A 121,896-nucleotide genomic window follows, 5' to 3' on the forward strand; every position below is an offset into this window, starting at 1 on the left:
GCTCCTTACCAATATTATGTCAAGAATAATTTAATTACTACAAATGATTCATCTGGGTATGCATAAACATAGTTGTTGATTTAAATGTTTTCCCCCACCTCTCCCTTGATATAACAAACCATATTTATGTGTTGAACCTGCCTGAAGGCCTTCCTCATTATCAGTCAAACTTATTTCAAAATGAAGTTGACACAAGAAAACTTCAGAGGTGCTACTTTGGGTGCCATTCTGAGTTGGGCGTAACAGAAATACTTTCTCTTGTTATTCCTGTCTAACGCAGAAAAGCATAGAGCCTGATTCTGATGTCACTTATCCTGGCATAAATCAAGAGCAGCTCCAATGAAATTAGTGATGTAATGGAAGTTAGATCAGAGTATTTCTCTGTAGCAATGGGGGTGGGGGGTGAAGTTCATGAACAGAACAATAACAGGAAGTGAAAAAAGTTGACACTTATTTTTAGACTTGTTCTCCTGAACACTTATGCACATGTGTAACTTTATTCACATGAGTAGTCCGACTGAGTTTAATAGAGCTACTCCTGTAAGAAGAGTTACTCCTACATAAGTATTTGTAAGATCAGGCCCTAGTTTGCATAATATTTTATTTCTCTTTTTTCAGGTCTCTTGTATTTCTTTGTCTGCTACTATTTTTTCTTAATTCCATTTGCATTTCTCCTTTCTAGCAAAGTGCTCAGTTTCCTATGTTTGGCTTTATGTGCCGGAAAAAAAGTCTTCTTGGGGGGAAGGACATAATTCAAAACCTGTTAAAGGAAATGTTATTAGCAAGAAGATTTAGTCTGTATTTTAGGATAACGGTTTTGAATTAATGGGGGAAACTGAAACTAAAAGGAAACGGAATAATCTATTTTCTTTTTCCAAGCCAAAATGCAATAAAGATAACATATTTAGTAAAAACTAAATTTCATATGTAAAATGTCTCCAGTATAATGATCTAAGGCAGTGTTTCCCAAACTTGTTCTGCCGCTTGTTCAGGGAAAGCCCCTGGCACGCCGGGCCGGTTTATTTACCTGCTGCATCCACAGGTTCGGCCGATCGCGGCTCCCACTGGCTGGGCTTCGCCGCTCCAGGCCAATGGGGGCTCCGGGAAGCGGCGGCTGGTACGTCTCTCAGCCCGCACCGCTTCCCGCATAAACACCCCAGGATGGTTTGCAGTGAGAAGTGGAGAAAAAGGAGAAGGGAATCCAGACAGAATGGGCACGGAGTAATCATATAATCTGGATCAGACTCTGAATGAGTGTAGATCATCAGCATAGTTCCACTGACTTCAGTGAGATTATGCATGTGCTCAAGGTTATGCTCATTCTTAACTAACTTGTTGAACTGGGGCCTCAGTGACTCTATAACCTTCTACCGCCTCATAGTTAAAAGAGTTTTCTTTTAGCTCACATAGCAGAGGCCTGTCCTTGCGGTGCTGAAAGTCCTGGATTTGATCCTCCCTCACATGCATGATGATCGTATGTGTGGTTTGCTACAGGTGCATGGTCAGGGAGCTGCATGGAACCTTGTAAGCTGTGCTGCCAGGACTGCAAAGGGGACTGCCAACACAATGCGTGCATCTGTGGGTCCTGATGCTGAATCTCACATAGGTCTTTGGACTCGGTCTTTGTTCCAATTTGAACTTTGAAATGAGGAATTTGCCTTCCTACCTTAGGTGACCATGTCTGAAAAATAAGTCTTCAGTCATATTAAAACAAATTTAATTAATACATATGAGTAAAATCCTACGCAGATAACTACAGATATTATGATTTGAAAACAAACAAGTTCTGTGTCTCCCCTGTAACTGCTTTTAGGGCCTGATCTGAACACTCTGAAGTCAATGTCAGTCTTTTTGTTGGCTTTGGATCAGGTCCTTGATCACACTAACTTGGCCACTTTGATCCTCCCAACCTTCCTGGGCACATACTGAGTCCATACCCATATCCTCCCCAGAGCACCCAGACAAACTGAATTAGGCCCTAATCCTGCAAACTCATATACATGGGTAGATGGATCTCTGTACCTACATGAAGCCTCACTGACTTCCGCATCTCTTCATTCTTGAAATGTGCCTTATTACTAGCTCCAAAACAACATCACAACACAAACCTTCCTACTCAAGCTGTTTAAGGTATAGGAAAATACTCAGTTCCCCCCCACACACTCAATTTTATTAATAGATGCACTGATTTGCTTATAATTTTGTACCAAAAAAAAAAAAAAAAAGTTTGAGATGAAGCCTCAACTAACTTATTCTTCATGAGAAAAGGCCTTTTAATATGGAGATGCTTTAATTCTGTAGCCTTTTTGTATTTTCTGTGTGTATTAAATATATTTACTGTCTTCTGTATGTTAGGAACCATTCACCTAATTAGAGCAGGATGTTTATTTGAAAAGCCAAAAAAAAAAAATCTAATTAGCATATATTAACATAACACTGCATTTATGACATCTTAATGGCATCAGTAGGATTTATGAATAAAATATAACCCGGGCATTTACATTCTTCAGTGTTCTGTTGCTGGCTGTAGAGTTGTGTATTGGGGTGTGTGTGGGCTGGTAAACACCCACATGGTAAATTATCAATAGTCCAGCTCAGAGGCCCTTTGTACAGATTCTTGTCTTTGACTGATCCACAAGTATCCTATTATGCTTTGTTCCTTGTGAAATATTACATAATTTTTTGCATGAATGGGTCAAAAGAAGGGATATACACAAGGGCTAAAGGGCATTTACGCACATAACTGCTTTCAGCTATGAAGTCAAGAGAGGCTTTCTAATATTCAAATTTCTGTTCTCACTAGTTCCAGCAGTATATGAATATTACCATATGCCCAGTACTGGCCCATGTATTGTACACAATACAGGATGATGCCACCCATTGTGTAGGGTTTTTAAATTAAGGAAGGCAATTGTGCATAACATTTTGAAGACTCTCCAAGTGCTATCTGGGTCTGATATCCACGGCCTTCCTCCATTTAACTTTGTGCAGAATTAGTGCAAGATGCTGCCAAAAGGATTCCACTTGTGCAAAGTGAGTGACAAATTCAAGGCAGTGGAGAATCAGGTCCAGGGAACTCCACATGTTGATCGGACATACTACCTTTTCACAAAGGAACTGGGCTGTATTCTGTGCAACTAACTTTGCCATGTGCCATGTAGTTTTTAGTGGATTTAGGCAAGTAGGTCTGACACACATGTAGACTAAGTGCCAGTGTTCAGTGTTGGATACACAAACAGTCCACTTGCTACCACTTTATAGCACCGTTAGTGTGAACAAAATAGCAACAGACAGATGCATGTCCCCATGAATAACTGGCTTCACCAGTAAAAGATTAGAATTGATCTGTCATGTTTCATCAACAACAGTCACCAATCAGATATCCCATGCATCACTGAGACCAACAAATTAGTTTCAGTCAATCCGGGCTTTGGCATGGTCTTGTGCAGTCTCTACCTGCACCGTCCAAACTAATGCAGGTTAGATTCTGCAAACAGCTTCACTGACATCAGAAGGACTACTCACGAAATAAGGTGCTATTCAGCATGAGGAAAATTGCACAGTTTGGCCCTGGAGGATTGGAACGGTGAAAAGAAAAGCTGTGAAGCACACATAATAGCATATGACAGCTTGATTCCGCACCCTACACTAAGTAGGGCTTACTAACACAAGCTGTAAGTGCTACTCATTGTGAATAAAGGGCAGCTACATTAAGTTCCGAATGAAGTAACTAAGGGTGTCTTAGAAGTGACGAGCATCTTGTTTATTTTTTCTGTACATCTTATATTCCCTTAAATGGTTCAGTAGAAAAGTTTTACACATTTCAATGTCACTTGATCTCTGTTTCTGCCCATTTTTAAAAAAAGAAACTGACTGTTTAAATGGTATCTTGCAAGGGCTGTCCATCAATTTTTAAAAAATAATTCATTCCTCTCATGTGCTCATGGTCTTTTTAAATATACAGCAGCAGACTTTCCTGGTGATAGTTCTTTTGGTTTATGCTACAACATACTTTCATTTTTTTTCTTTTTCTCGCAGCTGTCAGAGCAGGTGTGGTATTCTGCAAAAAAGATGATCAAGTGAAAGCAGGAAGGGGAACCTTGTCCCCTGCTCTGCGCGTGTGTGGGACGCCAAAAAAGCAGTAGAACTGGTAAGGTTCGGCTGCACAGGAGACTACAACATGGGGAACCCAAAGAGGGGGTTTGCAGACCCTGCCTGGCAGCCAGATATATGGCTCCGTCCATGCAGTCATCTGCCAGAACTGGGTGTGGATACCTCAGATAAATGCATCCCTTCAAACACTCTCTCTCATCAGCCCTCCACTTGATTGATGAGTAAGAACTGGCCCTCAATCTCATTTAAACAAACAAACAGGAAGGGCACGTGAGACACACTACTTTTCGTAATAGTAACAGATAACACTTCAATGGTGCTTTTTGGTCATTCGACTCAACGCACACAATGATCGGGTACCATTAAACATCTTTATCTCCATTCTACAGATGGGGAAACTGGGGCAAAGTGATTTGTAGTGTTTTGGCCAAGTCACACACCGAGTCAGTGGTGACAGAGCCAGAACTGGAACCCAGCTTTCCTACCTCCCACACCTGTGTCCTATTTACTGGAGCACACTCCCAATGCAGATGAATACACCTATAGTTTAAGCTTGTGCGTGCCCATGAGCAGACTTGGAATGCAGATGCACTGGAGTACAACAGCTTTTGCTATACACTACAGAGGGCTTTGCAAGATTAAGTTCATAATGGAAGGCACGATCCTCGGCTTTATAGTGCAGTAATGATCATTGCTATTAGTTGTGATGATTAGTTTTCTTTTTTTTAAAAGGAACAGTTTTTTCCAGATGTTGACATACAGTACTTTCCATAGTACAGTTTAGACCAAGTATTTTATGTAAATAAAATAAAAAGTAACACAATTCACTAAGGACCAGATTCAAAACCCAATGAAATCAGTGGAAAGTCTCCTATTAACTGGAATGGGCTTGGGATCACATATAAATGACAAACTACACTGTCAACATTTGCTATGTGATCTTGTATCACACACCATTGCTCCGTCACATTTATTAGTGTTCTTTTTGCTTTTGATGACCCATTTCCTGTACTTCTAAATTTCACCAATAATGCAGAAGTGTTCCTCTCAGGATGTTGGTTAGACCAGTGGTTCTCAACCTTCCCAGACTACAGTACCCCTTTCAGGAGTGTTATTTGTTTCACCTCATTTTAAAACTACTTGCTTACAAAATCAGACACAAAAATACAAAAAAGTGTCACAGCACACTATTACTGAAAAATTGCTTACGTTCTCATTTTTTACCATATCATTATGAAATAAATCAATTGGAATATAAATATTGTACTTACATTTCAGTGTATCGTCTATAGAGCAGTATAAACAAGTCATTGTGTCTATGAAATTTTAGTTTGTACTGACTTTGCTAATGCTTTTTATGTAGCCTGTTGTAAAACTAGGCCAATACCTACATGAGTTGATGTACCCCCGGAAGATGTGTGAGTAACCCGAGGGGACACGTACCCCTGATTGAGAACCACTGGGCTACACCACTCTAGAATGTGTGAGATTAGTCTTTTCTTGCCAGATAATACTTTTGTAATGAGATTTAGATCAGTGTCTTGTTATACTATGATGTTGCGTCCAACAAAATCTTCCCTTGCTCTAGCTGGTGTTTCCATAATTATTCCCAGTGCTGTTGCTTTGTAAGAGCAACATATTGGTGCAGCTATTATGAAAAACAAATGCAATGTTTCACAGTAATTCCTAATTATATCTCATTTACTGATTTTTATAGTAAATCCAGAAAGCATGATTCAGAATTCTGAAGTCAAACTCCGTTTGTAAGACAAATTATAATATGTACATGTGTATGTACACACACAATCTTAATACAATATATTCATTAGTAACCAAATTATCCAGAGGTGACTACTAATTCTGGAGCCCCATCTTGAGGTATGCTGGGCCTAATTTGCAGAAGTGCTTAGCAGCAGTTGTAGTCAATGATAGCTATTGATGCTCAGCACCTCTAAAAATCAGGCCTTATTTATTTCAAATTGGACATCCATAATTAAAAAAAACCCACCTGGCTTAGGTTTATATACATTAAACTGAGGCAAAGATATGTTAAAGCCCTGATTTTAAAATTAAACAGGATTAGGATCAGAAGTTAATGAGTAACATTCTTCTGGTTGGACCATAACCCCTGCCATCCCCTACAGGGGGCACTTGCTTAACATAGAGGTCCATATTCACCTCATGGTATGTATACTTTTCCATTACCATTAAAAGCCCCAGTCTTGCCAAAGCTTCAGCACCTATGTAACTTTGTTCACATGATTTCAACAAGATTACTCACACGTGTAAAGTAACAAGTACTTAGGTGGTTTGCAGAATCAGGACCAAAGTAAGTAAAAATACAAGGTACAAACAAATGCAGTGGAGAGTTTGCAAGTCTGTTAGAATAATGAATAAATCATAATAAAATGTGGAACACAAATTAAGACCTTTGAATGAAAGATACAATAGAAGTATTTTTATTAATTAGACATACATTGTGCACCAGTAAGGATATTTCAGGACCACAGTTTACTTTACGAACCACGCAAAGCAGACAAACACTGCTTGCTGTAGCAGACAAAAACCGCTACTCACTACGCTTTCAAATCCAAGGAACAGGTTTATTTTCAACACAGGTACAGAATACCACACCGGCGTGATCAACTGAAGTGTAACAGACCAATGATTTGGCTACAGGTAGCACAAACAAAGGATGTGTACAAACTAGGGCAAAGCACCTCTCTGTCAGAGAATAGCTTGAAACAGAACTATTCCTAATACTTATATCTTTTTTAAAATCTAAAAGACCTTTTTGCCGTTTCTGTACACAACGAGCAAGACACAGGTATCATGCTTAGGGTACTGGACTTATGCCACAAGTAATTTACAGTGGCAAACTGCAGCATCTAATCCATCCTGGGTCCTGGAGAAGATGCTGAAAGGAATGCAGCCCCCAGTATGCTACTGATGGCTCAAGAAAGTACAAAAGATAATCTGTATGAATATCATATGGTGCTTCCCTGAGCTTATCTGGCGACCTGTGTGCTTCTGAGAAAGTGGTAACAGCTGCGTTGGGTAGCACTGATAGGAATGAGTGGAGCTGATTCAAATCTCCTCAGTAGCACAGTACCTGAAGGAGCTAGGCTCTGCCAGTGGAAACAGCCTGACATCTTCACACACAACTTTCAAATACACTATCAACTTTGAAAGACAATAAATAAGTACATTACAGGAGTTCCAGATTATGTTGGGACAATTTTTGCTGTTTCTAATCAGCAGCAAGCCAATTTATAATTCATTTACAGATCAGTGGCAAGAGTAAGAAAAATGAGCTCTTGTTCTTTCTCTCCAGCCTCTCCACCCATTCCAGCATTTGTGACTTCCAATCTGTGAAGTTTGCAACATATTTAGTAAATACACTGATGCAAATTCATCCTTGCTGTAACTTCATTGACCCACTGTTCTGGGACATATGTGACCCATCCAATCTAACTGTGGCCCAGTTCTAAAAACATTTATGTAGGTGCACTGACTTCAATGGCACTACTTGTGTACATTAAATTACACAAGTGTTTGCAGGGGTAGAGCCTGAATTTCCATACAGAGAGGTCTATTTTAGGCATCTGCAAAGCACTTGTGATTACAGTATGTAGGTGCTTGCCTGGGAACAACCACCAAAATATCACATCTTGTTTGCCGTTTGCTCTTGATCAGAGAATTACACTAGGGAGGTTAGGTCCAAACTGGATTTTCCCCCTTTAATAATATTTCTTTCATGCAATCTGCAAAAAGTGTTGGCATCATGGAAGGGCAAAGGGTGTTTTAACAAGATCACGCTGCACCATTTTTGTGGGTTTTGTTTGTTCATTTTTAACTCCTTGCAGGTAATCCAGGAGTGATCTATGTGTGCTAAACTCAAACTGGTGCACACGCTGTTTGCCCTGTTGGTGGCTTCTATGCCTTAGATTCCTGCATTTCTCCTGAGGATGGTGTTTGCCTGCTTCCCTATTTAGCATCCCAGTGCAAGATACTTAGGGGTGAAGCTCTGTATTCTGAACCACATTCATGGCTCCCACTGACTTCAGTGAGAGAGTGAGCAGGCATCAAAAGACACAATTTGGACCTCCTCCCCGCCCAAAATGCAAACAACACCTGATCTTAAATCTTCTCTCTTTTGATGTACAATAATGAGGTTTGCTCATTAGTGGATCATGACACTAAGAAAAATTCCACCAAATGTTGGTGGAATGTTTGCAACACCGGACAATACATACAAATTTTCGCTGTCAAAGTTCGTAAAATGTAATTGACATACCTAGTTTTACCAAAAATTCTTCACGTCTTCTACCAGTGTGTCAAACAAGATGCTAAAGGTATTTACAGCCTATTCTTATCAGAATTCGGCTAATATAACTATTTTGAAGCTTTCAAGAAAGTACATACCACAAAGTCTTCCTGGTTCTGTGATGGGATTACACATGAAGTAATTTTAGCTTCTTCTGTACTATTATAAAAACAGCACAATGATTTGGCTGTTGCCTTTTTAGCATAGGGACAGAAGTTTGAATAATAAGAGAAAGGGCTTGTCTCCACAGGGAATTTGACCGGCAGTATAATTATACCACTATAGTTCTGCCGGTCAATTTCCCTATGTAGATAAGCTCCCAGTGTCAGCTGGGGAGGAGTAAGCAGGGCTGTCAACTTGCTCACACTTGAGGGTGACACCTGCAAATTCACTCTGTCAGTCATTCTTCCTCTGACACTGAATTGCTACCCTGCCTGTCTAATTAAAATATATTTTAAAAAACTCTCTCTCACCATTTAGTAAATTTTTATGCATTTCCCATAACAATACTTGGGTTAGAGTCTAAGGACAATGAGTTATAGAAAATTAAAGCTGCCTCTCAGATTTGAGCAGTATTTTCAAATTTACTCATGCATATATGGAATGTGTCCTTATTTTGTGTCTGCCTCTTTTGGCTCATACACGTTGCATTTCCTTATACTATTTGGGAGAATCATTTTGAATTATTGGACTTTATTCACTACAGAAACCACCACCTTAAAAATAAATCAAGCAAGGATGCGATGTACAAAAATATACTTGGCTTATTTATTTTGGAGAGTGACCTTTATTTTAACTTTGGATAGGACTGCTGAGTATGCTAGTAAATATTCAGTAGCAGAAGTATTAAAACCTTTGTAATATAAGATTTCACAACAGTGTCTGTTACTAAACCCAGGTCTGCACTTCAGACATATATCAGTCTACCTAAATCGCTCAGGGGTGTTAAAAATCCACATCCCCTGAGCGACATAGTTATACCGACCTAACGCCTTGTGTAGACAGCACTGTGTGAGCAGGAGAGCTGCTTCTACAGACACAGCTACGGCCTCCCGGGGAAGTGGATCCACTCTGTTGAGAAGTGAGAGAAGACAACCCTTGTTTTGGAGGGAGCCAGGGGTCGCTGGGGGTTTTAGAAACCAGGTTCTCTATTAGCCATACCTGGCTCCGCTTCCGAGCTGGGTCACGAAACCCAGGTCCAAGAGATCAGATTATCTCTGCCACTGCAGGGACCTCCCCCGCCCCCTGGTCTCCCTTTGGTTCGAGTCAGTTTCACTTGCTGGTTTTCACACCCCAGCAGGTTACTGCCCCTCAAGCAGGGAGCCATTTAAAACCAACCCTCCCCCCTTTAAAAAAAAACAACCCCACAAACGTATTTCTAGCGGTTGGGCTGGACCAACGGTTCTTTTTTGGCAGTTTATTTTGTTGGGGGGGGGAGTCAGAGGGGGTTTAAGGCTCCCCTGGCCTAGATCCTTGATTCCACAGGTTGGGGCGGGGCGGATAAAGCCCGATGCTGCCCTAAGGCGACGCACTCACGCCGGCCACCCTCAGGCAAGGAGGGCCACGCTGCGGGCGGCCTGCCAAGCAGCCAGCGGCGGGGCCGACAGGCCAGCGTGAGGGGAGCTTGGGGCAACACGGAGCCCTGCGTCTGCGGCCTGCCCGCGCCTTCGTGCCCCCACCCCCGCGCAGCCTAGCAAGCCGCGGCTACCACCAGCCCTCGGTCATCTCAGGCTTCCGGAAGTTCCTTCCCCCTTAGGCCCTTCCCTCCACGCCGCCCCAGCTCCGAAACCGACCCCACTTGCTCCTCTTCTCTTGCCAGTAGCGTCCTTACCTCACCCCGCCCGCCCGCTCCTCTCGGATTGGCTGCTTCTCCTGCTCATCGCGTCCATCCCTGCCTCTGACTGGTCGTCTGGCCTTCGCGGAAGATGGTACAAGCCGCTTCCTGGTCCGTCACAGGGAACCTCCCCGTTACGATTTGAAGAACGACGGCTCCATCAGCATCCGTCACTCGCGAGAAGGGCTGTCAATCACCATGAGTTCCCGCCTTCAAGCTCTATTGGCCCGGTGACCTTTTTGGGGGTGGGTTTTAGCTGTGGGGAAAGCCGGTTGGTCAGTTGGGAGAAACAGAGCTATGTGATTGGCCAGTAAGGTGAAAAAGGTGCGGCCATTCGAGGTGAGGGTTGTGTGAGGTGAGGGAATCTCGCGGGGTCTCGCCGGCTCTGGGCGGGAAGGCGCGTGGTGATTGGATAGCAGGGCCAGGCAGGCGGGACTGAGTCTCGGAGACTCCGCAGCCGCCGAAGCCTACGGGCTGGCTGAGCTCCGCTCTGCACGGTGATTGGCTAGGGGCGGCTCTCGCGGAGCCTGGTGGGCCGGGTCCGATTGGCTGCGGGCGGGTGTCGGGCACGCGCCCCGCATGGGTGGTGGGGAGGGGAGGCCGGGTGCGCGTGCCCGCCGCTCGCTCGCTGTGCGCTCCGCTCAGGGGCTCCGTGAGGAGGTGAGTCTCGGCGGCAGGAGCGGCGGCGGCGGCGGGTCGGGCGGCTGAGGAGGAGGCGGAGGCAGCTGCCGGGGGGCGGAGCGGCGCCTTGCGGCGGGGGCCTGAGGACCCCCCCCTCCTCTCCTTCCCGCACACACTCTGCGGGAGACCCTCTCCCCTCCCCCCATCCCGGCTCCTGCTCCTTCCCCTCCCTGCCTGAGGGGGGGGCTGCAGCCTCCGGGCTCCCCCCCACCCACTGCCCCCCCCCCGCACTGGGTCAGGCTGTCAAGGCCCCGGGGAGGCAGCCACAGAGGGGGCTGGGGCTCCTGCCGCCTCTCTCCCTCCTCCCCCCCTCGTTTTCTCTTCCCCCCTTTATTCTCCTCTCATTCCCTTCCCCACTCCTTCATTTGTCACTTTCCCTCTCCCTTCTCCCATCCCTCCTCCTGTCTCACATCTTGATCCCCCCCCCATTTATTTTATCTCCGTTTTTTCCTCCCCCTTCTGTTTCTCATCCCTTCTCTGGCTGCTCTGTGCGTGTGCACAGCGCGCTTCTCTGTCTTTCCAGGGAAAGTTGCGAGCCTCCCAAGTTTTTAGTCTATTTCAGGGGGTGGGGGTATAAAAGAGGGGAGTGATGTAGACGGCCTGGGGGAATCTCTTGGAAGGTTTTGACGTAGACGATGTGGGAATGGAAGGGGTAGGCTTGTCAATACTCTCAAACTATTCCAGGGGGGTGACTTCAAATCCTTTTTCTGGGGGGGAGGGGGAGTGATCATTTTATTTCGAAAGACTGGCGCAAAAAGCCCCAACAACCCAAGGATGGAGTTTTAGTAGCCAACCACGGCAGAACTCTTGGGGGGGGAAAGGGGGGTTTGGGGCGCACAGGCTCACGTGTACGTGAAAAGATTCGTCAGATTGTTTGGCTTGATGGAGATGTGAAGCTAGTTGAGCTCAATGCTTTTAAAGGTGGGCCGTGTATGATGAAACCTGACTTCTTTTAAAGTGTAGCAAATTTCATTTTTTATGGCCAAATGACAGCTTGACCCAGTTGTTATCCAGTCAAAGGGCATTTTTTTGAATGTCTCTTTGTGGCACAACAGCCAACGCAAAAATGATGGCGGCTTACAATGGCGGTACGTCTGCAGCTGCAGCAGGTCACCACCACCACCATCATCACCACCTTCCTCACCTCCCCCCTCCTCACCTCCATCACCACCACCACCCTCAACATCACTTACATCCAGGCTCTGCGGCTGCAGTACATCCCGTACAGCAGCATGCCTCTTCAGCAGCTGCGGCTGCGGCAGCTGCGGCCGCAGCTGCGGCAATGTTAAACCCAGGGCAGCAACAGCCATATTTCCCATCACCGGCACCGGGTCAGGCCCCTGGACCAGCTGCAGCGGCCCCTGCTCAGGTACAGGCTGCAGCAGCTGCTGCAGTTAAAGCGCACCACCATCAGCACTCACATCATCCACAACAGCAACTGGATATTGAGCCGGACAGACCTATTGGATATGGAGCCTTTGGTGTTGTCTGGTGAGTACAGAAAATAAACTCAGCTAATTTTTCCTTTTCATTATTTGCCAAATCATAACTCATTTTTGTCATTTGGGCCTGAATACAAGAAAGCTACTTACTTACAAATTGCTTTTAGTGATTCATATCTATTGTAGAAAGTTGGTTTCACTTGTTTTTGTGGGGCAACAATCTCATACCATTAGGCCATGCTGTAAGCCAAGTCAGTTTTTGGATGACACCATTATTTTGAGACAAATGCAACATATTTATACATATCTTAAGAATGAAATGGCATTTGTTTTCCTTAGAGGTGAACTGCACAGCTTTAAAATAAAATATTAATTTTAGATAACAATTGAGTAATAGAATATACTTTTAGACTTAAGAGTTTCAAATGGGAAATGTGAAAATTAATACTTTTTTTAGACACCTGCCAAGATTTTAGTTGAGCAGGCTACATTTGCTCTACGGTAACACGTTACAGACCACCTAAGACAGTGATCCCTGTACTTTGCACTTTCATCATAAATGGATATTTCTAGCTTACCTCTGAATGTCCTGTCTTCTCCCCAGCCACTTATTTCAGTAGATCTTATTTTTGGAACGTAATCTCTTAAAATAGAATTAGTGACCACTCAAACTTTAGCCTATTTAATTCCCTTTAGCTCTTCTTTCCAGGGTCACGGAAAGAAAACCAGCATTTATTTTTCATTTTTATATGATGTTGATTTTAAATCAACAAATTTACCACTGACTGGAAGATGTTAGAAACACGAAGTATGTCTGGGTTTTGGTTTTTGACAGAGCAGGCATATTGCAGCACACTTCCTGTATCACAGATATGAAGTCACAAGCATATTATAATTGTGGCATGACCCCATGAAACTTCTTACTGAATTTGTTTAACATAACTTCTTGGTGTCATTTAAGGGACATCTGCCTTAGCAGCTTTCCTATAATTTCATTTTACTTAAATAAAAGTACTGTATTCTTTAAAGCTGTGATTGTCTTTGTATGCTGGTACGTACTGCAGCTCCAGAGTGTTTTACAGTAGAAGTCTTTGAAAGACAAGACTTTATTCTTTTTAAAAGATAGGTGATTGAACTATCCAGACAAATGTATTCATTACAAAATCATCTTTTTAAGAAGACAAAACATGTGGCTTAAACTAGATAAGCCTTTAGGGGCTGAGTTAATATAATAACCTGCATTTTTGCTGTTTAAGAGGAAACTTTGAATTTCTAGATCTCTAAACTGTAAATGAATGAAATACTAATTTTTCAAAGTCAAAAGATGACGCATGTTTATAAAGAGCCTGAATTGCTGTATCCCTAGGAAAGGTGCTTTTGCCACTATTCAGTGTAACATGATTTAAGTTTAAGATGATAAAAACTAGAAAGAAGCCCACTGTAAAGATATATCCAAATATTATTTCCACCTGTCCCTGATTTTTATTACTTGCGATATATCTATCTCTGTATTTTGGAATATAGTTTACTGTAGGCTGTGTTAATTTTGGCTACTATGTAAGATCATTTGGTGCAAACATTTTGCTACTGTATGCATTTCCTTAGGTGTCTGTTTTGTCTGTTTTGTTTGCAAACTGCAAAAAGAGACTCGCTTTTGTTGTTAGTACTTTGTAAATATTTCTTTTTTTTTAAATAAAAAGGTGCACAATAAATAATAAAGTATGTCAACATTAACGGTGACAGCAAGAAAAAGGAAAATGTTGTTGAAATAGCAGTTGACTGTGACTACAGTAGAATGATGGCCAAATGTTTCACTGGTATTAATTTAGCCCTGATCCTCCAGTTGGATCCATGCAGATGGAAGGGTCTCCCAGTGTGGCTTCAGTTGCAGAATTGTGATCTCCGTATTTACTTCAAGATAAACTGTGGAATTTTTAATTAAAAATGGTTAAGATCACCATAGTGTGGTGCACAGGATTATCCAGCATAGAATTTAGTATATTCCTATGCACTGAGCAATTAGTTATGTTTAAATTATGTATTTGCAAATTAGTTTCTGTTTTGCACATACTAAATCTGATGAAGAGAGCTGTAGCTCACGAAAGCTTATGCTCAAATAAATGTGTTAGTCTCTAAGGTGCCACGAGTACTCCTTTTCTTTTTGAGATAATTCAGTGATCCTTGCTCTGCTTTTGGCATTTGATGTTATTGTCTCTTCCAGGTGAAATGCATCCAGAATTTAAGATTTAGCATGTAAGCAAATTGTTTTAAAATATAAGAATGCATTTATAATTTAAGTTTGTTTATATGAAATCACCTAAGTTTATTTAGATATGAAAAATGTAAGTTTGGTACCTGTGTGACCTGAGAGCTGTAATGAAACCTAAACTAATTTTATATAATGAATCTCTCTCTTCCTAAACACATCATGGCACTAATTAATTGATGAAAAAAGTAATGCATATGATTTTGAAGGAAATTGGTATTACTTATGCATGTAGATGAGATTTGTAGAAGTAATCCTGCGATTTACCATTCAGATTTATCACTGAATAGTTAGTCAACTGGGACTTGATTTATCTTGGTGCTGAATGTAGCCAGTGAAATAAGTTATCAGCAATGGACAGTTTTGTAAAGGTATTGAATTTCCTGTTAGCTGGCTGGTAAAGATTTTGTTTTGACAATTGAATTAATGTTTGTAATTAACAGTGCCTGTTAGGTTTTGTTTACATCCAAAGGTTTTAGTTTATTTGGCTGGTATGCTGATGTTTTGGTGCAGTCAGTGTGCTGTTGTACTTCACCACTCATGAGTTGTCAAAGCATCATGCTTCAGTGTTTTCCATACTATCTCATTCAGACTTGTTCTGCTACTGTTGTTCGTATACACAGATTATATCCTTGTTTATGTGGGCACCACTGCAGCATAATTTGAGTGTCCTTAACAAATGTCATCTCCCTCAACTACAGGTAGATTCTGAAATAAGCTTAACTTAGCTGGTTTAGCTGTAAGGAATCTCCAACAGACTGAATAGCCATAAGTAAATCACTTTACAGTTCAGGGTCCAGTACATTTTAGCAAAGAATAAACGGGTACCTGCAGTAACTTGACCAAAGACTGGTACTTACGAAAGGTTGGTGAAAGTGAAAAAAAGTTGTTAAAGCAGTGAACCGTTTAAAAGTGCCTTAGCCAGGGACATCTAAAATTTATTTAACTGAGGTCTGTGTTGTCAACTTGCCAACAGTCCAAGGACTACAACTTAACTTGCTTAAAACAGAGCAGTTTGTAGATGTCCTTGTCTTTAAAGGATCAGTGTCAGCTCAAACTTAAATATGTTAAAAATTCTGTCTTATAAATCTTTATCCTTAGTGAAAGTTGTGTGTATTCCTTATTTCAATCCTAAATATGTTTTTGCAAGACTCCTGTACATCTTTAGAATGTGCACATGCACAAGGAGCTGTCCTCCACAGGAGTGCTTCTGTGTTGCTAGGGAGACCTGCTGCCAGCTGGTGGGATTCCCCTACAAAGAAAGGGGCTGTGGCTCAGGGGCTTGGTATCAGAGAAGAAGAGAAAACGCTAGTGCCTGTAAAGCTTCCCCAGGATGGATGTAGAGAAGCTGAAGCAGCCACTGCAGAGCACCCCACGACACCCTGGGCCAATGATGAGGGGTAGATGCTGCCAGGGAGCCCCTTAGGAGAGCAAATGAGTAATTACTTGTGCTGTTCGTGGGAGTTGGATCTGGTTTTGCTGCCAGCGTGCTCCCACAACAGGAGGTGGAGACACAAAGGGATTGGGAACACTTGATGGTGGTCAGAAGACACTATATATGCTTATAGCTCCAGTAGTATCTGGAACACCCCTCCCAAAAGGGTGAGGAACCAACCAGTGCTGGAGAAGATCTGTTATGAAACCTTAAGTGATTTTGACAGTTTGCTTGCATATGTAGGGAACAGGGGTTTGTGTGTGGGAGGGAGAATAGTGTTTTAGAAGGTGCTTACTACAGCCACTAATGTTAATACCTAGATCTTAAATAGTGCTTTTCATCTGTAGATCCCAAAGCACTTTTCAAAGGAAGGAGGTCAGTGTCGTCATCCCCATTTTACAGATGGGGAAACTGAGGCATGGGGCTTTGAAGAGATTGGCCTAAAGTGACTGAGCAGGCCAGTAGTGGAGTTGGGAACTAAACTGAGGTCTCCTTAAATCTCCAGTCCAATGTCCTATCCATAAGAATACAGCATCCTTACTTGGGGTCCATTTCCTAAGGTGTGTGGGAGAAATCCATTTAGTTTCTTAAAAGGTGATGGTAAGGGACTGCTGTTGGAGGGAAGTCCAAACTTAAAGTGGTGTAAATGTAATGCACAGAAAACGTGCAAACTCTAAAAAGCTTAAGAACTTGGTAGGTTAATTTACTAGCATTCACATTTTAAGTACATAGCTTTGAATAGTGGCAACTATGACTTTGTATTCTTGTGTAGTTCATGGAAGAGGATGTATATGGCTTCCAGCTCATTGCATAACATAATGTCCTCTCACTGGTGCATCTGAACTGCCGGCGCTAGGATGTCAACATATATTTCTATACAAATTATGTGTATACAAATAAGCTATAAAACTGAAGACCAGTCCAATTTTGAAGCCTCGAAGTGAAATGAGTTTTAAAGTGTTCGTTTGCTTCAAGTTGAAAAACAAAATCGTAAAGCTTAACCCTCTCCCTTATGGCTTACCAAGTGGTCTGGTTGCTCATATAAAGATGAGACTGTAGCTTGAAACTGTATTAAAGATAAGGACAGTCAGGAGATGCAGTTGGTCGCTGGCCTGTACTTAGATCTGAAATGGTTAAAGCAAATACTAAGTAACTACTGAAAACATGATTATACGTAATTGATATTGTTTTAAGTGGATAAAATGTGGGCCTGAAATTTGTGTTTCAAAGTGAGGTACATCATTGATATTAAATGCTCCAGCCATGAAGATGTTTCTAAAATCAACTGATAAAATCAACTTTTAATATTTTTGTGAAAGCGTTTTGTGTGCTGAGCAAGAGTGCAGTACATATGATTTGTTTAGGAAAAAATATGTTGGATAGTATAGTAGAACAAACAATTGAGGCTGTAAGTTCAGAATCCTATAAACAAGTATAGGATAAACTCTCCTTTTGTGTCCAGATGCTGATGGGAACCAGGATGCTGTTTTGCATTGGGTGTTAATGCAAATCCAAGCTATAAAAGCCTAGAGCTAGTTTAGTAAAGTGTGGTAACTCAGCAGATAGTCGAGTGATTCAAAAGCTTTCATTAAACAGCTTTCAAGAGGAGTTTTGCTATGTTTGCAGACATTACCTTTTGTGGAGCCATTTTGTGTGAAGGTAATTTTCCAATGACACAAAGCTCACCTGTGAGAACCAGGAGAGACATTTGTGGTGATGGTGTTTTTTTTCCTGCTAGCAAACACTGTTATCCATGCAGCAAATGAATCAGGAAGTGATTCTAACAATCAGAAAAATATTCTTGTGTTGACTGACATCTGGGAAGGCAGTTACTCACTTTGTTTTCAATTTACTTCATCTGCAGCTTTGCAATCATCTAGAATGATTTTTCCAATATTGGCATAAACCACCCCCCCACCCCCACCCCCATCCCCATCTTAATGTTTTTCCTTGGAGTTTTAAATGCTAATGAGGCTGAGTAATACTTGAACTGCAAACAGGAAATGCTAGCTCACCTAGATATGGCCAGGTATCAGTAGGAGGCTGTGGAAGTACTGATAACATATTATCCATAGAGAAGGCCACTGCCGAAATTGTTGTAACAAAACAAAACATGCTAATTGAGCAAACCTGAGACAATTCCAACGAGACTATTGGAAAAAAAGTACTAATATGACTAATGGTCTGGAGTCGGTCTTTGCCAAGTAAAGTATATAACTTAATTTTCTTCTTTTTTCTGAAGAAAGATCCCCTATTCAAAATGTGCCGTAAAATATCCGTTTTGCCCAGTAAACCTCTCTTTCCTCATGATGGACTCTAGAACTCTGGTTAGGAGTGCATAAATAAAATGGAAAAAAGTGCGTGAGTGTGTGTGTAGAATTAAAAAATGTTCCTGACCAAGTGCTTGTTTACACCTGGAAAACTCAACTGCAGAAAAATGGGTATTACATTCAGCATTGCTGATAATTCTCTCTTCTAGATATCTATAAATGCCAGTTCATTCAACAAATTTATCTGGTTTGTCTAGAGCAATGCCATAATCTGAAAACTGGATCTACACGTTTCTGATAGAAAAGCATATTATCACAGTTACTGCTTCCATAGTTTGTCTTGTTGTGTGAAGATCTGTTCAGAACACCCAGAAATATGAGATACTGAGGTTGGCGTTGATGTTGTAGTACAATTTCCTGACTTATACTTTAATCTAATGTGTAGGTTTGAAATGTGACCGCTAATTGTTCATTTAGGCAAAAACTCTTTAGTAGTAGCAGGCTATCTTGAATGGATTGAAGACATTGGGTGGGACCATTTCAAACTTGAAAATTACATTAGAGATTTATCTATGAAGTATTCCCGTACTTGTATCATGCTGTAATAAATTCTTTTGTTGCCTGGGACATCTAATGGAGCTAATCATCATTTCTTAACTAAGATATTATGTCAGTTTCATATCACTGGTGCTTAGAGGAAACCATGACGGAGCCTGAGGCAAAAAGATGCAGTGCTGACAATGAGAACGTGACAGAGCAGTGCATATATCGTACCTAACTCTGACTACCACGCTTTAAGAATAAATGGGTATACATCCTTATATGGGTATGCTGGTATTGCTGAAAGGAGTGCTATATTTAAATAATTCAGGGTTGTGATTTTCAGAGTTGCTTGTTGGCTGTAAAGATATACATCATGGTAGCATGATCTTATTCTTGAAATTTTATGTTGGGTATATTGAGATGCTCCTTATGTGTCAAAATTTCACTTCCCAATATTTGTGAAAAGAGAGAACCTATTTTAACATTTCCCAGGCGTTGCTGAATTAAATCAAATGTATGTAAATGACATCTCTAAATATTTTTGTTTGTCATGAGGCGTTGTACAGGAAAAATGTTCTTTCAGCATTGGCATAGTTTCTTATTATATCCAGTTACTAGCTATGAAGAAATTATCTGGAAGCTGGGTGACATACTAAGTAATAAAGTCTGAATTGTTGCCTTGCAAGATGGCATAAAAAACAAGGAATATGGATAATATATTATTTTTCTCTCAAAGGTGGGTGAGACTCTTTTCAGGCAAATCAGTTTGCAGTAAGTTATGCACAGGTCATTGTTTCATGACTAACTTTATAGGCCATTTTGTTCTATTAGACCATTTGCAAGTCTTGATATTGTTTGTATCCATATGTAAATGCATGTTGGCAATACAGCACATGATAGAATCCAATATTTGTTCTTTCAGCTCAGCTCTGCAAATGTTGTAGCTGAACAGCTTGTAACTGGATTGGGAATCAAAATTAGGTTTTCACAAGATATTTATATTTCAGATGTGACTCCCTTCCCCATCCCCCGACTAATGCATTTTTTTAAGCTCATAATTTGTTTTTACTTAGGAGTTTTAGGAGAGAATACACAAAAAGCAGAATTTGAGTCACTTAAATTGTCCACTTTTAGAAGAAACAAAACGCATGCAGCATTTAGCAACAGACCAAGGCAGGGTGGTAAGAGTGAAGCAGAGTAACAAGCATTTGTGTGGTGCCACCAGGCTATGTTGTGGGGTATGCTAGTTGCCTAATTTCTTGGGAGAACCATGGAACTGGGGGAGAGAAGAGAGTAAGAATTAATGTGCTCTGGAACCAGGGACTGGGATGCGGGATGGGAGGAAGTTGTTGACATGTCTGATTCTGGGCTGGCTTGTGATTGTTGTATCTGGGACTCATTTAGCCTTAATCCACTTGGGTAGGATTTTTAAAAACTTAAACCTATTTACCTATGAGTCTAGGACATGAAATATGAGGTAATGTTTTGAGTTGTTTTCCATGAAAGGCAACATACATAGTATAGAATTGTTTCTTAGGCTGAATTTTTGTTGTTAAAATGAGTATCTTAAATAAAAAGAATTTTAAAATTGGAATATTTAGAAACCATTTCCGAAGGTGCTGAGAGTCAAAATTAGCTTTAAATATATGTTAACTTTTTTTCCGGGGAAATCTTGAATGTTTGCGAGGCTACGCAGAATGGTGTGTGTGTTTGTGTGTTTTTGCAGGCTCCTGTATGGAAATATAGTTTCATCTGTTTTGAATTTCCAGGACTGCTTTTAAAGTTCTGCTTATCTGGCCTAGTGTAAGATATTGAAAAGTAGCTTGCCTGTTAACTTTTTGGTTTGGATTGGACAAGACATTGCTCCCAATTTTTATGGTTGTGGTTTTGTTATCCAGGTGATGTATGTATTTGATCTTTCACTACTCAAAAGATTACAATAGAGAAGTGTCAGCTGGCAAGCCCCTTTTGTAAAGAGAGTGACAAAGGTTGTTTTTTTCCTGATTATTTCTACTTGTCGTGGGGAGGGGAATGAACCCCTTTTCTGGGTTGGTATGGAGTATGTGGGACATTGTACAAACACTTTGCATGATCCAGATTCTTCAGTTTGTTTTTATGTAGGAAGATTAAAATACTTTTATTAGTTTACCTGTGGAGTAGATCTATCCTCAGACAAGCCAAATTTCAGATTACATGGTTGCCATTAGAACCCATTCCAATATTGTCAATCATCTGATAATCATTGTGTTCCCTGTACAGTACTTAGTATAGGGAGTACTGAAGTAACTTTAATTATTCGCAAATTAGAGTTGTAAAGATTATGGTGGAGACCCACTGCATGAGCTTAGTTGAAATAAACTGTGCTTGTTTCAGTGTGTGACTCTGTATATGTATGAGAACATTCAGTGCACATTGTGCATTCAAATGTTGTGAAATTTAGTTTTCTAAATAAAAGTAGCTATTGCACATGCACCAAAGTAATAAGGTTGAGAAATTAAATGCAGTGATGTCAGAAAATCCAAAACTATATTATTCTTAGTTGTGGTAACATCAGTATTGCGTATACTAGACACAAGTTAACAACATATGCATTAGTAGCATTCTAGGTGATGTCGTTAAAGTAGTTGTGGGAACCTAATTATGCTGGATTTCGTGACACGTGTACATTTAAATTATGAACTATAATGTTGAATAAACATGGGAATTTTAGTTACTGAATTTATAATAATCTAATTTGGGGTTTTGCAGTAATTAGGCCACTATAATAGTGTTACATGGATGTTCTTTATAGCTGCCATTTAAACAAAATGGATGACACTTTAACTTTTTTAAAGTGGTCTTTCTTGGTTTTGATATAAATGTAGTCTACCAAAACAACAAACCTACCAAACCAAAACCTAGAGTGTCACAAATGTTAAAACGTGAAATCATGCTTTAAAGTACAGCTGGGCTATAGGAATTACTGGTAGCAACTATGGAGCAAATAGATACTGCAAAGTTTGTTATAAAAAATACCAACAAAAACAATGTAATGCTTGAGGTGAGATGGGAAGGAAAATACTGGCAGGGAAAGATTTTACTAATCAAGACAGAAATTCCATGGACTTTTTTTTTTTTCTGTACTCTTTGCAACCATTAATATGTAAAATAAAAGGAGTACTTGTGGCACCTTAGAGACTAACAAATTTATTTGAGCATAAGCTTTCGTGAGCTACACCCGTGAGGGGTGTGGCAAAGCTAAAGCCCGAGCCTCACTGTCCCTAGCGGGGGTCGGGGGCAAAGCCTAAAGGCTTCAACCCCAGACGGGGGGCCTGTAATTTGAGCCCCGCTGCCCAGGGCTTAGTCTTTGGTCCCAGGCGGTGGGGCTCAGGCTTTGGTTTTAGCCCCAGGCCCCAGCAAGTCTAAGCCAGCCCTGGTGAACCCATTAAAACGGCTTTGTGACCAGTTCGGGGTCCCAACCCACAGTTTGAGAACCCCTGGTCTCCTGGATCTTAAATTTTAATAAATTCCACCCAAAACAAGACTATTTGCATATTCAAAAGTAGAAGGGGAAAATAACTAAAAATGTCTTAGCTTAACTTTTTAAAACTATGATAGCTTCACATTTTTCTGAAGCTGCAGACCAGTAGGAAACTAGATGCAGTCAGTTTTTTCAACTTTATTTTTTATGATTTCCTCACTACCTTTCTCTAATGTTGAAGACATGAGAGGAAGTATTTGCTTAAGGATTAGCAACAGAAAAGAGAGGACTAAGGGGGGATATGATAGAGGTCTATAAAATCATGACTGGTGTGGAGAAAGTAAATAAGGAAGTGTTATTTACTCCTTCTGGTAACACAAGAACTAGGGAAATTAATGAAAGAACAAATGAAATTAATAGGTAGCAGGTTTAAAACAAACAAAAGGAAATATTTCTTCACACAACGCACAGTCAACCTATGGAACTCTTTGCTAGAGGATGTTGTGAAGGCCAAGACTATAACAGGGTTAAAAAAAGAACTAGATCAGTTCATGGAGGATAGGTCCATCAATGGCTGTTAGCCAGGATGGACAGGGATGGTGTCTCTAGCCCCTGTTTGCCAGAAGCTGGGAATGGGCGAAAGGGGATGGATCACTTGATGATTACTTGTCCTGTTCATTCCCTCTCGGGTACCTGGTTTTTGGCCACTTCTGGAAGATAGGATACTGGGCTAGCTGGACTTTTGGTCTGACCCAGTATGGCTGTTCTTATGAAAGCTATCTGGTGAACTTTGGATTTTGTTTGTGAGCTTTTTAGAATATAGTACGGCATATACAGCGCACATTATGATTTAGTGTAACATCCCTTTCAGATTTTGTGTTTAAAAAAAGAGAGAAAAAAAAAGAAAAAAGTCATTGTGAGCTGATGCGACAGTATTGTCAGGTTCACTCTTCTGTGTTCCTCAGTACCAATAATTCAATTGTTTAAACTCCTTTTCCGTAAATCAGCCATTGTTTCCCAAAGGTAACTACTATTTGTACACGTACATGTTTGTGCGAGTGTAATAAAACCTTTACACACGTATGTATTGGAATACAATATTAAGTTTTGAATCAGCCCAAAATCTTTATAAGGACAGGGAACACTTAGTAAAAGTGTCCTTAATTAAAATGTCATCCATTATTCAAAAAGTGTACACTTGACTGCAGAATTGATTTACAAGCACTAATTTAAGCCTTGTCTACCTCTAGAGGATTTCATGCTATTTCTACCCTATCCCATGACGTGTCTACTTAAAAAAGTGGTTCAGTTGATTGTCATGGTAACAACAATCATTGCAGTTTACCCCAGTATTGTGTTGGGGTAAAGTCTCGATTGATTGCGGTTCAATCAGTTAGAATGCCATTGTGGATGCGACACACTAGCACAGTTGGTGCACTGCCAACACTGAGAGCTGTCATCTTTGTCATCTCCCTTAGCTGTCAAATTTCCTTAGTGAGAGAAATTTTAGTGGCTTGGCTGAGAACCTGCCGAGCTGAAGCTGAGGGAATTACTGGAGTCGGGAAGCATGGTGAGGAAGCGGGGAGGTAAGATGGGAGAGGCTGAGAAACTATGGAATTGGAGAAAGGCATTTCTGGTAATGGTAATGGAGGTGGGGAGAAACATGGCTTGGGGGAATGTTTCTGGGGAGGGGGAAAGTGGGGGATGTGGCATGGGGACAGAGAAGGGAGGCTTGTTGGCTGAGGCAGCTGTCAGATCTTACAGTTGTCAAAGATGACAGCTACCTCTCCGGAATCAGGGTAAGGCAACTCTACTTTGGATACAAGGACAAGCTTTACAGCACTTTGAGATGGCTAGTGTGGATGTGCTCAATTGCTTGTGCTTTAGTTAATTGTTCTGCAGACAACTGAGTGCCAAAGGTGTAGGTAAGACCTCATCTATATAGTTCTAAAGTACATCGTTTAGTAGAGGCTGTAAGTCTTTTGCTTTACTGTGAGTCAAACTAGCTATTATACCCAATTTTGTAAAGTAGACCCCTGAGTGAGGCAATTGAAGTTTAAATGCAAGTGGCTTGTGACAAGCAGTGTAAATATGTATGTAAAGGATAGAAGTTTATGTGGTTAATGTTTTATTTATAGATAATAGTATTTTAACAATCACAGGCAGCCAGAAAGAAATCAGTGAAAGCAGTAGTGAAAAAGAATGGGTAATAGTTACAGGTGATGCATACCGAAGTAATTATGTGCAGCTCTAAACACAAGAGGATGGAAAAATTAATTTTTAGCAGAAAAATGTATGTTTGGTTCATTTAAAGTAACACTCTCAACAAATCTTAGCTTTTAAAAATGTTTTTTCACTTAGTTGTTCTAAATTAAAACTATTCTTTAACATCACCCAGTATCTTATCATGTGCTCTATATGTGAAGCGAAGCTTGCCAACAGCATGCTTGAATAAGGACATACACCTGTGTTGAAAAAGGGAGGAAAAAATAGCTGTCATTGCTTCTAAACATGTAGACAATCAAAGCTCCATCCATGGCCAGACTGTTGTGAGGGCAATGGGGAAGTGGGTGCACTCTTCTGCCTGCATAATAGCCACAGCTGCACTTCCAGTTGTCTGTTTCCTTTCTAGGAGATAAATCTTGTCCGAAACATGGTTTAAAACTGGTTTGTTTGTTTGTTTGATGTCAATTTGAGGCCCCCTCACTTATGCTTCATCACTTATGCTGTTAAATGTCTAGTCTCACTGTTCTTTGTGGGGAATTTTATTTGTAAATCTTTTCCCCTAAGGCAAGTCATGGTCCCTGCAAAAAGAAGCAGATCTCAGTAAGACTTCCCATATCTGTTCATGCTTGCCTACCTTTCTAAGCATCAGTGAAGGATTTTTCCCATGTAGTGTATAATTTGCAAATATCTCTAATATTCACCAGAAGAATTTATACTTCAGTCCTACAGTAGGATCCTCTGGTGTGGACTTTTACACCAGCAAGGAATCCTAATGAAGACATTAAGGCCTTTAAACTCGGGTTTGGAAGAGGTTAGCTAACATGCTAGCTACCACATGTTAACAGTCTAGTATAGATAAAACAGTGTGCTTTTAACACGTGTTGAACTGATCAAGTTAAAACCTTTAACTTGACCAGTTTAACATGTTTACAGCACACTGCCTTGTTAACAACCTAATGTAGACATGTTAGCTAACACCTTTCAAATCTAACATGGGCTGGGAATTAATACCAGGGTAGAAGTCTCTGCTGGTAGATCATGTGCTGGGTTGGGACCTTAGTAGTTTGAAGGGGAAAAACAAACAAACTGACTAAAGGCAGATCTGTATCTATAAAACTTCATTCTAGTCAATTGATTTTTTTGTTTTTGTTGTGAGCCAAATATTTCTGAATTTGCTACTGTTGAGTTAGACAACACATAACATTAAACAGATAAACATTCACAAAACTGAACATTTTCCACTGAAACTTCTAACTTGTGTATGATCAAAAGTGCATTACTTTGGAAGTTGTTTCATGCTGGGGGAGGTCAAGTTAGTAATATCAGGATTTTTAAGGGGCTGGTACTTTTAATGAATGGTGTAAATATTGTAGCTGTACATTGACATCCATTGCAGTTTAGGTTGTCATCATATATCATTCTTCTCACTTGTGGGAGAATATACTTTTGCCATAATCTCTGGCTGGGAGTTACTGTTTTTATAAGAAAATGTTTTTAAAATTCACTGTTAAATTTAATAACTACTTAATATGCATTTTTGTACTACTGTGTACATCCTAAATATGAAGTGAAACAGTAGACTGGAACAACTCTATTAGGGTAAAGAAGCTATTTTACAAAAGATCGGAACAGCTGTGTTGGAGACATTCCAAACTGTTGGACAAACATAAACTTTATTTCAGGTGGCTCAAGCTTCCATGAAAGAATTACATTTTTGTACGTGATTTGCTAGGTTTGATTTTACAGGCTGTTAGAACAGCTTCAGCATTAAAGGACAGCTAATGCTATGTCTTTAGCTATTGCAATGTGTGTGTATAATGTCTGAATTAAGGATAGACTTATGTCAGCCTTAACATTAAATGTCCTCCTTTGGTCATCTTGTGAACCCTCCAAGTTACCATATTAAGTTTTTTTAAAGTGCTTAATAAGAGGTCTGAAAGGTAATGATAAAGGCAGTAAGCAGGATCACCAACATAAGAATGTCCATACTGGGTGAGACCAAAGGTCCATCTAGCCCAGCATCCTGTCTTCCAGCAGTGGCCAATGCCAGGTTCCCCAGAGGGAATGAACAGAACAGGTATTCATCAAGTGATCCATCCCCTGTTGTCCATTCCCAGCTTCTGGCAAACAGAGACTAGGATACCATCCCTGCCCATCCTGACTAATAGCCATTGATGGACCTATCCTCCATGAATTTATCGAGTTCTTTTTTGAACCCTATTATAGTCTTGGCCTTCACAACATCCTCTGGCAAGGAGTTCCACAGATTGACTGTGTGTTATGTGAAAAAATACTTCCTTTTGTTTATTTTAAACCTGCTACCTATTAATTTCATTTGGTGACCCCTAGTTCTTGTGTTATCAGAAGGAGTAAATAACACTTCCTTATTTACTTTCTTCACACCAGTTATGGTTTTATAGACCTCGATCATATCGCCCCTTAGTCGTCTCTTTTCCAAGCTGAAAAGTCCTAAGTCCTAGTAGTAGCTTTCTTTAAGGAATAGACACCTAGAAGAAATGTACAGATTTGAAACATTGCATCTGAGACTTAAACCTCTAATACTCTTTAAGCTGCTGTGGCTAACACTACACTGATTATAGCTTACGGAGTTTACAGAAATTAGGTGCTGATAAATAATTTTTTTAGCATCTTACCATGTGATCTATTCTGATGGCATTAACAGTGTAATTGCAAAGTATGTAATAAAAGTGTTCTTTTCTTATTAATTGTTAAAAATCCGCGTGGGCATTACAATGTGTCATATAGGTTCAAGGGGCCTCTGGAATCTAGGGACATTAGAACATGATTCCTTTCCTTTCTGAGTCAAATACATGTAAAATCGAGCAAAGGATAAAAAAGGTTGGTCAAGGACTGTGGTGTGTTCAGCCGCCTTGTCGTTTTGGACTTGGATTATTTCTAGTTTTAATCCCTAACCTCTTCCATGCCACATCACCCCATACCACTGGGTGATGAACTTAGTTTCCTTTCCCCTCCAAACAATGTAGCCTGAGAATGGACTACATCTTTGTTGATTTGGCAGCAGTAGTGCTGAGATTGCTTGTGCAGTTGGCGAACTAACAGTCAAGCAAGAGTTCTGGTTCTGATCTTAATTCTTTGGTAACATACTTCTTGAAAGCAGATAACATCCCCCAACTTAGTTTGTGTAGTTTTTGATATTCCTTATAAATATTTTTATTATTCCATATAAATATTGGCAACTATCTTTTTTAAAAAGGCATCATTGGCTAATCCTAATCTCTAGGAAGTAAAATGGCTATCATTTTATGGTTTCAAATGGCTTCTCAACGACTGAGTAAAATTGTTAGGTGGCTCAGTCTTTTCTATTTGCTGTTGATAACTTCAGCATTTGTTTAGCGGACCCTGTGTAATCCTTATTTTATTTTTAAAAGGAGATTATCTTCTGGAGATTCTCCTAAAAGTAGCAGCTGAGACACACGTGTGAAACAAGATCCAAAAATCAGACACCAGGAAGAGAGTGATGTGGAAGGATTTCTTTAACATAAAGTAAAACTTTCTATAACCTTGGTTTCGTGATCTAAATAATCTGTATAATAGAGATCAGCAGGTTTCAGTGGGATGCAGATAAATTTGGTTCTAATAAAACAAATTTTTATTTACTATATTTAAATTGGTGTCTTGGAGTAGTGTATTCCTCATCTGGACTTCAGTGTAAAAGGTAGCTCTTATACTAAGGTAAATTTATTTGGGGCATTGTCTTCAGATAAGAAAGGTCCTTAGCACTGGATCTTTATCGTGCTTGCATCATTGGAGGCAGAGATGGATCTATGAGAACTTCTCTGTCACCCCCTCAAGCTGCTGCTCCTGAATAATCTGTTAGTTTTCTCTCCCTCTGTGGCTGAAGGCAGGAAGAACTTAGACTGCTATAGAGCTTAGGTTCTTCTCTCCCAAAAAACCAAAATCTTAATTTCGGATTAAAGCTGTAATAATGATTTAATATTCCCTTTCTTTGTTTGCAGCAACTCTCCCTTTGGTACCACCAGAGCTAGCATTCCCCCCTGTTTCTCCCCAACACAAGTCCACCTTAGGTAGGGCTCAATACACTTCCAAAATGATAAATATCTACATGGCTTAAATGGCATGTATTAGAACCATACAAAGCAAGGAATAGAGTTTTTCTATTAGTAAACATTGCTTGTTCCTTAAGGGCAATGGCCACATCTAGGGATGAGAGATCCTACTCGTATGAAGAGATTTCTAAGATCACATTTCCCAGTTTTTCCCAATGAGACTTAAAAACCTACTCAGATTTTCAGTAGGTTCGTAATTAATAGAGTGAAGGATGGTTGCAGTTACAAGGTGAGCTGTCCCCTAGACCTCTTTTAGTCCCTCCTAAGTGCATCCCTGAGGTAATAGGACTGGCTTCCTGCACCTCTCTCAAAGGTTGAACCCCACTTTTCAACTACTGTGGGACTGGATTAATGGGAGGCAGCATCCCCCATTTCCCAACCAAGTTACACCATGGGCCCGTTTGGCATGTGTAAGCCCTCTTCTTCTGGGAGCCCATGACTGCAGCTGATTAAAGTGACTTTAAAACAGCTTCTTCAGAACAAATCATTATTTATTCACCCAAAGATACATAGCATGCAGGGTTAAAACAAAAAAGGCCTATACTCAAGGGATTTTTCTACACTGTAGTGTTTAATTGCAAGCTTTTGTAAATTCCCTTTCATGCAGTTACCTCCATCTCTGTGTTGGGAGAGACAGGCTTCACTGGTGACCTACCCAACCCCACTTCTTCCGTAGGCCAACATCTTTAAGATTTTATTATCCCCTTTGAGCCTAAACTCAGGTCTGGGAAAAATAAACCTTGCCAACCTAGCTGGAGCTAGGCTGGAGGTATTCCCCAAGAGCATCTTCTACATTGTTTCCTCAGAAACTCTTTGTCTTTTCTGGACATTACCTTAACTTCGCCATTGTTTCCTGTTTGTTTTCCACCAACAGTCTCCTTTGATTTTAACTCATTCCAGTCATGCAGGATAATATTGAACAGGTAACCTGTGGCACCTTGGATAGTCATAAAAATAATACAGATCTCCTTCGTTCTCCACTAGGATATAAAGGTTAAAATGACTAGAATCCTTATCTGTGGAAGTTATTGCAACTGCCCTGCGGTATTGTGAGTGACCAATAGGTCTGTTTCTGCCAACGCTGCAAACAAATACTGTTTATTAATAGCTTCAGATCCGCGGACTTCTTAAAAATACTGACCATTTAGTTGCTTATGAGAAACTTAGTAGCCTGAACCAGACCCTCCATTCCATGCCCTATTCCCTTTTAGGGCAAGTCCGCTTGGGTGATTTTGAAGATTCTGTAGAGGTCAAAAAGTCAGTTGCACAAAAGCCACTTTCCAAAATGCATTTTATGTGAAGGGCTGCTATTTTCATGCTGCTGCAGAATAATATGCATTATAAGTTACTTGACGCTGGTTCTAGAAATGAATGGAGAAGTGGGTATTTGGAGAAATATTCTTTGTATTCTTAAGATGCTTCAGTGAAAGTAAAATACAGTGAGTGCAAAAGGAAAAGCGATTTTTCTGGTTATGAACATAGGGTTTCAGATACCTATTTGTGTGATGTGCAAAAGCAATGCAAGAATATATAGTAATAAGTATCTTGGGTGGCAAGTAGATAACAAACAGTTGTCTTGCATTTCCATTTTAGTGAGTGATTTTTATGATTCAGCCTTTGAGAGAAGTAGACCAGGCAGACAGTGATTGTGAAGCCAAAGAGGATTTGTCTATCTGAAAAGAAATAATTCCTGACAGCTTTTGTTAAGCAAATTCCAAAAGATGATAGAGACAAATTTACTTTTGATACAAGGCTTGTAATATCTGAAAGATAAAAGTAGGCTCACTTTTTTGCCTCGTTTTGTTTGTTTTGTGTTGTTCTGTGTTGTGGGAGCGGTAAGCATGGCAATACAAAAGGAAAAAACCCTGAGGTGGAAGTGGAACTGGAAGCTTTAGCAAATAAATTTTTGGAGGAACAAACTGAATTGTTTGTTGAAAAGTCTGAGCAAAGATGAGATTAAATTTTAAATTGAAACTATCCCATGTGTGATAAATCTGAAGTAAAAAACCACTCAGGTTCATGGTATTGGTAAAGCTTGTAATCAAAACTTAGTGGTCTTGCAGTCACTTAGCTTGTTTTATCAAGTCATGACTACTGTTTTAGTAGTGTGAATATATCCAGAACAGACAAGAATATAAGTAAAAAGAGGTATCTTGGAAAATGATAGAACCTGCCGATGTTATTTTAACACCAAATTTCCTTCAGGTGATCATTCCAGGAACTTTAGTGTTAAGAGCATTTAAGGGAAAACAAAAGTTAATTGTTTAAATTTTCTGTTGATTGGCTCCTGTTTCTATGAATTCAGAGAACATATGAACTTCTTAAGACGTTCACGAACAAACATTAGCACAAGTAACTATAATGACCAAGTGTATTACATGTTTTTCTGTATTTAAATGTAAATACTGTATAAGCAGGCAGAAGAAGTTCTTCCAGAATAGATGTATGTATATTAGTCATACTATCACATCTTTGTGACTAGGTTCTAATTGCTTTAGAGAGATTCCAATGTAACATTCCCTGTAAATTTTGTAAACCTTATGAACAGACGGAATTTATTTTTTCCCCCACCTCTTAGTCACTATGACAAGTTAATCCAGGCTCTTCTGAGCCGCTGATGTGTTATCTTTTCTTGATTGTTGTTAGGACTGACACAATGAAACATATGTTGAAAGTTTCAGTTTTAATTCTAGAAACTAAGCATAATAAGTCACTTAACCTGTAAGATGCCAGTAATCAGTTGGGGGTGAGGGAAGTATCCAAGTAGTGAGTTCGAATTATAGAACAAAATCAAAGGGGGAAGGGAAATGAATACCTACTGTCATATCCTCCCTGAGGTTGTCTTACATACAGTAGTTTGTAGGTACAATTATTTAAATAGGTGAGTTTTGTGAATTTATGACCATGCAAGGCAAGGAAGCATATTACTTTGTCCAAACGGATCCAGTCTACGTCTTGAAGTGGGGTGGGTTTATAGAATATTTTATGCCACCAATCTTTCAGGCAGTATGAATAGCTCAGATTCCACATACTAGTAATGATTATGCATAACTAGTCTGATAGTGTATATATAGTAAAGCAAATATTGTCTCTGCCATAGTTGGTGTTGCTCAAAACAAGAAGTCAGTATATTATTGTTACGTACCTCAGTTTGTATTGATTCAAGCATCTATGCTGGAGTTCTATCTTACCATTAAACTGCTTTGTCTTTTAGAGATGTAGTGGACAGCAAAAATATTGTTGTGTTTTGCCTTTAATTACTTCTTGATGTATAAAGATGGGCTTAAATGTACCCAAATATCTTTCTAATTGTTTTTTACATTTGAAAAGTCAAGAATAAGCAGGTCCTTGCATCCAACTCTTTGCTGGACCTTGACAACTGTAGAGCAGTGCTACGCAAAGTGGTGGTCCTCAGACCAGTGCCGGTCCGCGAGCCAGCGGCTGCCGGTCTGCGCACACATTGGAAAAAAAAATTGCTAGTCTCCCACATCAGATAGCTTGAGAAGCACTGCTCTAGGGGATCTGAATATTGAGTCACCCAAAGCTGTAACCTGAATTGCAGCTCTCCTTCTGCCCTTGCTGAAGGAGGAAAGGATTCTTATTCTCAGAATTGGAAACCTAGTCTGTGAATTTCTCAACTTCTTGAGGCAGCATGATCTAATGGAAAGAATACTAGACAGGGAGGCATGAATTAGAGCTGTCCCGAAAACAATTTCCCCCAAAATGTTGAGGTTTTAAGATCTGTTTTTATTTGTCTGTGAAATGAAACTGGAACATTTAAAAAAAAAAAAAAAAATTGAGCAAGACAAAGAACACAACCACCTCAGAATAGCCAATAGGAAATTGTAACCTGTTGATTAGGGCACAAGCCTGGGATGTGGGAGACCAAGGTTCAAGTTCTGGTGTGTGTGTCTGTCCATCCATCCCAATCCTGGACCCAAGAAACCGTCTGGATGGAATTTGTGTTGAAACATGTATATTTTCACAAAACATTTAGTTTTTGACCAAATGGACCCGAGTCTGCAGACAGATTGTTCCAGTGCTTCTGCTGCTTTTCTCAGCTTTGCTAGGCAGTGGCAGCATAAAATTAACAAGGCTCTGGTCAGTTTCTCTACTGCTACAAATCTTTGACACCTACTAACCAGAGCCTGACACAAAGAATGAAAACTTCTAAACTGGTGTCTGGACACACTATCCTGGTAGTGGTCCCAGCAGCTGGAGAGGAGTTGGGGACTAGGCTTTTCAATAAAGCATTACTCCTGATCCCCACTGGTAGGCTTCCTTCCTCTTCTTTTTTGTAGTTAAGCCAGTGAGTTTAGTTCTCTGGCTAATACATGCGTGAATTTTTCAAGCCGTGGTCAAATATATTAAGCTAGAAATTGATACCTTTTTAACAAGAAATCAAAGCAGAATGGTCCATATCGGGGTAGTTGAAACTAAAGAAATAAGGACATTCTGAATGACATTGACATTATCCTTTTCTGTGCATGTAAGTACTGGAAATACCTCTGGGCGGCACGCTGTTTATTAGCGGAGAATAAACTGTACATCAACTTTTCAGTATTGCCTTCAGTATCTGCCCTTTTTATGCGTGAAGTAACTCTGTGCTATATATTTTAATTTCATGAGTTTTTTGTATGGCTGGTGAGATCACAGTCTGATTCATCTGTTTCAGAGGTTGGTCATTTTAATTAATTTTTTGAGTTACTGAGTTCTACCTCAATCTAAAAACTGTTTTTTTAGGATAAATAACACAGCTTCTAAGAGTCTATAATTGAAACTTTCAACTTAGAATTTGCTTCCATTTCATATTGCTGTTGACTGAGTTGTGTACACACGTTTAGTTTCACTGATGCATTTTTATGAGTATTAAAGTGTTTTGAATTACAGTGAAATAAATTACACTTAGAATTTTATGTTCTGCAGTTAAATAGGCAATGGTGTAAGAAATCCCTTTAAGTAAGAATGCTTATGTTTTAAAATACTGTACTAGCTTCAATAATGAAGCAGTGATACCATCTTATTATAAAAGAAATGTAAACATTTGTGCCTACAGACAGGAGACGTATATATATTTAATTATATCTTGTAACTCCACAGTTAGGTATAAATCATAGGAAAATTAAGGTTTTTAAAAACCACTACGGAACTTGAAGTTTGAAGGAGAGAACAGTCGTTAACTGCTACTCTGCCTTGTGCCATGCAGTTCTTAAAAAATCATTCCATTAATCTAGTAAGAAGCACAAAAGTAAACAGCAATTTGACTCAACTCCCATCAACAACAGTATTCTGTCATCACGTCACTTCCCTCTTGTTTTGTCTTCTCCCTCAAATTAACAGAATTGTTGATTTTTCTCCTCAAGGATGAAATACAGGAATTACATATAAATGTCTTGTTTCAGAGTAACAGCCGTGTTAGTCTGTATTCGCAAAAAGAAAAGGAGTACTTGTGGCACCTTAGAGACTAACCAATTTATCTGAGCATAAGCTTTCGTGAGCTACAGCTCAAGTGAGCTGTAGCTCACGAAAGCTTATGCTCAAATAAATTGGTTAGTCTCTAAGGTGCCACAAGTACTCCTTTTCTTTTTGTATAAATGTCTTACTAACCTGAATGCTATTTTCTTCCACTTCCCCTTTTCTTCCTCAGTTTCCCTTTCTCCTTGTTTATTTTGTGTTCAGTGTTCATCCTCTTCCTGTATCTATCTTATATATGTAACTTTTATTTTTACAAGAAAATAACTCTTCATTTTTGTTTTGTTCCCCCTCCCCGTTGTGTTGTCTATCTTTACTTTCTCATAGTCTTTTCCTGCTACCTAGCATCCTGAATTAGGAGCTTCAATAGGCAGGATTTCTTCCTCTCTTTCCTTTCCACAAAGATAAAAGATATTTTAGCTACTGAGAGGCAAGCTCCTGATCAAGCAGTCTAAAAAAAGTTAAACTGGAGGAGGAGAAGGAAGTAGGCATTCAAATCAACTTGATGTATAGTGTTATTAGATTAAATTTCCATCAGTGGAATGTAACTGCTGTTAGGTTTAACTATTGCACATTGTCCCAGAGATAGTCTTTTTAAAATCCAGACATTTAAAATGCTAAAATGTTTTGGAATTTCAGCTACTGATTACAGCAGCATTGTAGAGAATACTAGAATTGATTATGATAGATAAGCAATGCATTCTACCTGAAGATTGTACAGGAGACTTTTCAAAGCCCACAATGTTTCACTTACTGACTTCTGAATCAGTTAATCTGTTGTGTGTTATATCATTAGACGTGATGAAGAACTATATGCGTTACTTACCAGGCTGTCTGTCAGAGATAGAAGTAGAAAGAATTGGAAAAATATTTCATCCAAATTCTCTCTCAGCAAATGTCAGTCTATCCAAGGACTTTATACATTACAACATCCTGCCTGTCTCTCTTAGGGTTTTCTGTAGTAACTGTCACCATAGTATCTATGCACTTCCTAAGTTCTCTTCTGAATATAAAGAAGAATGCTCTTTTTGGGAGCTTTTTTGAAGCCTTTACAAAGAGATGAATAAGGAGCTAAATACTACTGAATGAAGACAAATACATCTGCTGAACAGCTGGTTTGTAGTTACTCTATGCTTGTTCAACACTCAGGTTTCGTTGTCTGTTTCTTGGCATTATGCAGGATGACTCTACAGTTTTGGTCACCAACACAGCTTTATAAAACAATAAACCACTAAGGGATCTTGAATAGTGAATATTTCTAAAGCTTATATATGAAATCTCAAAATCCTAAGACAAAAGATAAGGAGACTGTCACTGATGTGGTAATGACCCCAGCTGCTACAGCCAAAATAAAAAGTATCACTTGCAATTTAAATTATTCCTGGCTTGGAACAAATTTTAAATAACTAATTAATGTATGAGATGCAGAAAATGAATTTTCTTTAGTAGGAGTGATAATTATTCAAACAACTATAAATAAAAACTTATCTGGTATGCTGTTTATTCCTCTTGGATGTGTCAGATTACTTTCCATTTTTTAGGTTATTTATTTAGTGACAATAAGTTTCCTGATGATACAGCATGCGATGAAAAAAATATTTTCTAGAGCTGGTGACAAGTGATCTGTGCAGATCATCCCTAGACGTAAATTTTGTATAAAAGAACAGCTTTTTGGAAATGGGAAGGCATTTTCCTTTACGCAAAAAATAATTTTTTCTTTGCTTATGCTGAAATCAGTTTATAGTCCCAAAAATAAATGGAGAACAGGAGCTTGTTCATGAAGATATGATGGCTTTCTTAGATCTCCCAAAAAAATAAAAGAGAGAGAGAGATTGCCAGGAGTGAACCAGAAGTGAAGTCCTCAGAATTTAATTTAAATTTTATAATTACTTCTTTAAGATGAAAATGACAAGCAGTTCCTGAAAAAGGAGTTTGTTTCCACTACTTACAACCCAAAATAATGTCCTGCCATCCTTCCACCCTCTTTATAGACTGTAGCTTCCAGATCCGGATAAATGTTTCAGTGAGGGCTGCCAAGAAGAAAAAGAAGTGAAAGTTGTGTGTATATTCTGAAATTACAAATTTGTATATAGTTTTTCATCTAAAAGGCCCCAAAGCCATCTACAAATAGTTTTCAGTCTGTTTTATATGGCCCATGAATAGATACCAAATTCATCATAATCTGTTTAAAATATCTGACTTTCTCTTTAAATTTAAAAGTAAACTACCAAGCTAAAATTGAAGTTGAGTTAGTCTCAGATTTTGGTGCTGAAAACTTTCACTGGCAAATCTCTTAGGTGGTACTTTGATATTCAGCAAATAAACTTTATCAGACATTTATAGAATTCAAAATGACCTTGACACATTGGAGAACTCGTCTGAATTCATCAAGATGAAGTTCAGTTAAATCAAGTGCAAAGTACTACATTTAGGAAGGCAATATCAAATGCACAACTGCTAAATGGGGAATAACTGTCTAGATGGTAGTACTGCAGAAAAGGATCTGGGGGCTATAGGGGATTACAAATTGAGTACAAATCAACAGTGTGATACATCTGCGAAAAAGACTAATATCATTCTGGGGTGTATTAACAGGAGTGTTGCATGTAAGACACGAAAGGCAATTATCCTGCTCTGCTTGGCATTGGTGAGGCCTCAGCTGGAATACTGTGTCCAGTTCCAGGCACCACACTTTAGGAAAGATGTGGGCAAATTGGGGAGAGTCCAGAGGAGGGCAACAAAAACAATAAAAGGTTAAAAATCTGACTTATGAAAAAAGGTTTAAAAAAACCTTGGGCATGTTTAGTCTTGAGAAAAGAAGACTTAGGGGGAACCTGATAAGTCTTCAAATATGTTGAGGGTTGTTCTAAAATAGGAACAAACAAGTAGACTTTTAATACCTTTAATATACACAGATTGCATATTAGTGATTCTTCATCATTTACGTCTTATAGAATTATGCCACTGATTAGAAGAAAAAAAATCTACTTGTCTTTTTTTAAGAAATGGAGGGGAAAATGGGAACATAGGCTTCCTAAATGGTGTAATAACTTGGTGTCACCAAGATTCATGCATATAAATCAGGAGGTAGATGAAAATGTTAGAGCATAGCAGCTAGCCAGAAGAAGTTGCATAAATGGAGAAATATAAACTTGATTTGGAAGTGGTTTCAGTTTTAAGCTTCCATGGAGTAAGGCAAATTAAACATTTTTAAAGGCATTAACCATGACAGTATCCCTTTAATTTCCTATCCTTTCTTGTAAGTTAGATACTCTGAATCAATTTTTGTTCAAGGAGACAGATTTCTTTCAGTAATCAGTTTTGCTTTTAGCTCTGATTTTTAAAGAATAAGTGATAATGGCACACATGCTTGAGGGGGTGATTAGAGTGCAACATTAAAAGGCTTTTTAGGACATCTACAGTTGAAAAAGGAGCTCTGGAGAGGTCTGCATTTGGCAGCTGAACAAGATGTGAATAAAGCTTACCTTTGAAGTATATCATGAAGAGCAAGTTGCTTAACCCCTTCGTGTGAAAAATGCCTTTTTGGTTTTAGAGAAGGCTAAATATGGGTGTTTTTAGATTCAGCTTAAAGTTAACCATTTAATGTATTAGCTTGCATTCAGTCCTGTCTTCCCCAAACAGATCCTGTACCCTAAAATAGACTATCCATCAAGCATATGTGTTGGAGAGACTTTTATATTTGGAATGAGTGAAACTTTGTCAGGTGCTCATAGTATTCTATTAGATATTTCCATGCAATTTTACTGCAGTTTTTGAGAATAGAAATATTACATTTGCCATATAGCGGGCTGTCTGTCAGAAGAAAACAGCCTTTATTAAAGGAAATGGTTTTCTTTGCAGCCTTTTTAACACATTGCTGGTGATCAAACAAAAATCCCAGGATACAAAATTCATTTTAGCTGCCTAAATTGCAGGAAAATATTTAGCTGGCAAAATACAGCTTTACAGGTCCCAGATGTCTAATTATAACTGTAAGACATTTTCTGCTTTTGTTTGCTAATACATTCATCCAGCTTTTATCAATTCACTTCTGCCTGCAAACAGGATATAAAAAAAATAAAAATAGAAAGGACATGACTAAAGCTGTGGTTCTGCAACTCTGTTTAATTGTTGGGTGATCTGCAGTTGAATTGTGGACTGAAAACCAAGCGAGAAACTTAAAGTTGACCTTCAGAGTAAAAGGACAAAAAGAGAGACATATTTTGTCACTAAAAGACAAAAGAACTTGTTGGCCTTAGAATATAAATATTTTACAATTTCGATAAATGACAAAAGCTGAACCTAAATGGACTGCTAAAGGAAAAATTAACATTTTTTAGCCAATAGAATTGATAGAATATTTTAACTTAAAACTGAGTAGGCTATAAAGTTCACAGTGTGTGTGTGTGTGTGTGCGCGCGTATATCACTGTGCTTATTTTTTATTTTTAACTTCTGATTTTTAAAAGATTAACATGTCATATAATGTGGTAGATACATCTATCAGTGCCACAATGAGAACTATTCTAGCTAGCACCAAGTGCAAAATTAATGTATCTTCTATCTGTGACTTTTTTATTAGGATAATTTTTTACAGAACCTCTCAACATGTAATATAAAAAACTCTAAAGTTACGTTCCTGTATCCATCGCTAGGCTTCTAAGTAAAAGACGAGATTTTTCAGAAGCACTGAACAGGCAGCAGTTGCCTCTGAGGTAAATAGGCACATCTGCTTTAGAGAAGGCAGTGGCTCCCTGAAAATGGATGAGTGTGTTGGAAGGTCAGAGCTGCACTTGGGGAAGAGAGATGGGTCCTGGATCTCGGGTGGGAGGGAGGAGAGGGACAAGACTTTCCTAGCCACACTCCATACACAACTCCGATTCTCCGGCTAGCCCACCCCCTGGCACAGCACTAGGCTTCCCTCTGTTTCAAGTCTGTGACGCAGCCAGGGCTGGAATAGAGTTCTCTTTGGTTCTAGTCCATTGCCTTAACCACAGAACCACCCTTTATCTTTGTGAAGGCCCCTGCTTCATTCACTGCACAGTGATTCTATCTATGTGCAACTGTTCGATAGGCAAATTCAGTTGTAGCTTGCAGCACTTTGTTGAGATGGGGTTTAGGACTTGACCTACCAAGTTTTAGGCTGATCCTACTTTTGAGATTTTAGAGAGGATATTTACAAAATATTGGCTTTAAACAGAAATTAAGCTACATCCTTCATGTTCGGCTTCAGCTTCTCCGTAATAGTCATTCTCCACCCTCACTTTCGAAATCAGATGCCCATTTATTTAGAAATCATTCTAAGTGTCTTCCTTTCAGTCCCTCAGGGAAACCCACAACTCTGTTCAAACAAAATTCTCTAAGATTTTCAATCTAATATATATTTTCTGGAAAGGCACCATGTTTTAATTGTAATTGCCTGCTCCTCTGATGGATGACAGGAAGCAGGCTTCACATTTTTTTGGCACCTTTCTGAATTGTTCCTTTCAACTGTGACTTTCTCTGACTTGAAAAGAAATAAATAAGAATTTCTGTGTCTCTTTTGAGAGGATTCATAAGAAGTTTAATATGGGCAACAACTTTTACACAGGTGTGTAGTAAGTTGAGGGTGAATTGTGTTTCAAGCCTGACAGTTGAGAAATTCATAATGCAAACTTGTGGTCACAAATTGAATCCAAGAGGTTGTAGTGAAGGTCTCCATTTCACGTTAAGTTTTCTCCTAAAAAGTTTTAGTGCTTGGCATGTCTTCTCTGAGTTTAAAGCAACGGTGGTGGACTATATGCTTTAGATAAAGGAGCCAGTGTTTGGCGAAACAGCTATATGTTCCTTTTATTTTTGTCCCATCTTGATGTTTCAGTAGCTATTGACACTCTCTGGGATTTTCCCAGTATTGTTGGAAGAGTTTTGAGAGCAAAATCAGTGAAGTGATAAGGTTTTCCCAGCAGACTTATGAAATTTGTATACAAAGTTGTGTTGCCCTGTGACATGGCTGATAGGCAGTTGAATTTGCTTCCTTCTCCCTTGTTGCATTTTATACTGGCTGCAAATAATCAGTGAATACTGCAGACTTTTTATCACTTACTATTTAGTGATGTAATATTATGTAAGTTATTTATAATGCGCACTTCAGTTTCCTTAAGAGAATTCTTAGAATAACTAGAATAACATTTGAAAGTTTAGATCAGAATTGTCATATTTTTCTCAAAGCAATTCAAGTTATGAAATTTTAACTAATTGCATGTATGCCAGTTTATTAAGCACCTACCCAGGAAATACTGAGAATGCTTTATCTGGGTGTAATGATACTGTTGAATTATACCAATATCTTTAGATGTTATTGCTTGAAAAACAGGTTAGTACCTGGCTAGAATATTTTGTAGAAAACTTAATTTTTTTTAGACAAGTTTATTAAGTTATCCAAATTTTAGTAATGTATTCACCACAATCAGATTATAGTTCAGTCTTAAACATTCCAATATTTTATATTGAGAATACTCAAATACAGCAGTGCATTTTGTAAAGGTCTGTTTTGTCATATTTAGTATTTCCTCACGGAACATGTTGCCTTGAAATCACTGCTTAAAATTCTTTGTTGCTGCTGTCCTGTAAATTGGCATTGCTAATGTGGGACTTGTTTCCACAGTCTGAGCAGGGTCTCCAGAGGATATAGCTTCCAAGGTTTTGTAAACACTGGAATTGTGCTTTCAGCCTGACAAGTTAATTCTCACTTTCTACACTCTAAGGATTTTTGATTAAAAACTTCAAGATGGGCTTTCTAAATAGACCAGCTAAACTTCATGAACACTTTGAGAACTTTATCAGAAATGTGTAAAAAATCTGTAAGAGTAAATCACTTTGTATTTCAGTATTTTAATTAAAATATAGATTAGCCGGATGTTGCTAACAAATAGATAAACACTCTTTCAGTGAACTTATAAGGAGTTTTAAAAATACTTTCGCCTCTAGGTTATTACTCAGCATACATCCCATGCTGATTGTGACTGAAAGTTTGTTTTTAACTAACTGATGGCTGTTTGCAAAACATTGAAATAATTGCAGTTTCCAGACTAGTTCCTAATAGACAGCTGTCCATTTCAAAGTCCCCCATTACAATTGGGTGTTTTGGCAGTCTCAGTCCCACTGCGTGGATCTGGATATTGTTTTCAATAATTTGTCATACAGATAAATGCACTGGGCATCTGTTTAAAGATGGGATAGCTATGTTACTAAAAAGTGACATAGTATGGACAGCTAGGATGTAGCCCATAGATTAGTAGGTCCTTATGACATGCAGCCTAAGAAGCTAAGGACCTACTGTAATGAATTTGCCAAACCAGTGGTAGTCATATTTAATAAATCATGAAGATCTGGGAAGATGCTAGAGAATTAGAAAAAGCAAAACAATGTAAGGCTTTCCGAAAGGATGAGCAGTTGTGGCAATGATCATCTGCAAATGTAAATTGTTATCCCTAGCAAAACAGGGATTGAGAAACTGGACTTGTAAAAGTTTGAAAACTGCATTACTAACTAAAGCTAACACATTATTAGAGAAATACTAGAGAAATCCATGTTTTAGACTAGTGGTCTAAAAATGGTTATAGTTGAGCATTTTTGCTGTTTCAAACCCTTTTGCCAGTGAAGAGGAATTATATTCAATTATTCAAGTGGCTTATTTATTTTAAACCCATCTGGATTCATTATGGAATTTTGCTAATTGCACATTTAAAACTGCAGAAATGCAAGTTTAGCTCTTAATAAGAGTTACTTGCATGCTTATATTTAAATTCCACAAACAAATTAGTTCACTAACTACTTGGCAGTCTTTAAAAACTGCACTTTTATGTACAATATAAAACTTTCCTAATCACTCAGACTAATAATTTTTTTGCAGGTTTAAAAGGCAAAAACAATTACATGAAAAATTGTACTTTCTGACTGATAACTTGTATGTTAATTTTCAGCTTGATTTTATTTTGCTTAAACTTTAAGGCTAAAGGTTCATGATGGAAATTATGATGTTCTGTAAAGACATTTAAAAGTGCCTTGGTTGTTTTATAACAAATCATTACCACCTAGCATGAGAACAGCTTTTATTACAGTAATTCTGAAGCTTGGGAAAATGCCGGTTAGTGGCTAAAATTACTGGCCAGTTTGGTTAATAAATGTAGACTGCTAAGTACTGGCAGGGGTTCTGGCAAACAGATTGTAAACTGCCCTCTATGGTATTATTCACCTAAAGCTAGTGGGCTTCAGCGAAAACAGGTTTTCTTTTATTGTGAGAGACTCGCTAAATATATAGTAAAATCCACTTATAATGAAATTGGATGTAGTAAAACTGCATTTTTGAGTGGAATAAAAATCCTGAGTTGCTTTAGTACATTTCAGTTGGTTTTCACTCTGCTTTAGTTTTGTTCCACTATAAGGTCTTGGCTATATTGGAAAAATGCATCATATTACGAAGTGTGTTCAATTAAGTAACATGGTTTAACTAGTTTCAGAGTAACAGCCGTGTTAGTCTATATTCGCAAAAAGAAAAGGAGTACTTGTGGCACCTTAGAGACTAACCAATTTATTTGAGCATAAGCTTTCGTGAGCTACAGCTCACTTCATCGGATGCATACTGTGGAAAGTACAGAAGATCTTTTTATACACACAAACAATGAAAAAATGGGTGTTTACCACTACAAAAGGTTTTCTCTCCCCCCACCCCACTCTCCTGCTGGTAATAGCTTATCTAAAGTGATCACTCTCCTTACAATGTGTGTGATAATCAAGGTGGGCCATTTCCAGCACAAATCCAGGGTTTAACAAGAATGTCGGGGGGGGGGGCGGGGAGGGGAACAGGTTACCTTGCATAATGACTTAGCCACTCCCAGTCTCTATTCAAGCCTAAGTTAATTGTATCCAATTTGCAAATGAATTCCAATTCAACAGTCTCTCTCTGGAGTCTGGTTTTGAAGTTTTTCTGTTGTAATATCGCAACTTTCATGTCTGTAATCGCATGACCAGAGAGTTTAAATAGCACAGAGTTACAGGATTTTGCCCTTGGTGTGGACGAGGTTAAGCATGACCAACCAGTTCTTTTAAACATCTGTCCACAATAACCAACTTCAAATCATCCAGCTATGCACATAGCTGGCTCTGCTGCAAACACATTATTAGCCTTCCCTTATCCTCCCATCTCCATTGTTTTTGATTGATTGTTACACCGATTTGTTGCATCTTGCCTTATATTTAACTTTAATTTTTCTGGGGCAGGCATTGTCTTGTACTCTATATTGTACAGCATCTAGCACAATGGGGTTTCATTTCTGACTGGGGCTTTGAAGCACTACTGCAGTACAGTTAATAAATAGAAAAAAAATCACCTGACAGCTCTGAAATATGGCATTTCATTGTAGATATGCTTGTTCTGTGAAATTTGTTTTTAAATCATACAGCTAACCATATAAAGAATTCCAGCAAATTGAAAGGCTATAGTTATATACGATTACAAAAAATATGGTAAAGTTGACTGCATTCTCAGGTTGCAAAGTGGTGATGATGGGTAAAATTAAGACACATGCATAAATACATGCTGTGAGGAAGAGATGTGGTGGTTGCACTATTACTCAAATACCCTATACCTTCTAGATCTATTGGGCCCTTCACTCAAATTGTCAGAGTTTTTTCTTGATCTTGGCTGGTTGCTTTTGCAGTTACTAGTCTTGGATGTCTGTTTCATGCAGCTGAATCCAAGTCAAAGCCAGGTTTTCATTGATGGCCCTAGATGGATGGTGGGTAATGCCCCATCCCTAGCTATCTCTTTCAATAATGCTCTTTTAACATATCTCCCAAAATAAAAGGATCTTTGTGTCATGCTGACTTCTGATTTATCCTTTGACAGCCACCTCCTTTGCTGTCTCCAGGATTTCATTTTATCTTCTTTGAAATATTGTCAGGTTGAGACCCCGGCTCAACAATAAAGACCTGGAAATCACTATAACTAATATATTATGTTTTCTTAAATGTATCTCCAAAGGGTACAACCTCTGTGGTGATATGTATCTTTTTAACACTGCAACCTTTCACTTATTTTCTAGGCTAAAATGCAAGAACTTCACTTACCTAGTACTACTTTTCCCTCAATGAATACTTCTAAGCCTTGTTATTAGAGCTGTGTGAATCTTTTGTTGTGAAACCACATGAAGCTCTGTAGTTTTGTGACTTCTACATAAAATAGTGAAGCTCTGGTTTGTGAAAACTTTTGGGTCTGTGAACCTTTGAGATGCAGGGGAATGAGCATACTTTATAAAAGTTTTGAGTTTGTTACAAAACTGTTTCGGGTCACGTAGTGGAAGTACCATCTTATGGGTCACCGATTAGCTGCCACCTCAGCATAGTCAGGCATGACAGCCATAATGCCATTTGAAAACAGGTATTAAACGATTTTGTGCTTGACTGCGCTCTGGTTATATATTTTCCAAAGCACAAAAAAGTAAGTGTGTCTTTATGTTTTACATTGAATTGTTATGTCTGGGTGGGGAAAGAGACGAAGTATTTTGCATTTAGCAAAAAACTCCAGCATGAATTTCTTACCTGAGTGTACTTTACAAATGTTATTTTCATTAAAAGATGCTATGTAACTGCGAAGTATTAGATCTTGGTGAGGTAATCCTGGGGCCTATGTGTGCAGTGCAAGCCCAGTAAAGTTTAGTACTTCAGTATAGGTACAATTTTTTTCATCTAATTTGTTCATAAAGTAGTAGCATGGACAGAAACAATTATCACAACAAAGAGATCACAACAGAGACAACCATCGTGCAAAAACACCCAATACATCTCAGTCCTTGTTTACACCTGGCAATTGATCAGAATAGAAATTTCAGAATTACTATTCTGCCGTGGCTGTTCTGGAATAGCTCCCCCTATGGATACTCCATTCTGTAGCAAAATTGGCCTTATTCCAAAATAATTATGCTAGTCACAAAGCAGAGTAATTCTTCTGGAATAAAATCACTTTTATTCTGGAATTTTGTGCCCACATGAGGGAGTTACTCCCGAATAGCGATGCCGGTCAGTTTCCCCTGTGTAGACAAGGCCCTGGAAAAAGACTGTATTTGAGGGCCTATAGCTAAATGCACAGAACAAAGTTTAGGGAGGTTGGGCCATCTTACTGTTTTCATAATTTTCCACCTTTTAACCAGGCATTTCTGTCCTTGGTATTCCCAAAACTGAGAGCTGCTAGCTTTAAATTGAATTTATATTTAAAATCCCAGTAGTGTGTCCTCCACCACAGTCAATGAAGCATCAGTGGTTAAGTGTACCTTCTCCTAGGCCAGTGTCTCTGGCTGTTGCATGGGGATCCAGTCAAAGTTCCTTTTAGTGCACCTCCTCGTAGGTGGCATCAGCATTGGGCCCTGTTTTTCTCATTCATACAGGCTCCCACACTCATATATTGCATGATTTTGCAGCATCTACTTTTTCTTCATCAGCGTCTATCCTATGGCTGCTTGAATCTGTTGATGTCCGCCTCTCACCACCCTGCTTGTGGTGACAGGCCTCCTTTTCAAGCTGGATATCTCCAAAGTGCTAGAGCTCTCCATAAACTTCTGTTAGGGTAGCAAGACAGTTTCTAATGTTATGTGTAGATGACATTGTGTGACAACCAGGGTGAAGTGACCCACACCAAAGACGCTACTCTGCAGTGGGATGACTTGGAGACCAGGATAAAGGCATTGCACCTGCTATCATATTCTCCTCCTCCTGTCGTAGTTGTGGGTGGCATTTCCTTTTTTTTTTTTTTTTAAAAAGACCATTAAAATAGTTAATTATGTCTATATCCTTCCAAGTTCAGTCTGCCAACTTCTAGAACTCTTAAACCAAACATCCAAAGATAGGGAGGAAAAACACTTATGGAACTGTGCTAATTAGGTGAAAGTGTATGCTTCTCTGCCCAATCTGCAAAACCTGCAACAAAAATAAACCTACCTCACTCCTAACTACAACCCACAGCTAGCCACTTATAGATGGTCACCAGTCCTGTTTCTGATCGCAAATGAAGAGTAACTAGCACCATAGTTAGGGCATAGAGTTTAATCAAACTTGTCATTCCTAGTACTGTACCTCTGAATTCAGAGTGGCACAGGGGAGACAAGAAACTCAAGTGAAATTCGAGGGCTGTGAAGGTCAAAAAACTGTGTAACCCCAAATCAACAAGGCTGATACATCTTTGATTTTTACCATAAAACTGGTGTGTGTGCGTGTGCGTGCGTGCGTGCTCTGCATTTACCAACTGAACAGTCTACCTTCTGCTCAGAAAAGAAAAGCTGCAGCCCATTAAGACAAAGTATTTAATATGCATCTGTGAATGTGGACAGTAATTGCCAGGAACCACTTGAGAAAGTGAACTCTTCAATTTGTGACTGTCAAATCAATAGAAATATCTCCTCCAAGGATATGGTGAGGGAATCTACAACATTACATGTGCAGTGCCTCACCATGTCTCTTAATAGTGCTGTACTAATAGGATGGGTAAAATGACAGTATGCAATGTGTTCATTTTTTTTTTGTACTAAATGTTCAGTTCATCAAATCAGAGCAGATCATAGTCCAAACTTAATTTCCTAGTAACGTTTGAACAAAGAAATCTAGTGTAAAACTTTTGTATTTTTAGAATAACTTCTCGAGTGACATATCACGTCATTTAGATATTCCCAGTGTTCAGTTAAATCTTATCAAACTGCTTGTAGTAGTGGGTTAGTAAGGCTCATTATTCTTTAGTGTTCCTGCGGAAAGAGCAGACATATTGGGCCTGATTGCCTTTTCCTGTTTGTAAACTTTATGCACCTGATCATACCTTTTCCACTCTCTCTTTCTTACCCCCCTTTCTATATCCTCCTTCTGCCTTATCCCCCAGTCGAAGTGATGTTGGATTTTATTTGCAAATTTCAAATAATCATTTTAGTAATTGAACTAAAAGCTTTTTATTCATCCTAAAAAAAGTGGTTTTGATGTATGCCAAACTGCCATCATCTATTGTAAGAAGATATACAATATGCAAAATGTCTTCATTGAGCCTTGGCCAAAAAACGTTGCTCAAGTCAGCAAACAAGTTACTGAGCCACCCTGATAGGAAGAATCTTGTGTCACTATCAAGAACATGCAGCAGCAATGTATTTATTTTGAAGTGATCCACACATTTTACCCCACCCCCAGCCCCCAAAGGTCTTATTTGCTTGGAAAGGGTACACCACATTGTTGTGGGTGAACAGGAGAAGCTCTTGGATGCTCATTACATGCCTAAAACATTTAGGTTAAGTTAAGGCTTTCTGAAAGAGAGTTGCAATTATTTAGAAAGTTTCTATTATCCGGTGTTTTGGACTAATCACCGCTTTTACTTACCAAGTTTTTGAAAGCTTCTTTCCATTCTGAATGTCTTAGGTAGGTGTTGCCTATAAAACATGTGAGAGAAGGTTACTTCCCTCTTAACTTTTACTTAACAGTTTTCCCACTCCACCCTGTGAGAACATTCTTTCACTATCTTTTTCTGTATAATAACTGCAATTGAGTAGTCACAAACTTGTTTTTCTCAGTTGAGACTCTAGAACAAAGTATAACCTTGCTAAATGAGCTGGATTCAGAAAGGAAAAAGGAACTGCTGGCATAATCATTAGTCTAAGTGTTTGCCATAAACATGGTGGAAAGTCACTTGAGGCTTCAAAGGGTTAAATCCCTGAAAAGGATAGTTATCTGAAATAAGCATTACCTCTGACAACGTGACATACCTAAGGGTCTGGGTCATTTAATCCTTTCTGCAGCTCCACAATTTATCTTAAAATTATATTTTCCAAAGCTTTTAGCCTATAAATCCTCCACTCTGTAAACAAATATGTAAAACATTCCTATTTCTCATAGACTGTATTTGTCAAGGCTTCATTTCATTCTTTGTTTGTGGACAACATGCATAGTAAACAAGGGCAGTTTTCAGAGCGTGGGAAAGATGATTCAGTTGGTGGGACTCTGGACTGGGATTCAGGAGACCTGAGTTTAGTTTCTGGCTCAGTCACAGACTTCCTATGTGATTTTAGGTAAGTTATTGTAATCTACCCTGTGCATCAGTTCCCCATCTGAACAGTTGTGATAATACTTCCCCACTTCACAAAGGTGCTGTGAGGATAAAAATTAATTGTGAAATGCTCGGATCCTGTGGTGATGAGGGCTATATAAATATCTAGATCGACTACACTTTTTGTTTAGAAAAAAATCTTGACTCTCCAATTTGCAACCTAAGTGACCGGTACTGTAGCGTAAGTGTCAGTTTCTAGTAGGACTTCCACTTTTTAAAATAAAGTGACCTGTGATTTACTAGGGCTATTGGAATCTCTGATCTTACAGGAAAATCCTCATTTGCCCTTAAGGTGAACATATTTTAAATTGGATCAAGGATGCTGCCAGAGGTTTTCTGACACTCCTGGTAAATATACTCGGATTTTCTAAAAGCAGTGTGCTTAAATAGACTTTGTTACTTTTTTCATGCTAAATATAAAATGCTTGAGATTTGCAACATCAGTTTAAATTGAACCATGCAGTTTTGGGGGAAAGAAAATGAAAATAAGTCTTCATGTTTAGCAGTGCTTTGTATGAATTAGGTTAAGGCAACATCAAGCCAAATCTTGGGCTAATAACTTTTTGAAAAACAATCATTGAAGTAAAAATGGGATAAACTGTAATATGAATGTCTAAATCATTGTTCCTAGTGTGTATTAGAATAAATGGCAGTTTTGTATGCTAGAAAAAAGCATACAGTATGTCTTTTGCCTATATTCAGTTTAAATTAGTCAATCCCAGAAAGCTGGTTGAGGAAACCTTGTTGCAGGACTATGATTCTTGGGTAAGGTGCAATATTTTAAATGTACCAGTGAATAAATAAAATAACTAAATGAACAAGAATGAAGACAAAACAAGTGGATTTTAAGAGAGGGCTTGCATTTCAGAAATAAGCATTTCTTTCTTGGCAAGTAAATGGCTTGTTCCTTCACGTTCAGATAAAGTATTACAAAACCCAGTGTTTCTAAAAAGATGAACTTTCAACTCAGCTGAGGATGTCGAGTAAGCTGTTTCCCAGGCAGCTCAAGAAACACTTTTTCCTCTAGCAACAAAGACACTGTCACTTGTAAGACAAGATTCACAATCTAAACTGTCCCTTAAACTCTCTAGCAGGTTCTCTTTAAACTCTACTTTTGTAAGTGTCAGGCTACCTGAAATCTCAGTTTTAACTAATCTTTCATTTAAAAAAAAAAAAGAGTATCAATCTATTGATCACCTGAGTAGATAACTGAACCCAATTCAGTAAAATGTGGGTAGTTGAATAGGTAACAGGATGCACTCTTTGAAAATTTACCTTTATGTTCTAGTTTTCATCAGGCTATTATTTGATTGACCATACTCAATGTCTGATAAATTGTATATTCTCTTTTGTACCATGTCATGTGTTGTTCAGGGCCATTTCAAGAACTAATGTTGACTTTGAATTTCCTTATGGATGCAAAAAGAAAAGGAGTACTTGTGGCACCTTAGAGACTAACCAATTTATTTGAGCATGAGCTTTCGTGAGCTACAGCTCAAATGAGCTGTAGCTCACGAAAGCTCATGCTCAAATAAATTGGTTAGTCTCTAAGGTGCCACAAGTACTCCTTTTCTTTTTGCGAATACAGACTAACACGGCTGTTACTCTGAAACCTGTCCTTATGGATGCAGTTTAGTTTAATACGTTGAGTCCAAGACGCATTGTGGCTATAACATTTTTTCATATGTAAAGTCTGTCAAGCTAAGTATTTAAAATTATAACAAGTCAAAACATTAACGTGTTTTAAATTGATGTGGCAATTTTTATCACAAACATTATTTGACTTTGATTCAAAGTGCTATTGTTTCTCTCCTTAAAAATTAAGTTCTCTAAGTTTTTTTTGTGAACTTCAGTGCGAATTTGAATCTGTAGAAACTTTCTTTATAGCTTTTGATTATTTGGCTGGGTCTAGCCCGCCAATATCTGAGAGGTCTGCTGCATAACAAGACTTCTATTAATACCCTGCAGTTTTCCACAATGGAATTTGCATACATTTTGGATCTGAAAAATTAATTGTCCTTCAAAGCTAACTTAGGTTAAGGAATGTGCTAGTACTGTATTCCACTTGTGTATGGTAGAATTCTGACTGCAGAATCTCAAGTCTTGACCAAAAAGTTGTGTGGTCACTGTATGTGGGAGTCCTTATTGGCTATTAAAATATAGAGGTACTGTACAGTTTAGTTTAATCCAGGAGTTCTCAGGTCGAGTTGTGAGTTTTTACTGGCTCTTGGAAAATAAATGTACTGTACAATTTACTGGTTAATCCAGGGACTGGTTAATCCAGTTAATTTACTGGTTAATCCAGGGACTCATAAGTAGAGTTGTGTGAATAACTGATTTTTCATTTCACTAGCAGTTCCAAAAAATTGTGGGGGAGGATTGTTTTGGGTCAACCAGTGGTCATTGGTTCTGAAGCTTCATCCACATGATTGCTTCCTAAATATGCTCATGAGTTGCTGGTGGTTATCATAATTTAAAAAAAATTGTTTACTAATAATTTTGATCACTTGTTCAATTTTTGTCTTGTTAGTAATTACTGGGCACACTTTCTGTGGAAAGGAACTATGCTTTTCTTGTGTCAGAACATGAACAAAAGTCTTGTAGAGTTTCTAACTATATTTTTCTCTCTGTGGAACGTTCCATTGAGTGCAGCTGGTCTTTGTCTCTTTCACCAGTGCTGCCTCAAAGTAAAGTCACTGCCATCTGCACTGTAGGCAGTAGATATGCAATCCATGAAGACTTCAGCAACAGTACCCCTACTATTCCCATCTGTTGAGTGCATGTCTGTCTGTGTTGATAATTTTGTCCTTTATTTTCAGACCTTGTCTACTTCACATGTGAATGCAAATCTTGGTGAAGGCAGGTGGAAAAACAGTCCCCAAAAGAGTCCTCTTGGAAATATTGTGCACATCTTGGAGGGGGTTATATTTTTTAGTGCAGAAAAATAGATTTATATTGCAATGCCCATAGCTTTAAAGTATGGGTTTAAAAACTTATTTTGTATTCCTCCTAGCATTTACAGAATTGACTTCTTTAATGCACATTTGACACAAGCTTATTTTGCTGAACTCTGAAAATTTCTAATATAAAGTTTTTGCAAATGTTTGTATTCAGCACTTTTTCAGATTAAACATTCAATGGGACCTCTTTGAAATAGTCACTAAATATTTTAAAGGGAAATTGACTATATTTCAAGGTGACAATTTCCCAAAATGAATTTAAAAGTAGTTTGCCTACTTTACCTGCATTTTAATATCTTTGCAATTTTTTTTTGGTGAGTTGGTAATCACTTTGCTATTCTTAAATATTTTCTCTCCTTTGTTGATACATGAAAGACCCTTCTTTCCTTTTCGCTGCTCCATCTAACAGACACAGACATGCACAACTAAGTTGACGCTACTGAGAACAGTGAAATTGTTAAAATGAACAAAATGCTATCAAATGCATGATGTAAACAAACAATCAAGAAATAACTTTCTGTAATCTGTTGGGTATAGTAATCTTAGGTGTTGCTTGTGACAATAGATGATGAAAAATAATTAGTTATTTTTAAGTTGGAAACCCTTTGTAAATAGTTGAATCTGAAGCAAATAAAGTGGGGAGACATTAACACAGGTATTGTCACCAGGGAATTTACTTTCATACATTGATTGCTTAGTAGCAGCGAAGGTCAAGGCATGCAACAGCCTTCTTAGCAAGGCTGGCAGGTTCTTCATGGGGAGCGGATGCTCCAGCCCTAAGGACCTCAGCCCTTGCCATCTCATACTCAATAGCAGAGTACTATTGCACATGTATGGAATTGATCGACACACACCAAACTTGTTGTCATGCAACTCAACAATGCGCATTATAACAGGAGCGCTCCGATTGACTCATCTTTCATGGCTTCCAGTTCTGAGCCACATTGCTCCTCCTTACATTCGAAGGGAGATTGCAGTTGGCAAGCTGCTTGAGAAGATGTGCCAACCCAAGCTTGCCCTTGTTCAGCGATCTTTTTAGCCCACCAGCTACATGTCTTTCATCGCAACACTCACTGTGATCGAGGCTGCCACGCCAGCACATGACAATGGAGTCCCTGTGGCGGGAAGACTGGTGCTTAACATCAACCACCAATCAGTTCCTTGTCACAAACCCTCTTGCTTGCCCCCCCCCCCCAACTTTGACCTACCATGTTGTCAGTGGCCCTTCTTAACCAATTCCGGACTGGGCAATGCCTCTGTACAGCCAACCAGCACTGTTGGGGTCTTAGAGGCAATCCACGCTGCAGCTGCGGCACAGATCAAACGGTGATGCCCATTGTCAAGGAGTGCCCGCTAACCAAATTCAGCAGTGAGCTCCAAGAGCTCCACTGTGCCACTGAGAATGCTATTGTTTGGCTCGGCGAATACGCAAATGCTAAATAAATAAATAGCGGGAATAGTAAGGGGAGAGAATATCTCAATAAACTTGTGTTGTCTTTCACAATGTATTTTGTAAAATGAATTTACATAATTCTATCATTATTAGATACATAGAAGTTGAGTGTTTGTGGAAGGTAACTGAGTCATGTTAACAAGCTGTGTACAAATGTTTTTACAATGGATCAGATTGTGAACCTCTCAGTCACAATACTGAGCACTTACTCATACGACTAGTTCTAGTAACATTAGCAGAATGACATATGTGAATAAAAGTTCACCAGTGTAAGTAAGGAATTTACAATATGACTGTAAGTAGCTTGAGCCAAAGATTTTGCCCTAAATGTAAAGTATTGGTATTACAGATATATTTTTCCTTTAATATGTACAATATAATATGAAATCCTAAAGATGGTGCAAGTAAGATGCATTGTTTTGAATTCTCATAGTAATATCTAGATTAAATAGTTATTAAAGACCTGGTTACATATAAACTAGACCTTAATGAACTCACTGTGAGGCTGTATTTACCTATTTAATTTTTTTCCAATATGGATAACATTTTTCTTAGGTTATTTTTAGTTTAAATCCTCTCAGTCTCTTATCTGTCTCCAGCTACACTTGATGCTTAATAAGTGAGACCTTTGCAGACTTCTGTAGTGGCTTGAAAGAGCACCCCACTGACTCTGTGCTGAGTGACGGATAGATTCCCTGCCTGCTGTTCACTTTACTGCTAGATTCACCTAGGGTGCAATATCCTAACAAAGCAGAGCAGGGAATTGAAATGTGTTCTTCTGAGAACAGCAGTAAGTAAAGCTTCCTTTCTAGCTATTCTCTCAATTAGCTCCTAGGAGACTTTCATGCTTTAGCTAGTTTCTCTTGGGAATTTGTGACCTGATAACATATTGCTATAAATAATTATTTTGCCAGTATCAAAGTATGTACTGTATACAAAATGCAAGTGACACTTTTTGGCATCTCTATTAGATGCTGTAAATAGCAGTTGTTTTCAGGCAAACTTTTTTTTCTTTTTTTTGGCTTGCAGTCTTGTTACTTCCAATCTTTGACCCCAGTGGTTAGTTTCATGCTGCTCCCTGAAGTGAAATTGACAATGAGTAGTGCAGAGCTCACCAGCAGAGGTGAGGGTGTAGAGAGCAGTGTGAAGTTAACTTGCCGTTATTTTGGGGAGGTCAGGTTGATAGTTAGATATTCTGGTGATTATTGGTTACATTGTGGGGGTATGATCAGGAAAAGCTGACCCCTTTATACATATGCTCCAGTGATCCATTTCACTCATTTGATACCCCACACTCCAGAACAGGATACCCAGTAGCCTTTTCCTGACTAAAACCTACTTTTGGAAGGAACAGACCTTCAAAAAACAAGATGGGAGCAGAGGTCACTTTAGATCCTGCTTATTCAGCCATGATGGAGTTTAACAATTGTAACTGATCAGTGTATTTGGTCCACTAAGGATGAGGCCTACACCTGAGAAATGTGCATAATCAGGTTTAGAAATTTGTAATAGCTCTGGTAGTCAACGTAAACTAGACCAGACCATTATATGGCTTGATCACCGGCCTTGTATTCACAAGCCCCTTTCCTAGGAAATCTTCCACTGTTACTATTGGGCCAGTGGTAATAATGTGTAAGTAACAAGCATAGGTGTAAATAGGATGCTGGCATTCACTGACATTTTTTTCACTGTCATCTAACATGCACGGACCTTTTTCTTGCTGTTCAATAGGCATTACCACAATATAAGTGTTAAAGTATTATGGTGGCTTGGGTTGCTCCTCTATAGTTAAAGTTGAGAGGTTTTTTGTATGTAAAGTAAGGATTCTACTGTGTAGGGAAAATATGCATATTCTCCAGAATTTCAGCACTGACTCATTGGATACACCATGAAATTTCTGAGGATTCACAATTATAGTCTTTGAATTTGAGGGGAACTGATGTGTTGGTGCATGTGGAAAAGATGACGGGAAACTTGGGGTGTGTGGGTAAGTCAGGAAGTATGAAAAGCTGAACTCTTACGTTCTGATTACTTTTTGGTTCTCCAAAGTGGTATCAAATAATCAAAACATCTCAGTGAATCTGACCCTAAATTTCAGATTTTATTTGTGTGCGCGCGCACATGTATTTTGTATAACATGAATTTTAATAAAAAGATTGATAATGCCTATCGTCATCATTATTAGATATCACATTCTCTTTGTGTTTCTTGTTCACTGTTCATGTATTAAATGCTTATTTAATAAGTACGTTGAGGATTTAAGGTTGAGTATGTATGAATAATTCGGGGTGAAAAAGATTACATGGATGTTGTAACTATCCACAAAATAAGCAGCATAAACCCAAGAAATTCAGAGTTAAAGTTGAATGTCAAATGAATAAAACATGTTATGGCATGGAAATACACAGTTCAGCACCTGAACAACTTTAACTCTGCCCTGTAGTGACACTATGAAAGGGGGGGCGGGGGGAAATCTAATGTTTTCCTTTAAAAATCAGTTTAACTTAATCTGGGACTACACACACGAGTATGCATTAATCATAAGTGTATGGTTATTGCATGATGTCATTGCAGAGTCAGAGTTAAGACTGTTCGAATGCTCTAACTATGCTTTCCCAGGAATGCTACCTCAGTTTCCCTAGTGATAGCATAGGGAAGCTTCACTTATAGAGATATTGAGGTTTAATGCTTGTTTGTAAATAGCTTCCAAGATGCCATACAGGGGCAAGTATAAGATACTGCTCTACGTAGTAGTTGCGAGTCTTCAGTTTTCCTTTAGTATGCTTGTAGCCAACACTTTTGAGTGCATTTGAGTCTTATTTTATATTTAACATACAAAATCTAATTTTTTTTGTAGCAAAATGTTAATTACCTTATTGAAAGGCACTGGGAGCCTGAATGCATTTTTGACAGCTATGAAATATGTGTCAGGGATGGTTTAGGTTTAGTTGGCCCTGCTCAGCTCAAGAGTCTGGACTTTGATGACCTCTCAAGGTCCCTTCCAGCCCTACATTTCTGTGATTCCATTTGTCTACGTTTAGATTAAATACATGGCCTCTACAGCCCTTATGGATAAAACTAGAGTGAATGAGAAAGAAGGTGGAGAAATCTGTTCAATCTGTTTTCAGAAATTATAAAAGTCTTATGCTTTTTTCTTTCTCTTTCACTATATTTTTTTTACATAATTTCTTCAATATAAGCAAGAGTTTAAATAATTTTATGGCTAATAGGAGGGAACTGATTTAAGAATTTAGCTCTAGATATGATATCCATAGCTTATTTTTAAAGACAACTGTGTTTTAATTTTGTGTTTAAAAGCAGGGAAAGCATTCCTGATTTTTAATTGTATTTTTGGAATAGGGAAGGGGAAATGGAGTGTGATTTCATAATTGGAAAACTGAATATTTAGTGCCCATAAAAAACATAATGTCCAATTGTTTTATTATTGAGCATATCAATTTAATGTTGATTTATCAGAACTATCAATTATGTAACTATAAACTCTAAGAGCTCTATGCCTTGCTGTGTAGCGGAAGCTGCTTATCTGCATAAACAAATGTGTTGGTCTGCAGAGTGACCAGTTTTCATGGATTAAAGTCTTATTTCTCCAACTGGAAAATGCTTCCACAAATTGGCAGTCCTGAACTCTTGCAATGTGTTGCACAGAATCGGCATGTTTTTATAGCAGTATAGCTGAAGGAATGTAATGCTCCAGATCTGCTGCAAGAGAAATCCAACTGCATTAGCATGTTGTAAGGAGGCACTAAACATCTTTTTTCTCTACATTGTGTCATGCTCTTGCAATTTCTTATGTTCCGTTTGCCTGTTGCCACACTACTTCAGTCAAAATGTACATCTGGGCTTCAGACTACGTTGTCTCCACAAAAACCTGTTGTCACATCCATTCCCTCACCAATCGTCTTTGAAGCTCTTCATGGGCAAGTGGACAAAAATGAGGTATGTGTAGGGCTGCTACTTCAATATGTCAATACTATTACAGTTATTTTGGTGGAATCAAGCCACTGAACACCAAAATGATATAAAGCTTTACCAAAAAATAAAATAAAAATCCACATGTACAGCCATGGAGGCAGTATAGATGGATAACTCTAGTTGTAAGTAACTAAGTTTACAGTGTTGATCACAGTATATGTTAAAATTTCCAAAAATTTGGAGAGTTTGGATTGAATATTCTTGTTGTGTTACATTAATCTCTCAAATTTAACATTTTGCTTGATAATCTCTGGGATTAGTAATTTTAAACAATAGGTGTTTGCCATTCAGTTTTCATGTTTTATGAGAATCAGGAATGGCATTTCTTCAATCTACAAAATTATCTTTTAGTTCATTTAGTAATTTCCACCTGTGTCTAGTCGTACCCTTGTCTGAAGAGCAAATGTGCATGTGGGTGGGGTAGTTTTTAACCATTTATGGTGGATTAGTAGCACTCACTGGGCATTAGTGTACAGACAAACACTACCATACTGACTTTGTGCTGTGTTGTTCTTCTCATTTGTAAAACTTCTGCCATTCTAGCTTGTACATTATTAATTGTGATAACATATTTTATACATTTGACAAATGTGCACTAAACTGACATTCTGTAATGTATTTACTTATGACATCAGCAAGACGTGAACTTTGAGTTCCAGAAGCAAGTATATTAATACGTAACCCCAATTACCATCTATGTCTGTCACTGATAGTCTTTGGATTCAGGTAAATCTAAGACTTTTACAGATTTTTATAGTTAAAGGGCGGCAGTGTTTTCCAGTAGATAGAGTACTGGATTGAGAGTCAGGAAGACCTGGGTTTTGTACTTGACTCTCTTTGATCTACTGTGAGATCTTAGTCAAGTTACTTCCGCTCTCAGTACCTGTTTCCCCATCTGTAAAATGAAGATAATTGTGCATCCTCTTAAAAAGAGCTTTGACGTGTATAGTTGAAAAATACAGTGCAAGATTAAATTATTATTCTTAATGATTTGCACTTCAATGTTTTTTAAAATAACAAATTTTCTAAGTAAATTGACTTAAAGTTTATATAATATCTATTGTTGTAATAATTAGGCCTATAAATTTACCCTAATTGCGAGCTCAAATGTAAGAAGTAAGTGAAAGTTTATAAAATGTCACAATCACCTATAATAATAAGTGCTGATGGAAAAAGGTGCAAAAGGGAGACAGACTGAATTAATCCAAACAAAAAGGCCTACTGATGTAACTCAAGGATTGCGTTAAGATCATGCCTGTTAAATAAGAGAAGTGTGGGACCGCGAATGACACCAGTTTTGGTCCACTATCGGAAATCAGGCCTAATTGGTGAACAAAATAATGAGGGGATGGGGTATTCCACCCCCTCCCCTTCTTGAGGTCCTTAAAAGAAAAAGCTTTTGGGGGAATAATCAAGAAGCAGCAGCTGTCTGCTAACAACTGTTGCAGTGGGCTTTACCATCATAGCTGTCACCCTCACCATCTCCTGGGACCCTGGGATCTATCATAACACTGTGGGACCTTGGTTGTCCTGAGAGAGATCCAGACTGGGCTAGAAAGAGGGACTCAAATGACGTTGGGATTGCCACCTCCCCCAACTTTGGCTAAATCCCAAACTCCACCTGGGATGTGGCATTTTTTTCGCCTAACCCCCACTCCCTTGTGTGTCCTCCTCCTTCTCACCCTTATTTCTTTTCTTGTCGTCTGTCTCTCCTTTTGCCTTCTGTTTAATAAGAGACTGGCTTAGCTGGCCAAGACTGTGTGTATTTTGAAGCACTGCTCTAAGCCTGTGACCTGAAAGAGGCAGCTAATAGCAAAGCCTTAAACAGCCCAATGCTGGTGCAAGTTGCCAGGTCTCAGAGGCTAATAAGACCATGTGCAATGTCTGAGTTTCTCTAGCAGTGAGATGGCAAATAGGAACCAACCCCAGAGACAGAAGCTGCATTTTCTATCTTTGCTGTTCTTCTCTCCCCTCTTGTGTTTATCTTTTAGTAAATGGTATTGGACCTCAGCAGCAATAGCTCCAGCCACTTCCAACTAATTTCTTCTCTTTTCCCCAAAATGACAATTATTACCATCATTAATACTATCTAAAATACTGTGAAAATGAGGATGGAAGGGAGGGTTCTTTTTAAAAAGTTTCTCCAGCTAGCAGGAAAAGAAACAAGGAATGTTGTTAAAATGAAAGCTTTACTTTCAATTTCAAAGGCTTTACCCGATTTTCCTTTTCTATATGTTTAATAAAAGGTTACGATTTTTGTCAGTGTGTTTGCCGTGGTACTAAGCAGGCCAGGATCTCTGAATACCAAACCTTGAACTTAGCTTGAAACTGTTTTATGTTGGGCAGTAACAGGCTCATGTTAACACCTTTGAATATTTGGGCCTGTATAGTCCATCTAAATGAATGCAACACACCTTTTACCAGTAAAATGAAGTTTCATTTAAGGTTTTGTATAAAAATCAGGTATACATTATGATTTATATAATGTGTTAAATGAGACAATCTAATGTCATTAAAGCACTTAATACTAAAAAAAAAATTATGCTGTAAAGTTTAATGTAAAAAGTAACTGGTCACTAAGACATCAGCTCTCTTTCATGGAGAGGGTCATTTTCACTAGAGATAACGGAAGCTGCTTTCAGAGCTGTTCATTATCTTTACAGCCTGAGATTCATTAGCTAATACAGATGGGATAACCAGTGTGTCTCAGCACCAGAAGACTCAGCACAGCAAGCCTTTCAGCAACAAAGAAAATAAAAGCATTCCTGTGTAACAGGCTTCAGCACTTATCTCTGTTCTCTGGTACTGTTTGTGCTGAACCAAAGCAGCTGCTCCTCCGAGTTAAGAGAGAACAAACTCAACATGGTGTGAAATTACTGCACTACCATTCACATTCATTAGACTTATATTGTTACCAGCTACAAGCATGACTGGTCTTTGCATGAATAATAAAATGAAATGCTACTTTGTGAGTTTTACCGTAGAACACTGACAAGCCACAACACTAACCTTGAAACCACATACAGTAGAACCTCAGAATGACCAACGCCTCAGGAATGGACGTTGTTCGTAACTCTGAAATGTTTGACTCTGAACAAAACATTATGGTGGTTCTTTCAAGAGTTTACAACTGAACATTTACTTAATGCAGCTTTGAAACTTTACTATGCAGAAGAAAAATGGTGCTTTTAACAGTCTTAATTTAAAAGAAACAAGCAAAGAAACAGTTTCCTTACCTTGTCAAATCTTTTTTTTAAACTTTCCCTTTTTTTTTTTAGTAGCTTACGTTTAGCATGGTACTGTAGTTTGTTTGCATTTTTTTGGCTCTGCTGCTGCCTGATTGTGTACTCCTGGTTCCAAGTGAGGTGTTTGGTTGACCAATCAGTTCGTAACTCTGAGGTTCTATTGTATAGTACAGGGGTGGGCAAACTTTTTGGCCCGAGGGCCACATCAGGGTTGCAAAACGGTATGGAGGGCCGGTAGGGAAGGCTGTTCCTCCGCAAACAGCCTGGCCCCTGCCCCCTCCCACTTCCCCTGACTGTCCCCCTCAGAACCCCCCACCCATCCAACCTCCCCTGCTTGTTGTCCCCTGACCGCCCCCTCCTGGGACCCCCCACCCCTGACTGCCCCGCCCCCATCCACACCCCTGCCCCTGACAGGCCCCCCGGAACTCCCGACCCATCCAACCCCTCCTCCACTCCTTGTCCCCTGACCGCCCCCTCCCGGGACTCCCGTCCCTAACTGCGCCCGCCCCCCAGGACCCCACTCCCTATCCAACCCCCCTGCTCCTTGCCCCCCCCAATCCAACCCCCCCTGCTCCCTGTCTCCTGACCCCCCCCCCCCCGTACCCTGACTGCCCCCTGGGACCTCCTGCCCCTTATCCAAACCCCCCACCCCCTTACCAGGCCGCTCAGAGCGGTGGGACAGGCTTTTTGGAAAGCCTGGGAGGTGGGTGGGCGCAAGCTGTGCTGCCTGCGCGGCAGTGTGGCTGCAGGGGAAGGGGGAAAGCGGGGGAGGGGCCGCGGGCGAGCCTCCCCGGCCAGGAGCTCGTGGGCCAGGCAGGACAGTCCCGCGGGCCATAGTTTGCCCGCCTCTGGTGTAGTATCACCACATTTGGGTTAATTTTACAGCAACTATCCTGTCCAATGTTGGAAGAGGGTTTATAGCTATGAGACTTGAAAAATGCAGGTTTGAAGCATGCAGGAGAAAACATGGTAAATAGATGTGGTTATTAAAAAGAGCAGTTTCTTGGTATGGGTTCCTATAATTTTTTCTGCTTCCAAAATATGTAGCCCCTTACAGACTTCAGATGGAGCCTCTTCATAGGGGAAGCAAATCTCTCACAAATCCATGAGACTAAAAAGGTTCTTTTCCTCTTGTTCAATTAGAAATGATCTAATGAGAGACCAGAGACTCTCAGCTCTTATTTATTCCTCCTCTAGCAGAGATATGTTTAATTTCAGACACAACTTTTCAGTCTGTCTCCAGTTTGAGTATTTTGCGAGTGCTGCAGTTACGAGATTGCAAGAGACTTTTAAGATGGCTGCAAATGCTCCACATGCATAATTTTTCCAAGATGGCTTTTACCTTTGTGCAGTCCAATCACCACCTGAAAGCCAAAGGAACTTCAAAACTCTTTCCAAGAGGTGAATTAATAAAGCAACACCTGGAGAGTGACCAGACATTTGTTAGCTTTTGTCATAAATATAAAGGGAAGGGTAAACACCTTTAAAATCCCTCCTGGCCAGAGGAAAACCCTTTCATCTGTAAAGGGTTAAGAAGCTAGGATAACCTCGCTGGCACCTGACCAAAATGACCAATGAGGAGACAAGATACTTTCAAAGCTGGAGGGGGGGAGAAACAAAGGTTCTCTCTGTCTGTGTGATGCTTTTGTTGGGAACAGAAAAGGAATGGATTCTTAGAACTTAGTAAGTAATCTAGCTAAATATGCGTTAGATTCTGTTTTGTTTAAATGGCTGATAAAATAAACTGTGCTGAATGGAAGGTATATTCCTGATTTTTGTGTCTTTTTGTAATTTAAGGTTTTGCCTAGAGGGATTCTCTGTTTTGAATCTGATTACCCTCTAAGGTATTTACCATCCTGATTTTACAGAGGTGATTCTTTTATTTTTTCTTCAATTAAAATTCTTCTTTTAAGAACCTGATTGCTTTTTCATTGTTCTTAAGATCCAAGGGTTTGGGTCTGTGTTCACCTATGCAAATTGGTGAGGATTTTTATCAAGTCTTCCCCAGGAAAGGGGGTGTAGGGTTTGGGAGGATTTTTGGGGGAAAGACGTTTCCAAGAGGGCTCTTTCCCGGTTATATATCTTTAGACGCTTGGTGGTGGCAGCAATAAAGTCCAAGGGCAAAAGATAAAATAGTTTGTACCTTGGGGAAGTTTTAACCTAAGCTGGTAAAAATAAGCTTAGGGGGTTTTCATGCAGGTCCCCACATCTGTATCCTAGAGTTCAGAGTGGGGAAGGAACCTTGACAAAAATCCTCACCAATTTGCATAGGTGAACACAGACCCTAGGCAAAACTTAAAGTTACAAAAAGACACAAAAACAGGAATATACCTTCCATTCAGCACAGCTTATTTTATCAGCCATTTAAACAAAACAGAATCTAACGCATATTTAGCTAGATTACTTACTAAGTTCTAAGACTCCATGCCTTTTCTGTTCCCGGCAAAAGCATCACACAGACAGAGAGAACCTTTGTTTCTCCCCCCACTCCAGCTTTGAAAGTATCTTGTCTCCTCATTGATCATTTTGGTCAGGTGCCAGCGAGGTTATCCTAGCTTCTTAACCCTTTAGAGGTGAAAGGGTTTTCCTCTGGCCAGGAGGGATTTTAAAGGTGTTTACCCTTCCCTGTATATTTATGACAGCTTTCTGTTTAATTTTACAGTCCAGAGGGGCTCTCGCTCCACTGGTCTTGTGAATATAATCTTTCGTATTTTACCAGGCTCTAACCCAAATGCAAAGCCAAATTATTCTTTTTTGCTCAAACCCTTTGTAGAAGTAACTTTTTAAAATTTTGGTTATCTGCCTTGCTTAGACAAGGCCAAACACATAGTGCAATTCACTTTATGAAATTTCACAATCTTAAAATGATCTAAAGTGTCGAAGTTGATTCTGGCATGGTGCCTAAATTATAGACTGACTTTTTTTACATTAACTGTTAACATAGAAGTGGAGGATCTTTCCACTATGACTTCTGTGACTGTTAGTTTTTATTGTGGTAGCACCCAAAGGCCCCAATCAAGTTCAAGGCCCGATTGTTCTAAGTGTTGTACACTCCAGAAGACATGGTCCCCTCTACAGAGTTCACAACCTAAAAAAAATGGTGGAGAAGAGATGAGGAATACATAACACATGTTGTCTGCAAGCAGTCGCTTGGTAATTAGTGTACTCTTACTACTCTCTGTAAACGAGTGGTATCCATCCTTTTTACGCCCAAGGTAACTTTTTGAATCTAAGAGCAACCCAGGATCTGCCCCACCCCTTCCCCAAAGCCCCATGCTGCTGATTCCATTCCGCGCCCCACCTTCCCCCCATTGCTTGCTCTCCCCAACCCTCATTCACTTTCACCGGGCTGGGGCAGGGGGTTGGAGTTCGACCAGTTGGTGACCACTGCTGTAAACTAAATGCCCTGGTTTCAGATAGTAAGTTTTATTCATCATGGAGACAGACAGGGGGATTGAAAGTCTTTCTTGGTCTCTTGTCTTTTAAGGTGTATTTGTCCATTGCTTCTGGTTAATGTTTCTTTCCTCCATCTGCCATTACCTTACACCTGTGCTCACATACGCATACATTAGTATGGGTTTCCTTTGCTGCATATTCCCATAAATATTATTAGCCATAAGTATTTAGCACCCAATCCAACTCCCATTAAAGTCAATTAAGACTTCTGCTAGCAGTAGTTGAAGCTTACTGAATTTCAATTTTTCAGTGATTTCTTTAGTTTTTGACCAAACCCTCTCAAATGTATGACAATTTTGGCATGTGGGTTTTTTGTTTTTGTTTTTTTAAATTCTAGTTCTAACTTCAGGTGGAATTGGATCAGGACCTTTAAAACCAGATAATAAGTGAGGGGGGGAAACTCTCTCAAACTCCTTTTCATCTAAAGAGTGCACTGTCCTTAAATGGAAAAGATGGCTGGACTCACTCTGCGTTGCCTCTAAACTCATTCATAAGGAACATATCCCAGAATTTTTTGAAGCAAAGTAATAGTCTTTCTCCAGGATGCAGCTAAGGTGCATCTTGATATAATTTGTAGTATGGAAGACTAAGAACATATAGTAGTTTGAAAGTGTTTTATAACATGTCAAGAAAAAAGATTTTTAGCTATAAAATAATGACCCATTATTTGGAAGGCAGCCTTCTCCCAGTATGCAAACTTTATCTGCTGATTCTTTGGAGAAAACACTGGATTATTTCTAATTGAAGTGAAAGGGGAAGGACTAATTGCTACATTGTCTCATACAGTGTTAATTTGACACAAAGATGGGTATTGACTTGAGGAAATATGTTTACTGAGGACCACTGGTTTAGATGGTGCAGCTCAAACAGATGCAAGGTGAGTGAGAGATAGTAAACTTCGTGACTCTTGCTCAAACGTACCAACATGGATGTCTTGCCCATCATTAGTATAGGTAATGAGATGTCTAGCTGCCTGAGGCATTTCCTTCTGAGAGGAAGAGACTGAAGGTGTGGCATGAAACTAAACTGCTGGTTGAGTTGCCTGTGTGGATAGAGCATGAGAAGTTTGTGACCAAATTTCTCATTTGAAGTAGCATTACATTTCCCAGAAGAGAAATTAGCCTCATTACATTTGTTTTGGGCACCAATTCTCACGTATATTAACGTGGTTTTTATACTGACTAGCTTTTTTAGAAGTATGGTGCATCTTAATCCCATTTTCAAAGAACCAGATTAATGAAAAAGATTCATGAACATACATTTCATCCGATGAAGTGAGCTGTAGCTCACGAAAGCTTATACTCAAATAAATAGTTCAATCCTTGAGGGGGCCATTTAGGGATGTGGGGCAAAAATTGGGGATTGGTCCTGCTTTGAGCAGGGGGTTGGACTAGATGACCTCCTGAGGTCCCTTCCAACCCTGATATTCTATGATGATAAATTGGTTAGTCTCTAAGGTGCCACAAGTCCTCCTTTTCTTTTTGCGAATACAGACTAACACGGCTGTTACTCTGAAACCTGTCATTATGATTATATAATGTAGCAAATACTTTATTTTAAAAAGAGCCAATTTATCAAGTGATAATATTGATGTAGCCAGGGTAAGAATTGAGTGGCTAGAGGTTGTGGTAGGCTTGTAGCAAAACCGAAGTTTATTTTGTTACAAGTACTTTCAGGTGGTACGACAGCCCCCAAGTCATCCTACCAATTGTTGTTTTACTATTTCACATTCCTATTTTAAAAACATTTCTTCTCCATGTTGTTGGGACAATCGGGAAGCTTCCCTTAAAGAGAAAAAGTGATACAGAGTACATGGTGTGCTGTGCATTGCATGAAAAAACAAACTGAAAAACTAGAGATTTTTTTTTCCATCATAGTTGTTTTCCAACAAAGTTGATATGTCCCTTTAGACATACAGATTCATGTTTGTGACTTCCGACGAAGGTATTTTAGTTGATATGTCCCTTTTAGACATACAAATTCATGTTTGTGACTAAGTTACTCATGTTGAATTATTTCAGGATATGACCTAAACCTAGACATAGGTGTGTGTATGGAACTATTTATAGGTTAATAGTAAGGAGGTTTTTTTTAGGTAAAAGGAAATGTATGGAAGCTGTGAAACTGCAGTTGTTTCCCTCAGTGAAATCTGACTACAGCCAAATCATCTTTAGATCACATCCTTGTTTTATGACCCCCATCCATGTCTTCGCTCCGCACCGCAGGATGGAAAAAAGTGACCCAAGACAATTTGTCTGTAGCCTATTTACAGATTAATCCTGTTCTGATTACAGCACTAATTCAGTGCAGATCATATGACTGGAAACTGTAGAAACACGTGTTTGAGAGTGATCTTACATGCTGTCTTGATGTAGATTAGGGATTATTGCCACTGTTCTAGTTACTCTTTAAGAACCCTTTGAAACAACTTCAAGACCAGTATTTTCTTTAGTTTATCAAAGTATTTGTATGGACAGATAATGAAGCTGAATTTTGTTTGCCTTTATTCACTATAATTTAAGGCTGATTATATTCATCTCTGATTAGATCCTTCTGGTAATATAACTAAACTAGGACATATACTGTAATCATTCCCTCAATCAAAGAAGTTTGCAAACTGTTGCAGTATTTTGGGACCTTAATTGAACCAGATTCACAAGATGATGTAAGTGATATTTGTCCGATAGTTAGCCCTCCTAGGATTGGCTATTTGTATTTCATTTCCGAGAAAAACAATGTGGTGAAATATTGGGATGTTTTCATTTCATACTGAATAACTTTCACAATCAGAGTAACAATTTACTGTAGTAGAAATACCCGCTGTTAAATATACCTTTCTTTTTATTAGAAGCAGAAATTGGCCTTTTTGTTGAATATTCAGCTATTGTGAATTTTACATTCTGAGTGTTTTTTAGTGAGATTACTCAACATGTGCTAAAATAAATGAGCAGCCTGTTATCTTCAATAGAAGCTGAAGTCCACTTTTTTCCCTTGTGGAATTGTTTGTGCTAAAAGCCCATTATGTAGGACATGGCAGTGACATTTGGATGAAGATAGGGATTTAAACTTCTAGCATGCATTCATTTCATGTAATTGCTTTAATGATTATAAGCATAGAATAAAAACCAACTGGATTTGGATACTAATCCTGTCATAGTATTCCTCTTAAACCTTTCCCTATTTTATTAAACAATGGTGCAGCTTCCAGAGATGATACAACCTACCACTGTACACAGTACGTTGTACACAGATTAGCAAATAAATAAGCCTTCGAAACACTCACTACTTGAGCTGTTCTGTCACCATGTTCATCATAAGAGGAAGAATGAAGACCCTCTGTGAAATGTGGCATTTTGCTAATGGGGAGAGAGCATGAGTTACCTTCAGTTATTTTTGTGAATCTGTGCCTGAGCATTTGTCTGTAGAGTTTATTTCTTACTGTATTACTTTAGTGAGGAGAGGAGACAGTTACCTGAAAATGTTCTTCGTGAATACTTTAGATATGTCAGGTAGAAATGTGCAAGGTAGATGAATATGAATTTAAAATGTAAGTTGGTACCTAAATGAGTAATTTTTCTGTAAGTAGTCATTTTAACTCTATTTGCAAATAGTACAAGAATCTAATTTGTAAACCTCTCAGTTTTTGCCCATGGTAGTATTGTGTACAATGAGATTTTTTTTAAAAAACAGCATCTCACATTTCAGTTGTTAGCTGATTCTACTTAATGCAGCTCATTGTGCCACTGTGAAAGTGGATTGCGTATATTTGAGAGAGAGATCAATCCCACTTAATTTAAGTATTTTTTTCCAGTCAAACTGGGCTGCTTTCTTGAAAATAACTTGGTACTTAAACTGTAAGTTAAGATGCAGCTTGGTTTAATTGGATAATTTATTTAGAAACTTAACTACACTTACTGTATGTGCACTTCTGTCTTTTCATTTTCTACCTTTGTTCTGAAATGTGTAGATGTCCCCATGAAATGTGAAGCCAAGCTGGTAACTGTATGTTTATCCATATGTACAACGTGCCACAGTAGCTTGTATGCCATATTAGAATCAATAGGTGAACGGGTCCTTGTTCTACAGTAGGTTGAGAAAAGTGGAATACTGATTCTATCAGGGTGTACAGTTACTTATATATGTATCATCCACAGACATTGAAACTCTTGTATTTAAAATACTTTGAGACCTTAATGCTTAGACTACCGAAATTAAATCCAACTTCAGACCTAGCTGTAGTTATTTAGTGAACTGCTCATTGTGAATATCTTGGATGTTGTGAGATTTGTAATTATGCATTTACTTGAAAATAATGAAATTAATTATGTCTAAAAATCATCAGTTACTTGACAATTTAAATATTAGTTAATTTAAATATAACACTGAATGAAGTCTTTTGATTTGTGGAAGGTGCTCAGATGCAACAGACACTTGCATGTTGATGTGATGGAGGCCACATAATATCTAGGCTATGCAAGCCATTCTTCCGGTTTTAAGACAGCTGGGCCTCCTTTTTGGGTGATTTGTCTCCTGTCTAGTGCTGAGACAAAACCAGACGTTGTTTTGTCTGCCATTTTGAAGAGCGTGAAGCTCCGTCCGCACTGGCATGACCTTGCATACACAGCGTGTGCAAGGTCACACCGGCCAGGGCTGGCTCATGCCTCTTCTGGAGGTGATGGAAGGTCCAGTATTCTGGGACTATGTGAGTGGCCACTCTAAGCTAGACAGTAACTAAAGACTAGATCCTGCTGTTGGACTCCTGCACCTGTGTGAAGTACTCTTGGTGTTCAGTGCAACTCTGTACAAACACAGAGTTCCACCTGCATGCATCTCACTGTGGGATTGGTCATAAAGCCCCAATCCTGCATCAGGCTGCAGTAGCGTGCTCTCCAGGACCTGGGCAAAGCACTGTTGACTTCAGTGGGACTTCAGCGTAAGTGCTGTGCTTGGCACAAGGATCAGGACTCTAAGGAACAAACAATTCTGGCAGTTCAGTCACATGCAGAATTTAAAACCCATGGGTTATTACATCTTTACACTGTGGGTATTTTTGCTCATACTACATAGTACAGTGCTTAAAATAGGGATAGCAAAATTTATTAGAGACTCCATGGTAGAATAGAAAATTGTTGCAAGAGATGGTTCTTTTTTTGAAAAATGTTTGAGATAAAAACAACTTGTACCCTCTTAATGTTCGGTTTCTACAATTCATATAAATTATTCCAAATGGATAAAGGAAGTCTTTTCCTTGGTGTAATGTTAAAGCTGTAGAGCCAAATTGTGAACCCCTTAGTCACATTTAGTACCCTGTTTTGAAAATAGTTTCACTGAAGTCAGTGGGAATGTGTGGAGTAAGGTAAACATAAAAAGAGGTGTTGTAATCTCTCCAGTAATGAGCACTGATTTGTGCAGACAGCGGACTTTCTTTGACTCTGTCTGTCTGAATGCCATATCATCCCTCCTTTTTTGCCAGTTTGTCCTCAAGGAAACGTTTTACCAGCTATTGATTGCCTGGTTGTAAGCAAATTTTACACACTTAAAAACATGCTCTTTCTGTACTTCATATATAGATACACAGCAAAAATATATATATATTGTTTTTGTTCTTTTTTTTTTCCTGTGTCTGTTCTGAAGTGAGACTTGTGGGTTTGGTGTGTGAGGGGAAAAAAAGGACAGAAAATGCAAATTGCAAATATTGCTTTGTAGTCGTATGTTTTGGGTTTCTCTCCACAAAGCATCTTGAACCCAGTTTCTCCAACAGAAATCAATGGCACTGTCAATGGATACGTCTAAAGCTGACATTTTTCTCTAGAAGACAGGATTCTTGAATATGTATGGGCATAAAGTTGAATCCTTCTCAGGTAAAAGCCTAGTCAAATTTAACTGCCATAGGGCTTTCTCCTGTCCGTTGTATTCTTCTTAAAGGATACTAGGGGCATTTTATCTGAACTCTGAACCAGTGGAAACTGATGCAAAGGGACGCTGTAGCCCTTCCCACCCCATGTCATTGGACTCTGACTTAAATTTTATCAGACCTGGTGCTTGGAGATGTGATGGGTGGGGCCCCTCAGAAGCCGTAATGCACTTCCTCTTGGGGGACAAGAAAAAATCAGTCTAAAGTTTGCTCTTCGATAAATAGTGCAAGCCAGTGACTTTCCCATTCCTCACTCAGTCTCTTTGCAAGTGAATTGTTCTGACTTTTTCCTTTTCACTACTCCTATTGTCCCCGTCTGTCTTCCGCTGCCGCCTCTTTCTGACATCTCGCCTTTCACTTCATGTCCCAGCTTCACCTCCACAGTCTCATTTATTTTGATACTAGAAACTTAAAACAGGGGAATAATACTTTGTTTTACTATAAGAAAATTATTTCATGATCAAAACAGTTCATTAGGCAACTTTTCTTAACTAGTACAACATTAATTTTGTATAATATTGCCATAAGTAAACTCACAATGACATGTTGTGTAGTTTTTTTTGTTTTTTTTTGGTGTGTGTGCGCGCGTGTGTCTGTTATGTAGTGTTGGTGATATGAGGAAAACGCTCAAAGCGATCAGTAAAGAATTCAGATGACAGCATCAAAATTACTTCAGGGAAAAAGGGTCTTGTCAAACAAACTTGATATTGTTTTTCAATGAGATTACTAGTTTGGTTGATGAAAGTAACTGTGGTGTCATAATCTACTTGGACTTCTATAAGGCATTTGATTTAATGCCCCCCAGTATTATGATTAAAAATTATCAAGATACAAAATCAGTGTAGCACATATTAAACTAATTTAAAAACGTACTAACAACTAACGTTCTGAAATTGTAATGGGAATAGTCATCAGATGGCTACACAGTGGGGTTCTACAGGATTGATTTTTGTCCTAATACTATTCAGTGTCTTTATCAGTGATTTGGAAGAAAAGATAAAATCATTGCTGATACAGTTTGCATATGACAAACTGCTTGGTGGAGTGGTAAATGACAAGTTTATTATACAAAGAGATCTGGATTGCTTGGTGAGCTAGGCTCATTGAAAGAATGAGCTTTTTTACTCGATCCAAAAGCAAGGTGTTACATCTAGGAGGAAACAGCATAGGTCACTTTTACCAGGTGGGGTAATGTATCCTGTAAAGGAGTGACTCTGGAAGGGATTTAGGTGTTACGGTGAACAGCTGATTGTGAACTCCTGGTGCAATGCTGTTTATCTGGTACTATGTGCAGTTTTCGTGGGAATGCTTCAAAAAGGATTTGGAAAAATTGCCGGGGCTTCAGTATGGAACTGCAAAAATGATTCGAGGTCTGCCTTATAATGACAGATATAAGAATCTTGATTGATATATTTAGTTTATCAAAGAGGAGGTTAAGAGAAGTTCAGACTGGAAATAAGGCACAAATATTTAACAGTGAGAGTACTTAACTGTTGGAGTGAGGAATTTCCATCACTTTAAGACCTTAAATAAGGGTCAAATGTCTTTCTAAAAGATATGCTGTGGCTCAGCCAGAAGTTATGGGACTGATGGAGGAATTAATGGGTAAAATTCTTCAGCCTATGTTAGGCAGGTGGTCAAAATGTTGGTCCAGTGCCTAATTTGTAACAAAAGAGGTGCCAGGACTCAAGCAATTTTTTTTACATTCATAACTTATGCAGCAAGCCTAGAGGTGCCGGGTCTATGAACTGCCAAGCCCAGGGGTGCTGGGGCTCAGCCCTGGAAACCCCTGGCACAAATTAAGCATTGTATTGGTCCCTTCTTGCCTTAAAATCTTATGACTGTGGAGTTGAGGCATCAGAGTCCCATTTCTCAGACTTTAAAGTTCTCAGCTTATTCCCTATTTTCAGAGGCCAGTAACTTTAGAATAAAATACTTGACACTTGCAGGTTTCCTTGTAACTTCTGTATATACATCCTCATAAAACCCTTATGAGAAGAGTACACAACATACCCACATTACGGATCAGGAAACTCAGACACCAGTTGGAGTGATTTCTCCAAAGTGTTACACTCAGAGTTAGAAACAAAATATAAATACTTGTCCTGAAAATTTTCAGTGTAAACTATTTTCGTTCTCAGAATCCAGAAATCTAACATGGAACAATCCAACACGGAGGAGGGAGACAGACATACATAGCAGGTGCTACCTAAAGCAGGGAGGCGCAACTCAACACACCTTGTTGACTGGCTCTTTTGTAGGCTAACTGCTGAGGAACCAGATCACATGTTTCTTTTAGAGCCCCCTAGTCCACAAGTGGGACGAGGAATCCCCTTAGAATTTAAAATGAGAGCTTGTAATTTTGACACAGTTTTCAAAACACCACACAAAAATGCTTGGTGGCAGATCCAAGATCAAAACAGAGTTCCCAAGTCTATGCTTGACAGTGTGGTTTAGTGGATTCATCTTTAAGTTGTATTCACCTCTATTATACTACCATGCAATAGTTAACTCGTTCTTTTTAAGGAAAAGAAATGAAAGCAGTGTAGCTCTTTGACACTGCAAATTTGCATAAATGAACAATGTTTTCATATTAATAGACTCTTTAGTGGGAGGCTGAAGGAAATGTTTGTGGTCTGACACGAGTTATGGTTCCAGTTATTGATCTCTGACTTCAAATAGTTGTGTATGTTAGGGGTGAACAATTAAATTCACTAATGCATGATGTACTCAGCCACTTAAGTAACCAGGAGTAGATGAATGTGTGTAGAAATATAATCTAACCAAAGAATGATTGGAATTTACTTAATAAAGGACAGTAAATTTACTCTGTGTTCCCCTTGCTTACATGATATTTCCCCCCCTTATAAGTGTATTGAACCACCTTCCTGTTCGAAAAGTATTGTAACCTTTAAATATTTTTTTTTTCTGTTCTAGAAAAGTTTACTTGAACTTGTTTTTAACCTTTCAGTTTTTGTATTCTCTAGGTCAGTAACAGATCCACGAGATGGAAAGAGAGTTGCACTCAAAAAGATGCCCAATGTCTTCCAAAATCTGGTCTCCTGCAAAAGGGTCTTCCGGGAATTGAAGATGTTGTGTTTTTTTAAGCATGACAATGTGAGTAAAGTTTGAGTTCTTAGTGTACTGGTAGAAGTGTTAAGAAAAGATGTTAAACATGGATTATTTAAATCAATTTTAAAAATCCATTTGCTTTAGGATTATCTAAAAATCCAGAGGTTGCACACAGTGAAAGGATTAAATAGTTAGTTGACCTATGGGTGCTTGCACCCACTTACTCATCCTGATCTGAACTGACTGACATAGTGGAATCTCTGCCTAAATTTCCTTTATTTCACTACCTTATGTTGTCTTCCCCCTCCTCTTTATATCCAGTTCATCTGAGGGTTTCAGATTACAAAAATGATTTTCCTGTATGTGGTTAAATGCTGAATTCAGATCAGTGGTCATAGTACTGAATTGTTGGTGTACTTTTATTCTTGCATCGGCCTTAATAGATGGGACTGAGGGGAAAGCAAAGCAGATTCATGGAAGCTTTAAGATTTTTTTTCTAGACACATAAGACGGCTTTTGAGGCATACATGAATCTCAGTTTGGCCAGCAATCCCTACTCCACTCTGTTATCTGGTTTAAATGAGTCTTATTTTTTCAGTCCTCTTCCAACCCAATTTGGTCATGATACCACTAAAGTACAACCCATTAACCTGTGACGGTAATCTGATCAGCAAAAAAAAGAATCCTGCCCATAAACTTGACTCTGTGATTATTTCACCAGTCCAGATTCTGCTCAGAAATCTGTATATGAATTGTAGAGAAGTATAAACTGAGGAATCAGCTGGAGAAATGGCTAAAAAGTTGTTAGTGTGGGGGATGAAGGAGTTCTTCATACATTTAAGCAACAGGAATGTGGACCCAGAGATGGTGCAGACAGTGTCTCTTCTAATTCAAAGAGTTGACCGATTCATATACTACTGGTAGCAGTTCACGTTTTACTTGCAGTTTCTGTTCTGGCAGATATGTGTATTGTACTGTAAGTATAACTTGATAATTCTGCATTGATTTCTTTACTTAGAGACTCTCTCTATACAGCCCTTAATTAGAGCAAAGAGGCAATCTAAGACTTGGGAGATTGAGGGGAAAAAAACACAAACTGGATGGACTCTCAAAATAAGCCAGATGGTAACTAACTAAAACACTATAACAAAGCTGCAGCTTCCAGGGGTGGCCTACAGATCATTACTCAAATTTCTACAAAACAGTGCTCCAAGGTAGAATAGGTACTGTGTAACAGACTTCTACACTAGCAAACATTTTTTCTTTGTCTTTACACTGATTCATAGCCATTGGGAGGTGGGTTCGCCCCCCATTCCTGGTAATTGCCTACTTTTCCAAAGTTACCACAGGATGCGCAGACCCTTGGTGAAAATAAAGCTTGTGACAGTAGGGGTTACTTTTTTTTGCTCTTTATAAAAATGCCGTGAGACCTGAGTCTAAGAAAATCTTTGTTGTGTTTTTTTTTTTTTTTTACTAAAGATGTCCTTGGGGTAATACATTAAATCATTTCTGTGCAGCAACTTCATTACAGGTTAACTTTTGTTAAGGAGTAAGAGGTAATAAACTGCTTTGGCAGGTGATCTGAAGCGGAGTCTGATAACAGAAGCAGTTTGTGCACATGCACTTAAATGCCATAGATTATGTGGTCCCCCCCCTCCCCCCAAAGTAGTTTTCTAGTCTTGTGAGGATTTAAATTCTGTGCAGTTGCTTTCTCAAACGTGTCACTGTAGGGACACAAGTGACTGTCTGGGCTGTTGGTTCAAAAAGTGAATAACTTTAATGTCTGTTGTAAATGCCTTTATGGAAATGGAGTGATATGTTGGGATGTTGTTAAAAAGATAAATTGCAAGACAAAATCAGTCTTCTTTTTGTCTGTATACTTAGTACTATTTTACATTTCAAAATGACTTCAACCTTCTTTCAGAGATTTTTGTGGTCATATTTTTACATTTGTGATACTAGGGCCAAGATATTTTTAAATGGGTGCCTTAAACTTGTGCTTTTAAGCTAGTATACAGGGACCTGAAAAAAGCTTTATTTTTCAAAAAGTGCAGAACACCAAGCACCTTGCAGTGACTTACAGCTGCTGGGCACTTACTACTTTTGAAAATCAGACCACTTATTCAGGCGTCTAACTGTGGATTCAGGAGCTGGAGTTTTGGCATCCATTTTGAAAATCTTGCCCTCTGAACATCTTGTCCTCACTCTCCTTATTTTGATTATTTTGTTGGGAGAAGCAAAGACACGGGATAAATTCTACACTCACCTGCATGCTGTGCAATCTTGCTGAAGTCAGTGGGGCTGGCTTTGTCATGCAAGTGCAAATTTTTTCCTTGTGTCCTGTGTGTTAACAGAACACAGCATATGCAACAGTATTGCCATACAATATAACATGCAGTGATGTCAACTTTACAAATATTTGGAAGTTAGCTACTCTCACTTTTTAAAGAGATGTTCTCCAAATGTGAAGACCAGACTAATCTTAGTTTGTGGGCAGAATAAGGCTAAATCCTACAAGGAAAATGAGTCCATTTACAGACAGAGATGTTGGTAGGTAAGATACAGAAAGTCTACTTAGGTGTTTGAAATTAATAAATAACAAGTAAATTATGCCAGCTGTAAAGTAGGACTAAGTCATGGGACAGGCCAAGGTTAAACAAGGCCAAGGTTAATTCACCAGACAGTTAAAAATTGTGGTGTTTGTCAAATGCATTAAAAGGACATCTCAAATATTTTAAACAGTAGGCAAACAAAGTGTTAAAAATATAGCCTGACCTTGCCTTTGTCGTAAGTATTTGCTTTGATTTGACTAAGATTTCTATTTTCTTTCCGGTAAAATTGTCTTGCCTGTTGTTCCATAGGTGCTCTCCGCCCTTGACATACTCCAGCCTCCACACATTGACTACTTTGAAGAAATGTATCCTAAATATAAAATAATTTTAATTGAGGTAGGTGTGATTGACTTTAGACTACAAGTTGTAAGTGTTTGATTTAATCTGTGATCTGTACATAGGGAATTGGAAAGAACTTGGGCCCAGTTTTCATAGCCTTTATGTGAATAGTTTTGTTGACATCAGTGGGACTGTTCATGCAAGAGCAGTTTTTTCATGTTATGATTAGAGATGAACAGGTTCAGGATTGATCATGAAGCTTTGACTTCATGAGTGCCAACAGGCAAGTGGGGTATAGTGCTGCTTACCAGCAGGTACCACTTGTAGTTAAGATTCCCCCAAATACTGTCTTGAAAATTACTTCCAAGAATTATGTCTTTATTGGTCTATGTTTATTAGGTAACATTCTAAAAAAATTCCTAAAAATGCCCATCTTCCCATACTCACGCATGACACATACCAGGATATAGAATTTCTAGGGATATTCTTACACAACTAGTGATGTTTGGCATCCATTATTTGGGCCTCATATTGAAGTAGAAAACAGATGCCACATGAAAATATACATGGTTTACCATAGCATTTACACAAAAGAGCCCATGTGGATAATTTTTCAAGAAATCATGAATACCGTAATAGATTACCTAACATTAGGATATTTCTCAGATCACTGGAAGAGTGTTGATTCATTCCAAAAAACAATATTTGACAACTATGAAAAAATACATATGTATTTTGTATTATTATTTATGTTCAGTTGGATGGTTTTGGTTTTTTTTAGGGGGGATGAGATTTAGAATTTAAAAAGTATACTGGGAACATATTTAGTGATTGATTATCTGTGACCTGTTAGTTGCACATTCTTATATATTATAGAGAAATAGAAATAATTAGGCAATATTATGGTTAGAGCTCACTTGCTTTAATAGAAATATAATTCTAGAATATTTTTAGTCTTTTGTATGGCACCCATCACTACAATATATAAGTAGTGATTTGTACAAAAAGTACATAGGAATATTATGATTCTGATTTCAGCATCAAGGGCTGTTATTAAAATAAGAATAATTTTGTTCCTCTTAACAAGACTTTACCATCTTACAGATCTAGAGATCCCAATAAAAATTTTATGCCTACCCTGATATCACTAATCTATTACTATTTTTAGAGTTAATTTACACATTTAATACACAATGTTAATTTATGGGAAATGTTGAGGAAAGTTTTAAACAGCTCTTAATAGGGAAATAAACCAGATAATCAGTGTACACTGGGACTATTTGGTTATAGGCATATTTCCAGTGGAAAGGAATTCATCAGACTCCTTTCCATGACTGATATTTAAAGTAAACTGCAAAACTTTACAAACATTTTAAAATGTTTTAAGAACCCAAATAAGTAGCAGAATATTTTTTGCAGACTTAAAAGGAAAAGGGTATTTTAAGGAGCAGATAATTTAGGTAATGCAAAAGTTATTTTTGTTAAGATACTTGGTTAATATTTCACACTGAAGAATCTATAGAAAGGGTATGTACTCAGTGGGCTTTTTAATGCACGAGTGTTTTTGTCCTTTTCCTTTTTTATGAAGCTTAGGTTTTAGAGACTATCTAAATAATTTACTAAACTCACTTTCAGTTTCTTATAGTATATCATCATAACAAACATCAACATAAAACTTGTAAATAAAATAATAGCACTTTATTAAAAGATGCAAATAAATTTGTCCTTAATGGATTGTCAAGATTCAAGTTCAGTATTCTGTATTCAGAATTCTGTATTCAGTGTTCAGTATTCTGTGTCCTGTGTTCAGTATTCTGTGTCCTGAAAACAGGTCCTTTAGATGAGTTTTAGATTGTTTTATTGTTTTCAGTTGTGGTAAGGGAAATGCAAGTTAGAATTTGTCAAGTAAATGAACTGTTCAATAAATACATTGTTTTTAAAAGTTACTCTCTATGTAACATATATTATGTATATATCAATTATAAATACCATACCTGTTGATTGGATTAAAGCATAGTAGAATAGTTTTGTAAAATTCCAACATGCAAGTTACAGTAATGAAGTCTTTAAGTTTAATCAAAAGTTTATCTGAATTGGGAGTTCAGAATGAATGTCTGCTCACCGATGTACACTCTTATTAAAATATTTTAAATCTATAGAACCAAAAAGCAAGTCACAGCTATATTACCATAATTTTAATGGCTAAAAATGCTGATGTACTACGTGCCTGAGGAGATATCTGAAACATTTCTGGGTTTTGTTCCCTTTTTAATTCTCTATTTTCTAGTGGAATCCTTTGGTCTTGTAATAAATAAATCTTAATAAATAAATAAATAAATGGTGCTAACTTTCAGATACAGTTAAAGTCCTTGTAGTTGTGGAAGAAACCCCATTTTATTGTTTGGCTTTTTTTCAAGAACTGTAAATGTACAGGCTTACTAACTGAAGCTTGTTATATAAGAAACAAAGTTCATAGTGATGGAAGATAGAGGAATCCAAGGTCAACCGCAGAGCTGTTTTATTTTAAATTGAATAATAAGACAATTAACGTGGGCAAACTACATGAAACCAACTGTTAAAATTTTGGTCTTAAACCAATTAAGTGAAAGATTGAGAGTTGCTGAAAAGCTGTTCAGGGTAAAAACACACAGGCCTCCGTTAAGTGCTGTATTTCAAATATTTCCCAGTGAAAAGAAGATTTTTATAGACATATGGGTGAGGTAGGGGGTATGGGGTGGGTGTGTGTGTGTGTGCATGCACATGTATGTATGTTTGGGTTTTTGTGTGTATGTATTATAAAATTAAGACTCTGGAGAATATTCTTTCTTGCATACAGGCCTCCATATTTTGATAGTAGGCCTTCAGCCTTCTCTGCTGCTTTTTTGGCAGAGACAAACTTGTGGGCACTCACTGAAGAGCCAGCCTATTTCTCTGTCTCTTGAGCTGCGGAGATTTCCTCTTCAGAGGACAGTCTTCAGAAATAAATAATTCTGTTTCACTTGAACTCTGAAATATATTGGATCAACTTGAAGTTCTTAAATTTTTCAAAAAAAATAAAAAAAATAAATTGGAAAAATAAAGATAACATCTTCTGTGAAAAAATGTTCCCTGTTTTTGGACTGATTGCTCAAAATTTTGAAATTCCCCATGTTTTTCAACTAGCTCTAATATTGGCTGCTAAAAAATATTCTACTTTAAAGTGAAGTTTAGTGAAAATTTCAGTAGCTCTCCCATCTTGTAGGATTCGAATGTTTTGCTGAGATGGAACAAATGCCCGGGGAATGCAATGCCGGGGGGGGGGGCGAGAGTGCCAGGTTGCTGCTCGTTGTTCTCCAAGTGCATTGAAGATGGAAGGAAAATGCCGACTATTCTATGTCCAATAGGGCTCCACCTCAGGGGGATGGCCTGCCATAGAAAGGTGCCTGTACAGCTCCCTGCACCCAACTGTGTGCCTGTGGCTCTCGCAAAGCAGGAATCTGGTGCCAACTGTCTTCAGTTAGGCCAAATGTAACATTAGTCAAAGCTCCCAACCCAACTAAAGGACTCACCTTGTGCCTCCGATTGTTGGCTACCTGGATTTGGCCCTTATATTGGAATAGAATTCTTTTTTTCTAGAAAAGATAACTCAGAAAGTGCATCTTAAATGCCAAATGGAATTTTTAGGTTGGTTTTACAGATTATGTACCTTTTCGGTAGGAAAATATTTAGATAGATGTCTCCCTAAGGCAGCTGAAGAAGAGAGAGAATCTCTGTACTGTCAGTGTATGTGCCTGTAGGGCACATGTAGTTTTAGCTGAATAAAAAGTCAGTCGGACGGAAATAATAACAAATTCTATGGGGACCCTGGTATCTTCTCGCTTTTGTGTTTTCACACCACTGAATCTAATTTGTCAACCAGTAGTGGCACAGTATGCGATAGTGTCTGTGAAAAAGCTTAGTTTGCTTTTTTCCTCATCTTGCACTAACTGTAGCTTTTAATTATTTAAGGGTTTGAGATTGGGTATTGCATAAAGATATGACACCATGTTATGAATTGAAGTATGTTTGCTTTATTAAAACTACATCTGTAGGTTCATTCAGCACCTGATTGGTGAAACAGCAAGTTCAGTGCATGTGGCAAAAGGCTGGTAGTAAGAAGAATCTGGGTTCCATTTCTGCCTCTATCATCGTTTTGGAATGTACTCTTGAGCAAGTTGGTTGCGGTACTATGTTGTAAGGATTCCTCATATCCGTCATAGCAATTCTCATTTAATTGATATAAATTACAGACTTATAGCAGATACAAAATTATAGTTGTTGTTCATTTCAAAATTATAGTGGGAGGAAATCTAAACAAAAACTGCAGCAGTTATTTTTCTGATTGATTTAACTATTTGCAAAAAATTACCAAAAGATGATTGTTCCTTAAATGTTTCAAGCCAAGTAAGTTTATTTTCCCATCAGCATTGCTATAACATACGACCAAACGCCAAGCCATAACTTCATGTTATAGCATCTGTTAAGTTAGTTGTCAGTGTCCTTGTTCAGTCTGGTTTATTTTATCTGAGTTCTTTTAGTTTGACCTTTGCTGTATGTTTCACTCTGATACTTGAGTCAGGGAGGGAGAAATGGAAAAAACAGGTCCTTTTTATTAGACTGGAAAAATCATTTGTAGTTAAAAACCTATGTTCTACACCCATCTTGCAAAATTACCATTGCAATGTAGATTTTTGTCCATGTCTGGAATTAGAGGTGAAGTCAGTCTTAGAATTGGTGCTTAGAAATTGCTTACCCAAAATATTGAATGTTTAATTAGACTAATCTGTAGTGAGATGAGTTTTCTGTGCACTTATTGTATGTTGATATGTTACTTCCCCAAACACCTTTCAGGGTTAAGAAAACTGCAAGATAATTTGTAGCTTCACAATAAACTGCTGATTTTAAAAGCATTTGTGCAGTTGGGTCTGAATATTAAAAAAAAGCTTTTTAAGTAATGATTTGATAACACATACTTGTATAAAGCTAGGGATTGTTTATTTGGCTGAGTCAGGCATAAAAATCTTTACAGGATTTATTTGTGGGTTAAGTGTACCCAACTCATCAAACAGGATTGACTATTTCCACAGGATTTTCCATATAATTACAACATAGAATGCAGTACTTTTCCTCTGTGTGTAACTCTCAAGGTTGTATAATTCATTAAATATTTCTCAGCTTGCATAAGTGGCCAGATCCTACATCTCAAGGTGGCATAAAACTAAATGGTCACTCAGGCATTTCCGTCATGTTATCAAAAATACAAAGTGCTGCCTTCAGTTAGAAAGTGGTGTGTTGTGGGCTGGAATGGGGCATTTAGAGAATCTGAGTAGAATAGCAATTGTTAATTACAAAACAGAAATAGAAAAAGCATTCAAGAATGAACTAATAAATTCTAGTAAAAGTTAGATTTCTTCATTTTTTCTTTCTATTATCCTAACATTTTCAACTTGCAGAACCTTAAGAGAGTGGTGCTTATAGTACTGAAAATTGGTAAGACTAATCTCATTCAAACTTGGTCATGTAAGGGAGAATGACATATATTAAACTTGTAATGTCTGTGGTGGTTTTACACCTTTGTCTTGTATGCAAGATTTGGGGATAATTTTTAATTGAACTTTTTTTGCGAAGAGTCTCCCAAATTTTGGATAGGCCAGTCAGTTTTGTGTGTGTGTGTGTGTACTAATAAGATGCGAAGGTAGTTCTAAGTTTTGTATAAAATAAAATACATGCTGTAAATAAACCAAAATTATTTAGACTTTAAATGCTACAGAAGGTCCTTTAAAAAAAAAAAAAATCTGACTCCTTCAGGTAATATATATAATATGAGAAGATGAATGTATTGCCTGAAGGAGTCAGATCTTTCTTTTTTCAAAAGGACCTTCTGTAGCATTTAAAGTCTAAATAATTTTGGTTTATTTACAGCATGTATTTTATTTTATATTTATACAAAAATTAGAACTACCTTTGCATCTTATTAGTAATACCACCATGACTACAGGGGTCATTTTGCAGCATGTGTAACGTGTCTAAATTTTGTTAAGTCAGCTATTGTGCAGAAATCCTAAACTGAACAGTATAACCTCGTCCTTCTAGTTTTAATGCCTTTCCTGGTTGAGATTGTGGAGCTGGTGGAAATTTCAATATCTGTTCCCCCCCCCCCCAAAAAAAAAAAAAAAAAAAAAAGACGGTTGAACTAGGCCAGTGGTTCTCAAACTTTTGTACTGGTGACCCGTTTCATATAGCAAGCCTCTGAGTGTGGGAAAAAAAAACCTCCCCCCCATATAAATTAAAAACACTTCTTAATATATTTAACACCATTACAAATGCTGGAGGCAAAGTGGGGTTTGGGGTGGAGGCTTACAGCTCGTGACCCCCCCCGCCCCATGTAATAACCTTGGAACCCCCTCAGGTTTCCCAACATCCCCACCCCCCCCCACCCCCCCGCCCATTTGAGAACCCCTTTGGTAGGCTGAGCCCTTCTGAGCAGATAAGGTTGGATGGTGCTCCAGTTGCCTGAGAAGTTGCTCAAGTGACCATCTTTCAGAATGAGCCAAAGCTTTTCCTTGGGTAGCATTTTCAGGCTGTTCTGGCCTGTGCTGTTAAGCATTTAACTTTCATCTTTTTATTATAAACAAAAGCAAATGTTGAAGATTTAAGCCAAAAGCAGAAGAGTTGAAAGAGAACTCCTGTGACTTGGCTTGTTCAAGCATTTCTTGCCATCGTACTGCTGTCCTTTGTTAGCTTTCTGTTTCCAGTTTTTATTTATACCACTTTGTTGTGAACTATAAACTGACCAGAGATAAATTACACCATCAAATCCTGTTGGCAACTCGAGGGCAGTCCATGATATTGAAATAGCCATTGTAAACTTCCATCAATATGATGGCTGCAAACCATTTCCAGAAGTTTTAAAAAGAAGTGTGTATGTGTAGATACACATACATATTCACACAGATAATATATTTTTGTTGGGGAAATGATTGTATTTCCTATATTTTTATATAAAAAACCCCTAAATTTCTACACAAGGTAACATACATGAGTAATTAGAACTAGGTACTGATATTTTTCTGCAATGTTATCCTGCATACATGGTAGTGCTCAAGTTGAAACTGATTAATTCAATATCCCACATTTGTTCATTATACATTCTGCTTATCCTACAGGAAGCTTTATTGTATTTGGTTTCAACCTCTAACTGAGCTCTTTGGAGTTTGAATATATCAGTTTTGTGGAGTATTGCTGGGCTTTTGGAAGGCTGTTTTTACTGGTTGATCGGGTTATAGTTATTTTTCTATTTTTGATCAATTTAACTATTTTTTTTGACCAGCTGAAAATTTGTCATTTTTTATATTTAGATAACCTTTGCTTGGGAAATAAACTATTTTGTTTTGTTTAAATATAATACCTTATATTGATTGCTGCAGAAAAATATGAACACATTTCAAGGTCAGTGATTCTAACCGAAGTGCATGCAGATTTTCTGTTTCATACCAAGTTACTGGTTGCAAAGATAGGATATTCTTTATGGTTGGCTCTTTCATATGAACGATAGATAATACTCCAATCAGTGTGCATAGCTATTTCTTTCATGTGGACAGCAGTGTCTGAGACAAATAATCTTCATAAATTGGATTTCAGTTATCTGCACTTGTTAAATGCCCTCATTTTATTATGCGTCATATGAGTTATAAATCAGATCTAGGTTAAGGATTGCTTCCTCTTTGGGACTGTACTATCAAGAATATTTAAATTGGGTAACCATAATCTGTTATATAGATGTTTTTGAACAATTCTATATGTAAAAGAACAGAGGCATTCATTTTTTTTCATAAATGTAACTGATTTTAAGGATAGTGTATTTTGACAGTGTTTTAGAAAACTCTACATAGGAGTTTTGATTTTAGTTTCTTGACATTTAGATTGCATTGTTCATATGAAACTATTTTGTCTTGTGGTCTAATTGCTCCTTTCCAGGGAAATGATTCTCCTATAGAGGCGACAAGTGGCATATTTGGTTAAAATCTGTTACATTCAATGCACCAGTTCATATTTGCTTTTAAAAATCATGCTTTTTAATAGGTTTGTTTTAATTTTTAGATAGATTTAGTGCACATAAAAGCTAGCATTTTGATTTTTTATTTTTTTTTTAAATTCAAGTAGATTCTGTTCATTCATTATTTTTGGGTGCCTAGGAAGTTTATTATTTTAACCCGTTTGTTCTGGGAGTCAGTTTCTTGACGTAAACCATTGCAACAATTGAACACTGAAGACCCTCGCCATAGAGGTATTGAAGAAAAATTAATGTATGAGAGCTTCATTGTATATGTTGTTTGCTTTTTCCTTGTTTCTGTTACTACTAATGGTAAGTAAACTTGAAGTTGTCCATTTGAAGTTTTAACAGTTTATTTTTAAGAAAATAGCTCTAGAAGTTATTGTAGTTACTGTTCATACAATGTCCAATTCAGGGAAACAGTAATTAAATTTTCATGGATCTTGAATTTTTTAAAAAAGTGTCTGAACTTGGGAAAAATTAACAAGTAATGACAGGGACCGCCAACTCTTCTCCCTTACATCACCACATGTTTTCCAGATGGTAACTACTTTGGTTGTTGCCAATTCAACCTGAATTTGTTACTCCTGGATTTCCTTCAGAGGTTGGTTGATCATTAGTTTAGTGACTTGTTATAGCGATTTTCCACTTAAGATTTCATGTTGGCAAGCATGGTAAACATGGTAAACATCTGGAATGTCATTGAAAAATTCCATCTCCTGATAAGGAGGAGCCATACCCAATATTTGGCTTCGCTAATAGACACAAGGGGAGAAAACTAACAGGTACCATATTTCCCTTGTTATGTATTGCATATAATGAAAATGAGGGTAAAAATCTCTTCACAAAATGTAGATCCTGGTTCCTTGTCCTGTAGAACTTTTGAAGGTTCAACATCCCACCTTTTAAAATGTAAGACTTCACAATACACATGCTCCAATCCCTCCACCTCCCGAAAAGAAGTCCTCCAGCAAAACTAAGGAAGACCAGACTTGGCATTCTTGATATTTCTAACGTTTAAAAAGGAAAAGAGCAGAATCATCGTCCCCTCTACTTTAACATGCACCTTTAAACCTCTGTACATGTCTTGTAAAAGGAAACATTCCAATCTTTTTTTTAAAAAAAAAAAGCTCTTTGTAGGTCAGTATACGAGAATTCTAGTCCTAATAACCCACTTTTAGTTGCATTCTGTTTAATATGGAATGTTGTTTTAACGTCTGTATATGAATTTCCTTTGAGGTTTTGTAGAATTAATTGCTTCACTGTTGCTAAGTACAGTAACAGCACACGTTGCAGATGTGTACCTGTGCTGCTGAATGTGAAGTTTAATGGGCAGATGCCATGGAATGTTATGCTAAATGCATTCCATTTGCCAAGGAAACGTCTAAGATGCGGAACCTAGAAGCTTTTCTGGGAAAGGGAGATGTCGGTGAAAACAATCTGGATGAATCTTTTATTTCCTTGGTGAATAAGCAAAATCCCAAGCTCATCTGGTGAGTGAATTTAAGGCCTGAATACTTAAAGACTGGATTGAGTAGAAGGTCAGGCTGTGGGTTTGAGTACAGAACAGTTAGGGGGTGGCAGGGGGTAGCCTTACAATTCTGAAAACCAAGGATTTGTCTGGTCTACACAGACCTAGGTATAACACAATAATTAAATGAATTATTATTCACAACTTCAGTTATTTTAGTGTATATCTGTGTGTTAACGCTTATTTCAGATGGAGTGTCCTATTTTGATATAACTAACTATTAAAAAATTATATGTGTTGTTATATGTGTTGATTTAGCTATTTTGATTCCAGTTAAACAAGTAGTATCATAAGATTAGAAGTAGGAAGGCTGAGAGGAGCCCTAGTTCAGGAGTGCAGTTAAGTACACACTAACTTTTTGTAATTTTGACTTGATGTATATAGTGTTTATTTTAGAAAGCTCTCATTCTTTCATGTCTGATTCAAATCTTTTCTACTTTTATATGTAACCCGTTTATTAGCCATCTACCTCTAGCTTGTGGAGGATGATTTATTTAATATAATAGTAACAAAATATTATGGATGAGAGTTGTCTAATGTGGCTGCTTGTGAAGCACATACTCCATATCTAAAGAGGGTTCTAGGGAGATGGCCCTTTTTCCCAGATAAATGTAAATCCTTAGACTAAAGGTAGTTTGGCAGCAATGAAAACTTTTCCTCTCTTACGAGGCCTACCAAATAGATGGGATAATCTTCATGTTCCTCTCTTATTACACAGAATCTAGTGAGGTTTAACTTTTATAAGTTATTTATAACTCATAATTCTAACTTTTGTATATTCTAAGTTATCTAAATTTGGAAGAAGCAAGTTTTTGCATTTTAAAATCTGTGATGATCGTTCAGTATATCTTACCTGTTTATTGATCTAATTGTCCCAATCTAACCTATTGAGGAGACAGCTATAAAGACGACATTAGGTAATGGTTGAGGCATTTGCCAGTCTCTCTATTTTTACAAAGAAAATAGCACAGAAAATACCTTCCTAACATCACTCAGTTTATTTCCATGTTGTAGCATGTATACATGGATAGAAATTTGAACTGTGCTTTTGTTTTTGCTGCAAGTACCACTCAAGTTCTTATTTGTGAGAAATAGTACATGCGCTTCTGTGGTAGGTTAGCTGTGTTGCTTACACACTTCTCCAAGCTATTGACTGGGAAACTTAGCTTTTTTGCCATGATCTGCAGGTGCTGTTTGCCATCCTGAGCAGAAGTTTTTTGCAGACTTCATCATATTGCTGTTCTTTACACAAACCTAACCTCCAACAGAACACTAAGGCTCATTCGCAAGCAGTAACAATTTACTTTACACAGGTGTAGAAGCTGTGTTTGATTGTTCAAAGTGAATCCATCTGTGAGCTGGAGTTGATGGCATGTCCCCATAACCATAGGCATGGAAATGGTACACAAAACCCTGTGGTGCAGAAATCCATCCCCTGTTACTCAAGCTTAGATATTCATTCTGGTGGTATGATATGCCTAAACTCATAGCCCACTGTTAGCGTGACATAGGTACCCATTTATAAAGTGTTTGTCCGTTTAAAATATGCATAGGTGCCAGTCAGTTACCTGGTTAGAGCAGTCTAAGAATGCACTTTTTTACAAGGATTCACGACCATTAATTCTAGTGGATGGTATTGCACTGATGAATAACTTAATTTTGTTTCACTTGTTTATGTTTAAATAACTTTACTGAAAGTGGCATAACGTTTATAGAAATAAAATCTAAACAATAATATACATTAAGAAAATATAAATAACAAACTTAGGAATCTACCAATAAAAAACTCAATCCCCATGGAAAATATGGAGTGAGAATCTGTCCTCTACAGTAAATACCAGATAGTTGAGTGAAAAATTTAGTCACAAGATTCCAAATGTTAAACAATCCATCTTGACAACATAGCTCAAATTATAGGCCGAGAAGATGGAGATCTAATGTCTTATTAAGAAGTTGTATACCCTCCGTATAGTACTGAAGGATTAATGGAACATCTGAATTAATAGTACACCACTTTTCTAGTATCAGTGCAGAATATTGCTTTCTAATCTATTGTAGTATTGAATTCTGCAACTGCAGAAAGACAGATGTTCTCCTTCTTGGCCAATAATTATTGCAGGCTTCTCTAGTCACTCTTTCTCTGAAGATTTTCCTGATTAAAGCTTATGCCAGAAGCAGCTGAAGATTAACAATATTGTCACTTTTTGTCAATCACATGTGTCAACCTGAATTGATGCACTGAAGGAAGAGATGTGCAGCGGACTTTCCCATTCTGTCTTAAGAGCTCTCTGACTGACAGTGTTTCATGAGACATGACCTGCACAAATGAATCATTTAAAAATTATTCCAGCTCCCAATGAGAAGGATGACTGGTCACACTATCAGAGTGCCTATTAGAGTACTCTGACCTCTCATTCTTTCACAGGACCTTTTCAAAATGTTATACAGTAGGTCTTTTACTCTTTGAATTTCTATCTTCTCCTTCCCTCTTCATTACTCATCCTTCTTTCTTGCCGTCTTTCATAAACATTTTAAATCTGTTGTTTGTAGCATAATATGCCATGCCGCTTGCACCTGTTGAAAATGTGATATTTCTAAAACAATAAATTATGGTCTGCCGCCCCACCACCCCCTGTATTTTCTGAGTAAAGTCTGCCTTTTTCTCCCCTTTGTATTTTCTGAAGAGCCTTTGCTATGGACTGAAAATCTATTTTATGCATCAGAAAAATAGAAATACCTTTATTCCAAAAGCTGGAAAACCAGTTGGATAATGTCACTTGTAACTGAAGCTATAAATCCTAGAACCTCCTGTCTATGTGCACAAATGCACCACACTGACAAAGGAGTTATCGTTTGAGGCCAGATAAAAGTATACATTCATAGCCTGGAGTCTAACCCTAAATGATAAACCAAAGTGGTGTGGGGTTTTTTTGCCCAGCCTGATCAATTATACAGTCATTTACTAATTAGCAAAGTATCTAAGTTTATATAGCTGAACCAACAGTAAGAGTAAATATGCCTTATCTATGACTACGCTGAAGTTGGCATGTGACGTATCTTGACAGAATTTCAAAGGGGTGCAGCTTTTAAAATATATGTTCTCAGACACACGTGTTGAAAACAATTTCCATTTTAAGATTTTTGTCATCGTATTAGTTATATGGGCACAAGGGAAGCATGTTTTAATGATCTGACGTAAGCTCAAAAGGGACAGTAATCTAATTCAGGAGTAAGATGCAAGAAAGAGGCATTTTGTATTGCTTCTTGCATTGGGATTAAGCACTAAGATTTCTGAGATATGGCCATCGGAAAATTTTTGTCAGCCTCCCATGGAAGTTTTTTCTGCTGACCAGGCCTCTTGTTGATCAGTGATATCAGTTCACACCTGCATGAATGTTACAGGATGAATGTCACTGATACCACCGAAAACAGCTAAGTGAAGGATTCATACAGCAGCATACACTGGCTAATGGCAAATAACCTATTTTTATTTTTGAAAAACTAACAGATCAAAATTGTATCTTTTCTATGTAATTTTCATTTTATAGAAACAATCTGCTTTTTGGGATTTTATTTTTACAGTAGCCAAATATTGGTTTTGTGAGGTTTTTCCTTAGTATTGTCTGAATATGAAACCGCTTCTGTCTAGAAAATGTGCCTATAGTTAGGGAGATTTGTATACATACTGAAAAATATCAAGCAAAACAGCGTCAAAGCTTTTCTTTGCTTTAACTTATCAATGACATGAACGTTAATCACAGTAACCCCTGTCAATTTTTATAAAACCATGAATCATTAGCAGCCACCTTGGAGCCACCTAAAATTTCCTGAAAGTGTTAAAAATATATATACTTTAAAATAACAGACAGTTTTGTGATAAGTTAAATAATACTTGCCACTTATGTAGCCCCTTTGATCTCAGGATCTGAGTACTTTACAAATTAGCCTCATAACACCCCTGTGAGGTGGATGATGACATACCCATTTTACAGGCTAATCCAAAGTACTCTTAATTGACTTGCCCACAAGCCATTCATACGGTACCCAGGAGTCCTGTTTCCATCACCTGAATAAGTACTAAACACTGATTTTTCTTTCTTTAACGTTAGTTTCTTTTTTTAATGTGCATAATATTGGATCATTATTCCTCTTGCAGATTATGCATACAATGAGGGTGTAGTTTTTAGTCAGTTGTTCCATCAAGTACTTACTTGACCATAAGTCTCTCTCTCTCTCTCCCCCCCGCCCCATTCCACTCTTATTGCATCATTAGTCACTTCTTTGTCTTAAATCGTGACCACAAGATTGTGACTTTGTTGTTGAGCAAATAGAAATTACATAATGAGGAAAGTCTTAATATGTTAGCTTTGTGTAGAAATACTTTACAATATTTTGTCATTTTCTCAGTATCCTGTGTTCTCAATTCCAAATGTCTGAAGGTATTTATTAAAAAAAAAAAAAAAAAATCGGTAGTAACTTGTTTGTCATCCATAAAAATACTTCTCCCCTTAATTTGTACTGCTTCTTACATTGCTTCCTCTTTTTATGCATGGCTGCATTTAACAGTTGTACTGCAGCCTTCCATGCATACTGTGCTGTATCGAAGCTGTAAACTGCAACAAGTGCATAATAATACAAGCACTTGAAGAATTTCCCATTTAAACATCAAATTAATTTAATCTTGAGTCTCAGTAATTATATAATTGAGAGAATTTAGAGAATAATCTTAAAACAGGTGGTGTAATTTATCGCAGGACCACAGACCATGTTCGGTTCTCTCTTCCTTTCCCATGCCTTCAGGGAATGAATCTTCACTCATCGTACCACTAGTTAAATAGGAGATTTTCAAACAAGTGGTTTTACTGGGCATCAGAGAGTCTGAACATTTTACTCTTGCCAACCAGAAGAACAGAGCCCACAACACCCCTTACGCAATAGATGGTGGTTCCACTGCCAGTTAATAATTAACATGGGTTGAGAGGAAATGCCAGCATATTTTTAACTATAAATGAGGATATATAGAAATATAAATTTCATGAGATTTTATTCCATTAATTCTTATACTATTCTTAACCAGACCAGCCTTTTCTTATTTTGCATATTAGTATGAAACAGGTGTATTACAGGAGAATTATAATTAATGGGTTATTGCATTTGGGAAGTGGCAAGAAGAAACAGACATGGCACCATGTCCTAATGTGCTAAAGTGGCTGAGAGAATTCCTGTCTCTGTTTCAAAGGGCATCCTGAAATGTGAAAATTATAAGAACTTCTCTGGTTAGAAAATAAACTGTTGAAACCTTTTCCCATGGTAACATAGCAGTTGAACACATCTTCCACCATTTACTTCCCCAGGACCTTGCTAATTCATATTCTGCTAATCCACATACCCCATAACTTGCCCAAGACATGGTGGTCTCATCCCAACCTAAATCTGAGTTTTCTGAAACTTCTTTCCGTATTAATATACTATAGGTAAAGCTGTGAGATTGTCACGGAGGTAACAGAAGTCATGGATTCCATGATTTTTCCGTGACCTCAGTGACTTCTGGTGCAGTTGACCTGCGGGTTGCCTGAGGAACTTGGGCAGCCCCTGGACCAGTTGCACCGGCTGCTGCTGGGGCAGTCTCAGGCCACTGCCTTCCTCCCACCCCCCAGCAGGAGTTTGGGGGGAGGGCCTCAGGGCAGGGGGTTGGGGCACGGGAGGGGGTGAGAACTCCAGGCGGTGCTTACCTCAGGGGGGCTCCCCGGAAGTGGCAACGTTCCTCGGCTCCTCGGGGGAGGCACGGCCAGGGGGTCTGCGTGCTGCCTTCCCTTGCAGGCACCGCCCCCGCTGCTCCCATTGGCCACAGTTCCCGGCAAATGGGAGTTGTGGAGCCAGCGCTCAGGGAGGAGGCAGCATGCAGAGATGTGTGGCTGTGCCTCTGCTTAGGAGCTGAGGGATGTTGCTGCTTCCAGGGAGGCACGGAGCTGAGTAGGGAGCCTGCCAGCCCAGCCAAACCCTCCACACCAGCACCAGCGCGGGTCCCAGGCCGTGCGCCACTACCGCACCCCCCCCAACCCCCCTCCGAGCACCTGTGGCACCCCTGGGCCACCATCCTCCCCAAGATTTAGTCGGGAGTATATAGTACAAGTCATGGACAGGTCACGGGCCATAAATTTTTGTTTACTGCCTGTATCCTGTCCATGACTTTTACTAAAAATACCCATGACTAAAGCGTAGCCTTAACTATAGAACATGAGTTATGTTTCTACATTATTGAAATTAAGTTAATACATCCAGGAACAAAGTACGCTTTCATGCAATGTTCTTGGTTTGTTTGTTTACTTGTCAGTTTGCAAAATTTACTAATTTTGGTGGGTCTCCAAGTCGGTGTGAATTAGTGAGAGTCTATTGTGATCCGCATTTTCCTTTATAATTGTTCTGAAGCAAACTGGTACACTTTGTAGTTCTAATTTTATACAGCTACTTAACTAATTACAGCTGTCAGTAGCAATTTTCATCTGCTGGTAATGTTCAGTTTAGCTCTGTAATGTAGCTCCAGTGACCTCCTACTGGCCAGCATATACTATAGATCAATTTAAATAGGAAAAATGCAAGTTCAGTTAAAATATTTTATTGAAATCCCATAACTTTAGACATAGTTTGTTGTTTTAGCTAAATATTAACAGGCCTAAGCAAAGGCATTGACCTGGTTGGGCACCAGCTGTTTAAGAGGCTGCCACATTTGCAAAAGACAGATACACTGAGCAAGTCCTGCTTTCACTCTTGTTTAGAGATCCTCATTAAATTATCCAGACACAATAATCAGATAGCTGCTGTTCAAGTTAATGGCACCTCTGAGCCCCTGTCAAGAGAGCTTTATTTAATGCGCAACAGACCTGGAGTGGTGCAGGTGCCATTTCAGGCCCTCATTTAATTTAAGCGGCTTTAGTTGGCATGGCAACTAGTTGAGACATCTGGGAGACATTATGCTAGGGATTGAGATTTAGGAGGATTTGTGGTATAGCAAAACAGAAATCTTATAATAAAGTGCACAGTATTGCTTTTGGGTTTTTGAATATTTTATTGGAAAATGTAGAATTTCAGGATAAGTTGCAGCCAGCAGGTAAAACGAAATGTAAAAAGGCTGGCATACCTATTAAAAGGAGGCATTTGCAAAGTGAAAATTGCTTTATTAAACTAAAAATTATTGTATTCCGATGTTGCTGAACTTCTCTTTAGGTTACATTTACTAGAGAAGTTCTAGGGAAGTTTTTGTTAGAAAATTATGTGATGTGTCATTAATTTATGAAATATAACTCAGTGGGTTTTAGTACTGTGCCACTTTAAAAAATTGAATGCGTTTTTAGATGATGTATAAAACCTGGTTAGATAGGGCACCTAAAAAATTGGATACTTGAAAGGAATGAAGTGACCGGTAATGTATATGAAGCAACAGACAGGTTTGGTGGGGTAAGCAATCATTTGGCTGGGGAAGAAAGGAGGTTGCAGGATCTTACTGGGTCATCATACATGAGATTTAAACTGTGCTGATTCACTAACCAGAGGAGTGGTAAGAAGAAGGGGTCGAAATTCCTGAGAAGGCTCGTCTGTTTATCAACTTACTGGCTTAGAGTTCAGAAAGATATCTGTCTCACAGTTAGTTTGCTGTCATTTGCAGAGTTATTTAGCAGAGGATTTAGCCTAGCTATAAGTATTGAGGTAGTGGATGCATTGACGATCTAGTGGTTTTACAGGTTAAAGGTGGGGTTTTTAAAAAGCACTCAACTCAGCATTGACTTAATCATGTTCCCACTGCAATCATTGGTAAAGCTCCTATCGACGTCAATGGCTGCAGAGTTAGGGTCAACACTTTTGAAAATCCCACTGAAAGGTGCTGAGTTTACAGAATTGCCATGGCTGGTGCACAGCGGATAGGAATGCTACTGGATTTTGCCTCATTCATAAGGATTTTTGTTTCCAAAAGTCAGTGTCAGGTGTGGAAAGATAGAATTTTCTCTTCTGGATTAGTCCATACATTTTGTTATCCTGCTTCTGGCAGTGGCCTGATGCTTCAGAGGAAGGCAGGAAAAATATGCCCTTCACCAGTTGTGCAGTGCTGTATTTTGGTGGGTGGAAGTTGAGCTGTTCCTGTCCCCTGCAGATGATCAGCTTATATCTCGAAGCACAGGAGAGCCGATTACAATTCTCTTATCTTGAATTGCAAATGAGAGTGTGGGGTTCACTGAAGAAGACACTGGACTGGGTCTTGAGAGACCTGTACTCTATTTCTGGCTCTGCAGCTGACCTGATGTGTGACCTTGGCAAGGCACTTCCTCTCTGTGCCTTTGTTTCCCCTCCTAACCTTTTTGGCTACTTGGATTGTATACTCTTTGGGCCAAGGAATATCTCTTAACTGTGTGTTTGTACTATGCCCACCACTACTATCTAACCAAAGTGGGGGCTCTAGGCATTATTATAATATAAATAATAATAATAGTGTATTGAAAATAAGGCCACAATATTTGACTGACCATCTGCAATAGTGAGTACATTAAGTTACTTGTATATTAGTACAGCAAATCCCAGAATTTCCCTTTTCTTTTCAAATGTGGCTGTCCCCTGAAAAGCAGCTATGTCAACGTAGTATGTTTCTTTATTCTTTTATCAAACTTGCTCAGTTTATACATCAAAATAAGATTTTCTGAACCGTCAGCATTAGAAATTCAACCTGTTACTTGAAAATCAAGACATACTGGCTCTACTTCAGACTGTCCATCATTGCAGACGCTCATCAACAATAAAGAATGCAAATCAGTACTTAGCTGGCAATTTTGTTGATGCAGGAGGCAGAATAAAATACAACTTGCTTTTCAGCAGCCATGTAGGCTCTTGGTTGCTGACATGAGCAAAAATGTGTTAGTAAAGTAAGCAGATATGTCTGATGTGGTGAGCAGCTATCTTCAGCACCCCAGGTACCCTTTTTGGGTTTTTTTTTAAGAATTACTTTTTTGTCTATAACCTCGCATTCAGGAAATTGACAACTTCATCAATTTCCTGACAATGTTGTTTCTGTGTTCCCTCTGCTGTATTTCTCCATTTGTGAAAGATAGTATTTTGCAATTGTTGGTGCTGTCTGAGCAGACATACCCCCCTTCTTAATTTACATCTCTACATTGATGTCAGCAAGAATAACAGCACTTGGAATATTCAGCTACTGTTATAAATCACCAGCAGGCTCCTACACCTGTTGCTTTGTGTGTGACAGCACACCAATTGGTGGCTTTTGCCTTTTCTTCCACATAGAGGTGCTGTTTTTTTAAATTAGAACTTGAAAGAGATTTACAACCAGTGATTTGTATGTGTGTGCATGGGAGGAGATTTGGAGCTTGTGGAAGTGAAATATTGATAGTACGGGTAGAGATGGCACAATGCATGCAGACACTGTACAAGCTTCCTGTAAGAGCAGTGCACTACTGACCTACAATACCCATGCTTGGGCTGTATTTTCCAACTGTATTGACCTCTATCAATTGGTCTGGTTATGTGATGTGGATAAATTTCCACTAAGGATTAAGATGATGCCACCAGCATCGCATGTAATTTATTATTTAATAAGAATTTTGAGCCCAAAATTACAGGTTTTAAAATACAATTAAATTAACACTGGGCATCTTATCCTTCATGAGCCATGTTTTGGCTTTCAAATAATTTTGTAATGTATATTCATAAGTGTAAATGTGGCTTTGTTCAGTAATTAAGTTTTCTCTTGTAACTAAACTGTCAAGTAATTCTTGTGGAGGTCTGGAGATTTGACCTCTATTATATCAGTCAAGAAGCTTTATTCTTTTGTTATTCTACAGCTTTGAGCTATAAGACTTAAAATTCTTGTGAGCAAGAGTAACTGTTTCAAATGGATTATATGCTGCACTTTCTGTACTTTCCTTAACTAATAACTTGAAGATACGTTGTCACTGAATTGATGCAGAGTGACCTCCATAAGATTATCGTCTCTCCTCAACCACTCAGCTCGGATCATGTCAAAGTTTTTCTTTACCAGATTTTAAGAGGTAACTTTTTTGTTTAAAACTGATGAAACAATATTGAACTAAGTGGTGTATTCTTTCTTGGTAATTTTCTCTTGGGAGTAAAAGTTCAGAAACTAGTGAGGCAAGTCTTTGTAATGTGTGGAACAAGATATATTTAACACATTGTTTTGTTACTTAATGTTGTCTTTGAAAGAATAGCAAAGGTGTACAAGAAGCTCTTGGCCTTGCTGCTTTTTTAGGGTACTGTATGTATGAAGGTGGCAATCCTTGTTCTTTAACCTGAATGACTTCTCTAATGGTTACTGAAAAGATGAAGCGCAACACTGATTTTTTTTAAACTATAGATCTTGTGAAGTAAAGTGGCCTTTTGGATTAGGCTGCCGAGAAGACACCTGAGGCCATCCTATCTGGTGAATACATTTTAGCCAGGACTAAATACGATGCTATATTGTAAAACAAAGTAACTGAAATTATTGTAGAAGTGGCCACTAAAATTGGCTCAGTAAAAATAATCTCATGATAATACTGGTTATACATTTAGATCTTTCAGTGGATTCGGAAATTACAGATTCAGGTTAATGAGTTGGACTTCTGACTTGTGATCAGGCTAAACTGCCTCCCTTCCCATGTGTTTTATTTGTTTTCCACAATGAAAATCAGCTGAAAATAAACAGAAGCCATTTTTTTCTTGATAAAAATAGTTATTGGGTTATATTCAGCAATGTCAGAACAAGGAGGTGTAAAGTACATCCAAAGGCGATATTATCCCCCAGCCAAGCCTGTTGAACCAGAGGAGAGGTTTATCCCTCTGAAGGACATATTGTGTTTGTGCCTCTGATATGAGTTGGCTTCAGAGTAAGTGATAGTACACATCAATTTTAATTTCCATCAAGATGACAATGTCATGCTGCCAGTTGGATCCTCTTCTGTGAATAATTTTTTTATTCCATCTGCCCTGGTCACTTGACCTTTGACCTCAGCACTACCCATTTTGTCCCATATCCCTAAGTGAGGATCTGGTCACTTTTCTATTGATGAGATTTTGTCCGCTACATTCCAGTACCTAGTGAACTTCACACCGACTAATTCCTTTCATGGACGCTTACTCCATGGTGAGCTTTAGTGAGGTGCTTCCTGAATTTTTTGTTTGTTTGTTTAAAATGGACCGAAGTTGCAACCACAGAGACTAAAAGCACAGGGGAAGCAGCTGCGAGGGGGATAACTAATGTGAATGGTGTGTCCTCTCCCCTCCCAGCCTGATGAAAGTTGAAAGGTCTCTAGTGGCAGGGACCAAATGCTCTGAGTTGCTTTGTTTTGTTTTGAAATTTTTTGTAGTAATAAAGTTAGCCCTCAATAAAGGGCCTTGGGCTAAACTGTAGTTTGGGACTTTATTTTACATTCCATGGCTGGTGTATCTGCACATCAGTTTACAAGGTAATAGAGAACAGAAAATCATTGCAGCAACTGTTAGCTGTAAAATAATTACATTGAAGCAAAACCTATGTTGTATATTGTACAGCCTCACGCTACTTCCTCTTGAACACTCCTCTTAAAAACATCTAGTTATGCTTCAATTGAACGTTAGTGCTTCAAAAATTATGTAATTGAAGTAGATATATTTATTTATAAGAACTGTTTATAATATAATGATGATTTTTATACAATAATATGTGTACTTTTATAGCAAAACAGAGGAAGAAAGTATATGTTGAAAAGTATGTCTGCTTAAATAATTCGCTGTCTATGACCTGGATCCTGCAAAGACTTATTTATATGTTTAACTTCATTCTTGAGTAGTAAAGTAGTGAGGTAAAGTCAATGGGACTACTAGCAGTGTGTAAAGTTAAGCAGATGCATAAGTCTTTGATGATGCCTTTCAGGAAAATATGCCTTCAGTCATAGATTATAGTAGAGAATGTATTTACTTTGTTTAATATTTCAGGTCTGAAATATCTACATTCAGCTGGGATTTTACATCGAGACATTAAACCAGGGAACCTACTTGTGAACAGCAACTGTGTTCTTAAGGTGGTATCTAAATTTATTTAAAATTTGTACAGTTTATTATATATCGGGGTCATGGTCAAAGAGATTTGTACTTTAATAAAATTTTTCCCCAGTTAAGTGTGTTCATAAGTAAAAACAGCCCATACCTCCCCCCCAGAAAAACAAGAGTAAAGCTATACGGACAGAAAAATTTTTCCACTGACTTCAGCAGGAACTGCTGTGTGCTTAGCAGGTTTGAAAAGCCTGTAATACGTTTAAGTGTTGCTACAACACTGTCAGTAACACATTGCCACCGTGAGGGTGGCAATGAATGCTGGAGATTTCTCCCTTAATTTATTTTTATACTTTTAAGGGTAAGGAAATGTGTCCTACTGTAATTAAACCAGCTTTATTTGTTTTTAATTTAATTAGGTCCTTATTTTGAAAATCTTGTCTGGCTACTTTTTCCTTTATCCTAGTAAAAAGAAACTAAAAAAAATTAAGAACAGCAGCAGTCTGTAGTGACAGGAAAGGCCAAATCTCACTGCTGACATCTTTAAGGAGCACCATCACAAAAGGAAATGTGTATTGGAATGAATCATTTTGAGCCCAGGAAGTTGTCAGTGATCTTTTAAGGGCAAAATGCTGGATTGGGATTTTAATATTAAACTTGACAGTGTAATGCCAGCTGAAAAATATATTGTCACGTCAAGAAAATCTAAATAATTGTAGACATTTTAGGTGTTTAAATATTTATGCAACTAAACAACGTACTTGGCCCTCCCCCAAAACAAACACTTTATTTAAATAAATAAGTAAATAGAGCTTGCTTATGCAGTTATTGCAGTATGCAGACTTTTAAAAACAATTAATGCTGGTTTGGGATTTTATACTTTGTTACTAAAGACATATCTGTGTGACATGCACTAAGTATTTTGGTAATTTTTTTTTATTTATTTACCTTCTCAATTTAGATTTGTGATTTTGGATTGGCCAGGGTGGAAGAATTAGATGAATCTCGTCACATGACTCAGGAAGTTGTCACTCAGTATTACCGGGCTCCGGAAATCCTGATGGGCAGCCGTCACTACAGCAATGCTATTGATATTTGGTCTGTGGGCTGCATCTTTGCAGAACTACTTGGCCGAAGAATATTGTTTCAGGCACAAAGTCCCATTCAGCAGGTATAACTACACTTTACTGTAAAAGTCTTCCCTGTATTGTACTGCAGAATTCCTTGAAACGATCGCATTTGAACCTCACACCTCTGCTCTTGTATTACCTGCTTTACATGTAGGCAAAACACTTTCCAGTTTGGTCTGTGTGGAAATAAAGTGAATGTGATCTAACTGGGACCAACAGATTTTACCATTTAGCAAAAAGAAGAAAACCTTTACGGGGTTTCAGTTGATATTTACGTGCTCGTACCGTGTACACGGTGCTGCATTTCAACTTAATTTAGAAAAAAATAAATTTGGCAAGTAGTATGATTAATGGTCAAATTGCTTCAGGATTGTTTTAGCAGAGTTCAGAATACATGAATTTAAACAATATTTTGATCTGTTGTATAATTAATGCATGATTTTAAAAAGAATTTAAACAGTAGATCGGAATACTCCGCCAACACTGAAAACTTCAGGTTGTCTAATATAAGATTTTTAAACAAACAAAAAAACAAACAAAGCCTTATATGCATATGCCCTTTTGGTGTTCCTCAACCTTGTTGTGGAAGAAGCAATTCTCAGGATGAGGGTGTTAGTCTCACATCACCCTCATCTTGAGAACACATCAACAGGGGTTTCATCTGTAGTGGTGACTTCTGTGGTGTGAACAGCTGTCCTGTAGGAACTATACTGAGATGATCAACTTATTTAAAATCGGCCCCTGAAACATCAGTGTACCTATGGATGTTATAGGAATGCACCCCAGTGACTTAAAGATGAAAGTCTGACACTGAGCTGTTAAATATGGTTAAGGGGGGAAAGTTATAGTTAAATGTTAACTATATGGGAAACTATAGACGTGGGCCAGATCCTCAGTTGATGTAAATTGGCATTGCTCCATTGAAGCCGATAATGTTACATCAGTTTAAACCAGCTAAGGATCTGATCAGCTAATTCCACAGTGGTACTGCTGGTTTCATATTTACACTTATGTTTGGGTAATTTACAATATATACTTTCCCAATTTCAAAAAGAAGAAAACCCTAACGCATGAGCTATCTCGTTTCCCCCATCTGGTTATTTGTTTTACTACTTCAATACCTATACTTAAAGATAATTTGTTGGGAGGGTGGGGGCTAGACATATCCTCAACACCAAGCAAAAGTGTTTAATGTGCAAACAGGCACCTTTATAGATTGGGATCTCTGCTGGAGAGTAGGAAATGATCTCATATTTGCAGGACTGGCAGCTTTAACAGCAACAAATGCTTTGGTGGTGTGTAAGCAATAATCACACTCCTCTATTTTGTACTGACAGTCAAAGTGGGTTGTCATCCATATTAGCCTGTACAATGGTAATGGCTTTACTCTGCAGGGAAAGCTCTGCAGTTGATCCATTAGCTCAAGTTCATAATAGTCATATAGGAACATTTGGAACTTGGGTGCTAATCTGCCCCCTGACTTTTTCTAAGAAGTTTTACCTGGCATTTGGCAATGTCTTTTTTCCACCATAAATATGCATGTACATGCACACGCTTGTGGGAAAGAAGAGTAAAAAAAAATCATACTATAAAGTATTTATTGCATACACAAATAAAGAAATGTAAACAAAACAAACTCAACAAGACAAACCCAAAACAAGACGTTCTCTAAGGTGTATAGGGTAGCGAATATCTTTTTGTTCTGTGTTTGTTCAGTACCTATCACAATAGGGTCGTGGTCCATGACTGGGGCTCCTTGACGCTACAATAATACGAACAACTGCCCTACAGTTGACTTGCTTTCCAACTACCCAAAACCAGACTACTCTTCCCTGGGTCCTGGGCAGGCCTTTTACTTTTATTTATTCTTGCCTCCCAAACAAATTCACCACTCGTGTAATTTAACACCATTTCTTTACATCAGCAGTTCTACAAAGGAGATGAAATCATTCTTTATCTAATGGATAATTTAAATTCAAGAACATCTCATTTTAAAAGGCTACACAAATTTGAATACACATAGATTAAATGTCCATCAGTAGATATTTAGGCTAAAAAGAAAACTACAGCAGGTTCTGCTAAAGACGTTTTTCATGTTTTGATTCTTTGCTCTAAAGTAATATTAAACAGATTAAGCACTTTTGTTCACATAAGAATTTCTCACACTTGAAGGCACTGGAATTTGGCTATATATAATAGTTGGCATAGTAGTTCTGATTATAAGTTGTTTTATCACTGAAAAATATGTTGCTGTCTACGTGCATTTGTATGTGGCTGTTTTTACCTGTCTTTTGTGGCTCAGTGCTTTTCGGTGTACTGTTGACATTCAAACAAGACTAGACATTCAGTTTGTAGTATGCATAACGTATTTTAAATGGTATTTTCAAAAATTATACCAGAGCAAATCTAGTTTTTCAGAATTACAGTAAAACGTTTCTATAAACCTATACTAAATACTCCCAAACATGGTAGTGAATGGTTTGTTTGCCTTTGCCTGTAATCTAGTTTTATTTTAGTGTCTTTTTAAAACTGATTGCACTTATGTAGTTTATTAAAAGTAAAATTTACCTTTGGCAGTTTATTTCAGACTGAATCAGACTTTACAAATCCATTGTTCCAGCTTTGTGTGAATTCAAAGATAAGCATATATCTGAAATTAATCTATAATGTGTGTATTCTGTACCTACAGTTGGATTTGATCACAGATCTATTGGGAACACCGTCACTGGAAGCAATGAGGACGGCTTGTGAAGGCGCCAAGGCGCACATACTCAGGGGTCCTCATAAACAGGTATGAATTGCACTTCATTCATTCATTCATTCATTCACATATATATATATATACACACACACACTTATATATATATGAATGAATTTTATATAGATATATAAAAATTCATTCGTGTGTGTGTGTGTGTGCGTGCACACACACGCACGCAATCTACTGAGCCTGCTCTTACCCTCTTCAAGACTGTCATTCAGTCGGAGTTTATAAATTTAGTGTTTCATCTGTGGGATTTTTCCCCCCTCAAACTTTCCATCTTGGCAACTAACAGACCAACAAAAAAGGCAGACACAGAACAATGGAATCCATTATTTTGTATACATCCTGTACAATAAAAGTATTAGCTTCATCTCTGTGAAATTCCATGTTCTATTAAGATAAACATGTCTAAGAAGTTCATGGGGAAAACTAAAAATAATTAACGTAACTTTTATGCAAGAAGTTATCAGAAGTTTAAAAAACACCACCTGCCATTCTTCCCTATTTGTCACCTGTACTTTTATAAATAATTTATGTAAGCATCTCACCCATCTGTATTCATTAACATGAAAGGTTAACATGTTGCCTCTGCCTGTCAGCCAATCCTGAATTTACCCAAGTTGGGCTCTTGGATTAGCACTGATCAAAACTGCAGCTAGTCAAAATGCTGTTGAGACAAAGCAGTTTTTCATCTGTAAATTGCACTTGCGGCTGCAACCTCACAAATATTTCTCTGACTGGCATGGGCAAAAACCTTCCAATTTTAGGACAGGCCGCATCATGAGAGTCGCTTTAAAGGAGGATGTAAGGAGAGGCATGGATTAAAATCAATCGTATAGTTCAGAAAGCTGCAGAGCTGCTTCTGTATTGGCAGGAGGTTAGATCAGTAGGTCTTTTCCACCTGTAATATCTGGTTCTGTGAAAGCAGAACACGCCATCAGTTGACTGACAGATGGTAAAAATGAACATAACACATGGCATGTATATTTTATATCACTCAAAAATTTGATATATGTATGTTTGTGTCTTTGTTCTTTCTTTATATTAACGTGAAGCGCCACGCTCATGCCACGGTAATAATAATACTAAAGAAATAAGTGTTTTGTGGATACACTGCTACATAATTGTAACTCAGGAGTTCCTATCTCCTAACCATGTTCAATTCAAGCTGCCTCTACACTGTTGTGGGATATTTTTTATATTTACTGTTGAAATGCTCTCAGGGTCTTCTCTATCAGTTTTAAAATAAGCTGTTTCGGTTTGCAAACAATTGAGGAGAATGTCCCTTGGTCTTCTAAAATATACAGTACTGTACATTTTTTTTTAAATGAATACTAGACTGCTTAATTTGCAGTGTCTGAAACAGGAGTGTTTATTTTCTATGTTTTGCTTACAGATGCACTGGATCACAAGAAGTTATGAGCAAACCTATACCCAGCATTAGAAATGCATACCTTTTTAAAAAATAAAATAGTTTTAAGTTCTAAGCATTTATATCCCTTTGTGTCACAGTTTCCAAGTGCTGTACAAGCACGAGTCAGGCTTCATATGAGCACTGGGATCAGAACTCAGGAGTTCTTGTGTGCAAACCATGTACAATCCACTACACCAAGATGCTTCACCAGTGTGTGATATTTTATGTATATAAATATCTCCTGAGTTCTAATCCCAGTGCTGATACTGGCCTTGGACACACCACTTAATCTGTCTCTTTATACCATCTGTACGATGGGGATAGTAACAGGAGTGGTAAGAGGCTTGACTAGTTCTTGTACAGCTCTTTGAGATTATAAAGTGATGTTAATGATGGACCATTTCTAGTGCTCTGGATTTGTACATACATTGAATCTCAGGAAGGTATCTGTAAGCAAACTGCTGAAAATAAACTACTATTTCAGACACTGTAAAACAGGCAGTCTAGCATCAATTTTGTTAAAAAATTTAAAGTGTACAGTCCTGTACTAGATCAAGGACATTCCTCAAATGCTTTAAAACCAAAATTACCGATTTCAAAACTGATAGAAAAAATGAGAGTATTTCTAGGGTAAAAAAAAAACGGGGGGGGGGTATGAATAATACAAGAGAAGGTTTATGGGCTCTTCAATTCTTGTTTAACCCCTGTATGGCTTGCACATGAGGAAAGTTAAGCACATGTGCTTAATTCTTTGTAGTATCAGGCCCATAATTTGTTTAAGGAATTCCATGAATCCATATCTAAGTTCTAAGGAAGGAGGAAGATAAGAAGTTCCTCATGAATACATAAAAAGAAAAGGAGGGCTTGTGGCACCTTAGAGACTAACAAAGTTATTTGAGCATAAGCTTTTGTGAGCTGCAGCTCACTTCATCGGTACTCCTTTTCTTTTTGTGAATACAGACTAACACGGCTGCTACTCTGAAACCTGTCATAAATACATGTTTGTCATTTCTCCAAACTTTTATAGTAACAATTGCTATCCTTCACTGGTATGTACTTAACTATAAAACATAATTTGAGAGCAGTGGTACATAGAAAGTTAGAAACAGAAAAACCTGATCTTAGAATGAGTTTTATGCTGTGGGAGAGGTTCTGTATCCGTGAACTTTTCTTTTCAGGGGATAGTGTTGGACACGGAGTGACGGGAGCTAAATACAATTTAACAGCCTCTGTAGGAACTGAATTTATGTTTACATGTTTAACTACAAGCCAGTACCACTTCTGTCTAGTTGAAGGTAGTGAATACTGAGAATAGTAAATGCCAAAAATAGCGATATCACACCACCCTCTAGAGAAAAATTTCTGCACCCCAGCAGAATCTGTCTGATATTTTGCATCAAAGAACTGCATAATAGCAACGGACGAGGAAGATTTATTGATGTGTTGCTGCCTGTTCAGTGTGATGTAGTAAGTTAAATATTGTAGGTATGTGTAATGTACTGTGCTAGCTCTTGTCCTTGTGACATTGATGCAGAATGGATACAGACACTAATGCTGGTAACTAAGACGTGGATATGGGGGACTTGATAGCCATCAGATCCTATGCTCTGACATGAATGTGTGCCATATAAATACCTAAATAGACACATCACCACCTGCTGTCTGTATGGTGTAAATGATAGCTTTTCTGATATTCTGGTTTGAATGCCTTAGGAGCTGCCTTTATATTTTGTATCAGCAAATTTCATGCGTACTAAAAATACTTGTGCACTTTTGTAGCACCTTCCATTTCAGGGGTCTTAAATCAAATTGAGTTAGTTTTTGCCCTAATTTTCACTGGTGTCTTAAATATATGGTTGCACATTGCCACAGATGGGTTTTGTAAAGTAGTCTACTCACACCTGTTGTATTAACTCATATTGTAAAAGAGGCCATGAAGATCTCTGACACTATATTGAAAATAAACACGTGTAAAGCTGCAAGTACACTTCACACCAATATGTTATGGAAATAATACCTTTGCATAAATTAGCAAGCAGTATACATTTTAAATAGTTCTAATTAAATATTTGAGTGATGCTCAATCAGTAGCAGCAAAGAATTGTCCCAAAACAACCCATGTGAATCCTTTCAGGAATTCAGTTTTTTTTTAAAATGCTATATAAACAAGTGTTCAAAACAAGCTATCACCAAACTTGTGAAGGAATTTGGAATTTTTTTCTAAACCAGTCTAGACACTGTAGAACCAGATGAGTTTTAGTCCTCTAAATTTGTTTGAATATATTTGGTGGTGTTAGATGCAGCTTTTTAAGATCTGATTTTTCTGCCCCCCACGTCCACCCCCACATATACTCCCTCCAAAAAAGTCCTTTGAGGGGGAAAAAGGCAATTTAGTGTCAATCAGGAAAAGCACCATCTAGATTCCATGAAAAACTACGCAGGTTCTCAAAACTCACTCCTCTGGTGCTGGTGTGAGCTTTTGCCGTGTGAAAATGCAGGGGATTATATTGTGTCTGATAAGGTTCTGATAAGATTATTCTTCTAGCTATATTTAGAACTTCAAGTACATTTCAGGTTTAAATTTAAATTTGTAAAATTCAGTTTTAGAAAAGGTGATTACGCTAATTGTAAATGGTTAAATCGTACCAGTTTTTTAATTAGTCTTACAAGATAGCAAAACTAAGAAACAAATTCTGTTGGAAATTAGCAATTACTTTGTAACATACACCGCTTTTAATCAGCGTACATTATAAATGGGAAAAGACTTAACTGCTTTATGTAATAAAACATCCATCTTCTGGATTAAATATAAATTTATATAATTCCTTCAGTATGGAAGAAAGTCACACATTTATAGTCCGTTTTTCTTTTTAATAATGTTAAAAGTGAATTTACTGCTAACTGAAGGTGATTGGCCAACAGTCCTGGAATATAAGTCCTCTCTTCATACACAGAACATAGTCAGTGGCTACTTACAATGCTCACTGTCAGTAATGTGCATCAGCTTTGACCCTCTTACTTCTAGAAGGAAGGGTCCAGGAGTTCGTTCTCTATGTCCAGTTCATCCTTGAGCTTTCTTTTAGCAAGAAAAGGGTTTCAATGATGGTTACAACCTGTTTCTTTACTGATGGGGCCTGGATTTTGACCCCTGGTGACCAACGCCAAAGAAGTTCAGTTCCTACCAAATTCTTCCTGCCACAGCACCTCTGTTTAGGACTTCTCCTGGTTTCTGACCATTGTGCTCATTACATATCACTATGTGATTTATTGAGCACCAGATGTGGGAGACAGCCAGACTCTCTAGGGGGTGGGAGAGGGGAGAGAGAGAGAGAAATGGCTACTACAGTCTGCCTGGAGTGGGGGGGGAGAGTAGAGTGTGGGGAGAGAGAGCACACTCTTCACTTGTGTGTTACACAGTCTTTTCTGGAGTGAAGGAGGGTAGTTTTAGTTTATTTTCTGCCCTAAATGAATGGGTCAAACTAGTTATGCTTGATGCCAGTGGTGATACTGTTTTTTATGTAATGGACACTTGCAAATGAATTGAGAACACCAAATACTATGGAATGGTAACAACATCATCACTGTTTGTACAGCACCTAGCACAATGAGGGCCTGTCTATGACTAGGTCCCCGAGGGGCTACGGTCATACAAAACTTAATTGTAGCAGAAGCTCCATTTGAACAAGTTACTTTTATACCTGAGAAGTACAGAAATCTATGTCTAGTGACCCTGTTGGGTAGGTTTAGAACAATGCACTTATGCATTTGATATGACACTAAAAACATTTTCTTTTATAAAAAGATAGTGTCACAAAATCTGACCTGTGTGCATACGTCTATTTGTGTTTGCTAAAGAGGAAAAAACAACCTGTGACAGACTCATGCAAAGCATTAGAATTGCGTTAGTATATCAGTTAAACATTGGTGCAGTTCTGTTACAATCCTGTAAATCCTTCTAACTCATTCACACGTACCATGAAGTCTAACCCTTTCAGTTAGTATTGTCCTATAAATACAGTAGCTGGCTTTCAATTGCTTGGTTATATTCTAGGCAGAGTATTTTAGTCCTCTCTGTCAGCAGAACAGTATATTCCTCCCACATCTCAATAGCAATTAATCAGACACATTAATGGAGCATTCTTTATAACCCTTCCTGTCCTAATGGCTCTTCCCAACACCTGCACTCACTAGGTCTCCTGCAATGAGAGTGCTTTTTGAATTTGCATGGCAAGTAAACAGATGTACAGGTACTGTTTAAAAAGGAGGAAAATGATAGTGTATGAAGCTTTGAGAGTAACAAACTTCAAAGCAGGAATTTTAGTCTATGCAGTTTTCTAAAGAAAATACAGCTTTTTAGATTTGCATAAAGGGGTCAGTTCTATTTTTATCTGTGAAAATTACTTTAATTAAGAAGCTGCCTTTCTCTCTACCTTCATCCTAATTTAAAATTCACTACACATTAGAGGAGTTACTCTTTACCCATTTCACGAGAATTTCATTAATTTCTACTGGTGAGGGGGAAAAAATGGGTCTTGAATAACTGATTCCAAGTGCAGGCTTTCCTCCACCTTCAAACAGGGAGGGAACATTTTCTTAACTGAATTATTGATACCTTTTCAGGAAGACTATGGCATAAGAGAATTGAAACTGACCTTCTATGAATCAAATTTAATGTGCATTAAGAAAAAGGAAATGAAAGTGGTCCAAAAATCTATTTCCTATGCATAGGTCTGATGATAGGAATAATGTGTTTTAAGATACAGAAGTTTAGTGCTTGATCTGGGAGACTGATGTGGCTGTGTAATTAAAGAAAGAGAGAGAGAGAAAATAGTTCATTGGCAGCCCATTCCAGTGTATCAGGTAAGTGGCTAACCATTTAAAATGGACATTATACAGAATCATAATATTTTGGTTTTAAAAACATTAGGGCAGTATTTCTGCCAGGATTTTAGAAGGGGGAAGAAGGGATAAGCTATCTGTCTGAGGGGAGGGAACTACTAAATATTTGAAAACCTTTAGTAATTGCAGTTAAATCTTGTTGGCGTTAACAGAGACTACGGTTAAAAGTTAAGGGAGGCTTACGGGGCAGGGAATGTCTGAGGGTAAAAAGTTGTTCTCAAATGGCACCCATAAGGATGTTTAAGTAAATCTTGCTAAATTGGTATCAAGATATCAGTGTGGCAGAGACTAGATATAATACAGAGACTGAAGAAAATGTTGACCGTGTACTTCAATCTGTGTAATCAGTTTGCTTAAAGCACTTATGAGATTTTTACTTGCCTTCAGATCCCTTATGTAGGGAAGATTACTTGCTGTCCAGTAAATGAACACAAGAGAAGTGCCAAAACCCTGTAGGATTAAAGTAAAAAAAAAAAAAACTGCTTACAAAAACAGACAGAGAAGTGAATTGCACAGCTATGAGCTAATACGTTTGATGGGAGGCGAAACTGGCTTCTGTTGTGTTAAACTACTAGATATACACAGGAAACAATGAATAAAAAAAAATCTGGATGATGGCAATGTGAGACAGGATACAGATAAGGCTGCATCTGAACTGGGAGTCAGAAGATCTTTCATTGTTTGTTGTAAAGCTTTCCGAATGCACATTGAGGAAGAAAAGTGTCATGAAGCTATGTGACTTGAAGATTTCCGGTGAATTGACCTAAGAGTCTGGAGTTGGCAAACTATCCCTTCTTTTATCACTGCTACAATATAATCCTTAGAATCATGTTTGGGGTTTTTATATTGTTCTAAAGAATTCTGTCAAATATTGCCTATTTCAATACCAACATGGTTAGGGCCTTTGGATTCTTGAAACATTTTAAATTCCTTTTCCTGGTGATGTTTTTTTAAATAAAAATATTTAAGCCTTTCTCAGAAGGATTGTAGTTTTTAAAATACAGTTTGCTCTAACTTTAGATTTTTCTCCTCCCCATTTATTTGTACAAGATGAGGAAGCATGTGGAAGTGTCTGCAGAGCTGTCTCTTCCTACAATTTAAAGAAATTGTGAGCCTGACAGTTCTCTCCATTTATTAACTGGAATGAGTGCCACTTTCTAGCACCACTAGTATTTGAGTGCTTTCTTTTGGAGTGCAGATCAGCTGCTGAGTTATTGTGACATGCGACTCCTGGCTCAGGTACCTCACTACAACACAAGGTGGAGCTTGATGAAAAAATATAATTCAGAGTTCCTTAAACTGTGATTCTTGTCCTGCTTATTTCTAACTACTGCAAAACCCCTGTATGCCTGGAGATTTGATTGTGTTGGGCCGGATGTGGATTTAGAAGGGAAAACCGAAAAACACTGAGATTAGAACAGTATAGGAAATGATGCAGTTTACTAAACTTCAGCTGTAGGAGCAGGTTTGAACTTGCACATAAGTTCATAAAATAAATGAATCAAGAAGCCTTTAGAAAAATACTCTCAAAGTCTGTAGACAAATGTACCGTATAGGTTTTGGTTGCCACTGGTATTGAGATTAATGACATCGAGAATTTCTACAAAGGAGCATTAAATAGTACATGAAAGCTGTAGTTCCTTCGGGAAGCTCCAGTGTTATAAACTAGAGAGAAAAGCTCAAACAGTTTATAGACTGCAGCAGAGCTATGAAAGTAAATTATATTAATGGATTCAGTCCATAGAACTTCTTGTATACTGTACAGGAGGGAATTTTTTGATAGTCTTGGGACATGATTCTTTTGCTTTCTATCCTGGCACAGAACAGCATGGTATCTAAATGACTTAACCATAAAAGAACTGTTGGTATTTATTTTTACAGCGCTCCAAAGTGTGCTGGTTGTTAGGGTACAAACAAAAAGATGTCATCCCTGCCTGAAATGCTTAAGTGCCAATATAAGATTTGGGAGCTTTTGGAAAAACAACAAATAACTAAGAAAGACTAATAATACGTAGAGTATTACAACGAGTAAAAAGTCACAAAACAAGTTGACAACATTAATATTTATAATTTGAAAAAAGCAAACTTTATGAAATAGAACATCATTAAACAAGTGCGGATCACATCAGCAAGGTAGCTTTGAACAACCAGACTTAATTGTTAGGGCCCATGCGTCATTCAGTGCACAGGGTGGACCTGCTCTGGGGATGAAACGGGGTGTGGAGTAAAGGAGGCTGTCGTCTGTAGGGCGTCAGCAGAAATGGAAGGTGTGTGGTAAATGAGGCAGGGGACTGCAGGAAGAGACAGGAGGGTCTCAGTTACGGCAGTTAAACACTACCCCCAAGAATTGAATTCTATCCTTGCTTTTGCCACAGAGTTCCTCTGTGATGCTAATGCAAGTCACTTAAACCAAACTTTTCACAGATGGTGACTAATGGTGTCATCCTCATTTTCCACCCAACTTGAGACCCTGCAGTTTGATTTGCAGAAATGCTGAGAACTCTCAGCTGCCACGGAAGCCAGAGGGAGCTGTGCTTCAATATATAAAGTTCTTTATAACGCTAACTACTCAAAAAAGTCAGATTCTAGACATCTCAAATTGGGCACCCAAGATCAATGAATACTTCTGATCTTAATCTCTGTGGTTTAGCTCCTCATTTGTAATACTCCCCTCACCTCACAGAGCTTTTGTGACGGTAAAGTAATGTTTGCGAAGCACTCAACATTAAATCCCCTTAATATTCAAATTAATAATTCTGTCTTCAGAGCAAAGTTTGAATAGTGTGCAGTAAATAAGGCCTAGGGCCACACATTGAACAATGAGACTGAAACAAAATATGGAACAGTTGCTCCTTAATTGAGCACTGTCACTCCTGTGCACTCAATGAGGCAGGGTTCCTGTGGAAAAATGGTATGTGATCATTAAGGTATGATTTTTGTCATGGATATTTTTAGTAAAAGTCACGGACAGGTCACGGCTTCTGTGATTTTTTTTTTTTTTTTTGTTTATTCACCGTGACCTGTCCCTGACTTTTACTAATAACATCCCTGACAAAATGGGGAGGGAGGAGGGTCCAGCGTGCCCCCACCTCCACCCCCCCGCAGCGGCTGGACGCTGCAGGGACCCAATTGCCCAGTGGCTGTGAGGGGACCCCCTGCCACCCTCTGCTGTCGTAGGCTGGGAGCTATGGGGGGCTCCCCCTGCCTGCGACTGCTGAGTACTTCCAGGGTCCCTCAGCTGCTGCCGCCAGCCTCTGGGAGCTGCAGGGGGTGGGGGGCAGCTGCTTGCGGTGGTTGAACAGCTGCAGGGGGGCCCTGCTGGTGGCGGTTAGGGAGCTCCGGGGTCCCGTCCCCCCAGCCCACTGAGCAGCTCCGGGGTCCCTCTGCTGCCACCGGTGGTGGCTGGGAGCTGCGCCTGGGGGGGAGCGGGCTGCTTGCAGTAGCTGAACCTTGCATGGGGGACCCCTGCCAGCACCAGTGGCTGAGCAGCTCGGGGGTCGCCACCAATGGCAGTGGCCAGTCAGTTGCGGGGGGGTCCCCCACCTGCAGTTCCTGGGCAGCTGTGAGAGGATCCCCCCCCCGTCACCCGCAGAGCCTGGGTCCCCCGCTACTGGCAGCAGCTGGTCAGCTGCGGGGCCCCCAATGTCACAGAGGTCGTTGGAAGTCGTGGTTTCCGTGACCTCCGTGACATAATCTCGGCCTCAGTGATCATGCAATTAAAGACTGTGTTATAAGGCATTTGCACAAGGGGCTGAATTAGTGTTGCACAGGCAACCGTAACTCTGTCATTCCCCAACTTTTAAAGCCTTGACTTTGCAACCTTTACATTCTTCAAACCTGTCTTCGGTGTGTGTGTAATACTTGATACAGTGGACAACCGGTTGATACTCACCAATGTTGTGCAGATGCTATCACTTTAAAATTAATAGTGTTTTGTACTATGTTGTTTCGTGGATTACCTTGAAGAACAAGCAAGCAATGGCCCTGTTGAATAGTCAAGCGAATGCACATCGGACCTAGATATCCTCACAAAAATATGTCCAGAATCGGGGAGAATTAAGAAGCAATGGTCAGAATACAATTCAAATGGATTTTTGTTGTTTTTCAGTACAGTCAATTAACTTCAGTGATGCCGTAAATTACCAAAGCCATATAAAATAAAAAATGGTAAACAATGCCAGCCTTAATAGCTAATAAACAACAAAAAGTTATCAGTCTATCAAATGGTTGTTATCTGACTAACAGAAGATTAACATGCCATCTCCTCAAACCCAAATTTGAACTTTGTTTCAAAACACTGGGTAAGAGGATAAAAGGCAGGGGATATACTTCTTAAAAAATGAATGGGAGTTTGTCATGAATATTTTAAATATATACCTATATGTAATGTCTATCAGAAACTCTTGTTTCCTCATGCTTGACAGGCAAGTTACTGTTACTAAAAGTATGTGGCTCACGTACACTTCTCAGAGGGCAAGGTTATCACAAAAGCATGCAGTGTATTATCTTGTCATGTAGAATGTATCTGGCCTTAGATACATTAGTAGATAAATGCCACCTATGGAGAAATGTTTTTTAACGGGGGGGGGGGGGGAGAAATACATCAAAACTGTTGTGCCATTTGAAAGGAAATTTTCGTAAATAGCTAAAATAGGCTCTTTGAGTTCTGGTACCTGTGCATCTTTCACTATAGGTATGCATGCACTTCATGTGCCTGAAACTGGAAGATGTTTGCTCGTAGTGTCTCTTGGTCCATGCTGTGCAGTTTCTCTCCTCATGCTCTCAACTGAGGGTATAAGGGGAGGAGTGGACCGACCGCCTGCCTCTCCAGTTCTTTCTGACCTGTGCATGGTCTGAGACAGAACACTCCAGTGTCCTTGAAGCTCTTACTTCTGTATCTCTAGTTATTAAAAATAGTGGTAGATAGTTTTAGCTGTTTTAGTACAGTTAGGGACTGGGAGTTCTTTTTCCGATTTGCGGGTCCCCTCTGCCTTCTTTCCAGCATGGACAAGGAGACTCATTAAGGCAGCAAGGCATGATTGTCATGCAGAATAAGGTGAATATTCATCTCCTGAGAAGTTTGTTGTCTTAAATATTGCAAACATACAACATTGTTTCTTAATTTCCAAATAAGTGTATTAAATAACTTTATCGTAGTAGAGGGTAAAAGTTTTTGATACAGTCAAATGGGACTGGTTGCATTAAGCTGTTTCTAATCTTACAAAGACATCTAACTTTTCAAGGTTTTTAAGTCTGTGTTTTGTGTATGTAGTGACAGTCTGAAATGACTGAAAATATTTGGCTAGTGGGAGTAAAGAGTTGTCATGAATGTAATATTCAAGTGCAGAGTGAACCATAAATCCAAACCTCTGCCCTTTGGACTGAGTATGTGTGTACACACTCCACAGTATTTTCCTGTTTATCCAAACACTGTATTATCGGAATCCCTTTCTTATCCCCCGTGTATCTCGGGAGTGACTAAGCAGGGCTGTGTCAGTGGAGCTGCAGAAGGCTCCCTTTGCTGCCCCAGGACCTGTGACACCCAATCCTTGCAAGCCCCTGGCTGCAAGGGAGTTCACCCTGCTGCTGAATGGCTCCAGCCCTCTTGATTTTCCAACCCTCTGATTATCCAAATAAAAGCCCTGTCCCCCATGCTGTTTGGATAATCTGGAGTAGGCTGTATTTGTCAGATGACCCATTTTAAAAAAAAAGTTGAGCATCACAACCTTTCATAGTAGTAATGGTGGTGCTGCAATAGGCCATTGGGAACAACTCAAAATCTTTCAGCAACAGGTGCCATGGTGGTCCATCAAAAATCAACATATACTCATAGGTGCTACACAGTGGTATCTCAGGTACCCCAGATAACTAGAATATGAACTATAGGGCAGTACTGCTGATTCTGTGTGGTAGCTGGTGATAAAAAGTTGACTTTTTGAATGGCCACCACTATATAAATTTACTTGCGGGGGAAATTGAAATAAAATTGCAACTCAGTCTAAAGTCTTTATTAAGGAAAAATCATTGATGATCTTACATTCAGATTTGCTGAGTTTAGCCATAGCAATGATATTCATGTTTGAGGTTCATCACTTCCAAGGCCAGAAGGGACCATTGTCATTATCTCCTCAGATCTGTATAGCACACGTGGTAGAATTTCCCCAGATAATTCCTTTTGAACTAGACATATCCAATCTTGATTTAAAAATTGCCATAGATGGAGAATCTACCATGATTCTTGCTAAAGTGTTGCAATGATTAGTTGTCCTCGCTGTTAAAAATTTGCTCCTTATTTTTAGATTGAATTTGTCTAGCTTCAACTTCCAGCCATTGGCTCTTGCTATACCTTTGTCTGCTAGATTGAAGAGCCTATTATCAAACATTTGTTCCCTATTGTAGGTGGCAGAAAAGGTGTATTTCCCTTTCAGCAAAATGTATATCTTGGTAATTGATGTAATAAGCACTTTTTTTACACTGTTATATTATACAGGATTGATATGACATGACTTGGATTAATAGTTTTTTCCTCCCTCTTACAGCCATCCCTTCCTGTCCTATATACACTTTCCAGCCAAGCTACACATGAAGCAGTTCATCTCCTTTGCAGGATGTTGGTCTTTGATCCAGTAAGTGTTTTTATTTTTTATTTGATATGCAACACTATCTAAATGACATATCTTGTTATATTTGCATAGATGAACATTGTGGGTAAAGGACTGTTTTTCCTTGTGTTTCTTCTATACCACCATTTTTGTGCCTTCTGTTCTGCAAAGTCCATATAAGTGGTCCTGTGGGCACAGAGTACACTGAACAATCTGGAGTTCACCTACAAATAATAGGCTCCCTTTTAAAGAAAGAAGGCATGGAAATGTGGCATATGAGGGTGTTTGTGAATCATGCCATTTTTCTCCCTCGTTTAGTTAGGTGTAGGTAGCAGAATGTTAGATACTTTGATTCAATTCTAATCAGTGATGCGTGGGCGTGCATAGTCGTGTAACATGAACATTTCCTTCTGTATTATACACACCATCACATAGGGGATTTTTCAGCATGCACCTGTCTTTCTAGCCCTTGCTGCTGCTGTGGACTTCAGCTCTAGGGCTTACTCTGCAACTTTGTCATTTAAAAATTTGATATCTAAATTTGTAGTCATTTCTGCACTTGCACCTTGAGAGGAAAATCCTTAAAATTGCAATTGAATAAGATAAGACAAGCAAATGATGACTGTGCTGAGTAGCAGGAAGCCAGCAGCTGATCATCAGAGTGCTCAGAAAGATCTATCTTTGCTTTTAACTGAAAATACTGTAAAAGCTTTTGGCAAACAAACAACAGGGAAATTTAAAACAAACAAATCAAATGTTGAATAGTAACTTATTTACATATGGCCTGATTCTCAGAAGCACTGACTCCCAAAAATCACATTGAAGTCAGTGGAAGCTGTGGGAGCTCAGCTACTTTGAAAATCAAGCCAACAGCCCGAAGAACAGGTGCTGTATACTCTGATATTTCAAGACAGGAGACAGTGTAGTCTAGTGGCTAAAACAGATAGCCAGGATGCTGGCGTTCTATTTCTAGCTTTGCCACTGTCTTGGTCAGTAATTTTGGGCAAGTCACTTAACCTTTCTGCTGTTTTTTACTCATCTGTGAGGTGAGAATTTAATTATGCTTTGCATTTGCAATAGCAGCTTCCATCAAAAGATCTCAAAGCATTTTACAGAAGTGGGAATTAGTCCTTATTTTACAGATGTGGGGAATCAGAGACATGGAAAGATTAAGTGGCTTGCTTTGTCACATAACAGCCAGTTTTGACAAGTTGGAAATAAAATGTAGATTGTATAATCAAAGTCCACTGCTGTAACCTCTGCGTCATCCTAGCTACTTTACTGTACTTCAGCAAGGGTGCTGTGAAACTTAATGTATAAGATGCTCTTAAGGACCTCAGATGCACATGCTTAAGTCGATTGACTTTAATTGGCTGTAAGTATGTACTTAACTTTTCATATATGCTTAAATGCTTTGCTTGATAAAGGCTTAAACTTAAGCATGTGTTGAAATGATTTTCTGAATAGATGCCTGTACTAGCACGAAGGATTCTTTGCTACTGTTAAAAGTATTAGGGAATATTTTGGTTATTGTAGCACTTAATACACACATGCACTCTGTATAAAAATATAAATATAAAAATATATATTACCCTGCTTGTTTTTTAGTACGATACCCCCCCTAGTGGTATATTTGTGAAGTATACTTAATATGGGATTTAGAAAACATTAGAGGTGAATCTGTGGGAAAGCATTCTGCATACAAAACAAGGCACTGAAAATATTTACTTTTTATTACAAATACTCTGTTTTTAATTTAATATTTCAGTCCAAAAGAATATCCGCTAAGGATGCCTTAGCTCATCCGTATCTCGATGAAGGGCGATTGCGATATCACACTTGTATGTGTAAATGTTGTTTTTCCACCTCTACTGGAAGAGTTTATACCAGTGACTTTGAACCCATCACTAATCCCAAATTTGATGACACTTTTGAAAAGAACCTCAGTTCTGTTCGTCAGGTGAAAGGTGAGTATCATGCACTCTTTGTGTTTAGGTTTGCATCTCCCTGCTCTATCCTGGGCAGTACATAGTTGGAATCTTCACTGTATGTAGTGAGCCAGCCACCCTGACCCATTAGGTCCTTGCCTGTGGTAGGCAGAGTGGAGTTGCAGTTTCTCTACCAAATAACTTTATTTTCTTACTGTTTTGATAGAGAGAGGGCCATAAAATAGTTGGCATATTGACTTCTGTCCCTACTGGTACTTTCTCCTGAGTTGACAATCCATATTGGAGAATGGTTTGTGGGAAAGGTGGTATTTTAGCAAGGAATTGTATTTAAAAAACCACCACAACCAATGTAAGGAAAAGAGTATGGATCAATGACTGTGCTCCATAGAAGAGTCAGCCTTCATCAATAAGTAGTTTGCAGAAGCTGGGTAGTTTCATAGTACTCCCACTTAATTCTATCACTTTCTGTTCACACTGATGCTGCCGTGTCAAATGCCTTAAAAGCAGCTGCCATCACAAGCTCTTTTGCTGGTGCCATTCCACAGATCTGGCAGTGGTACAAGGGGCACACTCTGAGTCTTGACATGCCATGACGAGAGAACTCAATGTTGATGCTTGAAAGAAGGAACTACTGGGGCGGAAGATCACTAAACACTAGACGTTGTTTTGTACCACTAGAGACAAGAAGTCCAATCCCAACATAACAAACAAACCAGAATATAACTGTTGGGTTTTTAAAATGGCCCAGCAGTATACCATTGCCTTGGGAGAATGAATGGGGACAAAGGCAGAATGTACCATGAACAGGGATTTCGTTTTACAAGAGTTATCCTCAATACATTTCTTTTAGACAAAATATAGGGGGAATAACATGCATTTCTGAGCGGTTTTTTTTCTTGATTCATAAGTAACAAATGATTCAAGAATAATCATTTAGGAGAAGTTCATTTCTCTGTCTCACTCAAAAAAAAAAAAATACCCACAATACTGCCATGAAACCCTGAGTTATCTGCCCTGTTGGTACCATGTTTCTGAAATGTTCAAAGTTTTTGCTTGTGTGAATTTATAGAACTTTCTTTGATCCAGTCACGCTGCCCCTTCTGTTACCTCACTGTCCAGCCCTTTCTAGTGACGTGGATCCCTCTGCTGTGCTTTACGTAATCTCGTGCACAGTCAGAAATCAAGCTAGAGAGAACTGTTCTCACTCCTCTTAATTTAATTACTAGGATGCTAACAAAAAATAGATATGCGGGTGTAAGGCTTGTTAGACTGGGAACTTGAAATCCTAAAATGAGAACATTTCAATTAAAATGTTGATTTTAAAAATTCCTACTATGTGCCATATGCACAATGTGTCTAATTTTAATTTCATTTAAATTTCTATTTTAATACCTCAATAGAGAGGTGTCTGTTAATGTACTACTTTATATGTGTAGATATAGAGAGAGGTTTCCAAAACTGATTTTTCTTAAGGATTTTTGTGAACATTAATATTTTTTTTTATTAACTAGGGAACAAATGAATGTGCTACTTTGTGCCTAGTTTGGTGCTAAGATGCAAGCAATGTCAGCTGTACATCTCATGAAGCAAGGCCACTGTGTACTATTCCTAATGAAATAATGCCAGTCTATTCAAGGATAAAAAAAATGCCACAAACCCCCAGAGCCCATACAAAAATGGCAGTTGGAGTAGGCATTCATTTTCCTAACTTGTATATCTATTAGGATCTGCAGCTGCATGCCACATCTTGGATGCCAGTACCAAATTGGGTCTGATTTTTACCCATTTTTAATTTTACTGTGCTCTCAAAAGCCCTGCAGTTCACTGACATATAAAATGGATCTGCACTCACAAACTGCTGCAGATATGCAAGGGAGAAAGAAATATCTGCTCTATTATAGGCCATGTAAATTCCATCTTCCTCCTCCCAATGAAGTTGTGCATGTAAATTTGGGAGGAGTATAGCATTTGCCTAGAAGAGATCCTTCATAGGTGAGAATGGCAGATTCCTCCCACAAGTGATGAAGCAATAGTCAGTTAGCAGCATCGTAACTCCTGGCAAATACCTTGTGTTATTTTAAAAACAAACAAGCAAACAAAAAAAAACCCCTCCTATAGCTAAAACATTTTATCTATATAAAAACCTTGCCCCTTTTCCCTCTGTTGCATAATATGTGTGCACATGACTTCCTGTGGCAGGGCCACATTTGTAAGGTCAGATCCTGCTGCTTAAAGCTGTCAGGCCAATGATGTGGGAGAGCCCTGGCACATTGCCAGCATCAATGGCCCTGTCGTACATCCTGTATGTTTGCCATGTTGGTCCCAGGATATGAGAAAGACAAGATGGGTGAGGTAATATCTTTTATTGGGCCAACTTCAGTTGGTGAAAGAGACACGCTTTTGAGCTTTCGAGGCTTCTCAACAGAAATTGGTCCAGTCAAAGATATTACTTCGCCACCTTGTTTCAGTGATCTAGTAATCCGTATCTCCTGCCAGCATTCACATCAAAGACCGAATACCACTGTTGTTACCAACTAGTGGTATTGCTGTCCCCCAGTCAGGTACAGAATGAAACCCGGTGTTAGCAGGGGTCAGTGGATTGTTGTGAAAGCTCCCATCAGGGATTTCTGACAAAAGTGCAAATTCTTGCACGCCGCCCTTTACTTGAAGTCCATACCAGAGTCTTCCCCTAGAAGATATCATTCCTGCCCTGTTTCCATCTCCGCCAGTTGCCATTTTTTCTCCTGCATAAGGAGATGCACAAGCAGGTAATGTATGCAGAGTTCCCCTTACTCTGTGAGGGTTGATTTGTTGTCACCTTGCCAAGTAGTACTATAGGCTTTTGCTTCATGAATTTAATAGCTGCAGAGTTGCTGTGTATTTAAGCACCAGACTGGACTGATCAGCGAATCTGGATGCAGAAGTTTCTAGTTTCGGCTCTTTATATACTAATAAAGTGTAGTAGGTGTTAAGGTTGTGTTCTCCATGCTTGCAACGCTGGTTACCGCTATTGAGAGTTTTAGGCACTTCAAGAAATTGCCCTTTTACGTTTTCATATTCAATCCATAGTCCGTCATCACTTAGTGTTTTAGAGGGGGATGGGTATTTATTTTATTTACTTTATTTCTATATATATCTATATCTATATGAAAGTACCATGGGCATTTGTGGTATTTAGTAGGATACATCACATTGGTGATGGGAAAACTGGGTGGCTTATTTTCCACTCTTGTCCCCAATAATCTTATTGTGTATACTTTCACCCAAAAAACCCCATGTTTGCTTCTACTCCGCATTGCATCTAATCAAAGCAAAAAGTGCTAACCTAATGGTGTCAATTGTTTCTTGTACAGAAATAATTCATCAATTCATTTTGGAACAGCAGAAAGGAAACAGAGTACCTCTCTGCATCAACCCTCAGTCTGCTGCTTTTAAGAGCTTTATTAGGTAACTGTATGTAATCACATCTGATATTAATTCACATTTCTTAGTTGTACAGCATTTATGATACATTTGAAATGTTTTTAAATTTTGAATTAAGGGGAGTGGGGAAACTTTCCATATAACTGTCTTCTGCTAAGAATGGTATAAACATTTATGATTAAACTTAAAGGTACTTTTATTTAGGTGATGCTGAACTTCAGTAAAACATGTAGAAAGTTCAAGTAATAGATCATCTGTTTGTGAACAGATAAAAGTGTGACAGCATGTAAAGTGTAAAATTGAGAGATTTGTGTACGCAGTAGAGATTCTGATTTTAAAATTGCACTGCAAAAAAAGACAAATAAAATGATGAATGGAGAACCATTACGAAAATGAGCAATTAAGGATAATGACGAAAATGTATGCTTAAATATTTTAATGTAAAAGGTTATTGATCTGAGTTTTAGAGATAAATGTTGGTGTTACCAATCAAACCTTAAGTTTCTTGTGCTGCTTATCTGTTACCCATTGTTAATGAACACTGATTTTCTGTTTTTGTTATATTCTAGTTCCACTGTTGCTCAGCCATCTGAGATGCCGCCATCTCCACTGGTTTGGGAATAAAAGTAGAAGATGATATACTACTGAAGATGTAATGTAGCTTTCCACTGGAGTCTGGGATTTGCAATTCTGGAGGTTAATCATGCTTGTACTGTAATTTTACTAATGAAGTTTTAAATTAACAACCACTACTTGTATGATACAAATAATATTTAGAGATGTACTAGACTTTTAATCTTGTAAAGTGGTTGTGCTTTTAGAAGAAAATATTTTACCCAGAGTTGCACATGTTTTATGAATTCTGGCGCAGCTGTGATGGCTCAGCTCGGAACAAACAGAGAATTGAACCAAATTTGGGGAGGTTGTTTTTTGTTTTGATTTTTTTTAATTGAAGTGAGATTGTAAAAAGGATAGACATACATTTTGATATTGAGCCATTCCTGAAGATTTGGGGTTTTCTAAAATTAAGGAATACGGAGAACTTGATTGCGACCAATCATGAAGTCACATCAGATGACCGTGACCAGACTATGAATGGACATGTCACCTGATGATCAAATCCTATAAATAGCTTCTCACTAGAGCTGTGATGGTAATGTGTGCTGTTCTAAAATCAAATGTTGTGAGTAGAGAGAATGAGTTTGTGACTAGGAGAGAATAAACTTCTGTTTCCTTACCCAGTATAAATATATATATATATATTTAATCTATTTTTATTAGAAGTTTTTCTGCTCTTTCTTACATAAAACCCCCAAGCATGCATCTTCTATGTGTGTAAATAATTCCATTTATGGGCTAATTTCAAAGAATCCTGACATCATTGCTGTATAGAGAGAAACTAGCTTGCACATTTTAGGTCTGTGAAATTTTGTGAGAATTTTTTCCTGCACTGGACAGTTGAGAAAAAAAAAGGAAAGAAAGAAAGAAAAGGAAAAAAAAAAAAACAGCACATAGGGAATTATGTTAATTGTGTTTGTGTCTTTAGGCAAAACTGTGGAAGTCTTGAAATGTCACAGTAGTAAATAACTTTTATTTCTTTTTGGCTAATTCTTTTTTCTGTTGGAACACTGAATTATTCTGTGCATATGTATATACGAACACAAATTGAAGGCCTCTACCTCCTGGAGTATACAACTTGGTTTGTTTACCTCCACATGATTATTATTTTTTTTTTAGTTCAGTGTGGAGACTTGAAACTTGAATGTCCCTTCCAACTTTTATATTTAAAACAAGACAAGAAAATTGAAGACTGTTTTTCACCTGTACAAAGAAATACTAATGGATGGTCTTAAATTTTGAGCATTGGTCTGGGGAAAAACCTTGGTGTTTGTTATGGACAATTAACTGTTAAAGTTATTGTAAGTTATCTGTATTTAGCAGAGTATTTTCAACAAGAGTGATCTGAGCTGAAATTGGAGACTATTAGTAAGTTATGTTTGGAAGTTTTAACTTCAATGAAGTAATTATTTGCTGTGAAAGAAACAAACATTGAATTACTAAACAAAGATGGTGCAATATCTTTGTTTTTTATGAGGCTCTTGAGAATAAAACCAACTGAAACATTTCAATTCACTTGAATGAGAAACGTGTTTAATTAAAAGAGCCCAGGAAGACACTGGTATGAAAGGTAAAATCTCAGAGGTTGGACAGTTAATGTGGCACACTTGCTGGTCACTTTGTAAAATGTAGATTTGAAGTACAGTGGTGAAAACATTAAATGTGACATTTGAAAAAGTGGTGTTATCCTTTCATTTCCTGACTCATTCCACCTCCCCCAAAAAAGTTGGCTAGCTTTTCAGTTATTCTAAACTTGATTTAATGCTGTCTGAAATAGTTTAAAGTGAGAAGACTTTAAAGCATCTTGATTTGGAGGGGGTCGTTTAGTTGATTTACTTTTTATGAAGCATCCAGTTATTCTAATTATTTTCTGAACCTTATTGCAACGCTAGATCATGGATGAAGCTGAGAACCACAGGTTAACAGAAGATAAATAAGAAATTGGTTTACACTTAGATGGGCGGGATTAAAGATATGCGCTCAAGGATGGTTGGTCCTACTTTCTTTTTTCTTTGTTTGCAGAATCCACGTAATTCTTTCAAAGCGAAAGCTTTAATGGATTTTCTAAACAACTAATGTACGTAGCCCAGTATTCAGCAGTGCTGCATTGACAAACCAGAATGGAAAGCAGTCCACACATTTCATGGTTATGAAACTTTCAAAGAATCAAGCAAGTAACTTACATAGATACGGCTGC

The 121,896-nt window shown here is 38.3% G+C and overlaps 1 protein-coding gene across 2 annotated transcripts; it reads left to right on the forward strand.

The window, feature by feature from the left end:
• The first annotated feature begins 11,782 nt into the window (after nt 1-11,782).
• Nucleotides 11,783-121,615, forward strand: NLK (nemo like kinase). Of its 2 annotated transcripts, none has more exons than XM_074974474.1 (11): nt 11,783-12,446; nt 72,293-72,422; nt 75,239-75,294; nt 94,816-94,922; nt 96,844-96,929; nt 97,862-98,071; nt 100,720-100,821; nt 113,647-113,733; nt 115,478-115,676; nt 119,012-119,105; nt 119,651-121,614. In XM_074974474.1, exons 1-11 carry the CDS (start codon nt 11,989-11,991, stop codon nt 119,703-119,705), a joined length of 1,584 nt encoding a protein of 527 aa, XP_074830575.1. In that variant the 5' UTR covers nt 11,783-11,988; the 3' UTR covers nt 119,706-121,614. The 2 variants fall into 2 exon arrangements, with proteins under 2 accessions (XP_074830575.1, XP_074830576.1); XM_074974475.1 differs by having other exon boundaries at nt 11,784-12,446; nt 119,012-119,111; nt 119,651-121,615.
• The last annotated feature ends 281 nt before the right edge of the window (nt 121,616-121,896 follow it).

This window comes from Natator depressus, chromosome 17, assembly GCF_965152275.1.
Source record: "Natator depressus isolate rNatDep1 chromosome 17, rNatDep2.hap1, whole genome shotgun sequence".
Classification (NCBI taxonomy): domain Eukaryota; kingdom Metazoa; phylum Chordata; order Testudines; family Cheloniidae; genus Natator; species Natator depressus.

Bases quoted from the DNA above. Each gene is read 5' to 3' on its own strand.
- NLK (XM_074974474.1), top strand. From the start codon at position 11,989: ATGTCTCTTTGTGGCACAACAGCCAACGCAAAAATGATGGCGGCTTAC. The intron at 12,447-72,292 runs GTGAGTACAGAA...TGTATTCTCTAG, and splicing joins GGAGCCTTTGGTGTTGTCTG to GTCAGTAACAGATCCACGAG. The intron at 75,295-94,815 runs GTATCCTAAATA...AATAACTTGAAG, and splicing joins ATTGACTACTTTGAAGAAAT to ATACGTTGTCACTGAATTGA.